The 112,772-nt window shown below is 38.2% G+C and overlaps 2 protein-coding genes across 6 annotated transcripts; one reads left to right on the top strand and one right to left on the bottom strand.

The window, feature by feature from the left end:
• The first annotated feature begins 9,187 nt into the window (after positions 1-9,187).
• DNM1L (dynamin 1 like) lies at positions 9,188-72,908 on the top strand. Of its 4 annotated transcripts, XM_082635088.1 has the most exons (20): positions 9,192-9,377; positions 39,749-39,896; positions 44,683-44,729; positions 45,140-45,211; positions 46,454-46,540; positions 52,561-52,723; positions 55,365-55,485; positions 56,864-56,995; positions 57,924-58,130; positions 61,403-61,523; positions 61,754-61,909; positions 62,128-62,217; positions 63,615-63,707; positions 66,504-66,560; positions 67,240-67,317; positions 67,613-67,645; positions 70,077-70,253; positions 70,411-70,520; positions 70,653-70,812; positions 71,101-72,908. In XM_082635088.1, exons 1-20 carry the CDS (start codon positions 9,276-9,278, stop codon positions 71,155-71,157), a joined length of 2,211 nt encoding a protein of 736 aa, XP_082491214.1. In that variant the 5' UTR covers positions 9,192-9,275; the 3' UTR covers positions 71,158-72,908. The 4 variants fall into 4 exon arrangements, with proteins under 4 accessions (XP_082491213.1, XP_082491214.1, XP_082491215.1 ...); XM_082635087.1 differs by lacking the exon at positions 67,240-67,317 and having other exon boundaries at positions 9,188-9,377; XM_082635089.1 differs by lacking the exon at positions 67,613-67,645.
• Positions 72,909-73,045: 137 nt separating this feature from the next.
• On the bottom strand, positions 73,046-83,187 carry YARS2 (tyrosyl-tRNA synthetase 2). Of its 2 annotated transcripts, XM_082635091.1 has the most exons (5): positions 82,246-83,181; positions 81,229-81,396; positions 75,483-75,638; positions 74,958-75,128; positions 73,046-74,346 (listed from the first exon to the last, which is right to left on the bottom strand). In XM_082635091.1, the coding sequence occupies exons 1-5, from the start codon at positions 83,025-83,027 to the stop codon at positions 74,187-74,189; spliced, it is 1,437 nt and encodes a 478-aa protein (XP_082491217.1). In that variant the 5' UTR covers positions 83,028-83,181; the 3' UTR covers positions 73,046-74,186. The 2 variants fall into 2 exon arrangements, with proteins under 2 accessions (XP_082491217.1, XP_082491218.1); XM_082635092.1 differs by lacking the exon at positions 74,958-75,128 and having other exon boundaries at positions 82,246-83,187.
• Between the last annotated feature and the right edge of the window lie 29,585 nt (positions 83,188-112,772).

The raw sequence follows: 112,772 nt of genomic DNA, 5'->3' as shown, positions 1-112,772 counted from the left end.
AGAAGAATGGAACAGATTCTCCCTCACAACCCTTACAAGAGACGAATCCTGCTGACATCTTGATTTTGGACGCTAGCTTCCAGGACTGTGAGACAATAAATTTCTGTTGTCATAAAGCAACCAGTTTGTGGTACTTTGCCACAACAGCCCTAGGGAATGAGTACACTTATCTATCAAATTTATGCAGAAAGAGACAATACATGGAATTAGATGCTTAAGAATCTGTTAGAATGACTGGAAAAACAGGCTCTAGTCTAGACATCCAGGAATTACTCCCAGAACAATTGGGACACCTAGGGTTACTGATATATTTACCACAATCAGGAGCTGTCTCTCAGGATCTCTTCACTTCAGCCAGTATCTGAGAATCAGGAAAGCATTATCAGAACCATCAAGTCCAGAGCCACGTCATGCTTCCCAGGGTCTGCACAAGCAAAATGAATGCCTTGTGTAACTCCTCCATCCTCTCACAATTTAGTTCAGAATTTAAGCCATAAGTGAATACATCTGTTTTATGGAACTAAAATTAATCTGGAGCACTTTGTTGCAAATATATTGGGAAATGTAGCTTTTAGTTTTTAGCTTCTGAAGCAAAAGAAAAAAATTAAAGAAAAAGCCCACGAGAAAGAGGTTGAAATACATTTTGAACAAGCTATTCTCCTTTACTTTTCCTTTTATCTTTTTGGTCACTATTTTTTTTTTTTTTTTTTTTTTTTTTCTTTTTGCGGTATGCGGGCCTCTCACTGTTGTGGCCTCTCCCGTTGCGGAGCACAGGCTCCGGATGCGCAGGCCCAGCGGCCATGGCTCACGGGCCTAGCCGCTCCGCGGCATATGGGATCCTCCCAGACCGGGGCACGAACCCGTATCCCCTGCATCGGCAGGCGGACTCTCAACCACTGCGCCACCAGGGAGGCCCTCTATCTTTTTGGTCACTATTTTATGATTTATTTCTTTAACATCCTTCTTCTGTCTCCTCTTAAATAATACTATTGCCCATTCTGCCCTTGGTAGTTTTTCTTCTTCTTTATGTCCTCTGGACAAGTGCATCTATTCTAAATTTGTTCAGGTTTCTCCATCTCCATCATTACCACCCTAGGATATATTACGGATATATTATATCCACAGGATACATTACGATCATCTCTGACTTGAATTACCGCAATACTCCCTATCTGGTTTCCTGTTCTCCCTTACTTCATCCCAATTCAGTGGGATGGGGGTGATCTTTGTAAAATTCATAAGATTATGTCTCTCTTTGGTCACTCTTCTGATTTTCTTCATTACCTCAGGATACATCTCTAGCTTCTCACTCTTATGAGTTCACCTCCATCTGACCGGCTATTAGCCTTGCCACTCACCATTTCCTTGCAGACCTCATGCCCTATACTTAGCCACATGAAACTGTTTAAAGCATCCAGAATGTCTCACGTCCTTTCCTTTCTCTTCACTTTTGCACAGGCTGCTCCCTCTGTCTGGTCTGGAAGTTCTTTCTCTTCTTTTTGACAGGTCAACTCCTATTCATCCTTTAATCTAGGAAGCCCAGGCTAGGTTCATCTCCTATGTGCTGACTTACATATTAATTCTGGTTACTTGATGATTTTCTTCCTGAGAGGAAAGAATGAGAAGAGAAGAGATTTGAGGGGTTTTGAGGAACGTCAATGAATGTGTTTTGTTCACCTTTCTATCTTTAGTATTTAATATAGTAATTAATTCTTTTGTTTTCACTTTTGTTCTGTTTGCTTTTGTTTTTGCCAGTGGTGTGAACAGAGGCACACATTTAAGACTGCTGTAGGGATTAGGATGTATAAAATTTTCTACCTTTGCATTAGTTTACTAGTACTGCTAACGCTGCTTAAAAACTTACTTTTGTTTTGGTAGTAGGTCACATCCTTAGTAGTTATGTTACTATTCCCATTTCATAGATTGAGGTTGGGAGTAAGGTCACAGCTTCTTAAAGAGGATAATTAATTCAGAACTTCTAGGGGCTTCCCTGGTGGCGCAGTGGTTGAGAGTCTGCCTGCTGGTGCAGGAGACACGGGTTCGAGCCCTGGTCTGGGAGGATCCCACGTGCCGCAGAGCGACTGGGCCCGTGAGTCACAACTGCTGAGCCTGCGTGTCTGGAGCCTGTGCTCCGCAACAAGAGAGGCCGCGATAGTGAGAGGCCCGCGCACCGCGATGAAGAGTGGCCCCCGCTTGCCACAACTAGAGAAAGCCCTCGCACGGAAACGAAGACCCAACGCAGCAAAAATAAATAAATTAATTAATAAACTCCTACCCCCAATACCCTCTAAAAAAAATTCAGAACTTCTTCCCTCATGCTATACTAAGTCTAAAACAACACCTCTTAGTTCCTGACGAGCCCAGATGAAGTATATTTAATATGCAAACCATTTATTCATTCATTCATTCATACATCCATTTATCCATTTAGTCAAACATTCAGTAACTGAAGAGGAATGAGAATAAATAAAAGCCATCAGAAAGAAACAAAAAGTCAACTGTTGGATAAACATTTATACATATTATATATACTATACTTAGTACTTATGATATGCTGCCTTATTCACTAATTTTGCTGTGTCATTGATGTGTAAGTTTTATCATCCATCACAACTGTACAGCATTTCTAGAAAACTGGTTCTTTTTTTTGTTTGTTTGTTTGCAGTACGCGGGCCTCTCACTGTTGTGGCCTCTCCCATTGTGGAGCACAGGCTCTGGATGCACAGGCTCAGCGGCCATGGCTCACGGGCCTAGCCGCTCCGCGGCATGTGGGGTCTTACCGGACCGGGGCACAAACCCTCATCCCCTGCATTGGCAGGCGGACTCTCAACAACTGCGCCACCAGGGAAGCCCGAAAACTGCTTCTTAAAACTCAAATTGACTCATGCTGCCCACTACTGATTAGATGGACTGGTTGGGAATTAGAAAGGAGAGATGTTCAAAGTCTCTCCTAGGCCTGGCTGCTGAAGGAAGAAATCCTGAATAGGTGTCCCTTCTGTTTACCACAGTGTATCAGTGAGCCTTTGGATATGCAAAGGCAGCTAACCAAGGGCTGAAAAGCTACATTTCTCTTCGTCATAAAGTGTGGGCTCTGAGCTGGTATAGGGGAGATGAATTCTGAAAAACAGAGGAGAAAGGAGGTTTGAAGAGCTTCTAAGAATGCCAAACAACATTTTGGGAACCTGGAGTGCAGATGTAAAGAGGCTAATGAGAAATTCCCAGTGACAGGGTAGGTGAAGTAGTTTAAGAACAGGGATGCCTAACATGTACTATTTTGTTGTTGGCATTATTGTGATGTAAAATCACTCTATTATCTCAAACAGTTAATAAAATATGCCACATGTTTTGGGGGTGGGAGGATTAAAGGAAGGGCTAAGTTCCACTGGTGTATGGGTGTGGAGTAAAGGGAAGAAAACAGTCTAGGGAGAAGAAACAAGACTTTACTATTAATTGTGTTGTCACACTGCCCTCTAACGGGCTGTCAGTATCTTGCCAGATTCAGTTGCTGGCTTCTGAACCACTTGACTCTGCCATCTGCAGACAGTTTCCCCGCACTTGCTGACAAAGTTTGTCTTAAGCTTGAGGCCTGGGGAATAGCTCAAATTGATAAAAGCTGCTTACCTTATTGTCTTTGCAAAATATGGACAGTTTCCAAAATATGACAAAGGGGCTTCCCCATCAGAGTTGTGTATTTTATATTAACATTAGATCTGCACATTCCACTATGATTTGAAGGCACTAATGATGGCAGCTTTGCTATGACTGATGATCAAAATGTTGGCATAAAATGATATTGGATGCTTATGCTATTAAAAATAGTTTGAATGATATTTTGCAAGAACTATTAAAATAATTTCCAGTTATTAATTCAAAATAAACTCTCTCTTTAGGGATTTTAAGTTAGAGTGAAGCCAGCCTACACCCTAGCAAAGTAACTTGGCAGCTAAGATGATGAGGAGTCCTATGCCAGGCCAGCTTCATTATGTTTTTGTTGGGTTTGACTGCAAATCCTAATTGCAATTGTACCTATTCAGAGATGGTTAAATCCTTGCTATTCCAGCTTTTCCAAGTGAAAGAAAAGGAAACTCCAAGTCCACTAGAGTGGTACTATGTAACAAGCATCAGACTAGGTTGTAGAGATAACTAGCTAAATAAGACACCACTACCACCTTCAGTGAGCTCAGTGTTGGCTAAGGGGGAAAGGCATGTTACTGTCATGTCCACAGTACCCCCTCCCTTTAGCAAATAGAGTGTCTGGCTAAGATCCATATGCCTAATGGTACTTGATGAATATGTGTTGAATAAATGAGGGAATGAATGAACAAACATATGTGTATAGGTTAAGAGTTTGCCAAATAGCCTGTTTTTGGTTTTGTTTTTGTTTTTTCGCGGTATGCGGGCCTCCCACTACTGTGGCCTCTCCCATTGCGGAGCACAGGCTCCAGACGCGCAGGCTCAGCGGCCATGGCTCACGGGCCCAGCTGCTCTGCGGCATTTGGGATCTTCCCGGACCAGGGCATGAACCCGTGTCCCCTGCATCGGCAGGCGGACTCTCAACCACTGCGCCACCAGGGAAGCCCCCCAAATAGCCTGTTTTGATCCCAGCTCTGCCACATACTAGCTATGTAAACGTACTACTTTACTTAAACCCTTTGAGCCTTAGTTTCTACGTCATAAAATGCTTAGCACAGTGCCTCACATACAGTAAGTACTCAATAAATAATATCGTGTGAAAAGGGCAACAAGGAAAAGAGGGAGTGATTAACTATGGAGATTAGAATCTAAGATTATGTACTGTATATGTACATTTAGAAGTACGGAACAATTGTTGGGTTTGGGGAATTTTTTTATGCTGAATGAGGATTCTACTTTATTCTCTAAAACCAAGTGGTAGGAAAAATGATCTCTGGAGTCAGTGACTCACATACTTACAGTTCCATAACCAGAGAGAGAGAAAATTATCTGGCTAACTCAAGTTAAAAAATTCTCAGAGAAGGCCCTCTTTGGGTCAGGTCGAAGGCCCTCTTTGGGTCAGGTCCATCCCTAGACCAATCATCTTAACGTGGTGTGGCAGGCAGAATAATGGCCCCTCAGACATGTCCATGACCTAATCCCTGGAACCTGTGAATTTTACATGGCAAAAGACAGGATTTGTAGATAGGACTAAAGGTACAGACCTTGCTATGGGGAGATTGTCCTGGGTTATCCAGGTGGGACAATCTAATCAGGAGTCCTTAAAAAGCAGAGAACCTATCTATCTTTGCTGTGGTCAGAGAGACATGTGATGACCAGAAGAAGGATCAGGGTCAAAGAGATGTGACATTGTTAGCTTTGAAGATGTTCGTAGGGGGTCAAGAGCTAGGAATGTGAGAGGTCTGAAATCTGGAAAGGGCAAGGATATTGACTCTTCCATAGAGGCTCCAGAAGGAATGCAACCCTGATGATACTATGATTTTAGCCCAGTGAGATCCATGTTGGACTTCTGACCTACAGAGATGTAAGATAATACATTTTTGTTGTTTTAAGCCACTAAGTTTGTGGTAATTTGTTAAAACAACAATAGGAAACTTCTATGCCAGGGAAATAGGGTGGAAACTTAGTTTCAGTTCCTCCCCAGATTCGCTCAACCTCATCTGCCCTGAGGAAGCTTGCTCAGTGAGATCTCCCAACAGCCTCCACGACTGCCCACCTTCTTCATTCACAAGAATACAGGGGTTTGAGATAATGAGGTAGATGATGCAGAGAGAAGCAGAGATAAGAGGTAGAGAGTTCTGATGCTACCTGAGCCCCTGGTTCCAGTTATTTTTTGAGGCCAAGGTCATGTCAGCACTATGGTTATACAAGTTAGTTAATTCCTCTTTTTGAGTTAAATTAGTTAGTTTGAATTAAATTTCTGTGACTTGCAACTAAACTGTCCTTCCTAAATCATAAACCTAAAGTGAGGGAGGGATGGCTGAAGGAGAATTTTTTAAAAAGCCTTTGGAGGGATTTCCCTGGTGGCACAGTGGATAAGACTCTGTGCTCCCAATGCAGGGGACCCAGGTTCAATCCCTGGTCAGGGAACTAGATCCCACATGCATGCCGCAACTAAGAGTTCACACGCCACAACTAAGGAGCCCGCGTGCCACAACTAACACCCAGTGCAACCAAATAAATAAAAATAAAAAGACTTTGGAGACAGAATCTGATAACAGCTTAATGTGATTTCATAGCAACCCACTCAAAAACACATTATTCTACTTTAGATGAGGAAAGACATACTAATTGGCTAAGTGGCTTTCTCACAAGCAAGTGTTCTGAAATTAAAATGTGAAAATCCAAATAGGTTTGCTTTGTTTGCTTCCAATGAAACACACTGCACTTAGTGTGCCCGCCTTATGTTAAAAAAAAGTCATCAAATTAGAGCCACTCTTTTTCAAGGCCTGTTTCTGCAGCCTCAAACACTTTTCTTTCCTCTGTGAGCGATGAGCTCAATGCTCTAGAGTCTAGACAAGTACTGGACAATCCTGCTTTAACCTAAGTGATGGTGGGGGTGACAGGAGGACTTCTGAGCACTGGCCATTTGATCATTCTTCCTTCCCCTAAAAAAAGAGAATTAAAGAGCAGTCCCTATTGTTCCTGAGGCATGTTAATACAAGGCTTTGTATGTTCCATCCCAACAGATATTTTATAATTTAAATGGAAATATACAATGCCATCCAAAATTCATGACATTTCACTTTTTGAATATATGTATGCTTGCTCTTTAAACTTTGCCATTAGCAAATAAAAAAAAGACTATGTCCTTTGGTGCCACAAATAAAGGAAAAGCAGTTGCATCGTTGTTGCCCCAGGGCATCTTGCCCCTATGAAGCAGTTACTGGTTATGCCCATGGAGCTTCACTGTGAACCCACCCTCTCCTTTTGTCTGCCTTTTCTTCTTGGAAGGAATATAGACTGCTCAGAGAAAAAGAAGAGAACAAAAGTTCCAGCAATGGAGGGCTGAGAAACAAAGTGGGTAACATCTGACTGTTATATAATATTATCTTTGGTAGAAAATAAAAGGACTTGGAATAAATCTCTTTGGTCTGCTTTCTGTTTTTGGAGTTCTGAAGTTCTTGTCTCATTTTTGTCTCTGAAATTAAAACAAACAAACAAAAGAATTAGAGAGAAAGAAATGTTTGTAAAACTTGATGCCAAAACACCACTAGTGGACCTTCAGATCTTAGTTTAGATGATATTTAATTCATTTGTTCAAAAGTATTTATTGAGGGACTCCCCTGGTGGCTCACTGGTTAGGAATCCACCTGCCAATGCAGGGGACACAGGTTCAATCCCTGGTCCGGGAAGATCTCACATGCCACGGAGCAGCTAAGCCCGTGTGCCACAACTACTGAGCCTGTGCTCTAGAGCCAGTGAGCCACAACTACTGAGCCCACGTGCCACAACTACTGAAGTCCGCACACCTAGAGCCCGTACTCTGCAACAAGAGAAGCCACCGCAGTGAGAAGCCCACACACTGCAACGAAGAGTAGCCCTCACTCACCACAACTAGAGAGAGCACGTGCACAGCAACAAAGACCCAACACAGTCAAAAATAAATAAATAAAATAAATAAAGCTTAAAAAAGTATTTATTGAGTGTCTATCATGTGTTCTGTTGAACAAATCAAGCATATTCCCCAGGGCCACTGTGTATGGCTGTGGTTAATGGTACCCAGTGAAGTTGTGCAGGGCACAACTTCCACTACTGGAGGTAGTCCTCACTCTCAAGGAGATTATATCTAGTGACTTCTAGGAAGTCTTGCTTGAACTTTCACTCCCCTCTCGGACTAGAAAAAGCAGTCCATAATAAACCCAGTCATAGCACTTTATCCGTTTGTCTATAATGGTGTCATCCTCTGTTAGATTGTAAACTCAGAGGGTACTGAGTTTGGGACTATCTTGTTTGTCCCTTTCCAGGGGCTAGGGATGCATCAGTGAATTAAACAGTCAAAAAATCCCTGGCATCTAGGAGCTGATAATCTAGAAGAGAGAGAGAGTAAACAAGTTCAGTATATAGCATGTTAGATGGAGATACATACACACTATGGAAAAAAAATCAAGTAGGGAAGGGGTCTTTCTCCTCCTTTACTTTGGATCTTTGCACAGATGTCACCTTTTTTTATTTTGAGAGAGGAAACCTTTGGAGGTTCACAGTAGAGGAGAGATACTATCTGTCTAAAAAGAAAAACATTTAGGAATAGAACAGTAAGCACACTTAGCAAACAGCTAGTAAGGCAGTTATCAGCTCTCCACTTTGCCAGCAATCAGGTCACAGTGAATAAAGACTTATATAGAATATAGAGAATGAGGGCCCAGCCCTTCCCCTCTAAAACTCTGACACTTTCAGATTCTTTCTAAACACATTTTAACAAACATCCTGGAGAACCCTCGTGTTCTAACTTGAGCTGGTTTTGCATTGTTGCAAAACAGCACATCTTTTAGTATCAGCCTACAGACCTTTTGTACGTGGCTAGGGTGTCTGAGGCTATGGAGCTCTTCTCTAAGCCTTTCTAAACCACCCTACTTGAGAAAGTGTCCTTATCAGGAAATGACGTCCTGGATATCAAGAGACTCCGTTATACTTAACACATATTCCTATCCGGAATTTTCACACTGGTTTTGCCTCGAGGATAGGCATAAATGTATCTCTTCCTTCCGACTCTCTGGGCCTCGCTCCCTAATCTTTTTTTTTTTTTTTTTTTTTTTGCGGTACGCGGGCCCCTCACTGTTGTGGCCTCTCCCGTTGTGGAGCACAGGCTCCGGACGCGCAGGCTCCGGACGCGCAGGCTCAGCGGCCATGGCTCACGGGCCCAGCCGCTCCGCGGCATGTGGGATCTTCCCGGACCAGGGCACGAACCCCTGTCCCCTGCATCGGCAGGCGGACTCTCAACCACTGCGCCACCAGGGAAGCCCCTCGCTCCCTAATCTTTTGACAGGAGCCAAGGAAGCATCCTCGCCCCAAGAACCCCTCTCTCCCCGTAGGCCACTCGCCCGCGCCGCGCAGCCTTCTGGAAGCTGTAGGCCCCAGAGGTCCTCCGCGTCAGAACTACAACTCCCGGCAGCCTTTGTTTCCCCACACCTCCCTCTTGGCGCATGGCCTGTCGGGAGGGGGCAGGTAGCGGGGGGGGCGGGGTCCAATGGGTGCTGGCTCCCGAGGAGAGGGCGGAGGAGAGGAGGAAGGAGGCGGACTCTGGGCCGCGGCCCCATTCATTGCCGCTGCCGGCCGGGCGGGGGTTCAGTATTTTCCGAGTTATGGAGGCGCTAATTCCTGTAATCAACAAGCTCCAGGACGTATTCAATACGGTGGGCGCCGACATCATCCAGTTGCCTCAGATTGTGGTGGTGGGAACGCAGGTGAGAGACGAGGATGGCTTCCGCCCAGGCCAGAGCCCGGGGCGCGGGCCTGGACGGGACTGCGGCAGCGCTTGCTCCCAGACTGGCCGTCGCGGCCTGTGGAAGGAGGGCGCTGTTGCGCCTGGGCGTTCCTCTGGGGCTGGTAGTCCAGGGCCCGGCCCGGAGGCGAGGGGCGGAGCCGGCGCGGCGGTCCCGCGGGTCCCGGGGGCGGGACGGACGGGCGGGCGGGCCGAACTGGAGTCCGTCGGGACCGGGCGCGGCTTCGCCCGCGGGCCGCTGCTTCCAAGGGCGCCTGGGGGACGCGCGGGGCACTCGGGGCCGCACTGGGCGCGCGGGGAGGGTAGCCCTTTCTTGATTGGTTTCAGGGCGGCGGGGTGTTTTATTTCCCTCCTTGCCTTGCTCAGGGGCTGCGGAGTCAGTTTTGGAACTGCGGAGTCGGGGCCGAGAAGGCCGCTACTGTGTGCACCTGAGTGTTCTCCTGCAGTGTAATCCAGGTTTCGAGAACGCGAAAGCAGTTAAAAACAAAAAAAACCCCAAACCAACTTGTACTTGGAGTTTGTGGGTGTTAGGAGGGATATCCGATTTTTCTGCGTAGGCTGTGGTTTTTGTCTTCCATCTAAATTGGGCACCAAGGTTCTCTGGTCCTTTCATGTTGGCATTTCTTATAGATAACACATTTTTATATGCGGAAATATTGAAGAAATAAATGTTATTTCTAGAAGTGACAGAGAAGTATAAGTTTCATTTTTTCTGCCTGCTGCTTTTCTTGGTTGAAGAGTAATCAACCATAGGCCTTTTTTTTATTAGAGTTCAGAGAAACGCATTTTAGAGATTACTTAGTATATTGATTTTAGTGCTTTCCTTTTTTAATGATGTTTTCTATTGGAAAGGGGACGGTTTCCTCACTTTCCACGAGGTTCATCGCTACAAAATTGATGTGTAGGGTATAACTATTTTGAGAGGGAACTTAAAAATATAATAGAGTATGTCCAGACACTGGAAACCTTGGAAACCATAGATATCCTAAGGTGGGCGGGAGGGACTTTTAAATAGTTAAAGCAATAGAAATTATTTCAGAAACACATTTCCTTGGTTGGCCATGGGATTGGTATAGATTCTGCCCAATCCTGCCTTAATATTTGTAATGACTAGAGACTCTGGGTCATCAACATAATAAATTATGAGAAATATATTTTTTGAGTATATTTTGTTTACTGCTGTGTTCCTATTCCTAGCTCTTGGAACAGTCTGGGGTATGTAGGAGATGCTCCATAAATATTTTGAATGAGTTACTAGATAGTATTTTTAAAACACTGGGGCTTTTATCATCAAAACCGATCTGTTTTTGTAAATAAAATTAGAGGAGATTATATAAATTAAATCTTCTTGGGTAGTAATTTGGAAGTGTTTCCTAGCTGTAGGACCAGAAACTTTCCATATACTTTTAAGAGAGTCTCAATGCTTTTTAAGCATGAAGCAGTAAAAGAATCAGAGCTATAGTGTGTCAGTATAAATAGTTTAAAATCAAGAAGGATTTTTCTTACATGAAATAGAATTTATTTCAGTGAGTACACCTGTTCGCAAAATTGAGGAGGGGACAGGGTAGAAAAGTAAAGATTTCACCATTGTGAAAGCCATTAACATATGCCAGCAAAAACCATCCTAGTAGTGATAATTATATTCCACTTTTGCATGTTGATGTTTGGAATTACTCTGAAGGGAAATATTCAGTTTTTAGACTTGATTTAATGAGGGTTATCTCCATTTATGTCCTTATTAGCTGAAATTCAATCCTTTATTATTCAGGTACAGAAGAAATAAATAAGAATAGACGCAATGTCTTTTCTCCCATAGTTTCCTCAATATGGTGGGAAAAAAACCTCTTCTTGATTTGAATACACCACTACTTTGTCATCTAGGCTAGTTAATGTTGTGTAACATGTATATATACAGCACTTCACATTCATATTTAATGGAGTAGTGTACAGTGAGTGAGTTCCAGATGTAGTAAATGTTCTGTACGTAGTTCAACTGGTGAATTTCTCAGTGGCAGTGATCATGTCTCTGTCTTACGCTTTACCTGTACTTTAAATGGCTACAGGTCCCATTTTTGGGAACTTTTTATAACAGTGATTCTCAAACTTGAGTGTATATAAGAATTACTTTGAAAATAAGTTTCCTGGACCCCATCCCCAAAGATTTTGATTTTATAAGTCTGGGGTGCTCCAGGCACCATAGCCGATTCTGATGCAGATGGTTCATAGATGTGTATAGTATATTAGTGAGTCTTTGATTTTATAGTGCATGAAACTGGAAAAAGCAGGGAAGCCTAGTCTAAGGGCGTACTGCTGTTAAGTAGTAGGTTGGTTTTGGTGGCATTCTTGCTCCAAAGTATCAACTGCCAGGCAACCTTTGCTGACCCCTAAATATTTTAAACTTTGATTTCTCAAATTGCCCAAATAATACTGTTTTGGGGGCCCAGAGAGTTGGAGAAGTTGAGGAGAGAGATGTTTACAGCTGTCGATCATTCACAGTTTTTATGATTTAGCTGAATATATTGCTTTCCTTTTTCTCTAGCCGAGATCCTCTGTGTGGAAAGAACAGAAAATGGGGAGAGAGAAGGTTGATACTTTTAGACCTTGGTGTACTTTGCAGGTGGAGAAGGAGATAAGATTTCAATGACATTTGTGACTCAACTTGGGAAATTTAATCACTGTTTCTTAAGTTGAGAATTGGAAGGGGGAGCCCTGCAGGTATGTAATCCAAACCACAACCTAGTATAGGAATCTCAATACAGATGACATTAACCTGAGACTCTGGCTCAGTGCTGCTAGTATTGTGCTTTTTTGTTTGTTTGTTTGTTTTATTTTATTTTTGGCTGCACTGGGTCTTTGTTGCTGCGTGCGGGCTTTTCTCTAGTTGAGGTAAGCGGGGGCTATTCTTCGTTGTGGTGCTTGGGCTTCTCATTGCGGTGGCTTCTCTTGTTGCAGAGCACGGGCTCTAGGCCTGCGGGCTCAGTAGTTGTGGCGCATGGGCTTAGTTGCTCTGTGGCATGTGGGATCTTCCCGGACTAGGGCTCGAAACCGTGTCCCCTGCATTGGCAGGAGGATTCTTAACCACTGTGCCACCAGGGAAGCCCTGTGCTTTTCACTTTGCCTTTTATTTTGGTAATTTCAGCACTCCACTTTCAGTAATTCAGACAAATACAGGAGGAAAAGGAATCTTGGATTTTAAATGACCAATCTGCAAACCAACTGTTCAAATTTAACATTTAAAAAATTAAAATATAATCCATATAACATAAACCCCAACATTATAAAGTGTTCAATTCAGTGGTTTTTAGTATATTCACAAGGTTATGCAACCATTGCCACTATCTAATTCCAGAGCATTTTCATTACCCCAGAAAGAAACTCTGTATCCATTAGTAGTCACTCCCCATTTTATCCGCCCCCCCACACCGTTCCTGCCCCCTGGCAGCTACTGATTTCTGTCTCTATGGATTTGCCTATTCTGGACATTTCATATAAATGGAATCATACAATATGTGGTCTTTTGTGTCTGGCTTCTTTTGCTCTGTTTTTTTAGGATCATCCATGTTGTAGCATGTATTAATACTTCATTACTTTTTATGGATGAATAATATTCCCTTGTATAGATATGCCACAGTTTTTGTTTATCCATTCATTAGTTGATGGACATTTGGGTTATTTCCACTTTTTAGTTATATTGAATGATGCTGTCATGAGCATTCGTTTACAAGTTTTTGTGTGAACATATGTTTTCAATTCTCTTGGATATGTATAGTTGACACTTGAGCAACATGGGTTTGAACTGCGCAGGTCCACTTACGTGCAGACTTTTTTCAGTAAATACTACAGTACTACCCACTTATATGAAGATTGTTTTCAATGAATACTGCACTACTACATGATCTGTGGTTGGTTGAATCTGTGGATGTGGAACTGTGGCTCCAGAGGGCCAACTGTATAATTATATGCAGATTTTTGACCACACTGGAGTCAGTGCCTCTAACCACCTGTGCTGTTCAGGGGTCATCTGTACCTAGGAGTGGAATTGCTGGTTCATTTGGTAACTCTTATTTAACTTTTGAAAGAACTGCACACTTTTCCACAGCGGCTGCACCATTTTGCAAACCTTTATCTGGTATATGAGGGTTTCCGTTTCTATTCACCCTCACCAACTCTTGTTATTGTCTTTTTTAGAAAGTGCTAAATCATTCTGGAATTGTTTATTTTAAAAAAAGCCCCCCCACACACTTCCCCTCCTCCTGCATTCTGCAGCACTGTTACCTACATTTTATTAGCTCCTTCTGAAATCTTGCCCTCTCCTGCCTGATATGCCTACATTTGTCTTGTGTTTGTAGAGGTGATGGCTTCATTAAGTTTAGTGATTTGGTGCCAAATGTTGATCTTAGTTTCATTCCTTCAGTGTTTTCTTGTGAGTACTCTTAAGTAAACTTATGTTTTTCCCTTTCCTTTTCTTTTTTACTAGTTTTCTGTGTAGATCGTGTGCTGCTTACTTAAAAAAATTTTTTTTTAAAGCACTGAAGTGAAATTTATATAACATAAAAATTAGTCATTTTAAAGTGTACAATTCCGTGGCATTTAGTACATTCATAATGTTGTGCAACCACCACCTCTTTCTAGGTCCAAAACATTTTCATCACCCCAAAAGAAAACTCTGTATCCATTAAGCAGTCATTTTGTAATTCTCCTTTCCCCCCCAGTCCCTGGCAACCACCAATCTTCTTTCCTTCTTTATAGATTTACCTATTCTGGATTTTTTTTTTTTTTTTTTTTTGCGGTACGCAGGCCTCTCACTGTTGTGGCCTCTCCCGTTGCGGAGCACAGGCTCCGGACGCGCAGGCTCAGCGGCCATGGCTCACGGGCCCAGCCTCTTTGCAGCATGTGGGATCTTCCTGGACCGGGGCACGAACCCGTGTCCCCTGCATCGGCAGGCGGACTCTCAACCACTGCACCACCAGGGAAGCCCTGGATATTTTATAGAAACAGAATCACACAGTATGTGGCCATTTATGTTTGACTTCTTTCACTTAGTATAACATGGTTCATTCATATTGTAGCATGTATCAGTACTTCCTTTTAATTGCTGACTAATATTCTACTGTGTATACATACCATGTTTTATCATTCATCTACTGATGGATATTTGGATTGTTTCTATATTTTGGTTGTTGTGAGTAGTGCTGCTGTGAATATTTGTGTACAAGTATTTGAATACCTCTTTTCAGTTCTTTTGGGTATATACCTACAAGTGAAATGCTGGGTCATATGGTAATTCTATGTTTAACTTTTTGAGGAACCACCAAACTTTTTCACAGTGGCTGTACCATTTTACATTCCCCCAGCAACATACTAGGGTTCCAGTTCTTTATATCCTTGTCAAAACTTGTCATTGTGTTTTTTATTATAGCTATCCTGATGAGAGTGTGAGGTGGTATCTCATTATGATTTTGATTTGTATTTCCCTAATGACTAATGATGTGAATATCTTTTTAGGTGCTTGTTGGGGTTATTTGTCTTTTTATTGTTGAGTTGTAAGAGTTTTTTTTATATATTTTGGATACCATACCATTATCAGTATATGATTTGCACATATTTTCTCCCATTCTGTAGGTTGTCTTTTTACTTTCATGATCATGTCCTTTGATGCACAAAAGTTTTAAATTTTGATAAAGTCCAATTTATCTATTTTTTCTTTTGTTGCTTGTGATTTTAGTATCATATCTAACACATCAAATCCAAGGTCATGAAAATTTATTATTATTATCTTGTGTTTTCTTCTAGTTTCAGCTCTTACATTTAAGGTTTTGATCCATTTTGAGTAAATTTTTGTCTTTGGTATGAAGTAGGGGTTCACCTTCATTCTTTTCCATGTGCCTGTCCAGTTGATCCAGGACTATTTGTTGGAGACTATTCTTTCCCCCATTGAATGGTCTTGGCTCTGTTGTTGAAAATCAGTTGAATATAGGTGATAGGTTTATTTCTGGACTCTCAGTTATTTTCCATTGGTCTATAGGTCTGTTCTTATGCCAGTACCACACACAGTTTTGATTACTGTAGTTTTGTAGTATATTTTGAAACCAGAAAGTATGAGTCTCCCAACTTTGTTCTTTTTTTTCAAGATTGTTTTTGCAGTTAGGAGTCCCCTGCCATTCATTCCATAGCAGTTTTAGAATTGGTATTTCCATTTCTGCAAGCGAGGTTGTTGGGATTTTGGTAGGGATTGTATTGAATCTGTACATTGCTTTGAGGAGTATTGCCATCTAAATATTAAATCAGATCTAGCATTCTTGGTTGATAGGTTTTTTTCTTTCCCATCTTTAAATAAGTCATGCTATTGCCTCTGGCTTCCAAGATTTCTGGTGAGAAATCTATTGTGTTATTATTGGTCTTATTGAGGATCTCTTGTATTTGAATTGATTCTCTGCTTCTCCCTTGCTGCTTTCAGTGTTTGTGTTTGTCTTTTAACAGTTTGATTATTATTTGTCTCCATGTGGATCTCTTTGTGTTTATCCTGCATGGTGGAGTTGAGTTCTTTAATATGTAGATTCATGTCACTTTCCCCATGTTTTCCTGCTTTTATGGAAAAAGTGGGGATTTTTATGGATATTACTTTTGCTTTTCAGGTATCCAGATCTCACTCTTTTAATTTTATGTTCCAGATAGAACTGGGCCTGTATTTTATAACCAAGAAAAAAATTCCTCCCTAAGGACTGTTAGGTCTCTAGCATTTTAGCAAGTTTGGATCCTGGATAATTGAAGTGGTTTAAATTTTAGATTTATATTTTGCCAATACGTGGAGTGTTTGAGCTCTGCAGTAAAAACTTGTTAATTTATTTATTTAAAATACCATTAAGTTAATATTTCTAAGGATACTCAGAAATATTTTATTTAAAATAAATAAGACAGGGACTTCCCTGGTGGCACAGTGGTTAAGAATCCGCCTGCCAATACTCACAAATTTTTAGCCCCTTAATATACAGGGGACATGGGTTTGATCCCTGGTCTGGGAAGATCCCACATGCTGCGGAGCAGCTAAGCCTGTGTGCCACAACTACTGAGCCTGCACTTTAGAGCCCGCGTACCACAACTACTGAGCCCGTGTGCCTAGAGCCTGTGTTCCGCAACAAGAGAAGCCACCGCAATGAGAAGCCCACGCACCACAACGAAGAGTAGCCCCTGCTCGCCGCAACTAGAGAAAACCCGTGTGCAGCAGCAAAGACCCAAAGCAGCCAAAAATAAATAAATAAAATAAATTAAAAAAAAACAACAAGACAAATATTAAAGAAACCATAAATCTAAAACTACTTCAAAATAAAAAGTTAAAAAATTAGGAAATGTACATCTTTATCTGTTATGTTAATATCAAAATAAATAATTGACAGGTCTGCTTTATACAATGAAAAGTAAACATTTAGAAGTGAAAAACTGAATCAGCCTTGGTTAATGTGGCATCCATGAATATTTACAATGATCCCATTTTCAATTGCATCAAAAGAATACAACTCCCTGCTCCCAGTTGATGTTAGGTATCACATAGAGCTAAAAATATGACAAAACGTTAAGGCTCCATCTCAGAATATAAATTCAAAACACTATAAATCTCAGTACAGTGCAATTTGGAAGAAACTAAAAGATGACACTGAAAGCATACACACAAATTTTTAGCCCCTAAATATACAGGATATTAAATTGATTTAGGGAGTATGTGGAGATGAAAAAAGCAGAAGACGTTGCAGTGCCAAGAGAGCCCTATTTTCAGAGCATGCCGGCTGTGACTTGTGCCACTTTGGAACTGCTGTAGCCACTCACCTTCCTGGAAAGAGTGCAGACATGGAGTGTTTAAATCACCAGGGAGAAACAAGCACTGATCTAAACAATTGTTGAAGAAACCTATGGCCATTTAGAATACTGAGGCAAAAATTGGGAGTGCACAGACATGTTTTGTTTGGTCTATGTGTGTTGACACATAAAATTTTAAAAAAATTGTGATATAATTGACATATTAGTTTCAGTTGTATAACATAACGATTTGACAAGTCTAAACATTGGGAAACAATCACCACAATAAGTCTAGAATGCCAATAAGTCTAGAGTACCAATAAGTCTAGTAGTCCATCACCACACATAGTAACAATTCTTTTATTTTAATTTTTTTTTGGTTGCAGTACACGGGCTTCTCTCTAGTTGTGGCATGTGGGTTTTCTCTCTCTAGTTGTGCACAGGCTCCAGGGCACGAGGGCTGTATAGTTGTGGTGTGCGGGTTCCACAGTGTGTGAGCTCTGTAGTTTGTGGCACACAGGCTCTCTAGTTGAGATGTGTGAGTTCGGTAGTTGTGGCGTGTGGGCTTAGTTGACCTGTGGAATGTGGAATCTTAGTTCCCTGACCAGAGATTGAACCCGCATTACCTGCGTTGAAAGGTGGATTCTTTACCACTGGACTACCAGGGAAGTCCCACAGTTCTTTTTCTTATAATGAGAACTATTAAGATTTACTCTCTTAGTAACTTTCAAATATACACCACAGTATTATTATCTATAGTCACTATGCTATACATTACATCCCCAGGACTTACTTTATAACTGGAAGATTGTACCTTTTGGCCACTTTTACCCATTTCACCCACACCCCCACCTCTGGCAACCACCAGTCTGTTCTCTATATTTATGAGTTTGTTTTTTTTGTTGTTTGTTTGTTTTGTTTTTGTTTTAGATTCCACATATAAATGAGATCATGTGGTATTTGCTTTTCTCTGTCCGACTTATTTTACTTAGCAAGGTCCATTTATGTTGTTGCAAATAGCAGGATTTCCATCTTTTTTTATGGCTGAATGATACTCCTGTGTGTGTGTGTGTGTGTGTGTGTGTGTGTGTGATGTACACACCACATTTACTTTATTCATCCACTGGTGGACTGTTAGGTTATTTCCATTTCTTGGCTTTTTGAAATAATGCTGCAACGAACATAAGGATGCATATACCTTTTCAATTTAGTGTTTTTGTTTCCTTCAAATAAATACCCAGAGGTGGAATTGCTGGATCATATGGTAGCTCTATTTTTAATTTTTAGAGGAACCTCCATACTGATTTTATAGTGGCTGCACCAATATACATTCCCACCAACAGTGTATGAGGGTTTCCTTTCCTCCACATCCTCAGCAACACTTATTTCTTGTCTTTTTAGTAAAAGCCATTATAACAGGTGTGAGGTGATATCTCATTGTGGCCTTGATTTGCATTTCCCGGGTGATTAGTGATGTTGAGCATCTTTTCATGCACCTGTTGGCCATTTGTATGTCTTCTTTGGAAAAATGGCTACTTGGGTCCTAAGTTCATTTTTATTTTAATTTTTATTTATTTATTTATTTTGGCCATGCAGCTTGTAGGATCTTAAGTTCCCCAACCAGGGATCAAACCTGGGCCCTCGGCAGTGAAAGCCGGGAGTTCTAACCACTGGACCACCAGGGAATTCCCTTAAGTTCAATTTTTTTTTTTTTTTTTGTGGTACGCGGGCCTCTCACTGCTGTGGCCTCTTTCGTTGCGGAGCACAGGCTCCAGACGTGCAGGCTCAGCGGCCATGGCTCATGGGCCCAGCCGCTCCGTGGCATGTGGGATCCCCCCGGACCGGGGCACGAACCCGTGTCCCCCGCATCGGCAGGCGGACTCCCAACCACTGCGCCACCAGGGAAGCCCCGCTTAAGTCCATTTTTAAATCAGGTTATTTGTGTGTGTGTGTGTGTGTGTGTGTGTGTGTGTGTGTGTGTGTTTGTTTGTTTTTTGCTCTTGAGTTGTCTGAGTTCTTTGTATATTTTGTATGTTAGCCCCTTATTGGATAAGTGGTTTGAAAATATTTTTTCCCATTCCATGGGTTGCTTTTTCACTTTGTTGATGGTTTTCTTTGCAGTGCAGAAGCTTTTTAGTTTGATGTACTCCCCCTTGTTTATTTTTACTTTAGTTGTCTTTGATTTGGTGTCAAATCCAAAAAATCATCACCCAAACCAATGTCAAGGAGCTTACAACCTATGTTTTTTTCTTCTAGGAGTTTTATATTTTCGGGGCTTATATTCAAGTTTTTAACGCATTTTCAGCTGACTTTCTTTTTGGTATAGTGTAAGATAGTGGTCCAGATCATACTTTTGCATGTGGGCTGTCCAGTTTCCCAACACCATTTATTGAAGAGACTGCCCTTTCCCCATTTTATATTCTTGACCCCTTTGTTGTAAATTAATTGTCCATATATGTGTAGGTTTATTTCTGAGCTCTCTGTTCCATTGGTCTATGTGTCTGTTTTTATGCCAGTACCATACTATTAGCTTTTTTCTTCTTGGCTGCACCACGTGGCTTGTGGGATCTCAATTCCCTGACCAGGGATTGAACCCGGGCCATGGCAGTGAAAGCCCAGAATCCTAACCACTAGGCCACCAGGGAACTCCCAGATTATTATAGCTTTTTTACAGTTTGAAATCAGGAAGCATGATGCCTCTAGCTTTGTTCTTCGTTCTCACAATTGCTTTGGCTATTTATTTATTTATTTATGTGGTTCCATACAAATTTTAGGATTATTTGCTTTGTTTATTTGAAAAATGCCATTGGAATTTTGATAGGCATTGTACTGAATTTGTAGATTGCTTTGGTTAATATGGACATTTTAACAATCTTGATTCTTTCAATCCATGAGCACAGAATATCTTACCATTTATTTGTGTCTTCAGTTTCTTTCATTAGTATTCTATAGTTGTCAGTGTACAGGTCTTGGTTAACCTTCTTGGTTAAATTTATTCTCAGGTATTTTATTCTTTTGATGCAATCTAAATGGGATCATTTTCTTAATTTCTCTTTCTGATAGTTTGTTATTACAACCTACTTTTGCATATTGATTTTGTATCCTACAACTTTACTGAATTTGTTGATTAGTTCTGACAGTTTTTTTGTGGAGTCTTTAGTGTTTTCTACACATAATATCATGTCATAGGCAAATAGTAACAGTTTTACTTTTCCTTTCTGACTTAGATGCCTTTTGTTTTTCTTACCTAATGCTCTGGCTAGAACTTCCAATATTATGTTGAATAGAAGTGGCAGGAGTGGGCAACCTTGTCTTTTTTCTAATCTTAGAGGAAAAGCTTTCAGCTTTTCACCATTGAGTAGTGGGCTTGTCATATGTGGCCTTTATCATGTTGAGGTATGTCCCCTCTTTTACTCACTTTGTTGAGAGTTTTTTTTTTTAATCATGAATGGATGTTGAATTTTGTCAAATCAATTTCCTGCATCTATTAAGATAATCATCAGATTTTTATCCTTCATTTTGTTTGTTTGTTTTTTTTGGCTGCGTTGGGTCTTCACTGCTGCATGTGGGCTTTCTCTAGTTGAGGCGAGCGGGGACTACTCTTCATTGAGGTACCTGGGCTTCTCATTGCAGTGGCTTTTCTTGTTGATGAGCACAGTCTCTAGGCGCACGGGCTTCAGTTGTTGTGGCATGTGGGCTCAGTAGTTGTGGCTCATGGGCTCTAGAGCACACGCTCGGTAGTTGTGGTGCACAGGCTTAGTTGCTCCACGGCATGTGGTATCTTCCTGGACAAGGTATCGAACCCGTGTCCCCTGCATTGGCAGGTGGATTCTTAACCACTGTGCCACCAGGGAAGTCCCCTTCATTTTGTTAATGTGGTGTATAACATTCATTTGCAGATGTTGAGTCATCCTTGCATCCCTGGAATAAATCCCACTCGATCATGGTGTGTGATCCTTATAATGTATTGTTGAATTCAGTTTGCTATAATTTTGTTGAGGATTTTTGCATCTATGTTCGTGAGGGATATCGGCCTGTAATTTTCTTTTCTTGTATTGTCCTTGTCTGGTTTTGGTATCAGGGTAATGCTGGCCTTGTAAAATGAGTTTGGAATTATTCCCTCCTCTTCTTTTTTGGAAGAGTTTGGGAAGGAGTGGTGTTAATTCTTCTTTGAGTGTTTGGATTCACCGGTGAAGCTGTCTGCTCCTAGACTTTTGTTTGTTGGGTGGGTTTTTTTTTTTTTTTTTTTTTTTTTTTTGCGGTATGCGGGCCTCTCACTGTTGTGGCCTCTCCCGTTGCGGAGCACAGGCTCCGGATGCGCAGGCTCAGCGGCCATGGCTCACGGGCCCAGCCGCTCCGTGGCATATGGGATCCTCCCGGACCGGGGCACGAACCCGTATCCCCTGCATCGGCAGGCGGACTCTCAACCACTGCGCCACCAGGGAGGCCCTGTTGGGTGGTTTTAATTACTGATTCAGTCTCCTTGCTAGTAATTGGTATGTTTAGATTTTCTTTTTCTTCATGAATCAGGCTTGGTAGGTTATATGATAGGAATTTGTCTGTTGTCCAACTTTTTGGTGTATAATTTTTCATTCTAGTTTCTCATGATCTTTTGTATTTTTGTGGTATCCGTTGTGACCTCTCTTTCATTTCTCATTTTATTTATTTGAGTCCTCTGTTTTCCTTGGTGAGTCTAGCTAAATGTATGTCCATTTTATCATTTTAAAGAACCAGCTCTTAGTTTCAGTGATCTTTTCTAATTGGTGTTTCTTTTTAGTCTCTATCTCATTATTATCTGATCTGATCTTTGATATATCCTTTCTTTACTACTTACTTTGGGCTTGCTTTGTTTGTTTTTTAATAGTTCCTGGAGGTGTAAAGTTAGTTTCTTTATTTGAGATCTTTCTTGTTTCTACATGTAGACATTTATTGCTGTGAACTTCCTTCTAAAAACTACTTTTGCTGCATTCCATAAGTTCTGGTACGTGGTTTTTCTATTTTCATTTGCCTCAAGATATTTTTTGATTTCTGTTTTGACTTCTTCTTTCATCCATTGGTTGTTCAGTAGCATATTGTTTAGTCCCATGCATTTTCCAGTTTTCTTCTTAAAATTGATTTCTAATTTCATACCATGATGGTTGGAAAAGGTCCTTTATACGATTTCAGTCTTCTTAAATTTATTAAGACTTGTCCTGTGGCCTAACATGTGATGTATCCTGAAGAATGTTCCATGTGTGCTTGAGAAGAATGTGTACTCTTGCTTTTGGGTGGAATGTTCTGTATATGTATAGTGCATCTGGTCTAACATGTCATTTAAGGCCAATGTTGATTGATTTTCTATCTGTATGATCTATGAAGGTCCCCTACCCTTATTGTATTGCTGTGTACTTCTCCTTACATGCCTGTTAATATTTGCTTTATATATTCTGTGCTCCTATATTGTGTGCACAAATATTTGCAAATGTTATATCCTCTTGTTAGATTGACCCCTTTATCATTATATAATTCCTTTTTTTCTCTTAATGTATTCTTTGTTTTAAAGTCTATTTTGTCTGATGTAAGTATGGCCACCCCAGCTTTCTTTGGTTTCCATTTGAATAGGAATATCTTTTTCCATCCTTTCACTTTCAGTGTGTGTGTTTCCTTACATCTGAAGTGAGTCTCTTGTAGGCTGTGTAGAGATGGCTCTTGTTTTTTTTTTTAATCCTTTCAGGGTACTCTGTATCTTTTATTTGGAGAATTTAGCCCATTTACAGTTGAAGTAATTTTTGATAGGTATGTAAATGGTTATTGCCACTTTGTTAATTTTTTTCTGGCTGTTTTGTAATTCCCTTGTTTTTTTCTTCTCTTATTCTTTTTCTTTGTGATTTGATGATTTTCTGTAACGGTACTTTTAGATTCCTTTTCTTTATCTTTTACATTTCTACTATAGGTTTTTGGTTCATGGTTACCGTGAGGCTTACTTAAACCAGCCCTTATTTATAACAGTCTATTTTAAGTTGATAACATCAGTACAGTGCATTCTAAAGCTCTACATTTTACTCCCCTACCTTGCACATTTTATGTTTTTGATGTTATAACTTACATCTTTCTAATCTTATGTATCTATTAACAAGTACTGCAGTTATAATTATTTTTACTACTTTTGTCTTTTACTCTTCATACTAGATTTAGAAGTGATTAACCTACCATCTTTGTGTTAGATTATTCTGAATTTTACTACATATGTATCTTTTTATTTATTTATTTATTTATGGCTGTGTTGGGTCTTCGTTTCTGTGCGAGGGCTTTCTCTAGTTGCGGCAAGCAGGGGCCGCTCTTCATCGCGGTGCGCGGGCCTCTCACTATCGCGGTCTCTCTTGTTGCGGAACACAGGCTCCAGATGCGCAGGCTCAGTAATTGTGGCTCATGGGCCCAGTTGCTCCACGGTATGTGGGATCTTCCCAGACCAGGGCTCGAACCCTTGTCCCCTGCATTGGCAGGCAGATTCTCAACCACTGTGCCACCAGGAAAGCCCTACATATTTATCTTTACTAGTGAAATTTATAGTTTAATGTTTCCCTGTTACTAATTAGCTCTCTTTTGTTTCAGCCTAAAGGAATCCCTTTAACATTTCCTGTAAGGCCAGTCTAGTGGTGATGAACTCCTTCAGCTTTTGCTTGTCTGGAAAACTCTTATCTCTCCTTGCATAGTGAAGGACAACTTTTCTGGGTAGAGATTTCTTGGTTGGCAGTTTTTTTTCTTTCAGCACTTTGAATATGTCATGCCACTCATTCCCTTCTGGACTGCAATGTTTCTATCCCAAAATCTGATGATTTTATGGGGGATTTTCCCTATACATAACAAGTTGTTTTTTTGCCGTTGCTTTTAAAATTCTCTCCTTGTCTTTAACTTTTGACATTTTAATTATAAATGGTGAGGGTCTCTTTGGGTTCATCTTTTGTGGAACTCTGTGAACTTCCTGGATCTGAGTGTTATTTTCCCTGGGTTAGGGACATTTTCAGCCATTATTTCTTCAAATAAGTTTTCTGCCCTTTCTCTTTTTCTTCTTCTGAAACTCCTATAATGTGAATGTTGGTCCACTTGATGTTGTCCTGTAAGTCCCTTAAAATGTCTTTTTACTGCTGATTAGATGAGTTCCAGTGGCCTCTCTTCAAGTTCACTGGTCCTTTGCTTCATGTAGTCTGCTGTTGAACCTCTGTTTGGTACTTTCTTGTATTTTCTTTCTGTTGAAAGTCTCTCTTTGTTCATTCATTTTTTTGAGCTAGTTTAGCATTTTTATGACTGTTAATTTGAACTTTATCAGATATATTATCTCCATTTCATTAAAGTTTTTTCCTGAAGTTTTACCTTGTTCTTTTGTTTGGAATATATTCCTCTGTTTCTTTATTTTCCTGGACTCTCTGTATTGGTTTGTATGCATTAGAATAAACGGCCACCTCTCCAAGTCTTGCAGGTGTTGTGAGTTCCCTCGTAATTGTGGGTCACTGCATGTGGGGTGAGGTTTATGGTGAGATTGTGTCTTAGCCTCTCCAGCCTGTTTTGATATGGGTTTTTGTCATTTGCCTGATATGTAGGAGTTGCTCAGCTAATTTTTTAGTTTCTTTCAGAGGGAATTGTTCCATTTCTAGCTGTAAGTTGTGTGTGTCCATGGTAGGAGGTGAGTTCAGGATCCTCCTATGTTGCCATCTTGAACTGGAACTGATACACACAATATGTTTAAAAAAAAAAAAAGAGTTGCCAATGTTTAAAAATTGGTGGATTTAATGGAAAGGGCCAGGTTTCTGGTTTTTCCTTTTAAAAAATCAGAAAATCTGATAACACTACACCCACATTTACAATAGATTTGAAAAATGCCTGCTTTAGATGGTCAGGCTGTATTTAGTTAGACTTCCTTCCTTATCATAATATATGTGTTGCTCTTTTTTATAGTCTGAAGAGGGCAATGAAATGTTAACATGTTTCCATGTTTCTATAAAAAGGGGAAAGTTAAAGACTACCTGGGAAATATTCTTATATTTTTACTATTCCTGAGAGACATTCTTTTACTTTGTGAGATGTGAGATCTTATATTTTTAATACGCAAACAGAATGTCAGAAGAATACAATTTGATGTCATTTTGACTGAAGTCTGAGTTGATTTACCCATTCAGGTTATCTGCTTTGTTTGTGGGGGCAGTTGAGTTTGTAACCCATGTTTGTTAGTTTGCTAGGGCTGCCATAACAAAATACCACAGAAGGCTGGGTGGCACATAAACAACACGTGCACAGAAGCAACCGAAATTTATTTTCTTACAGTTCTGGAGTCTAGAAGTCCAATAACAAGATGTAGGCAGGTTTGGTTTCTTTTGAGGCCTCTCTCCTTGGCTTGCAGATGGCTGCCTTCTCTCTGTGTCCTCACATGCTCTTTCATCTGTGTGTCACATCCCTAATGTCTCTCTGTTGTCCCCAAATTTTCTTTTTTAGTAAAGACACCAGTCAGATTGGATTAGGGCCCACCCTAATCACCTTGTTTTAACTTAATCACCTATTTGAAGATTGTCTCCAAATATGGTCACATATTGAGGTATGAGGTACACCTTCTAAGGGGCTTAGAGCTTCAACATACGAATTTTGGAGAGATGCAGTTCAGTCCACAATAACCCGTCTTAAAAAAACCTATATGTAGATACATAAAAACATACAACTAACCGAAAATCAGTAGCCATAAAGGAGACTAATGTAGATAATCACAGTAACAAAATGAGGTTAATACAGAATTTAGGAGAGAAATTTAAAAAGTATTTTTTGTGACATATTTAAGAAGGAAGAACAAAATGGCATAGTGGGTGGGGGTGATGGGGAACAACAGTCACACTGACATTGTTGAAAACCTAATTTATGAAATAGAAAAACAACTTGAGGAATTCTATTAAAAGACAAATCAAAACTGTATGTTATGAAATTTATTAGAGATGAGAGACTTGATGGTGAGAGCTAAGAGAGCCAAAATCCTTTTCATAGTTGATTGAGAAAGAAGACTTGGATGGACAAAGAATAATCAAACAGTAAGCCAACGTCCCCCACATCTTCAGATTTCAATTGCTGGGCACAAATATTGAAAGGATTGACATACCCTGGGTAAATTTCTGAAATCCAAACTTTTACAAAACCCCAGAATTCTCCAAGTGTCAAAATAGAAGGAAGGAGGAAAAAAAGATTTCCTAAAAGGGAAAGAATCAGACTGGCATCAGACTTTCAATCTGCAACAGTAAATGTTAGATGCCATGGAGAAATATTTAAAATTTAGAGTTCTTAGGGGAATTAATTGTGATTATAAAATTCTGTATCCATCTATACTATAACCATTATTTAAATGCAGTGAAACATACTGAACAAGAGAGAACAGAAAATTAAAAAAAAAAAAATTCCTTCATTTCCCATCCAGGATATTGTGAAATAAAATTGAAATATTCCCTGAATTGCTTCCAGATCTCTGTTGTAGCTTGAATATAGTACTTGGAACTTTCTAGCAGAGTTGGACACTTAAGCTAGTATAGATCACTTGTACAGAAGGCCAGGGTGGACAAAGGGGCTAGTCCATAACCTATATCCAAGCTGTGTGTGGCTATACCAAGGGTCTGCTTAGGGTATGGGAGGGTGGTGGAAATGGAGCTTCTTTAATTACCTTATCAATATGAAATCCCGTACCACATTTGAGGCATTAAAAATTATTTTGAAATATTGAAAACATCGAAAAGGTACAAAGGATAATTTTAGGACACCATTGTATCTACTTCCCAGTTTAAGAAAAAAAATATTAACTATCTAGATGAATTTTCCTTCTTCCCACAGAGACATAACCAATTTCCTGAATTTAGTGTTTATCACGCCTATGCATTTCATTTTACATATAGTACCTATGTAGATAACATAAGTAATATATATTGTTTTACATGTTTTACACTTACCTGAAGTAAGTGATGTCAAATAGTATATATTCCTCTTCAGTGTTATTTTTACACAGTCATACATGTGAGATTTACCCATACGTACACATATATATTCCTAGTTTGCTCACTTAAACTGCTGTAATCTAGTATATGAATATATCAAAATTTCTCCTCTCCTTGAACATTTGAGTGTTTGCCCTTGTTTGCTATAGCAGTTTTAGTAAACAACAGTGCTGGAAACATTCCTATGAATGCTTCATTGTACACATTTGAGAATTTCTCTAAAGTGTCAAGTAGTGGAATTACTAGACTGTAGGGTATATGTATTTTCATTTTTACTTGATATTCCTACTTGCTCCTCAGAATGTTTGTAACCATTTACATTCCCATGTACAGAGTGGAGTTTGTTTATTTGTTTATACCTATACTTTGTATTGTCACATTTTAAATTTATGGTATTTCATTGTCATTTTTTTTTTTTTTTTTTTTTTTTTTTTTGCGGTACGTGGGCCTCTCACTGCTGTGGCCTCTCCCATTGTGGAGGCTCCGGACGCTCAGGCTCAGTGGCCATGGCTCACGGGCCTAGCCACTCCGCAGCATGTGGGATCTTCCTGGACCGGGGCACGAACCCATGTCCCCTGCATCGGCAGGCGGACTCTCAACCACTGCGCCACCAGGGAAGCCCTCATTGTCATTTTTATTGCAGTTCCCCGATTACTAATAAGTTGGAGGAACTTACTTCTTGGCTCTTTGTGGTTCTGTTGTGAGTTTCTGTTCATATCTCTGCACATGATTTTCTATTATAGTATTCATCTTTTTCTTAATGATTTGTAGGAGTCACTTTTACATTTTGGTTGCTAATTCTTTGTCAGTTACATGAGTCACAAATGTTTTCCCCCAATTATCGGGGCTTCCCTGGTGGTGCAGTGGTTGGGAATCCACCTGCCAATGCAGAGGACACGGGTTCGAACCCTGGTCTGGGAAGATCCCACATGCTGCAGAGCAACTAAGCCCGTGTACCACAACTACTGAGCCTGCGCTCTAGAGCCCACGAGCCACAACTACTGAGCCCATGTGCCGCATCTACTGAAGCCTGCACACTCTAGAGCCCATGCTCTGCAACAAGAGAAGCCACTGCAATGAGAAGCCCGTGCACCACAATGAAGAGTAGCCCCTGCTCACCGCAACTAGAGAGAAAGCCCGTGCACAGCAAGGAAGACCCAACGCAGCCAAAAAATAAATTAAAAAATTAAAAAAAAGAAATATTTCCCCCAATTATTTTGTATGAGTAAAATAAATTTTAATTTTGCTGTAGTTGAATTAACAATCTTTTCTTCTCTAGTTTGTACTTTCTTTCTCAAAGTCATGAAAGTATTCTTATGTTCTCTAATGTATAAAGTCATGATTTTTAACATTTGTTTATAATTGTTCTGGAATTTGTGAAATGTATAGTTAAATGGTTTTTAGCATGTCCATAGAGTTGTGCAACCATCACCATAATCTAATTATATATTGTATCATCCCAAAAGGAAAGCTTGTATCCATTAGCAGTCACTCCGTGCTCTCCTCTGCCCCCAATGTTAGGCAGCCACTTAATATACTTTCTTGCTTCTTCTGGACATTTCATGTAAACAGGATCAAATAATACGTGGTCTTTTGTGACTGGCGTCTTTCACATAGCATAAATTTTCTGGGGTTCATCCATATTATAGCATGTATCAGTACTTTATTTCTTTTTATGACTGAATAATATTTAAAAACTTACATAAAACTAAACTTTAAGTATTTAAAATTGGGTTAAATTTCTGTATTGGGGATTCTGGGAAGATGACAGTAGTGGTAGAATAGTTTCCTAATCCCTGTATGACTTTCCCATAAAAACAACAAATAAAATAGGAAAACCCCAAATCCATGAACAACATATAGAAGAAAATTAGTTGAGTATGTTTCTGTCTACAAATGCTCAAACACCAGTAGTTTGGGGATAGACCACTAACAGCTCCAAGACCTGTGTATTATTATCTATGAAGGAAGAAGAAGGAAGCAGTGGAACTTCAAATGAATGTGAGAATTGAAAAATAGCCAAAAGACAATCACTGGAAAGCCTGGAGGGCCAGTTTACGAATACCAGCTGAAACTGGGAGGGGTTTTGCACACACTGATAACCGGTGAGTGAAAGAGGTCTTTTGTAAAGCCTTAAGGGACTGGAGGACCTTGAAACTTCTAAAACCAACCAAAGCTGCCTTCCAGGACCAATCTGCACATGAGAAGGAACTGACATTACAATTAAACATCCCCTGAAGAATACAAAGAAAAGAGAAGGTCCAGATAAAAGTGGAGAGGAACAGAATCAAGATATCTCAGAAAACAAAGAACTTTATTTCCAAACACTGTACAAAAACAAGAGGGAGTTTTAGAGTAAGTTAGAATAGCTATTCTAGGCCAGAACTCCTGAAACTTCAGGAAAATGAACTTCATTTAAATATCAACAATATGAAATGATTGTTTTCAAAAGTTTACAAAGTATCTGAAGAGAAATGGGACTCTAAATAATATTCCTATAGACAATGAAAGCACACCAGAAAGACGTCCACAAAACAGATGAAAACCATTAGATATTAAGACAGAAGGCAAGACAAAAGACATTATAATCAGAATAAGGCATTTCAAAAAAAAGTTTGCATAAGAAAAAAGTTTTTTAAATGCTAGGTGGTAGAACTTTGTGAAATATTAGAATTGAAAGAAAATTTATTTTAGAAATGACAAATTAGAAGGAAAACACCAGGGCGTATAAACATAACATATAATACCTTTGAAAGAGAAAGATGTTGAAAAGGAGGAAGACATTTTTAAAGACGGGATAAAAAGGAGCTGTAAAAAGAATTTGATAGAAATTGACATATTGAAAACAGGCAAGGAAGATCCAACATATGTATAATAGGAATCCCCAAAGAAGAAAAAAATGATGGCAAGGGAGCAGAACAGATACTAAAACTTACAATTTAACTAACTTAAAAACAGACTTGGAACTCCATTTTGAAAGAGCTCAGCACATGCCTGAGAACACTGACACAGCAAGACCAACACTAAGACACAGTCTAGTAAAATTATTGAACTTTAAAGGAAAAATAAAAATTCTTAAGAGTTTTAAGCAAAATCAGGGAAGGAAAATCAGATTATTATATTTTTCAACAGTAAAAAATTTATGAGAGAAGATCTATTCTTATAATGAAAGAATTTATGAGAAAAGACACAATTTATTATGGAATTCCATATTTAAGATACTCAGGAAAGCATGAGCCCAATATTTTACATATAACCAAACTGATTTTCAAGTATAAAAGTCACAAACTGTTATCAGTGTGCTAGAACTAAAGAATATTGTTCCCATTGGCTCTTCCTGAGGAATCTTCAGGAAGAGAATCAAAATGACTAGAGAGACATTAATGTAAGGACTGACAGTTAGTACTGTACATATACTTGTAGAAACAAGACTTAGTGGGGTTAAAAAAAGGAGGAAGTATGGTCTGTAAACAGATGAGAAGGAGAATAGAGGAATATGTGCAAAATATTTTAAAAACTATTTTCAGTAATCATATTGGTGGTGGTAGAATTGGCATTATGATTTGGAGACTGTGTGTAATGTGAAATAAAAAGCAAATGAGTGTTTTCTTTTAATTCGGCCACAAATTGTGTCCTTGAGAACCAAGATTCTCAGTATAGAAGAATGAAGATAGAGATGACTCATACTGAGAGATATATGTGTGTGTGTAGGGTGGATGGGCCAAATAACCCTCTTCCCCAGAAAACAAATCCAGCAAGAAGAAATTAACAGTATTAAAAATAAATAATTACAAAATGAAATCAATAAAATACAGATTTGACCAATAAAATCAATATAATAGTCAATTGGGAAATCTGGTCAGAAAAAAGAACATAAAGATAAAATATTAGAGGACCTAGAGACTGTCATATAGATTGAAGTAAGCCAGAAAGAGAAAAACAAATATCATATATTAATGCATATATGTGGAATCTATAAAAATGGTGAAGATGAACCTATTTGCAAAGCCGAAATAGAGACATAGATGTAGAGAACAAACGTGTGGACACCAGGGGGAAAAGGGGTGGGTGGATGGGATGACTTGGGAGATTGGGATTGACATATATATATGCCTAGGTATAAAGTAACTAATGAGGACCTGAGGTATAGCATGGGGAACTCTACTCAGTGCTCTGTGGTGACCTAAATGGGAAGGAAATCCAAAAAGGAGGGGATATGTGTATACATATGGCTGGTTCACTTTGCTGTGCAGCAGGAGCTAGCACAACATTGTAAAGCAACTATACCCCAATTAAAAAAAAATTTTTTTTTTACATGGGGGAAAAAAGATAAAATACTAGAAATAAGAAAAGTGAACAATTTCTAAGAATATTATAAGTAGTTATGCTTATAAATTTGAAAATCCAGGAGAATCACTTGACTTTTGTGGATAGATTTTTAATCAAACACATAAAGAACAGGAAATTTCTGTTTTTTTTAAACATCTTTATTAGAGTATAATTGCTTTACAATGTTGTGTTAGTTTCTGCTGTATAACAGTGAATCAGCTATATGTATACATATATCCCCATATCCCCGCCCTCTTGCGTCTCCCTCCCACCCTCCCTATCCCACCCCCCTAGGTGTTCACAAAGCACCTAGCTGATTTCCCTGTGTGATGCAGCTGCTTCTCACGGACTATCTGTTTTACACTTGGTAGTGTAAATATGTCAGTGCTACTCTCTCACTTCGTCCCAGCTTACCCCTCCCTCTCCCTGTGTCCTCAAGTCCATTCTCTACGTCTGCATCTTTATTCCTGTCTTGCCCCAGGTTCATGAGAACCCTTTTTTTTTAGATTCCATATATGTGTGTTAGCATACAGTATTTTTCTTTTTCTGACTTACTTCACTCTGTATGACAGACTCTGAGTCCATCCACCTAACTACAAATAACTCAATTTTGTTTCTTTAATGGCTGAATAATATTCCATTATATATATGTGCCACATCTTCCTTATTGATTCTTCTGTCGATGGACACTTAGGTTGCTCTCCATGTCCTGACTATTGTAAACAGTGCTGCAGTGAACACTGTGGTACATGCCTCTTTTTGAATTATGGCTTTCTCAGGGTATATGCCCAGTAGTGGGGTTGCTGGGTCGTATGGTAGTTCTATTTTTAGTTTTTTTTTTTTTTTTTTTTTTAATCTGTACATGGGCTTCTCACTGTTGTGGCCTCTCCTGTTGCAGAGCACAGGCTCCGGACGCAGAGGCTCAGCAGCCATGGCTCACGGGCCTAGCCATTCCACGGCATGTGGGATCTTCCCGGACTGGGGCACGAACCCGTGTCCCCTGCATTGGCAGGCAGACTCTCAACCACTGCGCCACCAGGGAAGCCCTATTTTTAGTTTTTTAAGGAACCTCCATACTGTTCTCTATAGTGACTATATCAATTTACATTCCCACCAACAGTGCAAGAGGGTTCCCTTTTCTCCACACCCTCTCCAGCATTTATCGTTTCTAGATTTTTTGATGACGGCCATTCTGACTGGTGTGAGGTGATACCTCATTCTAGTTTTGATTTGCATTTCTCTAATGATTAGTGATGTAGAGCATCCTTTCATGTGTTGTTGGCAATCTGTATATCTTCTTTGGAGAAATGTCTATTTAGCTCCTCTGCCCATTTTTGGATTGATTTTTTTTGTTTTTGTTTTTTTTGATATTGAGCTGCATGACCTGCTTGTGTATTTTGGAGATTAATCCTTTGTCAGTGGCTTCATTTGCAAATATTTTCTGCCATTCTGAGGGTCATCTTTTTGTCCTGTTTATGGTTTCTTTTGCTGTGCAAAAGCTTTTAAGTTTCATTAGGTCCCATGTGTTTATTTTTGTCTTTATTTCCATTTCTGTAGGAGGTGGGTCAAAAGGATCTTGCTGTGATTTATGTCATAGAGTGTCCTGCCTATGTTTTCCTCTAAGAGTCTGGCCTTACATTTAGGTCCTTAATCCATTTTGAGTTTATTTTTGTGTATGGTATTAGGAAGTGTTCTAATTTTATTCTTTTACATGTAGTTTTCCCAGCACCACTTATTGAAGAGGCTGTCTTTCCTCCGTTGTATATTCTTGCCTCCTCTATCAAAGATAAGGTGACTATATGTGTGTGGGTTTATCTCTGGGCTCTCTATCCTGTTCATTGATCTATATTTCTGTTTTTGTGCCAGTACCATACTGTCTTGATTACTGTAGCTTTGTCATATAGTCTGAAGTCCAGGAGCCAGATTCCTCCAGCTCTGTTTTTCTTTCTCAAGATTGCTTTGGCTATTCGGGGTCTTTTGTGTTTCCATACAAATTGTGAAATTTTTTGTTCTAGTTCTGTGAAAAATGCCATTGGTAGTTAGATGGGGAATGCCTTGAATCTATAGATTGCTTTGGGTAGTATAGTCATTTTCACAATGTTGATTTTTCCAATCCAAAAACATGGTATATCTCTATCTGTTTGTATCATCTTTCTTTCATCGATGTGTTATACTTTTCTGCTTACAGGTCTTTTGTCTCCTTAGTAGGTTTATTCCTATGTATTTTATTCTTTTTGTTGCAGTGGTAAGTGGGAGTATTTCCTTAATTTCTTTTTCAGATTTTTCATTGTTAGTGTATAGGAATGCATGAGATTTTTGTGCATTAATTTTGTATCCTGCCACTTTACCAAATTCATTGATTAGCTCTAGTAGTTTTCTGGTAGCATCTTTAGGATTCTCTATGTATAAGTATCATGTCATCTGCAAACAGTGACAGCTCTAGTCTTCTTTTCTGATTTGGATTCCTTTTATTTCTTTTTCTTCTCTGATTGCTGTGGCTAAAACTTCCAAAACTATGTTGAATAATAGTGGTGAGAGTGGGCAACTGTGTCTTGTTCCTGATCTTAGAGGAAATGGTTTCAGTTTTTCACCACTGAGGATGATGTTGGCTGTGGGTTTGTCATATATGGCCTTTATTATGTTGAGGTAGGTTCCCTCTCTGACTGCTTTCTGGAGATTTTTTTTTATCATAAATGGGTGTTGAATTTTTTTGAAAGCTTTTTCTGCATCTTTTGAGATTATCATATGGTTGTTATCCTTCAATTTGTTAATATGGTGTATTGCCTTGATTGATTTGCGTACATTGAAGACTCCTTGCATTCCTGGGATAAACCCAACTTGATCATGGTGTGTGATTCTTTTAATGTGCTGTTGGATTCTGTCTGCTAGTGTTTTGTTGAGGATGTTTGCCTCCATGTTCATCAGTGATATTGGCCTGTACTGTTCTTTTTTTGTGACATCTTTGTCTGGTTTTGGTATCAGGGTGATGGTGGCCTCGTAGAATGAGTTTGGGAGTGTTCCTTCCTCTGCAGTTTTTTGGAAGAGTTTGAGAAGGATTGATGTTAGTTCTTCTCGAAATGTTTGATAGAATTCACCTGTAAAGCTATCAGGTCCTGGGCTTTTGTTTGTTGGAAGAGTTTTAATCACAGTGTCAATTTCAGTGCTTGTGATTCATCTGTTTATATTTTCTATTTTCTCCTGGTTAAGTCTCAGAAGGTTGTGCTTTTCTAAGAATTTGGCCATTTCTTCCAGGTTTTCCATTTTATTGGCATATAGTTGCATGTAATCTCTCATGATCCTTTGTATTTCTGTAGTGCCTGTTGTTACTTCTCCATTTTCATTTCTAATTCTGTTGATTTGAGTCTTCTCCCTTTTCTTCTTGATGAGTCTGGCTAAAGGTTGATCAATTTTGTTTATCGTCTCAAAGAACCAGCTTTTAGTTTTATTGATCTTTGCTACTGTTTCCTTCATTTCTTTTTCATTTATTTCTGATCTGATCTTTATGATTTCTTTCCTTCTGCTAACTTTGGGTTTTTTTTGTTCTTTCTCTAATTGCTTTAGGTGTAAGATTAGGTGGTTTATTTGAGATTTTTCTTGTTTCTTGAGGTAGGATTGTATTGCTATAAACTTCCCTCTTAGAACTGCTTTTGCTGCATCCCATAGGTTTTGGGTCATCCTGTTTTCGTTGTCATTTGTTTCTAGGTATTTTTTGGTTTCCTCTTTTATTTCTTCAGTGCTCTCTTGGTTATTAAGTAGTGTATTGTTTAGCCTCCATGTGTTTTTTTTTTTTTAAGTTTTTTTCCTGTAATTGATATCTAGTCTCATAGTGTTGTTGTTGGAAAAGACACTTGATACGATTTCATTTTTCTTAAATTTACCAAGGCTTCATTTGTGACCCAAGGTATGATCTAGTCTGGAGAATGTTCCATGAGCACTGAGAAGAAAGTGTATTCTGTTGTTTTTGGATGGAATGTCCTATAAACATCAATTAAATTCATCTTGTTTAATGTGTCATTTAAAGCTTGTGTTTCCTTATTTATTTTCATTTTGGTTGATCTGTCCATTGGTGAAAGTGGGGTGTTAAAGTCCCCTACTGTGATTATGTTACTATCGGTTTCCCGTTTTGTGGCTGTTAGCATTTGCTTTATGTATCAAGGTGCTCCTATGTTGGGTGCATAAATATTTACAATTGTTCTATCTTCTTCTTGGATTGATCCGTTGATCATTATGTAGTGTCCTTCTTTGTCTCTTGTAATAGTCTTTATTTTAAAGTGCATTTTGTCTGATGGGAGAATTGCTACTCCAGCTTTCTTTTGATTTCCATTTGCATGAAATATCTTTTTCCATCTGCTCACTTTCAGTCTGTATATGTCCCTAGGTCTGAAGTGGGTCTCTTGTATACAGCATATATACAGGTCTTGTTTTTGTATCTATTCAGCCAGTCTGTGTCTTTCGGTTGGAGCATTTAATCCATTTACATTAAAGGTAATTATCGATATGTATGTTCCTATTACCATTTTCTTAATTGTTTTGGGTTTGTAATTGTAGGTCTTTTCCTTTTCTTGTGTTTCCTGCCTAGAGCAGTTCCTTTAAGCTGGTTTGGTGGTGCTGAATTCTCTTAACTTTTGTTTGTCTGTAAGGTTTTTAATTTCTCCATGGACTCTGAATGCGATCCTTGCTGTGTAGAGTACTCTTTGTTGTAGGTTTTTCCCTTTTATCACTTTAAATATGTCCTGCCACTCCCTTCTGGCCTGCAGAGTATCTGCTGAAAGATCAGCTGTTAGCCTTATGGGGATTACCTTGTATGTTATTTTTTGTTTTTCCCTTGCTGCTTTTAATATTTTTTCTTTGTATCTAATTTTTGATAGTTTGATTGATATGTGTCTTGGTGTGTTTCTTCTGGGATTTATCCTGTATGGGACTCTCTGTGCCTCCTGAACTTGATTGACTATTTCCTTTCCCATGTTAGGGAAGTTTTCAATTAAAATCTCTTCAAATATTTTCTCAGACCCTTTCTTTTTCTCTTCTTCTTCTGGGACCCATATAATTTGAATGTTGGTGAGTTTAATGTCGTCCCAGAGGTCTCTGAGACTGTCCTCGATTCTTTTCATTCTTTTTTCTTTATTCTGCTCTGCGGTAGTTATTTCCACTGTTTTATTTTCCTGGTCACTTATCTGTTCTTCTGCCTCAGTTATTCTGCTATTGATTCCTTCTAGAGAATTTTCAGTTCCATTTATTGTGTTGTTCATCATTGTTTGTTTGCTCTTTAGTTCTTCTAGTTCCTTGTTAAACGTTTCTTTTATTTTCTCCATTCTATTTCCAAGATTTTGGATATCTTTACCATTACTCTCTGAATTCTTTTTTAGGTAGAGTGCCTATTTCCTCTTCATTTGTTTGGTCTGCTGGGTTTTTACCCTGCTCCTTCATCTGCTCTGTGTTTCTTTGTCTTCTCATTTTGCTTAGCTTACTGTGTTTGTGATCTCCTTATCACAGGCTGCAGGTTCGTAGTTCCCGTTGTTTTTGGTGTCTGCCTTCTTTGGGTGAGGTTGGTTTAGTGGCTTGTTTAGGCTTCCTGGTGGAGGGGACTGGTGCCTGTGTTGTGGTCGGTGGGGCTGGATCTTGTCTTTCTAGTGGGCAGGGCCGTGTCTGTTGGTGTGTTTTGGGGTGTCTGTGAGCTTAATATGATTTTAGGCAGCCTCTGTGTAATGGGTAGGGTTGTGTTCTTGTTTTGCTAGTTGTTTGTCATGGGGCATCAGCATTGGAGCTTGCTGGCCGTTGGCTGGAGCTGGGTCTTTGTGTTGAGACAGAGATCTCTGGGAGAGCTCTCACAGATTGATGTTACATGGGGCTGGGTGGTCTCTGTTGGTCCAATGTCCTGAACTCGGTTTCCCACTAAGGAGACTCAGGCCTGACACCAGGCTGGAGCACCAAGACCCTGTCTGCCACATGGCCAGGTATGTGGGGATTTTCTTGCCTTTTGGGAAGTCTGAGGTCCTCTGCCAGCGTTCAGTAGGTGTTCTATAGGAGTTGTTCCACATGTAGATGTATTTTTGATGTATCTGTGGGGAGGAAGCTGATCTCCATGTCTTACTCCTCTGCCATCTTGAAGGTCCCCGTTCCGTGTTGTTTAAATTATTTTAGAGTACAGAAAAGAAATGGGGGAAGCACCCATTTTACTTATGAGAGGGGCAAACCTGGGCTCCAAAACCTAGCAAAGCCGGATGTGCCAAATAATCTTAAATTTAACACCCCTTATCCACTCAACATTACTTTTCTCCATCATAGGGGACCTTTCTGGACAACAGGAATGGGGCCCTATGTCCTCTGCCTATTGGGTTTGGAAATGGGGAGTCTTGGCAGGACTTAGACAAAGGAGGAGACTAAAGTCTGGGTATTTATTCCCCTGGCTTACTTCCTATGTGTAGGTGCCTTAGGCTGGCTCTCTGAAAGTTCTCATCCATCTTTTGGAGCTTGTGAGTGATAAGAGCTGCTCTGTCATTACCAGCCCACGTTATTGCTCTATCCCTTGTGATCCCCCTCTTCCAAAACTCTGTAAATAGTCTACTTGTAAATACTATCCTTAAATTATTCTAACTTGAATGGGTCATCTGTTTCTTGTAGACCCTTTCTGATACAGTAGATGAGTTTAGGGTGTTTGCTTTTGTAGAAAGTATGAAATTAGAAGATGTACTAGTTTTGACTAAGAAAAAATACAGTAAGGAAAACATACTCTGTTACCGAAAAATATGAATTACAAAGTTGAAAAAAATAGCAAATTTGTAAACATTTATGTATAATATAAAAATGCATAATAGAGACAAGTTTATATATTATTTGATTACTGATTATTTGATTATTATTTGATATACTGTTTATTAGTATTGTGTCTATGTTAAATTTGCTTAGTGTGATCATTGTAGTGTGGTTATATAGTAGAATGCCCTTATTCTTAGAGATATGCCACTTTATTTAGGGATGAAATGTCATGACATATTAACCAACTCTCAAAAGGAACAGCAAATGAAAAGAAAATATGTGTGTGTGTAAGAAGAGACATAAAGCAAATGTGTCAAAATACTAATAATTAGTTAAGGTATATGGTACTTTTGTTGTGGTATATGGGTATTCACTGTTAATATTCTTGCAACTCTTGTGGCTTTGAAATTTTCAAAATAAAAATTTGGGGGAAATATTCAAAACAACAAAAAATAAATACTTATGGATAAAGATCTTTATAAACTAATAAGATGCATAATATACCAGCATTTGAACAAGCAAATCACTGAAGGAGAAATACAGAAGGCCCTTAAACAAAGTGATACTAGACTGAATAATAAAGAAATACAAATTTAAATGAACTGTCAGTGTTTATCTACCAAAAAAAGTAGCAAAGACTCAAAAAAGTGGTAATGCCCAATGCTGATGGGGATGCAGCAGATTGAACATGAAGCATAGCTTGGTGCCTCCCATCTTGTAGTGTGCAGTCTGGTAGTACCTGAATGCATAAAATCTGTATGCTCTTTAATCACAGCAGTTTCATTTAATGAACTAAGTAAATCTAATGAGGTAATAGGATAAGTAAGTAAGGTTATATGTACAAAGTATGTTCATTGCAGCATTGTTAATAGTGGCAAGGACCATTTAAATGTCCATCAGTTGGGGTTTGGTTTTACATACAGAATACTATTTAACTATTAAGCACAGAAGTAAATATATTGATATGGAATGATATCCCTGATTGTTTTATTAAAAATAAAAGTGGGTTAGAGAAAAATACACATAGTACTACTATCCCATTTAAAGTAAAATATCTATATATTCTGGGCATAATTTTGTGTATACCAATATTATATAGGTTTTGAAAATACCTAATATTATATGGTTGAGAGTATCAGAAAAGATAGGAAAATTATGGGGAATTGGGGCTTTTATATTTTCTCTCTCCTTTTGTTTGAGTTATAAATTTTTATATATCCCATGAAATAATCATAGATATTGTTACCACATAACTAATTGATTTTACACTAGGGTATATATTTTCTCTTTTTGTACTTTTTTATTTTAAAGAAATAAAGATCGTATAATAGAAAATGTAACTAAACTTTCATTTTAAAAGACTTGGCAATAATTTTTTTAAAGTAATTATATAGCATAGTCTTACTGAGTTACAAAAAATCTGTTAAGAAACTCATTTTGCTCTTGTGTATTCCATTTTCAGAGCAGTGGAAAGAGCTCAGTGCTAGAAAGCCTAGTGGGGAGGGACCTGCTTCCCAGAGGCACTGGTATTGTCACCCGGAGACCTCTCATTCTGCAGCTAGTCCATGTTTCACCCGAAGATAAACGAAAAACAACAGGAGAAGAAAATGGTAAATTTTAGAATTGGAATATAAATTATTTAAAAATTCTTCATTTTTGGTCCAATCTTCAAAAGACATGAGCTAATTAGAAATTAGTGACTGTAGCAAAATCAGAAGTCTTGTAAAGAAAAGTGGTATGCATCTTTTCTCATGTAAAAAAAAGAGTAATTGTTGTTGTTTTTGAGGACCATGAGTCAACTTGTTTGAAAGAGAACCTTTTTGGTAATTCAGTTTAGTAAACTGTTGTTAATGCTATTTAGTGGAGGATCTAGTGAGCTACTTGGTAAACGAGAATCAGTTATTTTTAAAAGTTTTTGTGTCTTTTGGAGTGTTTTAAACTTTTTTTCCTTGTGTTTAAAACAATGTTCTTGCCTTTTCACTTTGTTTTAGAATTTAAATATTTTCTTTTTTTTGCCACGCCACGCGGCACGTGGGATCTTAGTTCCCCGACCAGGGATCGAACCTGCGCCCCCTGTAGTGGAAGCGTGGAGTCTTAACCACTGGACCACCAGGGAAGTCCCTAGAAATTAAATATTTTAGATTCTAGTTTAAAGATTTACTTTTAAATAAAATTAAAATGATTTAGCTTTTCAGCATGGCAATGTTATCTTACCTTCCCTTTTCTGGTCTTGCCATGTGTCTGCTAATTTTGAATCTTTGGCCCTTCAATCTAAGATGAATATTATTTTTAGAAAGAGTTTTTTAAAAAAAATTATTATTATTTTTTCCACTCCGCGTGGCATGAGCTATCTTAGTTCCCCGACTAGGGATCGAACCTGTGCTACCTACAGTGGAAGCATGGTGTCTTAACCACTGGACTGCCAGGGAGGTCCCTAATTATTATTATTTTTTTTACTATCCTTCTCTTGCTAAGGCTTACCTATATAACACATACTTTTTAGATTCCTCCCTCACCCAAATAATAAACATGGAGTATCATGATAAAATATGCACCATCCTTTATAGCAGTTCTTCTTTGGTTAAACTGAAAATATTTTAAGACACACTATCTTTATTAGCATGTTTTAAATTGCCTATTAAATATGTATCCTCTATTGATCATACTTTTACATTAGTGAGATTTGGAATGTTTGATGAGAGTAATATGTTTAATCTTCAGTGTTTGGTTCACATTTTGTCTTATTTATAAAAGTCTATAAAATGTTCTAAGTATTAAATTGTATTTGCAGCAGAGTACCATGTTTGTTTCTCATTCTGCAGAGATCTGTTTTCAATGAAGTTTCATTCTGTTTCTTATGTCCTAATCTAAGATGGGATGATAATTTGATTCAATTGAAGTTACTTTAATTTCTGTATCTGATCTTTTCCTTTACTTATTATAGGAGCATTGTTGTGATAGCTTGATTTTTTTTTTTAAAGGGGAAGTAAAAAAGACCTGTCATGAGCATCTAGAATGACTACAGAAAGTTAATCACTAAAGCAAGTTAATGAAGTTGTAGATGTTAACATATAATGATAAATATTTTTGGATAGACTGCCAGAGGATATGTAGGAGTCTTTTAATTATATTAGGTAGCTTCTTGGTATATTATTCATCGCTTTGCTTTTCTGTAATATTTCTTTATTATTGAAATTCTGAACCTTGTATTTAATCATTTTGGACTAATTTATGGTCCAGCTTCAAATGTATGGAATAACTCTTTAAAAATTTCATTCTCACTAACATCATCAATTTTACCAAATACCTTAAACTAAGACTTCAAGAAACTGTATGGTGTTAAGTCTGTTTCTTTTAACTCTTCATTTTCTTCAGTCACCTTGAAAAGGGCAGATGATATCCTGTCTCTCAGAAACTATTTGCAGATGTGGGCAGTGTTTCTGGAAGGGGTATACATTTCAGCTATAGAAGTGTCAGTTCCTTGGTATCTCTTTGTTTGTATGTCCACTCTGTTTTGTTGATGTCTCTTCTTGGTGGTTGGTCAGTAAATCTGCATATCTTTACCTATATATATATATATTTCCCACCCCCAAGCTTAGTGCTTATTTTTTATATTAAAAAACATAAAGCCTCACTTAAAATGACAACTCAGCCACCCAGAACACAAAATAGATTTTGTAAATTTTGAGTACTAAATGTCATGTATCTTATTAATAACTAGAATAGTTCTTTAACTTCTCATCAGAACCTATCTATCCTTAGGATAAACAGTTCTACCTTACCACAAATCATTCTACCCTAGAGGAAATTAGAAACAGTGAAGCAGGAGACAGCCAGAAGAGTATGAACTACCTGACAGCCTGGCAACCATACAGGAGAAAGGGGAGGAAAACATAAAGACAGGAGAACTTCAAAAAAAGAAAAAATCAGTCTCTAACCATTTTGTATAGGGATTTGTAGCCTCAAAGGGCTTTATTATGTAACAAAGGCATAAGTTACCATTAATAGGTAAGTTTAAGAGCAGTGGATTCTAACACGACATGGAGCAGTATAATCCATTTTAAATATAGGTCCATCAAAACTGGCTAAACTATTTAAGTATTACTATGTATAATTCAACTATCAGGAAAATTTATTTAACATGAGATACCTCATTCTGCCAACTACATAGGATAATTGAGGTGTCAGTATATAGATTTATAGTATTTCTCATCTTGCCCCCCCACTTCTGCCAATGTAAAAGAATTTTCTGATAAAATCTTATTAAAAACAAAAACTGTTTTCAAGTGAGATGGTGGTTTAGTTTGAACTTTGAACTCTATGATTACCTTTCATATATTTGTAAGAAATAAATCAAGTTTTCCTCAGATCTCCTTGTAGACTAAATCCAAAAGTAGCATGCTGACTAAAGACCAAAACTGTTTCTGTGCTGTTCTGTTAAATTCAATATATATTTCAAAGAAAATAATCCCTTAGAAAGCTCAATTGGTAAATACTTTCATATTTACTTTCAAGGTTTTGAAAGATGTGTTTGATATGTTTTGTAGATTTTTCCCACTAGGTAATTTATCTTTACCCATAGTTATCAGATATCTAAGACAAATTTTTGAATAGTAAATTAATTTTAATCTATTTTGTTAGAATTAGAAACCAGAGGTGATATAATTAGGTATAATGGAAAATAAAAATAAATTATGGCACACTGTATACTTCATTTATGTCATTTAAAATATTATATATATCCCTCTAATTATAACTAATTGTAATGGAAGTTTTATAGTTGTAAATTTGGAATAATTGAATGCATTTGAAATGGCATTTGAAATGTGTTCAGGATTTTTGCACACTTGATTTTTTAGAAAGGTTTGAAATATTAGGGATAAGCACTAAACTTATCATTCTGTGCTGTTTCTCTTTAACTACAGACCCTGCTACATGGAAAAACTCAAGACACCTTTCTAAAGGTTTCCTTTATCCATTTGTTTTTGGCCCTTCTTTTCCTATTGTGCCTGCATGTGTGCTTTTGTACTCTTACAGGCTGTGTGCATTTTTTTTTTCCATTTTTATTTGCCTATCCACATTGATTGACTGCAGGTGTTAGTGGTTCTTGTTACCTTTTGGCATTGCATCAGAATGCAGGCTTTTTTTGGTGGTGAATGTAATTTATTTTATTTTTAAAAACATGCTTGTGAAGCCAGGCCTCTTCTATATGATAAGGTAAATTAAGAACACCCCTTTGGTATATAGTACCTGCCTCTGAGTTCTATTCATCTAGATTACTCCAGTCCTCCAATGAGACTTCTTGGAAGAAGGTACTAAGCTTCAAGTAGGTGAGCATTTTACTTGCAAAAAGGATCCAGTTTATTTACCTTTATCCCACCAAAGAAATTGATCCACCTTTTCAGTCATTTTTATTTTGATCTCAGGTGGCTGATATGTGTTATTCATAAACTTAATCATTAAGACATTTAAAACTCTGAATTTGGCAAAAGCAGAATAGCTGTGCTTGGGGGCGGCAAAGTTAGTTTACCTTTCTACAATTAAGCATTTCTAGCTTCTCTGGAAAAATCAGAACAAAATTTGCTCTCCAAGTCTCAGACCACTCAAAACAGTACCTGCAGTGAATAATTTTTCCTTTTTTCAGCAAGTGCAAGAGGAACAGACCTATTATTGGAAACTACTGGCGAGTAGCAACTCCATACAGGGCATATGCCAGGTTCCCCACACCCCATGCCATTTCATTTCTTACCTACCTTCAATTCCAAGGGAGAACATAATCTTGTTCCTGGGGGGGAAAAATCACGTTGAAAATGCATACAAATTATGGAGTAGCTTCACACTACTGAGAGAGCTCTTTACAGTAACAACAAATTGTGATTTTATGGGTTACCAACAAGGAACCAAATTAAGATAAAAACGACAAAGCAATGAAAAGTTAGCTGTTTCATTCACATATTGCAAATTTTTGTGAGTTATGTGTAAATCTATTATATATGCCTTTTGCATTATTATTCAGTATGACTCATAAGTTTTCTTCTTTTAGCCATTAGCTTGAGTATTTTCATGAGATAAACTGCTTTTTATGTGTAAGATATTTAAAAATAAAGTATACATATTTTACTATAATATGAGGAGAGGTAAACAGTTTTATTTGTTAAAATCTAGATTTCAAATAGTGGGAAGACCTGTGAGCAGCTCTGAAATTAGTCGTTTCTGAAATACCTGGTACAATTTTTAAAATGTGAGAGTATAATTTAGCAGATCTTAAAATATAAGTTAACTTGTAGTTAATGGAAAAATAGGAAAAAATAATATTGTACTGCCTTTTTGAATCCCTAAATAAAGATAAAAAGTAATTTCCATAATTTCCAATAAATGGAGTCTTTCTTTTTCCAGGGGTTGAAGCAGAAGAATGGGGTAAATTTCTTCATACCAAAAATAAGGTAATTGTACAAGAATATGGTGAAGAGTAACATGTCGAAAACATTTTTTGGGGGTACAAGTAGTTGATAATTTAGTTTCTTATGATTGGCAATGTAGCATTGTTATCTTGAAGCAGCTGTTCCTTATAAAATAAATCTTATCTTAGCATTTCTAACCGTAGTAGTTTATTTGGAAAACATTTAAGTTGAGCCCTGTTCTCTCTGAGACTCTTAACTGTTGTGGGCTCAGGCAGCTTTGAAAAACTCATATAAACTATCACTCTTTGGCTCAGAAAAAATATGTGTATATTAGAGTTTGTTTACTAATTCTCTGAAGCAGATCCATAGACATCCTTGTAATTTATCAAACCCCGCTTAAGAACTTTTAATCTTATTTTGAATACCGTGTTTTTTGTTTCAATAATTTTTAGCTTTACACAGATTTTGATGAAATTCGACAAGAAATTGAAAATGAAACAGAAAGGATTTCAGGAAATAATAAGGTAGGCATCTCTTTAGAGCTGGAAATTATAACCATTGGTAAATATATCATCGAGAGTATTCTGGTCTTTGAAACTAATGGAGTATTTTCCCAAATATATAAAAACTTTATTTAATACCTTTTGTTTCTTAGAGTTTTTATATGCTATCAGATATTTCATTTAGGTGTTTATTCTCGATCTTGAGATGTATATATCACTTTATTATGTAACTTTTAAAAATACTTCCTACAGTGTTATCTTTTTCTGCTGGACTGACTGTATTCTAATTTAAGAAGCAATATATAACTTACAAGATCCATGTATTTTGAAGAGCTCTTTTTCTTACCTGAGTAAGGCTAGATTGACTTATGAAAGCAAACAGAGGGAAATTAAGGTTTTTTTTTTTCAGTGAAAATGAAAAGTAATGTTAACAGCTGAATTGTCTTCTCAGATTCTGAGAATTTAAAGTAAATTAGGTGTCTAAGATACGATTAATTTTGACACGAGGCGCTATCACTGACTCCCTTAAATGCTTCTGTTTTCTCCCTTTTCTTTCTTTATTCTTATTACTTTTCTGTTCCCTTCCCTTTTGTTTTTACCTCCATTCTTGTATGGGTACGTTTAATCCCACAAGTGGGCCTTAGCTAAGTACTAATATTAAAAAAATATTTATTGAGTCCTTTTATCTGCCGGATGCTGTGCTGGAGAGATTTTTCCTGACAAAAAGGCATTTTTGGAGCCATGTTAATTTCTTTATGCCTATTCAGATATTTGTCTCTGTTTTAGTGATTTACTAAGCTTTGTTTATTATTGATCTCTGGGCAGGTTACCTTTTAGTTACTGCTACTGCCGCCATACTTCCCTGATTTGGATAACTTGTTACCTATGTCTCACTCCCTGAACTCAAGAACTTCATAAATTTGGATAGTGATACATTATTCTTTTGTTCAGCACTAAGTCTATTAAACATATTTAAGAAACGTTATCTGCTGAGAATCTGGAGAAAAGAATGTGAAATAATATAGGGGAAATAAATTGTGTATATTAATAGTATAACGTTGGATGGGATTATAACCTATGGCTAGCTGCCTTATTTCCTATATGTTTCATCGGGTTTTGATTGTTGAAATGCTTTAGAAATCATGGTTTATTTAATAATTAAAAGCATCTAATGTATAATACTTAAAAGAGGTTTACTTTAGCATTTTTATTCATTGAAATTTTAATGTATTTTAATATGATATTTTAAAACTTAATTTTTAGGGAGTAAGCCCTGAACCAATTCATCTTAAGATTTTTTCACCTAATGTTGTCAATCTGACACTTGTGGATTTGCCAGGAATGACTAAGGTAAAGAATAGTTGTTACTCATTGTGGGTATGGTCATGTTTGTTTTCACTTGAACAAATGTAGTTTTTCCTTAACCTCATATGGATTAATCAGCTTTTTTTTGCAACTACCTTGATTTATTAGCAGCATTTGACATAGTTGAGCCCTTCTTTCTCCTTGAAACATTTCCTTTACTCTGCTTCCAGGGTACCACACTCTAGAGGATTATTTCTGATAGTACTGGTCACTCCTTCTCAGTCTCTTTTGCTGGTTTCTTATCTTCTCAATGTCTAAACAGTGAGTGCCCCAAAGCTAAGTTTTTGGACCTCTTGTCAAAGGGGTACACCTAACCTCTTGATGATTTCATCCGGTCTTATGACTTTAAATATGAGTGTCTGTATGCTGACAACACTCAAATATCTCCAGACTTGTATATTCATCTTGTATATCCACTGTCTGCTTGACATACACACTTCAGATGTCTAATAGGCATTTCAAACTTGATGTGTCTAATACCAAATGCCTGATCTGTCCCTCAACCTGACTTGATCTTTCTACAGTCTCCTCCATCTCAATAAATGGCAACTCTGTTCTACCAGTTGCTTAGCCAAAATGTTTGTAGTCATCCTTGACACTTCTTATCCTACACCCTACTTTCTGTGTCAGCAAATCCTCTAGCTCTCTTTACCTTTAAAATACAGGCATACCTTGGAGATATTGCAGGTTTGGTTCCAGACCACGACAATAAAGTGAATATTGCAATAAAGTGAATATCACAATAAAGCAAATCACACAAATTTTTTGTTTATCCAGTGCATATAAACGTTATGTTTAGGGCTTCCGTGGTGGCACAGTGGTTGAGAGTCCGCCTGCTGATTCAGGGGACACGGGTTTGTGCCCCGATCCGGGAGGATCCCACATGCCGCGGAGCGGCTGAGCCCGTGAGCCATGGCCACGGGGCCTGCGCGTCCAGAGCCCGTGCTCTGCAACGGGAGAGGCCACAAAAGTGAGAGGCCCGCGTACCACAAAAAAAAAAAAAAAAAAAAAAAAAAAAGTTATGTTTACACTATACAGTCAACCCTTGAACAAGGGTTTGAACTGCATAGGTCCACTTATATGTGGATTTTTTTCAGTAAATATATTGGAAAATTTTTTTGGAGATTTGTGACAATTTGAAAAAACTTGTAGACAACTGCATAGCCTAGAAATACTGAAAAAATTAATAAAAGTGAACATACAAATCTATTATAAAAAGTTAAAATTTATCAAAACCTATGCACACAGACTGTACATGGTGCCGTTTGAAGCAGAAAGAAATGTAAACAAATGTAAAGATGCAGTATTTAATCATAACTGCATAAGATGAACTGTAGCACATACTGTACTACTGTAATAATTTCATAGCCACCTTCTGTTGCTGTTGTGCTGAGCTCAAGTGTTGTGAATAGCCCGTTAAAATGCCGTTTGATGCTAATCATCTCTGCTTGAGCAGTTCATCTCTCCAGTAAATCATGGGAAACGGTGATCTCTGTGGTTCTTGCATACCTTTCATCATGTTTAGTGTACTGCCGTAAACCTTGAATAACACCATGAGACACGTATGAAGCGCCACTAGTGATGCTGGAGGTGCTCCCAAGAAGCAGTGAAAAGTCATGATGGTACAAGAAAAACTTGAATTGCTTGATATGCACTGTAGATTGAGGCCTGCAGTTGCCCACCATTTCAAGATAAATGAATCCAGCTTAAGAACCATTGTAAGAAAAAAGAAAAGGAAATTCATGAAGGCAGTGCTGCAGCTGTGCCAGAAGGCATGAAAACCTTGCACTTTATGAGCAATGCCTTTATATCTTGTATTGAAATTTCAACTTTTATGTGGGTGCTGGATTGCTGTAGGAAAGGCATACCTATAGACTATAACATTATTTGAGAAAAAGCAAAGTCAACATATGACAACTTAAAGCAAAAGCAAGGTGAAGGATCTAAAGCTGTGTAATTTATTGCCAACAAAGGATAGTTTGATAATTTCAGAAAGAGGTTTGGCTTAAAAAATGTCAAGATAACAGGAGGCAGCAGACAAGTTCTCAGATGCTCTTAAGAAAATCATTAAGGAGAAAGGATATCTGCCTGAACAGGTTTTTAATGCAGATGAAAGTGCCCTATTCTGGAAAAAAATGCCACAAAGGACATTTATTAGTAAGGAAGAGAAGCAGGCACCAGGACGTAAGGAAGGAAGGGATAGGCCAGCTCTACCGTCTAGTGCAAATGCAGTTGGGTTCATGATCAGGACTGCCCTTATCTATTAAGCTGCTAACCCCCAAGCCTTGAAGGCAAAAGAGAAACACCAGCTGTCAGTCTTTTGGTTGCCCCGAAAGAAGGCCTGGACAAAGAGAACCCTTTTCCTGGACTGGTTCCATCAATGCCTTGTCCCTGAAGCAGGAAGTACCTTTCCAGTAAGGGACTGCCTTTTAAAGTTCTTTTGGTATTAGACAGTGCCCCTGGCCACAGGAGTTGAAGTGGTCTACTTGTCTCCAAACACAATGTCTCTTACTCACCCTCTAAATCAGGAGGTCCTATGGACCTTTAAGGCTTATTACACATGGAACTCTATGGAAAGGATTGTCAGTACTATGGAGGAGAACCCTGTTAGAGAGAACATCATGAAAGTCTGGGAGGATTACACTACTAAAGATGTTGTTGTTATTGAAAAAGCCATGAAAGGCATTAAGTCTGAAATAATAAATTCCTGCTGGAGAAAGCTGTGTCCAGGTGTTGTGTAAGACTTCAGGATTTACGACAGAGCCAATCAAAGAAATCATGAAAGAGACTGTGGACAGGTCCAAAAAAAAGTGGTTGGGTGGGTGAAGCGTTTCAAGATATGAATCTTGTAGAAATTCAAGAGCTAATGTAGACAGTGCATGGGAGGAATTAATAGAAGATGACTTGATGGAAATGAGTACTTCTGAAACAGTGCCAGATGATGAGGAAGAAGATGTAAAAGAAGCAGTGCCCCCAAACAAATTGACATTACACGATCTGTCAAAGTGTTCCAGTTATTCAAGACTGATTTTGACTTGGTGGAAGAAGGATTGGCACCATATAGAAACATTTTTAGAGTGAAAAAACAACAGTCAGACAGAAATTATGATGTATTTCCATCAAACTACACTGGGTGTGCCTGCCTTTCCTGCCTTCGCTTCTGCCTCCTCTGCTTTTTCTGCCTCTGCCACTCCTAACATAGCAAGACCAGATCCGCCTCTTCTTCCATCTACTTCACATGAAGATGATGAGGATGATCCACTTCCACTTAATGAATAGCAAATAACCATCATGCCATAGAGTTCTGTTGTATATGTGTATGTCTTCTTGTGAAATCTAGTAACTGTATGGCAAGAACTGTATGAGAGGGCTTCCCTGGTGGCGCAGTGGTTAAGAATCCACCTAACAATGAAGGGGACATGGGTTCGAGCCCTGGTCTGGGAAGATCCCACATGCCGCGGAACAACTAAGCCCGTGCGCCACAACTACTGAGACTGCACTCCAGAGCACTCCAGAGCCCGCGAGCCACAACTACTGAGCCCGCGTGCCACAACTACTGAAGCCTGTGTGCCTAGAGCCCATGCTCCGCAACAAGAGAAGCCACCGCAATGAGAAGCCTGCGCACGGCAATGCAGAGTCGTCCCTGCTCGCCACAACTAGAGAAAGCCTGCGTGCAGCAACAAAGGCCCAATGCAGCCAAAAAAAAAAAAAAAAAAAAAATTAGTTCCTTTAAAAAAAATAAAAAAAGAACTGTATGAGATGTTTTTGTGTCCTTTTTGTCATCATTGCCTAAGTACTCATTATGTAGAACATCGTGTACAAGACTTGTATTGAAATGGATAGCCTGTCTTTATATAGGTATAAGGTGAGTGATATTTAATGTAAAATTAATAATGTGTTTTCTTACTGTTTTATAACTTTGCTTTCAAAGAATTATATTACCATGCAGTATGCCTTTCTTTTGTAATTGGAGAAACTGCGTATCAGCCTATCACAGGTAAGTGGTTTCCATACTGTATTATGGATATGACTTTAACACTGTGCTATAAAAATTTTATAACGATTCACTCATTAGTGTATAGGCTAGGCTACTGTGAAGCAATTCTATCGATTACACTAGGCTACCATAAAGCAATCGTATTGCTGCTTCTTTGTTATCAATGCATGAATTGTTATATATGTAAATAAATATGAATTTCTTTTTTACGTTATCTTTTCATTTTTGATATCTAGTGTCAGTAATAACATATAACATCTACAGTGTTTTGTTATCATATAAGACAATATTGATATAGGTACTGACAGAAGATTTATCTTGTAAACAGATGACATAAAATATTGATAGAGTACAGTATTGTAAATGTATTTTCTCTTCCTTATGATTTTCTTATTAACATTTTCTTTACTTATTGTAAGAATACAGTATGTAATACATATAACATATAAAATATGTGTTAATTGCCTGTTGTTGGTAAGGCTTCCAGTCAACAGGAGGCTATTCGTAGTTAAATTTTTGGGGAGTCAAAAGCATATTTTTGACTGAGGGGGTCAGTGCCCCAACACTGTGTTTTTCAAGGGTCAACTGTACTTTGGTCTGTTAGGTGTGTAATAGCACTATGTCTAAAAAAGCAATGTACATACCTTAATTAAAAATACTTTATTGCTGAAAAATGCTAACCATCATCTGAATGTTCAGTAGTCGTATGTCATCTTTCTGCTGGTGGAGGGTTTGAAATATTTCAAGAATTATTAAAATGTGATATAGAGACACAGAGCAAGCAAATGCTCTTGGAAAAATTAGGGCCAATAGACTTCCTTCTCACAGGGTTGCCACGAACCTTCAATTTGTAAAAAATGCAATATCTGCAAAGTGCAATAAAACAAGGTGTGCCTGTATATCTGGAACGCTGTCACATCTTACAAACTCATAGCTACCATCCTGAGCTAGCCACTATCATCTCAGCTGGATTACCACCATAGTCTCCTAAGAGGTCTTCCTCATAATTTATTAACTAAGCAGCCAGAGTGATATTATTAAAGTGAAAATTAGATTGTGTCATTCGTTGGCTCAGAATCTTTGTAGTGGCTTCCCACTTCACTCAGAGTAAAAGCTGAAGTTCTTAAAGAGATCTAAAGTATCTACTTGATCTGTCTCTATTACTCTTCTAGCTCCTTCTGCTCCAGACTTCTGCCATTTTGTTCACTTTACTGGAATGTCCTTCCCCCAGGTATCTGCTTGTACCTCTCCCTTATCTCTTTCAGTTTGTGGTCATTCTCTCAAATGTCATTATCTGGGTGAGGTCTCCCCTGATTACTCAATTTAAAAGCATAATCCCATTTAAAATAATGATTTAAAAGTATAAGCTTTTTTTCTTTAATATTTATTTATTTGGCTGCATCGGGTCTTAGTTGCGGCATGCAGGATCTTCTAGTTGCGGCCTGTGGGATCTAGTTCCCTGACCAGGGATCAAAGCCCGGTCTCCTGCATTGGGAACGTGGGGTCTTAGCCACTGGACCACCAGGGAAATCCCTAAAAGTATAAGCTTTAACTAAGTATTCCTTAGCCTCCTGTTTGCCTTTATTTTTTCCATAGCCCTACCACCACCTAGATACTATGTATATATGCGTTTATTATCTGCTTCTCATCACTAAAGCTCAGTGAAGGCAGGAATTTCTTTTTCTTATCCACTACTGTGATAAAATCTGGTATGTAGAACAGCGCCTGAAATAAAGGTTGCCAATAAATACTTGCTAATTGAGTGAATGAATGAATTTGTCTCTAGGCAATTAATATCGACCAATCCTTAACATGGTAGACTTTTGATATTTGCAAGATTACATTTTGAGACTTTTACATATTACCAAATTCACATATACTGTAGTATATAATTTCATTTTAATTATCTGTAAATGGAGTAATACCTATATTCTTTGGATTAAATGGGGGGGAAAAAAGCTGAGTTGATTTTTATTACTAGTTCCTTGATCATCTCTTTTTGGTCCAGGTACCTGTAGGTGATCAACCTAAGGATATTGAGCTTCAAATCAGAGAGCTCATTCTTCGGTTCATCAGTAATCCAAATTCCATTATCCTTGCTGTCACTGCTGCTAATACAGATATGGCAACATCAGAGGCACTTAAAATTTCAAGAGAGGTAGATCCAGATGGTAAGGACAGATGTTAATTTTTAATGAGATGCTTGGTTAACATGGTAAATCTACCCTCGAGAGGAGATTTCATTTTTAAAAAGAATATCTCTAGCTGTTAGTACACATTTTAAAAATAATGCTTTTCTATTTTACTTATATTATCAACTAGAAATTTTGGTGGAAATGGATAAATTGTTGTACAGGCTAGGCAAAAATACTTCACATGATGTCCATATTTGTAATGATTACCTAATGATTTTAAAATAAGAAGATGGCTTTGCAAAAAGTTTGTTTTGTATAAATAAAATGATTTAGGTTTTTGAATGGCTGATTTCTAAGAATAACTGTCATGGTAGACTATTATAGTATAGTAGATAATTATGGTATCTACATTCTTCAGAGGTTCAAGGCAGAGGGGATTCTTCGAAATATAGTTCATACTGTGAGTCAGTATATGATACCTGACTAATGCTGCAGTGTGCATCTTATATAAGATGCCAGACTGTAAGTTATTATTGCTGCTAATAAATGTATGCTTTGCTGTATACAGGAGCCATTTTTTTTTCATCTGAGTATTGAGGGTCTGTGGGCAGTGTCATGTTTCTTATTTCCTACTTTGAATAAAAATTTAAAATAAAAATTTGGTAGGAAATGTTAGTGCTAGGACTGCTAATTAAAATTCCTATAAACGGGGTCATTTCTTAAAATTTTTTATTTCAAGTTTTTAAGAAACTTATTATATGAGTAATTAATGTTCATTTTAGATTTAAAGATAAACTATATCAAAATGTTTATCTAAGTTTTATTTTTATTATATAAAGTAAACAGGCATTTTATATACATTAATTCTATTTTTTTTTTCTTTTTTTTTTTTTGCGGTATGCGGGCCTCTCACTGTTGTGGCCTCTCCCATTGCGGAGCACAGGCTCCGGACGCCCAGGCTCAGCGGCCATGGCTCACGGGCCCAGCCGCTCTGCGGCATGTGGGATCTTCCCGGACCGGGGCATGAACCCGTGTCCCCTGCATCGGTAGGCGGACTCTCAACCACTGCGCCACCAGGGAAGCCCACATTAATTCTATTTTAAACTGACCCTTGAGCCATAAATATAATCATACTTTTGACCTAGTGATCTTAATCTAGTAATATAGTATAAGGAAATAATCCAATCCAGTATTATTTATAAAAAATTAGAATCAATATATGGCCCACAGTAGGAATGATAAGATAATAATAGAATATGGAATCATTAAAAAGGATGATTTTGTAGATTTGGACCAAAATACAAAAATGCTTCTAATTGAAAAATGCCATATGTAAAATTGGACATTATGCAGAGCAGCTGGAACTCTCATACATTGCTGGTGGGAATGGTATAGCCACTTTGGGAAACAGTTTCTCAGTTTCTTAAACAGTTAAATCTGTAATTCCACTCTTAGGTTATTACCAATGTTAAATGAAAACCTATGTTCGTATAAAGAACCTGTATGCAAATATCTATAGTAGCTTTATTCTTAATCTCCTAAAACTGAGAACAACAGAGATGTTTCTCAAATGGGGAATGAATAACTGGACTATAGTGTGTCCACACTGTGGAATACTACTCAGCAATAAAAAGGAATGAACTATTGATACATGCAACAAAATAGATGACTCTCACAAGCATTATGCCAAGTGAAAGAAGCCAGACCCAAAAGGCTATATATATGATTCCATTTATATAGCATTCTGGAAAAGACAAAACTAGGAATGGGATAGTACAAGGAAATTTTGGTGGGGGTTGGGGGGCAATGGAACTGTTTTGTTTTGAGGTAGTGGTGACATTGCATTTGTCAAAACTCATAGAACTGAAAAAAAGCCATTAACCAAGAGATGTTTAAACTCTCATCCCTGGATCCTGTCCACGCTGGCATGGTGAATAAATTCTGGCATTTTGGTGGCAATGAGAGGAGCTAGCGATTCATTGAGCGCTGTATCCAGGCCTTCCCCACCTTCTGCCTGCTGGGGCCTGAGGGGACCCCTGTGTCCTGGTCCCTGATGGACTAGACAGGAGAAGTGCGGTTGGGGGTCACGCTGCCTGAGTACCGGGGCCCGGGTCTCGTCTCCCATATGTTGTTTGTCCACACCCAGGCTCTGGACAAACTTGGCTTCCCCGTATATAACCATACAGAGCCAACAAAGTCATACAGAAAATTAGTCACAGTCTGCATCATATCCCATGCCTTGTGATTGGAACCAGTGGAGCTGTGTACCCAAGACAGTGTTGGGTGGGCTGGTTGTGGCCAGAGATGCCGAGGGGTGGGCAGAAAGAAAGAATAAATTGTAATGAGCAAAAAAAAAAAAAAAAAAAAAAATTAGTGAATTTGTGCTCTGCAAAAATTCACACACTAGGCATGAGTGAATTTCAAACAAATTTTTAAAATGCTAATAAAAAAGTTAGCCCGAAGAGCTAATAAAAAATTACATGTGAAAAATTTTTAAAATTAAACATTGATGATTAAAAGTAGTTTTGAAAAAGTATTTGTAAGCAAAGGTTAGAAAAACATTACCAAAATGATGGCAACGGTAATGTTAGGTGGGATTATAGATTAGGATTTTCCTTTATTAATACTTAATAGCTTAATTTAATGGGTCATTTCTTTTCTTTTTTGCATTTACCAGGTCGCAGAACCCTAGCTGTAATCACTAAACTCGATCTCATGGATGCGGGTACTGATGCCATGGATGTATTGATGGGAAGGGTTATACCAGTCAAACTGGGAATAATTGGAATAGTTAACAGGTTAGCAATCAAGAATGGGATAAGAATTGCAGCATTCTCATTTCAAAGCAAATCTGAATTTTTTGAATCAGTCTGAAATGTGATGGTGTCCCTACTTTTTCCCCTTTTACTGTAATCTTGGTATTGCTAAAGAATTCATTGCTCTAAAGGAAGAGATTCACTAAAGCCTCCTGTAGATATTTTTAAATAGAAAGTGTTTCTAAAGTAAGCAGTGCCACAAAATGGAAGAAAATTTAATGGCTAGGCTTAAAAAATCCCTGTCTATTACGTTACGTATGAGGAGGGCACTGGATAAAAAAACGTATTATTTAGTTTACACCCAGTCAAGAGTTCTTAAGGTGGTAGTATTTTAATAGATCGATTTAACCCCTAGCATTAGTGATTCTATGTAATTGCCAGGAGGTGACTTGGAGAAATTTTATTAAAGGTATCCTAATTATAAGTAGGTGAAATTAAAAATTGTGGAAAGGAAACTAACTACAGTTGAGTGTCTACTTAAGTTTTAGACGCTCTACTCTGAGAAGTTTTTAAGGGTATCTCTTTGAACCCTTACAACATCCCTGTGAGATATGTATATTGGTCTGTTTTATAATCAGAAAACTTAAGTTATACATTTACCAAAGTCACATGGCTGGTGAAAGCAGAGCCAGATTCAAATGGAGATCTTAGTCCAAAGCCTTTATAAAATAGGAAGCACTGAAATTGTCATGAGATCTGGGTTCTACTCCTAGTTCATCTACAAACTAGATATAATGTGGGTTTAAATGGCTCCTAACATCTTTGGTCTCAGACCTTTTAAAATGAAAATGTTACTAAGTGATGTCTTTACAGTTGTCTGCTTCTTATCACATGTCCTTCTCCCTCACCCCTACTCTTTTTTTTTTTAATTCCTATTATCTCTTTTCAGGCAAGCAGGTGGTATAAAACTGTTTGTTGTATTTGTAGATGGCTACTCTTCAATTTAGTTGCCTGTCCATGGATAAAATATACAGTTGATTAAGACACATATATTTTCACCTGTTTATCCCTGTTACTTAAGAGTACTGCTTTTGACTGTAGTTAATGGTAATAATGAGGCCTAAATTATTCAGGCATTGCTTACTTAAAAGTCACACAGTTTGAATCTTGGCTGAACTACTTAATATGTGACTTTGGGTAAGTTAGTTAATCTCCCTGGGCCTTAGTTACTTTGCTATTAAATGGGATAATACCTATTGCATAGACTGATTGTGAGAATTAACAATTCACGTCAGGCATTATAGACAGTGCCTGGTGCCATCATCATCATCATCATCATCATCATCCTCACTATCCAGAGTACTTAGTACCATACCACAGTTGACTTTAGTTGAACAGTTTTGTTATTTTTCAACCTTAGGAGCCAGCTAGATATTAATAATAAGAAGAGTGTAACTGATTCAATCCGTGATGAATATGCTTTCCTTCAAAAGAAATACCCATCTCTGGCCAATAGAAATGGAACAAAGTATCTTGCCAGGACTTTAAACAGGTAACATTTTTTACCTTTTGGAAAATGAGATGTTTCTGGGTTGCCAGTAGGTGTCTGAGACCTTTGATTATCAGTTCCTTACATTTTTATAATGTCCTTGTCTGTAAAATTTCACTTTTTGTTTCTTGTATAGTAGGTTCTTATAATGTATTTATTTATTTTTATTGAGGTGGTTGGCATTAAATCATCGTGTAGTCTAGGAATGCTCAAGTGAATTTTAAAATACCTTAATCGTGTAATTCTTGACAGTCATTTTACTTTTGATGATAGAACTAGATGGCAGATGACTTCATTTCCATTTTGTATTTCAGGAACTGAATTAAGATTTATAATTTTCACATAACCTATTCTTAATTTAGGATGTCTTCTATTCCTATTCATAAAAAGAATGTAAACTATATACCTTGAATTCTGAGTATGCACTGATGGTAGAGGGATTAGAAGACCTTTCTAAACAATTTATAAATGACTGAAGTAAAAGCTGTTTTCTTTTACTTTTGGCTTATTCCCTAAATAAATTAAAGGCTGATGGATATGTATCTTAACAAGATTGATTTTCACTATGCTGAGTACCCATCGTAAAAGATAAGTCAGAAACCAAAATAATGTAGGTAGAATTGGATTGAGTAGCTTACTTTCTTTGAGGTAACTGCAATAATATAAAAATTTTTTTTTTAATTTATATTTGATTCTCTAGCAGTTGCTACAATTTGATGGGTTGAAGGCACATTTAAAAACCATTTACTAAGATGGTTTCCTTCATGTCATTTTTTTCAGGCTACATATTTACCTTCTAGTCTAAGATTGCATTATTTCCTATCAGGACAAATGGACAGGTTTCCCTATTATTTGCATTTTAAAATTTGACCTGCCTGGGTCTTCAAAATACACAATTACTTTAAAATCCTTCCTTTCTAATCTTTGTTAGGCTACTGATGCATCACATCAGAGATTGCTTACCAGAGTTGAAAACAAGAATAAATGTTCTAGCTGCTCAGTATCAGTCTCTTCTAAATAGCTATGGTGAACCTGTGGATGATAAAAGTGCTACTTTACTCCAGCTTATTACCAAATTTGCCACAGAATATTGTAACACTATTGAAGGAACTGCGAAATATATTGAAACTTCAGAGCTGTAAGTAAGAAATTTCTCTATGGATTTGGTTACCTGATTGATAGGTTAGATAAAGATAAAAGATAAAGATCTTTTGTTACAGTGACTTAACTCTGAGATTATCTGATTGTAATCTATTATCTGTAAAACAGGAATATCATTTTGTAGAAATGATAATGTCTCATATGTATGTAAAATGCTTTATAAATTATGTAAAGCACGGTAAAAGTTTCAGGGCTTTCTTCAAAAACAAGACTTTAATTGATAAGCATTTATAAAATTTTCATAATTTAAAAAAATGTTTGTTGTTTCTTTAATACACGCTATAATTGTTCATGAAAAACTACAAAAATACAGATAAGTAAAAAGAGTAAAACATAAGGACAAAATTGCTTTTAATTCCATCATTAAGAAATAATCCCTGTTACCTTGGCATTAATCTAGACATTTTTCTATGCTTCTATAAAACATATAACTGCCTGTAATACACATCTTTAAAAATCAGATGCTATGGAATCATTTCTGTAAATCAACATGTCACAAACAACTAGTAGTAATTGTATATTTGTATTCTCAGTCTTAAGATTTACATAGTATTTTACTTTTTAGACATACACTCTTATTTGTTCAACCAGTCCCCTACTATTGATAGTTTGCTTTCAGTTATACACAAATATAAACAATGCTGTGATGGACTATCTTTGGGCCATGTATCCAAGTAAACCCTTAGGTTAAATTTCTAGAAGTGGAATTACTAGATGAAAGGGTATATAACATCCTCAAAGTCTCTTATTATTGCTATACTATTAGTAGATTGTATTTTTTTCTATAAATTTATTGATTTTGTTTATTTTTGGCTATGTTGGCTCTTCATTGGCTGCGTGCAGGCTTTCTCTAGTTGTGGCGAGCGGGGGCTTCTCTTCGTTGCGGTGCGTGGGCTTCTCATTGCGGTGGCTTCTCGTTGCAGAGTACAGGCTCTAGGTGCGTGGGCCTCAGTAGTTGTGGCTCACGAGCTCTAGAGTGCAGGCTTAGTAGTTGTGGTGCATGGGCTTAGTTGCTCCGCGGCACGTGGGGTCTTCCCGGACCAGGGCTCGAACCCATGTCCCCTGCATTAGCAGGCGGATTCTTAACCACTGCACTACCAGGGAAGCCCGATTGTATTGTTTTACTACTAGCAATATAAAAGAGTATCCATTTCTCTAAACTCTCACCTTTAAAAAAATCTTTTAATTTTGAAAAATAATTATAGACTTATAGGAAGTTGCAACTAAATGTACAGGGAGGTCCCATTCACCTTTCACCCCGTCTCCCCCAGCGTTGACATCCTGCATATCTGTAGTACAATAAAAAGCAAGAAAATGGACATCGGTGCAATCCACACAGCTTATTCAGATTTCTCCAATTATACACATACTTCATGTCTGTGTTTGTATGTATGTATATAAAGTTCTATGTACTTTCATGTGACCCAGGTAGCCTTCTATGTGAGTTAATGCCATAGAATATTTAACAAACTAATTACTGAATGGTTTTAAATGTATGCATATTAAGGGAAATAAAGATTACTAAGATAAACCTTTAAAGAGTTCAGTGGGTAAGGTAGGTCAAGGGAACACAAGGGTTGATTAGGTGGTAAAAGGAGTATAATTTTTAATTAAATACTTCTTATTAAATATAATACATAACCAGAAAAGTGCATGTAACATATATGGACAGTGTTGTAAGTAGTTAATTAAGCAATATCTTTGTAATTACCTAATCAAGCCTTATTAGAACATTGAAGAGAGACCACTTTCATTTCTTTCAAGGATTGGGAGAGCTCCGTAGTTAGGAATGCATTTGGGTTGGGTTCTCAATAGAATATGGGAAGGCAGTAAGTAGAAGGGTATTTTAGGCTTTGGAACAGCAAAGATTAACGCAGGGCGAATTTGGAGAATGGCATATACAATGACGGGATGTAACAGGAGGTAAGGCAGGAAAGGTGTCTAAGAACAAGACTGGGGAAAGTCTAGTATCTTCAGAATTTGAAGAACTTCCTACTATAAAAAAATAAAACACTTTTGGTCACAGGAGTAACCCATTTTAGAAGGATATTCTGGTCATTATGGAAACTATTTGGAGAAGGGAAAAGTTGGAGGCAGAGAGACCAGTTATTGGTAATTTTAGCTATTTTAAAGTATAATACGTAGCACTAAGTATATTCACAGTATTGTACAACCATCAAATAGTATCTATTTACAAAATTTTTTATTACCCCAACAGAAACTTTGTATCCAAATAAGCAATATCTCTGTGTTCCCCTCTTCCCCCAGCCCATGGTAACCTCTGACTTACTTTCTGTCTATGAATTTCCTTGTTCTAGATATTTCATATAAGGAGAATCATACAATATTTGTCCTTTTGTGTCTGGCTTATTTCACTTAGCATAATGTTAGGCTGGTATCTTCTGCCTAGACTACTGTAAGAAAGTAGTGAATAGTGATGGTGAAAACAGAGAAGATGGGATGATTTGGGGAGATATAAATGTACTTGTAAATTTTCAACTAGACTTGAATGAAAAAAATAAAAGATAATAATCAGGGTTTCTAGTCATTAAGATAGGAAACACAAGGTGTCCAGTATATAGGCCCAGAGATTTAATTTGTTTAAAGCAGGGATAGGCAAACTATATATAGCCCATTGACTAAGAATGATTTTTGAACTTTTAAATGATTGAAAAAAAATTCAAAGAATATTTTGTAATGCGAAAATTATATAAAATTCAAATTTTAGTGGGCATAAGTTTTATTGGAACATAGCTGTGCTTATTTGTTTACATACTGTCTGTGGTTGCTTTTGTGCTCAATGGCAGAATTGGCGAGTTGTGACAGAGTTGTGAAAAGTCTAAAGTAGTTATTATCTGGCCTTTTACAGAAAAAGTTTGCTGATCTCTACTCTAGATTGTGAATAAATAGAAATAAGACATTGTTTCTTATCTTTAAGGAGCTCATAGTCTAGTTGAAGAAAACTAGGGCAGAGAAAAATGTTTAGTAGTTCTTAGTTAACTGATGTTTTCTGAAAGAATAGTTAGTTACTCAGTGTGCACGTGCATATGTGAATGCCTTTTGTGAAATGACTCCTTTCCTCATTAAAAAAATTAGAGAAACTGGTTCATAATGGAGTTGAGAACACATGGAAATGGTCTAAGTGTGATTGTTCATCTGAGACAGTCTTAAAGCTTACAGAGAGACTTCTAACTTGTAGCTTCCTCCCTTTTAGTAATACTAGAAGTCATATACTTCATTGCCTTTCAGATGCGGTGGTGCTAGAATATGTTATATTTTCCATGAGACTTTTGGGCGAACCTTAGAATCTGTTGACCCACTAGGTGGCCTTAACACTATTGACATTTTGACTGCCATTAGAAATGCAACTGTGAGTATGCTTAACCTTTAGAATTTTTTGAAATGAGGTTAAAGATTATTTTTAATCCATATAACTCTATCCTTTTTTAGTGAATTGTATACTTTGTTATTTTGCCCTCATTCTTGAAACTACGAAGTGCTTTTTTATGAAAAATACCAAAAACGTGATTTATTTTAAACTTAGGGAAGAACCAAAATTATATGTGGCTATAATAAGAGCTCATAGTTTTATTTTTTTAGGGTCCTCGTCCTGCTTTGTTTGTGCCTGAAGTTTCATTTGAGTTACTAGTCAAACGGCAAATCAAACGTCTGGAAGAGCCCAGCCTCCGTTGTGTGGAACTGGTTCATGAAGAAATGCAAAGGATCATTCAGCACTGTAGCAATTACAGTACACAGGTAATTGAGAAATGTAACAGGTTTCAGGTTAAGTAGTAAAAGACATGAGGTGGTGGTTTCAAGGGGAAGGAGGAAATATAGAAGATGGGCTGAAAGTTAAAATGTAGTTCCCTTATCTAAAAGTGATTTGAAATGTAGCTTCCAAATCTGATTCAGTACTTCAGTGATTATTTAATTTTCCTTTAAACAAAATAGACTGTTTCTTCCACCACATATAGGAGTTGTTGCGGTTCCCTAAACTTCATGATGCCATAGTTGAAGTAGTGACTTGTCTTCTTCGTAAACGGTTGCCTGTTACAAATGAAATGGTGAGCTATTATTTCATAAATCATTGTAATCACTGTTAATAAGTTATTTTGTACAGCTTTATGAATTTAGGCATAATGATTCCCAGTGTATTGAAAAGAAAAAGAAGCGAGTTTCAGTCTTATTTCAAAGGAAACTTCAGTAATTCTGGTATAAAATGCATTTTTCTTCATATTTTAATCATTGTTAGCCTGCAGCCACAGATTTTCCTGAAAATGGAGTTATTGTTGAGGATTGTGAATAGTTTTGCTTTATTATATAGCAGCACTGATTTAATGGAAAGTTAGTTTTATCTTTAGCCTCAGTAAACTGAGCCTTCATATAGCAAGCTCTTTTTTTTTTTTTTTAACTCTGATGTATATCAGGGTAATTTGGCCATTTGTACAGTTTCCTTGTTTGATGACCTAATACCATAATATCATGGTTGCTATCCTTAAAAATAAAAATCCTGAAATTGGCAGAAATATGGAATAAGCATTTGAAATTGTCCGTATGCCTCTAATTGTTGGCTGGTTTCTTTTTTTCCTTTCTGGTCTCTAAAAGTGCATTTGGGTCTTTGGCTCCGGATGGTGAGCCCCAATGGACATTTACTTAAAGAGTACAAAACCATCCTTGGAAGTATAGAATGTAAGTGCTGCTGCTTAGTTGTTTCCCTAGCAAGCATAACCACCAGATTGAAATGAGTAAGAACGTGGTTAGCCTGATCTCAGACTCTACCCACTGATATCAGAATCATTGGAATTTCATTTAAATAAATAATTTTCACTGGTTCTTGATCTTTTAATGCTGTTCTGATACCTAAGATTTGTAAGCACAGTGCAAATGAAGGAGTTAGTTTAATCTCTCTACAACGCTAGAGAAATTAATTTCAACTTTCCTTTTTGATTATTGTCCCAGTTGTCCCAATTGAACCACATATATTTAAACTAGGTGCTTCATAATTAAGGCTAATCAATCATTATCTCAGGTCATTAAATGTATCCTTTACCCTAATAAAGTTAACATCTTTAACTTACATCTGATTATGAAATGTTTTCTTATTGTTGAACCTGAACTTTTGACATGGAGTAGTGGATGATCTAAGGTTTTAATAGCAAAGTTGCTTGGAAGTTAGATATGCATCAGGTAGATAACTTTTTTTTTTTCCCTAACAAATACTTCTAACTACTTCAGTGTCAGAAATGCAATCTTAGATGCTAAAATATAGATAATTCAAAAGATAGAGCAAATTGTTATTTGGTATAAACTCTGTCAGTTGGAGTATAATTATCAAGTATTTATTTAGGCATCAGTTTCCTGTACTGGCTTTTAGAATTATCTGTTTAATAAGTTTATATGTTTCCTTAAGTAAAATTAGGTTGGCACATTTTGTATATAGCCTAATTTTATTTTTTTCTAGGTCCATAACTTAGTGGCAATTGAATTGGCTTATATCAACACAAAACATCCAGACTTTGCTGATGCTTGTGGGTTAATGAACAATAATATAGAGGTAAATACAATTTGAATTTGTCTTTTTTGAGAGAGAAAATGTTTTAGCTCAGTTATATCAAGTTTACTGGGCAAGGAATAACTATAAGACATATATGCACCATATTATTGTCTGTTATATGCTAAGAAGTATGCTGAGGGCATTACATTGTTTTCTTAAATTTAATTCTCAAAACCACCTGGAGGCATTGTTCTCATTTTCTGCTTGTGAAACTGTAACTCAGAAATGATCTGGGACTCATTGATTTAGTGTTGAAGGACTGCCTGGCTCCATTTCAGTAACTGTTGTTGCAGTTTATTAGACTGAAGTATGTAAAACAAAGTGGATGTTTAAAATGGTTTTCATTTGACTCTGAAAGCTATGAAGGAAACATTCCAAGAATTACCTAACTTATAGTAAATTTGGAAAGACAGTACTGTTTCACCATTACTGTGGTTCCTGCATTTCATGGTTCCTTTTTTTTTTTCCATTTGAGGCTAACATTGTAGGTTGCATAATAGCTCAGATGGAGCGAAGGCTGGTGGATAGAGCGATTTATCTGGATGCAGTTTTTTCTCTGCCACTTTTATCCAAAACAGTAAAATTTTCTGCAATTCCATAGTCCAGTAAGACCTGAATCCCTTCTGTATCTAATTTCCTCTTATGCATATGGGTGGGGAGAATATTGTAAACGTGGAATTTGGGAACTGGAAGGGACCCTGGATTTAAACTGGAAGGGACCCTTTGGTTAAACAGATGAGGAACCTGAGACCCACAGATGATAACAGCTGTTACTTTAGTGCTTATTTTGCTGGGCATCTTCTCTTTAACAGGTATAGGGAACTGTTTTTTCGCTACATAGTTTAGGTGACTCCTATTGTCAGAAAAAATTCCAGGGAATTGCCGTGGCCCAGGTTCAATCTCTGGCTGGGGAACTAAGATCTTGCAAGCTGTGTGGCACAGCCAGAAAAAAAAAGAAGGAAAAAATTCCAAAATGCATATAAGTAAGGCACTTTAAAACACTCAGAAAGTGGACTAGGTAATAGTTATTATGTTAAAAATTAGCATGCAGACACTATCTTAAGATATGAGTTAGTTCTTGTAACAATGAAGCCGTCATGGAAAATTTGTCTGGAACAGTTTTTCTAATACTGACAAGGTCATTTATGATATGATTTCAGATCAGTATTTTTCTTACAAATGAATGTCTCTGGTTTTAAGACTATGTGTCAAAGAACTTTATGTGGATATTCTCATTTAATCTTTTTTTTTTTTTAGAAGATGTTGGGGGTAGGAGTTTATTAATTAATTTATTTATTTTTGCTGTGTTGGGTCTTCATTTCTGTGCAAGGGCTTTCTCTAGTTGTGGCAAGCGGGGGCCACTCTTCATCGCGGTGTGCGGGCCTCTCACTATCGTGGCCTCTCTTGTTGCGGAGCACAGGCTCCAGACGTGCAGGCTCAGTAGTTGTGGCTCACGGGCCTAGTTGCTCCACGGCATGTGGGATCTTCCCAGACCAGGGCTCGAACCCGTGTCCCCTGCATTAGCAGGTAGATTCTCAACCACTGCGCCACCAGGGAAGCCCTCTCATTTAATCTTTATAGCAACCCTATGAGGGTAATGTTAATAGACTAGGAAACCGGGGCTTGAGAGTTGGTAACCCATGCAAGTTAACAAAGCAAGTAAGCCGGGTCTCCAGGGCCAGCCAGCTAAGGTCATAAATGGTTGGTAACAGACTAGGGTGAGAATTTCTGGTCTCTAGATTCCTCTGCCTTTTGCTTTGTGTCCTTCTTCAAAATGTATATTTAAATGCTAACTTTTTATTCTGAAGATTGTTAAAATCCATATATTTTTATTATCTGCTATATTTTTTTATCACTGGATAAATGGAAAGTGGGTAAAATTTCTGTTAAGAAACTTTCTTACCCAGAAACATCATTGTGAAGCTTTGTTAATTTACACCTTTTTGCAAGTTTGAGTGTTCATGAAATGCTTTCTGCTCAGGAGCATTTTGACTTCATTTAATGTAAATACTTTACTACTGTATTTGATGCTGCCTGTGAGAGAGCCACTATTAATACCTACATCCTTCTGTATTTTCATAGTCTTGCACCTATCATGGTGCTTGACATACAGTAGGTGTTCATTACCTATTAATTTGAATTTACAGTTGCTTTAGCTCAGTATCAGAATTACATTACTAATATTAGCAGATTAGAAGAGTGGGCAGGTGATCAGTCTGTTCAGTTAGCCAGGTTACAGAAAGGACTGTCAGTTTTCAACATTACATTTATTTCCTGGAGATAGTTAAGGATAAAGAAAATAGAACAGTCTTATAGATATTTCTTATGGTTTTGTGTGTGAGAATTGTGTGAATTTAACACAAACGTGTGCAGGTTAGAATGATTTTTAAAGGTTTTGCTTAATTTTTCTGTGATCTGTGCACTTCAAATTCTATATGGTATGCTGAAGGCTTATGTACACTTTAATGTGGGAACAATTTAAATCAGTGATTCTTAACTTGGTGGGAAAGGCAGAGATGATATTGGTCCGCTTGAGAACCCCTGGTACAGGAAGCCAATGTTACTGACGTTGTATTATATCCCTCAGGTGTGTTGGGGCAGAAAAAAAGATTGAGAAGCATTGGGTTAAATGATTTCTTGTTTGTTTTAAAATATAATTATGGCATGAGTCCCAACAGTGAGAGGATATACTGTAAGTTATTCACACTTTTCAATTAAGCTGAATATTTTTTTTAAGTAGGCTTACATTTCTGTGTTCTGATAATCGTGAATCTTCTGCTTGGTTGTGTTTTATAGGAACAAAGGAGAAACAGGCTAGCAAGAGAATTACCTTCAGCTGTATCACGAGACAAGGTAAAAAATGTTTTTAAAGCATATTCCCAATATGCAAAGATGGATTGGTAAGCCTCAGAATATTACTCAGTTCTAGGAGTAATATTTTCTTCTCACTTTAATATTCCATTGGCACTATTTCATTGTTTGAGTAAAGGTATGCAAGTTTAAAAATAGGCTTTGAGTAATTTAAAGATAAAATATTTTGAATACATAGGAATAAATGCTTAAAGGTGGATTTTAAATATCAAGGCTTTAACAGAAATTCAGTGACTTTATCAACTTTGTAAAACTAGTTGAAATGACTAATGACTTTATTATAACAAGAAGGTTTTTTTGGAGAGAGAAGATGACATTATGTACATACCAGGTTTTAGTTACCTGTAATAGTTGCATATATTAAAGTTTTTGTGTAACAATCTGTTACCTTGAATTCTTTACCAGAAAAGATCTTATCAACTTCCAAAATCAAAATGAAGTTTTTGGATTTGGATTTTTCTTAGGAATTCATCTGAAGAAAGCCTTAAAGGTGACAATAGTACAGGAAATAAGGCAAAATAAACATTAATTTTATGTCCCATTACATTTTTTTCATGTTATTTTACTATTTTTATACAGAGGGGAAAATACATATTTATAGAATGTTTCTGAATGCATTTTTGGCATCCTTGATTTTTTTCCCTGCATTTTTTGCCTTTAGTCTTCTAAAGTTCCAAGTGCTTTGGCACCTGCCTCCCAGGAGCCCTCCCCTGCTGCTTCTGCTGAGGCTGATGGCAAGGTCTGTTCTGATTCTTAATCTAAGCCTGCATGCCTAGTTTGGTGCAACATAATCATCTGGAAACACTGAACAGCAGAATATTAATATGGGATATTGTGCTAAGGTCAAATTTTAGTCTAATAGAAATTTAAAATCATTTAACAATGTATACTTCATAAAATAAGTTATTGTTGACATGCTTTTGCTTGCAATATAGATGATGCACACAGAAAAAGAATTTAAAGAGGAAATTTTCAAGCCATTGGTATTTAATTTTTGCTTGTTAAACTGCATGTTTTAACATATCTTTTAACAGTTAATTCAGGACAGCAGAAGAGAAACTAAAAATGTGAGTCTTGCTTCAGAATGAAAACGTTGGTACCTTTGGTTCTCACCAAAACACTGTCTTCAAAACCACCGAAGAACTTGTTTGTAACAGTGGCATCCATCTCTTGTTGTCTGTGTTATGTTTTTAATGTTTCTCTTATCTAACTAACTTCTAAGATGGTATTCTAGTTTCAACATTGTTTTTTTTTTTTTTTTAAGATGTTGGGGGTAGGAGTTTAGTAATTTATTTATTTATTTTTGCTGTGTTGGGTCTTCGTTTCTGTGCGAGGGCTTTCTCTAGTTGTGGCAAGCGGGGGCCACTCTTCATCGCGGTGCGCGGGCCTTTCACTATCGCGGCCTCTCTTGTTGCGGAGCACAGGCTCCAGACGCGCAGGCTCAGTAGCTGTGGCTCACGGGCCTAGTTACTCCGTGGCATGTGGGATCCTCCCAGACCAGGGCTCGAACCCGTGTCCCCTGCATTAGCAGGCAGATTCTCAACCACTGCGCCACCAGGGAAGCCCTCAACATTGTTTTAAGTAATAACAAAAGCCTTTCCCACTGTTTTCTTTTACCTTCAAGAATAGTGTTGAATTTAATATTTTGGTAGGGAATTAAAATTCTGGAGATGGAAACTGTACTTTTGGACTTTTCCTCTTTAAAGGTTCTGAGATCTGTCCAGTGCTAATGGAGAATCCTCTAAGGCTTCTTTCTTATGCTTTCATTCAGTTTGCTCTCTTCACCCTAAATATATTTAGTAGTTTAACATGTGCCTCAACAGATTAAGCAAATTCAGAACGGGGACTGTGAGAGTTTGAGATTGTTGCCACTTCTTGATAACCTTTAAAAAAATTAAATAATCTGTAAGTTATTCAGATCCATTCTTATTTTTAGCTTTTTTTTTTTGCCATTTAGCTCCTTTCCTTACTTATTGTCCAGGTTTAAGATTCTGAACCTCAAATAAAACCTTATAAATGTCTTATCTTCTCTCAGCCCACTGTGCTAAGGTATTAAGAGAACCATCTAAACCATTGCTTTTTATTTAACTCCTGGTATCACTCTGAATTTGCTCATTTTCCTTAAGATTTCATATGATCTATCATTCACGTATAGTTAACACGCATTTAAAAATACACTCATTTTAAAAGTAACGTATAAATATACTACCTGTATATTGATATACATTATCTTAACTACATTTTAGAGACAAATTTTGTCCAGTGTTTTGATTCAGAATGATACCCAAAACATTTTTTAACATTTGCTGTAACACTCCTCTGTTAAATTTATATAAGCCATTTTTATTTCTATCTGTAATTCTGGATGCCATTTTATCTCCATTTTAGATTGTAAAATCTTAAAGAACATCTAAAAACATCTCTTAAATGTTGATGAATTACTGTTTTCCCCATTATCCTAAACAGTTATTTTTCTTTTAGAAATCAAGACTAACAGATATCCTAAAAGAGAAGGTGCAAGAGCACTTGTGGTTAATGGTAGCACTAGATTTTTTTCAGCAGATCCTTTCTCAAGTAAAGGATTTCTACTTTTATCCTATGGTATTGACTATTAGGAACAAAAACTGATTTGAGAAATATATAAAGTCTTAAGTTTTGGAGAATGAGTTCATTGAACTTTCAGAGAGATCATAGTTCAACAGTGTTTAAAGTTACTTCGAAGAAATAATGTGAATAGTAGTTCTGGTTTTTCTTGTGCTTTTAATGAGCAGTCCTGTTGTAAAGCTTCTACTTTTTCCACAATCTCTAGTGTTAGAGGAGTTGGAGAAGAGGAAAAATTTTGAGAAGTTAGCAGATAATAAAAAAGGAATTTAAAATATACTGGCTGAGGCCTTGCAAACAGTTTACAACAGAACCTTTTATTTATTTATAAACCACAGTGTTACTTCTGCTATTCTTTATTTCCTTTACAAATACACTTTTTATGGGCTGTGTTGTGTCTTCGTTGCTGCGTGTGGGCTTTCTCTAGTTGCGGCGAGTGGGGGCTACTCTTCGTTGCAGTGCGCGGGCTTCTCTTTGTTGTGGAGCACAGGCTCTAGGCATCGTGGGCTTCAGTAGTTGTGGCACGAGGGCTCAGTAGTTGTGGCTTGCGGGCTCTAGAGCTCAGGTTCAGTAGTTGTGGCGCACAGGCTTAGTTGCTTCGCGGCATGTGGGATCATCCTGGACCAGGGCTCGAACCCGTGTCCCCTGCATTGGCAGGCGGATTCTTAACCACTGCACCACCAGGGAAGTCTGAACCTCTTATTTAGACAGCTCAGGGTTCCAGTTATACATGCCACCCATCATCTCTTTCTGACCCTGCCATCTCTCTGAATAGATTAAACTCCAGGTGGTTACTGGATGTGTATTCTCCTTGACTGCTGTCAAAGGAAATTAACTTTGTTTAGTTAATATCAGTTTGATATGGTTGGTATAGGTTTTGGAACATGTTTTTTTCAGGTTGCATCTGGAGGTGGTGGGGTTGGAGATGGTGTTCAAGAACCAACAACAGGCAACTGGAGAGGAATGCTGAAAACTTCAAAAGCTGAGGAGTTACTAGCTGAGGAAAAATCAAAACCAATTCCAATTATGCCAGCCAGTCCACAAAAAGGCCATGCTGTGAATTTGCTGGATGTGGTAAGCTGCAGAATTTGCTTGAGGACAAATAACCAATTACCAGATAAACACTTTAAAAGACAAAAGGAACTGAAGTCTCAAAAACTTATTGAATGTTAAATGTTGTCCTTTCAAAATGGCACAAAAGTAACTTTTTTCTCCCCCTCACCCCATTTAGCCAGTACCTGTTGCACGAAAACTATCTGCCCGTGAACAGCGAGACTGTGAAGTTATTGAACGACTCATCAAATCTTATTTTCTTATTGTCAGAAAGAATATTCAAGACAGGTTAGTACTATGTTATATAAATCAGACTAGAATACTGCGAGATGATTTCATAATCTGTTTTGAAAATACACATATTTTTTAAAATTTACGTTTTTAATTCTAAATCAAATGGATTATCTGATTGTTTTGCAGTGTGCCAAAGGCAGTAATGCATTTTTTGGTTAATCATGTAAAAGATACTCTTCAGAGTGAGTTAGTAGGACAGCTGTATAAATCATCCTTATTGGATGATCTTCTGACTGAATCTGAGGACATGGCACAGCGCAGGAAAGAAGCAGCTGATATGCTAAAGGTATTACTGTGAATTTTTTTGAATTTTCTTACTTGGGTTGTAGGTATAAACATTTATTGTTTAAAATGCATTCTGATCCTTGGAGATATATATAGTCTTTGTATGATGGCTAATCTTTTTTTATGTTGCCACTTGCTTAGATTCAAATTTCAGAGAAGATACTGGTTAGTGTAAATCAACCACATATAAAGTGGAGAGGTTATCCCACATTAACTCAGATTCTTTCTTTGATATTCCTTGTTATTTTAACTTAAGCATTTATAATTTTTATAATTTTCTTTAATGCAGGCATTACAAGGAGCCAGTCAAATTATTGCTGAAATCCGAGAGACTCATCTTTGGTGAAGAGAACTATGTCATACTGAGACTTCACTGACTTGCTAGTTACTGCCTACTTGAGTAGAATTTTATTTATGAACTCCTGTGTATTGCAATGGTATGAAGCTGCTCATGTGAAGACTGGCTATAAACTGAAAATTATACTCTGTATTGCAGAACGAATCACACATTTAATCCAAATAATAAATGGCTGTTTCTAAAATTTCCTAGTATATATAAAATACATCGTCTGTCTTGTGACAGTTTCATCTGAACTTAAAAAGAACTGTTAATAGTTCTAGTTGTACAAGCAGTTTGTCTGTGGATAAGATGACCTGTGTAATCTGCTAGTAGTCTTAAAGCTGCTGCCATAGCCCTTCAAGAATGCACCAAGACACCATGTCATACGACTATAATGCATGCACTATTATTTAAACCGAACTGGCTTTGAAAGAGGTGGGGTGACAAGTTACTCAGTAGTCAGTCACTATTCCACCTGTTCTTTGCTTTAGTTTTATTGAGCTTCTCAGAAACCTTTGATGTGTTTGTAAGAAAGCTGAACACAGGAGAGGATCTGTAACATTGACAATGATGTGATGTGCATATGTGTAGCTACAGTCCTTCCACTTCTGGGTCCACATTCCCCTGGTGCGTTAAAAATTACAATATCTTTGATCTTACTTAAACCTGGAAGCATGAGTTATGTTTTCCTGCATTAAGAACATCTAGCCTTGATTATCTAGTAAGACTTGGTAATGATCATCTTCCCTTTTAGTTTTCAGAAGTCCTAATAAATTCCCCTTGGTTTTCAAATATAATAGTAATAATTCAGATACATTTTTAAATTGGAGCCCTCAGACCATGCTTCAAGATTCACTTGGAGGTGGGACTTAAAACCAAATACTGTGGTGATTTTAAGTGTATCTTCTTCCTATTAGTTGTTAATAGTTACTTTTGCTTCACACCAACAAAGTACATTAGAATAGAAAGTAATGGTGGGGCTTTATTATTTAAAAAAAAACATCCTGACACACACACGTACTCCTAAAGGCTTTCAGGGGGTTGGGAGTAAGGTTTAGAACATATACACATTTTACCAAAATTCCCCAGGTGATTCTTGATATGAATTACATTATAAGTTTTAAAATGATAAATTACATATTGCAGATATTAAAGTCTATTTTTAAGTTACGACATTTATGAAGGACTATCGGCAGGAACATATGAATATGTCTGTTACTCTTGGCTAATGGCACCCATTTACTGTACTAAGAGACAAGAGACTCAGCAACTGATCTCAAACATAAAAAAACAGATTCAGTCTGATATGATATGGTACTACTTATACTTAGCAGTACCATCTTCATAGAATACATGCTTCCAGAATGTTTATTAGCGTACTTTAAAATCACTCTGCCATTGTTAAACATCAGTTTTGAAATTATAGCCATCCTATTTTACTTATTTCAGATAGGTCAGATGACTTCCATTCTAGTCTAGCTTTTTTAATTTGTAAGGGGGGAAGAAAACTTACAATGCACCTTTCTCCAGCAAATTTCAAATTGAAAACGTTACCTGCTATGATAATGCACTTGCTAGTACTACACACTGTGTAAAAGCAAAACAGAGACAAGAGGTATGCAAAGAGAAAAACCTCTTTTTGTTGACACTTAAACTGAGTAAAGTTCTGAAATGCAGAGATGATCTCTGACATTTATAATGGATACCTGTATGTTCTTACTATGTAAATAAAGTTGCTGGTATGAAGTGACATTAAAGTTTGTCAATAAATGAATTCTTCCTAACTTTACTCCCAGAAGAAGGTTTAGATAAACTATAGCTTTTTTAACATATAAATCTACTTTGGAACATAGCAATACAGCTTATACTGTATGAAAGTTTTATGACTTTTTTCTTTTTAGATTTTCATAATTGACTGAGGTATTATTACATCTCCATTTTTTGTATATGAAGATAATGACTTGCTCCAAGTAATCCAGGTAGTAAATAGCTAGAATTTGAACTCTAAAGCCATGCTTTGCTGCCTGTAAGATTTTTCTAGAACACATCTTGATTGCAAACCATTTTGTGTGTATGTTTGTGCTTCACTTGATGCTCAGGGGAAACAGGGGTGCTATTACCTTTGATATTTCAGATGTTGGAAATAGTTCTGGAGAATCAACTTGCCTAAAGAATGTAGAGCTTAATTTAACTAAATCTTGATTCCAAATCCTTTAAATTTGACCTGAAAACTTCCCTTACTGGAATGTCTTTTGATATTCTCAAATGATTAGATATTTAGTATATATTTTTTGCCTCTATTTTATCTTGTTGGTTACTTAACTTTTCAGTTCATCTCAAGCTGCAATCTGCTTGGGGACATAAGTTGAAACTTAAAACTAATTTAAAAGTTGATAAATTTATAAGACATTGCTACCTTTTTTTTTTTACTGAATTTAAAAAAACAAGACTATGAGTAAATTTAATTTTATGGAAACACAGTCAAGGGACCGGAAAACTAAATTAGAAGCTTTCTGAAAAGTCAAGTACTGACTTTTCTTTTCCTTGAAAAGAAAACTATTTCTACTGTAATTTCTAATGCCAGCTATGGCTTCCTCTAACTTTTCTCCCTTTTTACGGAGAGCTGTATTTGCTTCCTAAACAACAAAAAACCTCTAATGAGATACACACCTAACATAAAAGTATCCACAATTACTTATACTACCTCTTTTTCATTGTTCCTCCTCATCTCCAGAACAGCAAGGACAGGATAGGAAAGACAGCATTTAGTTTTTCATGAAGCATAATTATTAAAATAGAGATTAACCCTAGAAATCATGCTTTTCTGTGGTAGTCCTTAATGTTTAAGGATCAGGAAATAAAATATCCCACTATTACACAAACTTAACCAACCTATATAAATAATGAAATTACTCACACTGTGAGGCCTAGAGTACACTCCATTCTTTGTCTTTGAGTTGCATAAGTGAAGATATAAATTCGTACATCTTGAGAATGAATGATGGATAAGTTTGAACCACTGGAAGGAGTTTTCATCATAGCTGAAGCCATTTTATAATGTAGAAGTTCCTTTTTCCTATTTTAAGTAACGAAAGTCCATTCTTAAGAATATGTTGTCCAACAACTAAAACACTCTCAGGATTTGTTACTTGTCTGTGATTTATACTGACTCCACCTTCTGTTATCATCCGATACCTGAAAAATAAAAATGTTCAGTAACTAGATAAATCTAATCACTGTTGACTACTCCCAATAATACAGATACATCATTATTTCATTTAAATTTCAAAGGCTCTCCTATTGAAACCATTTAGCACTAAATTGTTATCTTCATGTTTATTAGATTCTGCCTCCCCTTTAACGTTCTAAAGGAGAAATTCAACTAATATTTTAAATAGGTTGGGCAACCCCACCACTCCCCAGAATAAAGAGGATACAGACTGAATGTGAGAGGGGTGTGTGAATCTGTTTACTTAGGGCCTCTGTTCTTGTGATCTTCTCAAATTGTGACCATCCCTAAGCTGACTGATCCCAGTGTATTTATACAATAGTGGTCATTTAAATGTAAGCCTTTTCCAATGCTGGAGAAAAAACTGACCAGGTTAGACTTAACTAGAGAGAGTATAGTAATACTAGATTTTAAAGAAAATTTAAGGTATTTTCAGCAGTAAGTACTCAGTTTTCACTTGATTCTAAGACTAACTTAACTTCTACAAGGAATGAGATGCCATTATCAGGAAAAACACCACCTCTGGAAACACAGGTTGTGAATTATAACTGTGAACCTAAAAGTTAAATAATCTTACCCTCGGGGACCACCTGGAATGGCATTTGCTTTGCGGCACGTATCTAGGACGCTTGTTCCAGGGTCAAGAACTAATTCAGAAAATGAAGCTTCTTTAAACAATTCTTTTAACTCTTGATCAGACATGACCTCCAGTGCCTCTATGCTGCTATGATAAAGGGCTTGTGTACACCTGAAAAACACATTTTGAGAGCCACATCATGTTGAGTGCTTACTTAGATATGTGTTCTGAGAGCCACATCATGTTGAGTGCTTACTTAGACATGTGTTCTAACACCCAAAAACCAATTATGAAGTACCCATTATGCTCCAGATGGAAAGTTTCTCAAACAGCAACACTGATCTTGTATAATTTATAAGCTTAATTCAGGATAATCGTTCTTTCTAGTAAATGTAGGCTAGTACTTTAAAGCAGTTAACACTGACAGTCCTTGTTAGTGGTAAAAGATGACTCTAAAACATTGGCTCCAAATGTTCTCCAGTCTCTTAACTAATTAATCAAGTGTTCATTATTCTAAGAGGCCACCTTTTAGCAGAGTCCAGCCCTTCTTGTCCATGAACAAGCTTTGTTACTTCTGTAGCAAGTCGTTTCTGAGGACCTCGCTTTTCTGGCTCTTTGACATGCAGCTGCATTATGTGGTCAATCTCTGGAAGGGGCAGAAAAGTGAAGAGCTTCAGGTACCTTTGGGACAAAAAAAAAAACCCCGTTAGATTTATATAACATACCTAATTTTTACCTCCAGCTCCCTTACGCTTTAAAGAACATCCTGCTTACTTTAGAATTTATTTTTAATTATGAAATATAACATACAGAAATGTACCGAAAATGACAATAATACACACACCACCCTGACTGAAGATGTTACTATTTTGCCATCTTTGTTTCAAATCCTTCCTTTTTAAAAAAGTCATAAAATAGTATAGATATAGATGAGGGCCCCATCCACCTCATATATATTCTCCTTCTTGCCCCAGAGACAACCACTAATCTAAATTTGTGGGCATCCTTCCCAAGCATGTTTTTATATTTTTGTTATCTGTGTATGTACCCATAAATTAAAACTGTGTAATTTAAAAACTGAAAAATATTTTATATGTATCATCTTTTAAAATCTTATCTTTGGTGAAAAGCATAGAGAAATACACAAACAACAGACATACAGTTTAATGAATCATAAAGCAAACAGCTGTGTAACTATCGCCTGTCTAGGTATACAACACTGCTCCTACCCAAATCCCCTCACCCCTCCAAGGTAACCACTCCTCAGACTTTTCATGGTAATTACTTCCTTGTTTTTCTTTATATTTTTACCATCTCCATATGCCTCCCTAAACAGCATCACTTAGTTTTGCCTCTTTTTAGACTTTATATAAACAGAATCATACAGAATATATTCTTTTTGGTTACTCTGGCACATCATTATGTTGGTGATTCACCCATGTTGCTGTGTGTACAGCTGCTGAGTACACATTCCATGTTATGAATGCTTTGTAATGTATTTATTTATTCTAGTGTGGATATTTGTGTTGTTCCTACTCTTGGACAGTGATTGATGGTGCTGCCATGACTATTCCCATGTATTTCTCTTGGTGCACATGTGCACTCATCCGTTAGGGATGTGCCCAGGGGGAGGGACTGCTGATCACAAGTCATGAGTATTTGACCTGAGTAGGCACAGCCACATATTTTTCCAAGTGGTTCTATACCTGTAATGTATGTGCTTGACATTAAGCTTTTGATTGCTTAATGCCAAGGTATCCATTTCAAAGCCATCGATCTCGAATAAGCAATACTGCCAAATGTATGAAACAGCTAGTACCAAACCAACCAGGTAAGGAACCAGGCTGCCGCCACTCATGAAAGTCCCCTTTTAGAAAGCCCCAGGTAGCCGAGGTAACTGACTGCTTGAGTGACCCCCTTCACCTTTCCCACTCCCTAATTCTCACTCTACGTTTTAAATTAGCCAGTGAAGAGTGAACCTGCAAAATCCTAGGCACCCCAATAAAGGCAGAGCTCCGGGTCCATGCTCCCTCCTACCCTATCCTTTTTTTTTTTTTTTTTTTTTTTTTTTGCGGTACGCGGGCCTCTCACTGTTGTGGCCTCTCCTGTTGCGGAGCACAAGCTCTGGACGTGCAGGCCCAGCGGCCATGGTTCACAGGCCCAGCCGCTCCGTGGCATGTGGGATCTTCCTGGACCAGGGCACGAACCCGTGTCCCCTGCATCGGCAGGTGGACTCTCAACCACTGCGCCACCAGGGAAGCCCCTTCCCTATCCTTGACTCACTGTGTGGCCCCTGTAGTGCCATGTGCCCTTCAGAAACTGTAAGTAACAAATCTTTTTTTAAAGTTCTCTGATGATTATTGCTGAGATGTCTCTTACAATCATAAGGACCACAGCGCTGGTCCAGCCACAAGGTTGGCTCTGGCCCAGGAAATGTCTGTGAGGGCTCCTACAAGTAGTATGGGCCGAGGTGAGCACCCCCAGGCATTTCTAGCTCATGGTATCACTACCAACAGGCTGAGGCCCACACAACAACTGGCAATGGCATGGTTGGCAGGACTGCATGATTGCCTTTTAGCTTTGACTAGTTTACTAACTGGCTAACCCAGGTGGGCAACACCATTTGGGAGGACAGCAATGCATGCTGGAGGTCTATCATTCTATGTCTTTTGCATATCGCCTCTGCTGTGCTGCCGGCGGTATCCATCCCCAAACGTCACTGCTGCCATAATTCAACGATCTCCGCAGAGCAGTGTGATCAGTGATCAAGGCCATATGGTCTAATGAGATGATCAGACCACAAATTATACAGACCTTGATTGAGTACTAATGTACATGAAGGTCCTCCACATCTCAAGGCCAAGGAAAGCTAATGAGGGTGGAATGGACCCCAAGGCTATTATCACTGCCCAAGCTGAGGCTCTGAGCTAAAGGCAAGAGGAAAGGATAATTCCCATAGGTAAGGAGGAGGGAGACCTCCCCCTGGGACTGGTGGGTCATAATGGGATTACATTTCCTAACCTGGATGAATGGAACAGCCTTATAACAGGAAACTATTGGCAGAGCAAAAGGGGAAATACAGTCGAGGCTTGCTGTCCCTCTTTGTCCCCCAAACTCGATGGGATATCATGGGTCCAGTACCTGGTGTGATGTTGCTAAACAATGGACAAATATAAATGTCCTGAACATCTTGTGCCAATGCCTCGTAAGACCCCTGAGGAGGTACACCAGCTCCTTGATAATACAGAACCCCTATGGATGCTTCCTGGGTGTTGCTTAGTGTCGCTGAGTACCAACATTCCAAGGCTCACAGTGAATGGAAAACATGAGATTAGGCCTGTCTCCTGCTGTGCAAAAGTGGCATGGTCCAATGGGTTTATCACTTCTATGACCAGACTCACTCAAGTGACCCCCTCTTCATTCTAACCCTGAAGAAGTCCCATTTGACCCTGAGTCCAGAGAATTCTTTTTACAAAGTGCTCCCTCTAATCATGGGGTAGTGCTCCTACATTTTACTGGGTCTGTCAAAACCATTCAAAAGGCACTGGAGAGCACTGACAGTGTTCCTATACATGGAGGAAATTACTCATTAAACCACCACTGTGCTCAGATACAACAGGTACCAGGCCTTTTCATGTTCTGGAGGCAACACCCTCACCGCTCACTAATTCTTTGCCACAATCACGATCACATGCAAGTCTGCCACCTTCCACTGGGGCTAGGCACAACAATGCGTTTTGGAAGCTGCCCAGCAGGCAGTCCAACAAGCCCTACCTTTAGTCCCACCTGGCTCCACATTCCAAGTCAGCGCTTGACCATATCTGACTATGCTCCCTTGGAGTCTCTGGACCAAACGTAAGTCTACCTGATTTCCTATGGGGTTTTGGATTAAGTGCCTAACCCCGAAGAATTCTACTGGGTTCTTTTAGAAACTGAGGCCCTAACTGGCCCCCAATCAATACTACTCCCTAACGCCCTGGGTTAAGATGCCTCCGGCAGAAGCTTAATACCACAACTGATGCCTCCTTGGTAAAATGAAAATGGTACCTTCAGGAGAGGGCTAACCTTGATGTCAAAGCCTTTGAAAATTACAGGAGGGGGCTTCCCTTGTGGCGCAGTGGTTAAGAATCCACCTGCCAATGCAGGGGACACGGGTTTGAGCCCTGGTCCGGGAAGATCCCACATGCCAGGGAGCAGCTAAGCCCATGCACCACAACTACTGAGACTGTGCTCTAGAGCCCGGGAGCCACAACTACTGAGCCCACGTGCCACAACTACTGAAGCCCGTGTGCCTAGAGCCCGTGCTCCACAAGAGAAGCCACCACAATGAGAAGCCCGTGCACCACAACGAAGAGTATCCCCCGCTTGCCGCAACTACAGAAAGCCCATGCACAGCAACAAAGACCCAACACAGCCAAAAATAAATTAAAAAGTAGGGAAAACTCTATTATGATTCAGAGTTGTAATTATATATCTGAAAAATCAAAAAAAATTACAGGAAGGTGTAGCTTCCCTCATGATCAGCTGCTTGGGGAGCCCCTTGGGACCAACTGTCTGAGATGGACAGGGAATCCATATTCTTCACCAATGGCAGCACCACCATGTATGCACTGCAGCTTGCTGGAGGGCTGTAGCATTCCCCCGGTCTCAGGCACCTCTCTAATTGAAGAAGGCAGTCCCGGCTCAACCCAATTGGCAGAACTTGTAGCTGTTCACTTAGCCCTTAGGGAGCCATAAAGAGGCCTTTGGCAGATCCATATTTTCACAGACTCCTGGGCCATTGCTAATGGCTACGCGGTTTGGTCTGGCCAATGGCTAAGGGACAATTTTCTCATATAAGACAAGCCCATTTGGCCCAGACATGGAAGGAGTCCCCAATTCCTATCACTGTTACTTATGTTTCCGCTCAGACTACCTGCTCTATGCTGGAAGCCATTTTCAACAGTACTGCAGACTCCCTCACTAAGCCACCACACTGCCCAGCACAGACCCTTCCTACCAGCTTGAAAAATGGGCCCACACAACCTTGGGTCACCAAGGAATTAATGCCTTAACAGCTTGGGCTTAATTGAGGGGACTTCCCATCTCCTCAGCAGCAGCCAAAGTTGTGATAGACGACTGTATTCTCTGCTCCCAAACCAAACAATGGAGGATATCCAGATGGGGACATATTCCCTGGGGAGACCAACCATGCTCCCATTGGCAGGCTGATTTCACTGGCCACTGCTCCCTTCTCCTGGGGCCTCCAGGTATGCCTTCACAGTCATTAATACTTATATGGGACTCCTTTGGGCAACTCCCAAATCTCTTTCCTCACTAAATTTATTCTCGTTCCCTTTGGATTGCCAGACATTACTGACTCTGACCCACTTTACCCACTTTTTTTGAGATTAAACAAAGGGCTCTCCAACATAATATTCTTTGGAATTTCCATCTAGGCTATAGCCCCAGGCAGCTGGCCTCACTGAGCATCATTAAAGAGACACTCCTGAAATTAGTTTCAGGCAAGTGGTCCCCCAAATGGACTGAACTCTTGCTCCAGGCCCTCATCTTGTTTAATTCTCGCCTCCTGGGCCTTCCTACCCTATATACCAACTGTTATGCACACATCCAAATCCCACTTTTGGTCACCTCTGGCAATCCTCAAGCATTTACCCTCCAAGAGGACTCTCCATTCATGTAGAGTTCTTTATTTTTGCTCAATAGTGGTTTTTAATGTTCTGCAGGCAAGTATTATACATTTAAACATTTTTAAGAATTATTCCTAAGTTATTTTGATGATAGTTATGTCAAATGATATTTTTTTTGAAAAATTCACTTCTTTGTTGCAGGTGTATTTCTCATTAATTTATATTCTTCTAAGAGTTTAAGATATTGTGAATTAATGAGAAAATCACTTTAAAAAAGGACCTTCAAAAGGATCTTCTTTATGTTAAAGAAAAGGAACTTTAGAGACAAAGGTGAAATAGAAGTCAAGTTTAAGATGAAAGGAGTAAAAAACTAGAATACGCAAGCAATGATGTCCTAAGAACCTGCTAGATGTAGATCACAAAATTGGCTCTAAGTTTTCTAGCACCCACAGTGGTTTTCTGCTTTAACCAACAAAAAGTGTTTAACTCCAATGTTCTGTGATGTACTAGCCTTAAATAGAATCTACGTTAAAACAAACCAAAAAACCAAAAAACTATGAAGGGTACAGAGAGATTCAATGGCTAAAATTTATCATGAGCTTTAAAGAACTTAATTTTTCAACACACAATTAAGAACTCACCTTTCTACCAAATCATCTTGCTGCCTGACAAAAAATTGATACAATTCAAAAGGAGATGTCTTATCTCTGTTTAGCCACACAGCATTGCCAGCAGACTTTCCCAGTTTCGCTCCAGTTGTACTTGTAATTAGAGGAACGGAGATTCCAAATACATCTTCTCCAGTCAACCTATGCATAAAGAAGAACTTTATTATGTGCTTTAAGCTCAAGTGGTGGTAGGTTCTGCTAATCATTCTCAGATTTCAGTCTGGTTTCTTGCTCTAAGAAAACTTCCTTGACCTCCTAAACCTGGATTCTTGTCCATCCTACTGCTTTCACAGCACTCTATTTTGACATTTGTCATTCTGAACTGCAATTGAACCAGTGACTCTGGGCAAGCCAAGGGGAAGTGCTGCATAACTGGGGCCTAGACATTTTTAAAGGTTGGCTAGGAAGGGGAGAGAAAACTGGGTAAAGAGGAGTCAGGTAGAGACACTAAAAGAGGTGTCTTAAAGGGATTTTAAAAATCAGTAGCACATGAGCTAATCTTGCAGTTCATCTCCCTCAAGAAAGTGCCACTGAAATCTACATTATTCGCCAAATATTTGGTGCTGAAACAAATTTTCTTGAGATGCCAACCAATGACTAACACTTAGCTTCACGGAAGGCGCAGAGCAGAGCAGAGACTCCTCAAGGAGGCCCAGTCACGTTCAGGTTATAAATGAAGACAAGCAGCCTTTCAAATCCGAAACACAGAAGAAGCTTCTTAAAAGCAGCAAACACATACAATCTGAATCCTGACTAGCAGCGTCTATTTCCTGCAGATCTATAATATGTCCCATACCTAATACCATTACTTCAGCCCTTAGTTCTCATTAGCCAGTGATATTAAATTAATCCCATTACGGACCCTTAATGGAGACAGAACCGACAAGGGCGGGAACGAAGCGCGTCATTTCACAATCCTAACAATGCAACACAGGCTGTTCGTGTGTAAATTATTTGGCCTAGGATTTCTTCAGGTCTAAAGGCGCTTACTTATGGATGAACTCGTATCCGGACATGATATTGCCCAGCTGATCAGATCCACCCAGCTGGACCCGGCATCTATAATGCTGGAACAGGTAGTAGAAATCATAGGCCTGGAGCACCTGGTATAGAAACTCGGCCAAACTCATGCCTTCGGCGCTCTTGAGCCGAGTCTGCACGCTCAGCCGGCTTAGCAGCGTACCCATGCGGAAATGGCCGCCCACTGCCGCTAGGAAGTCCACCAGGTCCTGCTTCTGGTACCACGCCGAGTTGTCCAGCACGGTGAAGTTGCCCCAGGTCCGCCCATTAGCGAAGAGCTGCTGGTGATTAGCCGCCAAGGCTTTGAGCCCTTGGCGCAGGGCGCGCGCGTTGCTTTGCACTCGCTCTGCTTCCAGCGCCTCGCGCTCCTTGGTACGGCCGCTTGGGTCTCCCAGGCGCGCCGTGGCGCCTCCCACCAGGGCGATCACGTTGTGGCCCGCTCGCTGGAAGTGAAACAGGCCCAATAGCGCCAGCAGATGCCCCACATGAAGCGAGTCGGCCGTGGGGTCGAAGCCGCAGTAGATGGTCTGGGGAAAACTGCCCGCCGTGCCACGGTCGAAGAGCTCTGGGAGCTCTGTCTTCGTACCCCTCTCAGGGAAGAACTCCTTGAACAGACCCCGAGCCTTCTGCATCGCCAGCAACCCCTGAGCGCCCGAGTGGGCCTCACGCAGCCCCAGGGGTAAGACTCCTGACAGGCCTGGGGTACCAAGCCCCTGGCCACGGGAAATGCACCGTAAGATGGACGCCGCCATGTTAGCGGCGGCACGAAGGGAATGCTGGGATCTTAGAGGCCCACCACACCCCTCAGTGCCCGCCTCCTACAATTCCTACAGAATTTACTTGTGTTTTTTTCTGCGCATGCCCACGTAGGGCGGGGCGGTTAGTTACGGAGCTCCGCAGCCTTGGAGTTCTGACTACCTGGGTGCAGTTTCCGCCTAAAGTCTGGTCACCTTAAGTACCTTAAAACTTAATTTCCTCATCCGTAATTTGGCTGTGTTTATGATAATAGTTCCTATCTCAGATGGATGTTGTGAGAATTAAGAATTAAGGCGGGGCTTCCCTGGTGGCGCAGTAGTTGAGAGTCCGCCTGCCGATGCAGGGGACACGGGTTCGTGCCCCGGTCCGGGAAGATCCCACATGCCGCGGAGCAGCTGGGTCCGAGAGCCACGGCCGCTGAGCCTGCGCGTCCGGAGCCTGTGCTCCGCGACGGGAGAGGCCACAACAGTGAGAGGCCCGCGTACCGCAAAAAAAAAAAAAAAAAAAAAGAATTAAGGCACCTGGCACATATTGAGCGTTCTAAAATATTAGCTTTTGTTTAAACTTTCACGTAAAAATAAGTTGTGTTGCGCAAGTTGTTTGAAATCTCGGTCCTCTGCAAAAATTTGTTCACAGAAGTTGTGAGGGGTCAGGAATTGGTTTAACCTCATGGAGAGATAACGGGGTTGGCGTCGAGACGCAATTTCATAATACTGATTTCCAAATGGAGGGGAACACCTCAGCCCCCAGTATTTATTAGCCTCTCCAGGAGGTGGCAGTCTTGTCCAAGCTATAACGAGATAAAATTCAATAAATGCAGAAAGCCCCGTTTTATTAATTTATTTCAATTACAGGTAACCAAGTGGGACACAGCTTTGGCATAAGTGGATTCAAATTAGTAATCACATTGGCACAGCAATAGCCAGGTGCTAACAGTCCTCCAAGCACTAGGGATGGGGGTCTGGCTGGCAGCTGGCTGGCAGGGATCCAACTCCAAAACTCCCTTTTAAAGTATCATTTATGGGATCACTTGCAATGCCAACTGTCTTAGATAAAGTTTCCTGGGAAAGAGACTCGAGTGGGAGATTTGTGTGCAGAATTATTGGGGTGTGCCCTTGGAAACGACATCTGTACTGAAGTGATGAAAGCAGGGTTGAGCAGAGGAAGGAGTTGCTCTATGAACACTTTTGCAATAGAGGCTTCAGGCAACCCCATAGGGGGCTCTGGAGCTGGGATTTCCTTTCAGAGTCATCCTGATTAGAGGCAAGGGGGCGTGCCTTTGTACCCTGTTATTGACCTGTCCTTAAATGTGGAATGCCCCGCTGCGAGTCAGCAACCAGTACTCTCAGCGGCTGGGAGATTAAGTGCCTTGGTCCTGAAGCAGGCATCTGGGCCATGCTCCAAACCGTTCCCTAAAGGATCTTTTCCATTTCTTAACATTATAAAGTGACTTAACAGAATGAAATATTATTGTTAAAAATTAGTTTCTTTGTATATGTGATTATCAATGAAGTGAGTTTCTCATTGCCAAACAGTAACTTCAGTAGGAATTTTAGATACTTATTCATCAGGCTATGTATTTGTATCCCAAATCCCATAATTTTTTTCCCCAAAGCACATAAACTGAATGATTTAGTTTAATATCAGCAAGAGCCAAACTGAATCTTGAAAATGAAGACACAGCAATATTTTCCTCCAGAAAATGAACATTTGAAGGAAGAAACATTTCTTTAAAAAAAAGTTGGGCTTCCCTGGTGGCGCAGTGGTTGGGGGTCTGCCTGCCGATGCAGGGGACACGGGTTCGAGCCCTGGTCTGGGAGGATCCCGCATGCCGCGGAGCAGCTGGGCCCGTGGGCCACAACTGCTGAGCCTGCACGTCTGGAGCCTGTGCCCCGCAGCAAAAGAGGCCACGATGGTGAGGGGCCCGCGCACCGTGATGAGGAGTGGCTCCTGCATGCCGCAGCTGGAGCGAGCCATCACGCAGAAAGGAAGACCCAACACAGCCAAAAGTAAGTAAATAAATAATAATTAAAAATGAGTATCTGCTTATTAAAAAAAAAAGAAGCTGTGCGGTGGTTTGTTTTTTTAAAAAAAATTTATTTGTAAAAGACAGCCTCTTGCAACAAGGTTTTGTATTTATATTTTCATTCTGTCAATTAAAGTGATATTTTAAACTGCATTGAATGTAATTCATTGAATGTCTATCATTATCTTCCTGCCTCAGTTTAAAAGATACTAAAGTAAAAAATATTTACAATTCCTTCTGGTCCTGAAGGAAATAAGCAGGGCATGTTCTAACTCTCAAGTTGCTATTCAAAATATCTTAAAATTTGCCATCATAGCCAGTTTAGCTGCAGTCTTGTTTCACACCACTTTGATCAGGGACATATTTCAGTATGTGTAGCAGGACATCCTCCTGAGCACACAGCAGATGGTGCTTCCTATTTAGGACCTAACACACAGGAAGATTTGAACATTTTCAAAGGATTATCTTTCATTCTTGAGGTTTCTGGTTAATATGACAAGTAACTATCTGTGACTTTTACAGGTATGTTAGTAATTCTATACCAGAAACTATGACTTCATATTGTGGTTTAGTTACTTAGTCACTTCAGGAGATCATACTTCTTATAGACCTATACCTGTTTCACCATTACTTGATTGCCTGTGCTTAATAGAGAAGAACTTTTGTGTACAATGAAAAACAGAAAAATTTTATCTGACATTAGAATTTATTATAAGGTCTTTATAGATTTGAGTTCTGCTTGGTGTCTTCTTAAATTTAGTTGTATTTCATGAACCCGTAGTGAACTCTGGTACAGAAGGTAGTATCAGAACAGGTGCTATGTGAGACTTGACAGTGGCTCAATAACAGCAAGTTATTTCCTTTTTATAATTTGTCTTGGTGTAATAGGAAGAGTGCAGCTTTGTCTAAAAAATGGAAGCAATTGAAGAAGGTGGGACTTTTAAGTCTTTGGAATTATATACATGGCTGAAATTTTATGATGCTGGAACTTGATTTGAGCCTGGGGTAAGTAAAGGGGCACAAGTTGATTCTTGCTGGGTTTTTTGGCTTCAAAAGTGAATGAACAATGTTAAAAAGTATTTTAGAAAATATGGTTTATCTCAACTGTGATAACGTGAGGTTAGCTAACCTTGAATTAGGGGGACATGTATTTCATAATTACTCTTTCCTGAAACAAAATTCCATATAAATATTCATTTTGAAGGAATCTATGTTTTATATGGTTTGATTTTCAAAACGTAAACAATTATAATATAATAGCATTTAAAAAGCATAAAGAGAGTAAAGATTAATAGTGTTTTAACTGGCCTCTCACAAGTTATGCCCTACAGTTTAAAGTTAGGCACTGCTACTTAATTCCGAAGTGTTTATCTGTAACACGGTACATATTCAGACTATAGCAGAGATCTGCCTGGGGCTGAAATATGAGCTTATCTAAAGGTCACAGCAAAATGACAGCAGAAAGAAGGATGAGGAATTCTGATCATTATAATTACTATAAAATATTGTTCTTACTTATGTTTCCTTTTTTCTCCTGGAGACTGCAAGTATAGGTTTGTTCTGGAACAAAAGTGGTGACATAGGATGCAGAAAGAAGTGGCTAGGAATAAGGAATAGAAATTGTAAGGTATTTAGTGATGGCCTTCCTTCCAGATAAAGTATTTCCACGATATTTCTATTTCCTACTACTTGAAAAAAGAAAAAAATAATTTCTAAAGGCTGGTTTTGAGCCTTTGTATAGTAATTAATAAGTCAGTCTGCCTCATAATTTCATCTTCTCTCATGGCTTCACTGTTGCCAATATTCTTGAAACACCATAAATCCTAAAGAATCCTCCCACCCCGTCCACCCTTACCTGCAAGCCAACCCTTCCCATTTCATTCCAAACAAATTCCTTCTAGGAACTTTCCTTTGCATTAGGTGGGATGTTTTCACTATCGAAGTTTTCATGTCCCTAAAATATATTAAAATGTGAAATCAATAATGCTCACCCTCCTCACAAGAAAGTCCATTAGATTTGATTAAAAGTATAAATTTATGCAGATCAAGTGCCTTGAAACCTAGTCTACATCCTTTTATTGAAGTGGCTCTGATGCTTTTTGAGTTGGTGGTCATCTTAACGTCCAAACATTTTTCAGAAGAGATTAGCTCTTTGAAGCTGTTGGTTGCAGGAGCATATTAGACCAAAAAACAAACCCCCCAAAAAACCTGTTACTGGGCTTCCCTGGTGGCGTGGTGGTTGAGAGTCCACCTGCCGATGCAGGGGACACGGGTTCGTGCCCTGGTTTGGGAAGATCCCATATGCCGCAGAGCGGCTGGGCCCGTGACCCATGGCCGCTGAGCCTGCACGTCCGGAGCCTGTGCTCCGCAACAGTGAGAGGCCCGCGTACCGCAAAAAAAAAAAAAAAAAAAAACCCAAACCCCCCCCCAAAAAACCCCAAAACAAACAAAAAAAACCTGTTACTAAATGTGAATTTTCTTTCTGTACTGGAGTTTAAAGGACACAAACAGGTGTTCATTCTTTGTTATGCTACTTTCGTAGTCAGTGGAATAACGTATAGGGTTCACAGTTGCTTTAAGTATATGTACCTGATCCCATACTGATGTGGCTGGATAATATTTTGAGATATTTATGTGTTTTTTTTTTAATCCTTCATTTTCCCCTTTCTATTCTATCCATTTAAGCTGACAGAAAGTTCCGTGTGTCAGTGCCTGGGGGAAGTCAGGGAGGAATGCAGAATAAGTCTGGAATTTTTGTGGCTTTTATTTCCAAAAGTCAAAAACCTAGAGACAGGCTAAAGTTTGAGGAAATAAGCTTGGAGAAAGTGACAGGATTCTCCTTGTTAAGGAGGGCCCTCATCCTGGGCAGGAGAGCCTGGGTTGTTGACCCTGCTTGCAAGAGGAGCTATGCAGTGCTGCCTGGCCTCAAGGAGATGGTCCTGGTGTACCTCAGGCCTGGGGTTCCTGGTGTACCTCAGGCCTGGGGTTCCTGGCCTCACCAAAGATGCCTCTGCTCCATTTGAGACAGGGTAGTGCCTCAGCATTAACTGGAGGTCTCAGAGAACTGCCTTGGGCTTGACCAACGAAGATGGCTAGAGTGATCAGAATAGGTTGGAGATTATTATTTCCTGGGACTCATGAAGGATGATCAAATTTTGATGAAAACCTGGAAGGGGAAAGAAAGGAGCCCAGTGATGATGCAGAAGCAATTTTCCACCATTCTAGTTGTTAAGGACTCAGAAGTTTGTTCATTCACTTAATAAATTTTTATTAAAAGTATTCAATGAATCAGGCACTGTTCTAATGGCTCAGACACATTCATGAACCAAAGAAAGATCCCAGCCCTAGTGGAGAAGAAATTGCTTATGAAGTTATGTTTCGCTGAGTGGTCCTATTCTTCACCAACTTCCTTTTTCTGATCCAGGGTCCTTTTCCACCCCTAGGCCTTGGAGCAGAGAGAGGGAATGACTCCAAGGTTATTGCTCCAGGAACATGCAAGTTAGGATGGGGCTATGGGAGAGAAGCATTGTGGAGAATATGACAAGAGAAGGACACCCCTTGTGGAAGAGTGATGTAGAGTTAAAGGGGCCAAAGAATTCAAACTGTTCTTCTCTTTTCAATCTGCAGTTATGTCTTCCTTCACAATTGCAGCACTGAATTTTTTTCCCTAAAATAACTCTTTCCCCAACACCTTCTTTTCTGCTCTGAGTTTGGTGATAGCTGGTGCAGTCCACACCAACATTTTGTTTCACAGGATCATGCTTCAGGGGTTATTGGCAAGCCACAGGAGCTACTTATTTGTTTGACAATGTGATGGGCAAAGTGAGCTTGTCTCCTAGAAACAGAATCTTGGAGACACCAGTTTTGATTGTATTTTGAAAAGATTAGTGCAAAAAGAAAATGTCTTCAGGCAAGATAATTTTTGAATTTTCCTATTTCTCAATTTACCTTAGTAATTTTCTGGTCTCTTTGACATAGTGTACAAATGAGACAATCAACTCATCATTGTCTTTCCATCATGGCCAACTGAATTTATGTCTCCATGAGAGAAGAAGTAATACAATAAGCAATCAGTCTATGTTTTGTAGAGCATTTCCATTTTGATTCAATCTATTTTTGTATTTTTCTTTTTAGTGCCTTCCGTATAGGGTTTATGTGTTTCTGTGTAAGCACTATGGCCAATTATTGAATGAGAAGCAAGTCTGGAAACATCTTCTAACTATTCTATAATGAGAACAAATACCTTACATTTACTTGTCTCAAACAGAAAAGTCAAACATCACTTCCTTTATCCTCAGAACAACAAGAAAACGTGGTTCTGATTTATGGTACAAAGGACTAGGAGTCATAGAACTGGGTAGTTGTCTCAGCTCACTAATTGTACTCCTTAGATAAGCCACTTAACACTATAGGCCTTAGTGTCCTCATTTTACAGATAAAAGGGCTAGAGTAGGTTATCTCTAAAATCCCATCCAGCTCTAAAATTCTGAGATGCCTGTTTGCTATTAGATTAGTCAAAGTTCTCATTTATTGTTTCTTAACTTTATCTTCATTATTTAAGCTGCCACACTAGAGAGGACGTCAAAAGTGTGTTCATCTATCTCCTCCCCTATTGATTTACTTAAGTAGTAGAAGCACGTTTAAGCCAATGTCTACATGGCTGTAATTAGAGTCAAATTGTTTTATGATAACATTTGAAAAATGAAGATTTAGAAAGTGACAATTAACCAATGAAACATGGATCATATTTGCAGAAATGTTTAGTTTTAGTCCACAGTGATCTCATTCGGAGCTGTCCATGGGTGAGAAACCAAACTGGAAGGGTCTCACTAACAGAGAAGGCAAATGAGAATGACTCCTCTATATGCTCAGAGCTATTTTTTCTGAAACCAGAGGAAATCTTAGGTACCATGCCCCTCTTCATTATGCATTTTATGAAACTTTTCTCCAAGCATGGAGTTTAAGGAAGATTTAAGGTAGCGGGAATCAGGGACACTTTTGTTGGTGTCAGATTGTGACCAAATATATACACTAATTGAGACACCTTCCCTATGAACTCCTAATATTATTTTATACTACACACTTGAGAATGCATCCTGTAGGTAGGTGACCATAAGCCCTGGTTTAGAGGCCTCTTGTCTCAGCCTAATTCTTTCTCTTTTTCTCTCTTTCTTATTGAAGTACAATTGACCTACAACACTGCGTTAGTTCCTGGTGCACAACATAGTGATTTGATATGTCTATACATTTCAAAATTATCACCACAATAAGTCTAGTTACCATCTGTCACCATACAAAGTTATTACAACATTATTGACTATATTCCTCACACTGTATATTTCATCCCTGTGACTCATTTATTTTGTAACTGGAATTTTGCACCTCTTAATTTCCCTCACCTATTTCACTCATCCCCCACTCCCCTCTCCTCTGCCAACTACTTGTTGGTTTTCTGTATGTGAGTCTGTTTCTGTTTGTTATATTTGTTCCCTTGTTTTTTAGATTCCACATAAAAGTGATAACATACGGTATTTGTCTTTGTCTGATTTATTTCACTTAGCATAATACCTTCTAGGTCCATCCATGTTGTTGCAAGTGGCAAGATTTTATTCTTTTTTAAGATTCCATCATACACACACACACACACACACATTCCACAGTTTCTTTATCCATTCATCAATCAATGTGTACTTAGGTTGCTTCCAAATGTTGGCTATTGTAAATAGTGCTGCAATGAACATAGGAGTGGGTATATCTTTTTGAATTACTGTTTTCCTTTTATTCGGAAAAATACCCAGGAGTGGAATTCTTGGATCATATGATAGTACAATTTTTAATTTTTTCAGGAACTTCCATGCTGTTTTCCGTAGTGGTTGCACCAACTTACATTCCCACCAACAGTGTACAAGTGTTCCTTTTTCTCCACATCCTCACCAACACTTGTTATTTCTTGTCTTTTGGATAATAGCCATTCTGACAGATGTGAGGTGATATCTCACTGTGGTTTTATTTTGCATTTCCCTGATAATTAGTGATGTTGAGCACCTTTTCATGTGTTTACTGGCCGTCTGTATGTTTTCTTTGAAAAAATGTCTATTCATGTCCTTTTCCCATTTTTTAATCAAGTTTTTTTTTAATGTTGAGTTGTATAATTTTGGATATTAACCTCTTATCAGATATATAGTTTGCAAATATCTTCTCCCATTTAGTAGGCAGCCTTTTTATTTTGTTGGTAGTTCCTTTACTGTGCAAAAGCTTTTTAGTTTGATTTAGTCCCATTTGTTTATTTGTGCTTTTGTTTCCCTTGCCTGAGGAGACATTTCCAAAAAATCATCACCAAGATCAATGTCAGGGAGCTTACGGCCTATGTTTTCTTCCAGGAGTTTTATGGTTTCAGGTTTTACATTAAGTCTTTAATACACTTTAAGTGTGTTTTTCTGCATGGTGGGAAAGAGTAGTCAATTTGATTCTTTTGCATGTAGCTGTCCAGTTTTCCCAACCCCATTTATTGAAGAAGCTGCCTTTTCTGCATTGTATTTTCTTGCCTCCTTTGATGTAGGTTAATTGCTAGTCTAAGTGTGGGTTCATTTCTGGGCTCTCTATTCTTTTCCATTGATCTATGTATCTGTTTTTGTGCCAGTATCATACTGTTTTGATTACTGTAGCTTTGTAGAATAGTTTGAAGTCAAGGAGCATGATAGCTCCAGCTTTGTTCTCCTTTCTCTATATTGTTTTGACTATTGGGGGTCTTTTGTGTTTCCATACAAATTTCAGGATTATTTGTTCTAGTTCTGTGAGAAATGCCATTGGTATTTTGATAGGGATGTCATTGAATCTGTAGATTGCCTTGAGTAGTAGGGTCATTTTAACTATATTAATTATTCCAAATCCATGAGCACAGTCTATCTTTCCATTTCTTTGTGTCATCTTCAATTTCTTTTCTCAATGTCTTATATGATTTATTCCTAAGTATTTTATTCTTTTCAATGCAATTATAACTGGGATTGTTTTGTAAATGACTCTTTCTGTACTTCCTGGACCTGGATGTCTGTTTCCTTTCCCAGGTTAAGTAAGTTTTCAGCTAATATTTCTTAAAGTAAGTTATCTGCCCCTTTTTCTCCTCTCCTTCTGACCCTTACAATGTGAATATTAGTATGATTGATGTTGTCCCAGAGGTCTCTTAAACTCTCCTTATTTTTTAAAAAATCATTTTTATTTTTTCTCATCAGCTTGGATGAGTTCCACAACTCTGTCTTCCAGTTTGTTGATCTGTTCCTCTGTATCATCTAATCAACTATCATCTAATCTTTTTTCAAATTATTCCCTCTGTGCTGGGTCTTGAGTGTGTGAGAATTTCATGTGAGATTTTGCATGTGCCCTTTAAGAGTGGAGTCTCTGATAGCACAGGGAACTCTACTCAATACTCTGTAATGGCCTATGTGGGAAAAGAATCTAAAAAAAAAAAAGGAAAGAGAGAGAGAGTGGATATATGTGTATGTGCAACTGATTCACTTTGCTGTACACCTGAAACTAACACAACATTGTAAATCAACTATACTCCAATAAAAATTAAGAAAAAAAAAAGAATGGAGTCTCTGTTTTCTATAGCCCTCCAGCTCTCCTATATGTAGCCCCACCCCACCCCGCACCCTCCGGCCTTCAAAGCCAGCTTTCCCAAGGGCCTCATCCTCCTGGTGCAAAACCCCCAGGCTGGGGAGCCTGATATGGAGTTTGGACCCCTTGCACCTTAAAGAGAATGTATGCACTTGTGATTATCCTCTCATTTGTAAGTCATTTACCCTGAGGGTGTGGGTCTTAACTATACCATGTCTCTGCCCTTCCTACCTGTCTTGTTGTGGTTCCTTCTTTATGTGTTTAGTTGTGGAAATTTTGTTCCTGCTAGTCTTTAGGTTGTTCTCATTGATACTTGCTCTGTAAATAGTTGTAATTTTGGTGTGCACATGGGAGGAGGTCTTCCTACTCTGCCATCTTGGCCACCTCAGACTAATTCTTAATATGGCCCTTTTACTCTCAAAAGTGTGCTTTTTTGACAATAAATTATATGGTATTTCTATCTAAAGATTCTACCCTGGAAAACCAATTAATCCAAATTTTTTTTATTAGTTAGGAGTTTTTTTTGTTTGTTTTGGTTTTTAGGTATGCAGGCCTCTCACTGCCGTGGCCTCTCCTGCTGCAGAGCACAGGCTCTGGACGCGCAGGCCCAGTGGCCATGGCTCATGGACCTAGCCACTCCGCGGCATGTGGGATCTTCCCGGACCGGGGCACGAACCCATGTCCCCTGCATTGGCAGGCGGACTCTCAACCATTGCGCCACCAGGGAAGCCCAGTTAGGAGTTTTTAATATATTTTTTGGAGGATTCTTGGATAATGAATTTATTCTCCATATTAATATGAGTTTTTAATAGTCAAAATGGTAGGGTGAATGGACATACAGAACTGGAACATTGAGGTTAGTCCTACAATACAGAAATGGCAACATGTATAAAGAATAATGAGGGATTTCCCTGGCGGTCCAGTGACTAAGACTCTGCACTCCCAAAAGGGGGCCAGGATTCAGTCCCTGGTCAGGGAACTGGATCCCACAGGCCGCAACTAAGAGTTTGCATGCCACAACTAAAAAAAGGTCCCACATGCTGCAAAGAAGATCCTGCACATGGCCATGAAGATCCCATGTGCCAAAACTAAGACCCGGTGTGGCCAAATAAATAAATAAAATAAATAAATATTAAAGAATAATGAAATGTTTATATATTTTGGTCTTGATCATATGGAATACAAGAGGATGGGCACAAGGATTGAATCAGGTTATTATTTTAATAGTGAACTGTTGGGAGAAAATGAAATATCTAAAGATAGAGGACTGATTAATTATATCACAGCATAAACCCTACTGGTATGTTTTGTAGCCACTAAAATTATGGTTATAAAATATTAAGTAGGGAATCAGGAAGATGGCAGAAGAGTAAGACGCGGAGATCACCTTCCTCCCCACAGATACACCAGAAATACATCTACATGTGGAACAACTCCTACAGAACAGCTACTGAACGCTGGCAGAAGACCTCAGACCTCCCAAAAGGCAAGAAACTCCCCCACGTACCTGGCCATGTGGATGACAGGCACTTGGTGCTGCAGCCAGGAGTCAGTGCTGTGCCTGTGAGGTGGGAGAACCAACTTCAGGACACTGGTCCACAAGAGACCTCCTAGCTCCAGATAATATCAAGGGACAAAAATCTTCCAGAGATATCCATCTCAACACCAACACCCAGCTTCACTCAATGAACAGCAAGCTACAGTGCTGGACACCCTATGCCAAACAACTAGCAAGACAGGAACACAACACCACCCATTAGCAGAGAGGCTGCCTAAAATCATAATAAGTCCACAGACACCCCAAAACACACCACCAGACATGGACCTGCCCACCAGAGAGATAAGATCCAGCCTCATCCACCAGAACACAGGCAGTAGTCCCCTCCAACAGGAAGCCTACACAACCCACTGAAACAACTTTAGCCACTGCGGACAGAAACCAAAAACAACGGGAACTATGAACCTGCAGCCTGCAAAAAGAAGACCCCAAACACAGTAAGATAAGCAAAATGAGAAGACAGAAAAACACACAGCAGATGAAGGAGCAAGATAAAAACGCACCAGACCTAACAAATGAAGAGGAAATAGGCAGTCTACCTGAAAAAGAATTCAGAATAATGATAGTAAAGATGATCCAAAATCTTGGAAATAGAATAGACAAGATGCAAGGAACATTTAACAAGGACCTAGAAGAACTAAAGATGAAACAAGCAATGAGGAACAACACAATAAATGGAACTGAAAATACTCTAGAGGGGATCAATAGCAGAATAAATGAGGCAGAAGAACGGAGAAGTGACCTGGAAGATAAAATAGTGGAAATAACTACTGCAGAGCAGAATAAAGAAAAAAGAGTGAAAAAAACTGAGGACAATCACAGAGACCTCTGGGACAACATTAAATGCACCAACATTCGAATTATAGGGGTCCCAGAAGAAGAAGAGAAAAAGAAAGGGACTGAGAAAATATTTGAAGAGATTATAGTTGAAAACTTCCCTAATATAGGAAAGGAAATAGTTAATCAAGTCCAGGAAGCACAGAGAGTCACATACAGGATAAATCCAAGGAGAAACATGCCGAGACACATATGAATCAAGCTGTCAAAAATTAAATACAAAGAAAACATATTAAAAGCAGCAAGAGAAAAACAACAAATAATACACAGGGGAATCCCCATAAGGTTAACAGCTGATCTTTCAGCAGAAACTCTGCAAGCTAGAAGGGAATGGCAGGACGTATTTAAAGTGATGAAGAAGAAAAACCTACAACCAAGATTACTCTACCCAGCAAGGATCTCATTCAGATTTGATGAATAAATTAAAACCTTTACAGACAAGCAAAAGCTGAGAGAGTTCAGCACCACCAAACCAGCTTTATAACAAATGCTAAAGCATCTTCTCTAGGCAAGAAACACAAGAGAAGGAAAAGACCTACAATAACGAACCCAAAACAATTAAGAAAATGAGAATAGGAACATACATATCGATAATTACCTTAAATGTAAATGGATTAAATGCTCCCACCAAAAGACACAGACTGGCTGAATGGATACAAAAACAAAACCCGTATATATGCTGTCTACAAAAGACCCACTTCAGACCTAGAGACACATACAGACTGAAAGTGAGGGGATGGAAAAAGATATTCCATGCAAATGGAAACCAAAAGAAAGCTGGAGTAGCAATTCTGATATCAGAGAAAATAGACTTTAAAATAAATACTATTACAAGAGACAAGGAAGGACACTACATAATGATCAAGGGATCGATCCAAGAAGAAGAAATAACAATTGTAAATATTTATGCACCCAACATAGGAGCACCTCAATACATAAGGCAAATACTAACAGCCATAAAATGAGAAATCGACAGTAGCACATTCATAGTAGGAGACTCTAACACCCCACTTTCACCAATGGACAGATCATCCAAAATGAAAATAAATAAGGAAACACAAGCTTTAAATGATACATTAAACAAGATGGACTTAATTGATATTTATAGGACATTCCATCCAAAAACAACAGAATACACATTTTTCTCAAGTGCTCATGGAACATTCTCCAGGATAGATCATATCTTGGGTTACAAATCAAGCCTTGGTAAATTTAAGAAAATTGAAATTGTATCAAGTATCTTTTCTGACCACAATGCTATGAGACTAGATATCAATTACAGGAAAAGATCTGTAAAAAATATGAACACATGGGGGCTAAACAATACACTACTTAATAAAGAAGTGATCACTGAAGAAATCAAAGAGGAAATCAAAAAATACCTATAAACAAATGACAATGGAGACACGATGACCCAAAACCTATGGGATGCAGCAAAAGCAGTTCTAAGAGGGAAGTATATAGCAATACGATCCTACCTTAAGAAATAGGAAACATCTCGAATAAACAGCCTAACCTTGCACCTAAAGCAATTAGAGAAAGAAGAACAAAAGAAATCCCAAAGTTAGCAGAAGGAAAGAAATCATAAAGATCAGATCAGAAATAAATGAAAAAGAAATGAAGGAAACAATAGCAAAGATCAATAAAACTAAAAGCTGGTTCTTTGAGAAGATAAATGAAATTGATAAACCATTAGCCAGACTCATCAAGAAAAAAAGGGAGAAGACTCAAATCAATAGAATTAGAAATGAAAAAGGAGAAGTAACAACTGACACTGCAGAAATACAAAAGATCATGAGAGATTACTACAAGCAACTCTATGCCAATAAAATGGACAACCTGGAAGAAATGGACAAATTCTTAGAAAAGCACAACCTGCCAAGACTGAATCAGGAAGAAATAGACAATATGAGCAGACCAATCGCAAGCATTGAAATTGAAACTGTGATTAAAAATCTTCCAACAAACAAAAGTCAAGGAACAGATGGCTTCACAGGCAAATTCTATCAAACATTTAGAGAAGAGCTAACACCTATCCTTCTCAAACTCTTCCAAAATATAGCAGAGGGAGGAACACTCCCAAACTCATTCTACGAGGCCACCATCATCTTGATACCAAAACCAGACAAGGATGTCACAAAGAAAGAAAACTACAGGCCAATATCACTGATGAATATAGATGCAAAAATCTTCAACAAAATGCTAGCAGACAGAATCCAACAGCACCTTAAAAGGATCATACACCATGATCAAGTGGGGTTTATTCCAGGAATGCAAGGATTCTTCAATATAAGCAAATCAATCAACGTGATACATGATATTAACAAATTGAAGGAGAAAAACCATATGATTATCTCAATAGATGCAGAGAAATCTTTTGACAAAATTCAACACCCATTTATGATAAAAACCCTCCAGAAAGTAGGCGTAGAGGGAAGTTTCCTCAACATAATAAAGGCCATATATGACAAACCCACAGTCAACATCATCCTCAATGGTGAAAAAGTGAAAGCATTTCCCCTAAGATCAGGAACAAGACAAGGTTGTCCACTCCCACCACTCTTATTCAACTTAGTTTTGGAAGTTTTAGCCACGGCAATCAGAGAAAAAAAGGAAATAAAAGGAATCCAAATCGGAAAAGAAGAAATAAAGCTGTCACTGTTTGCAGATGACATGATACTATACATAGAGAATCCTAAGGATGCTACCAGAAAACTACTAGAGCTAATCAATGAATTTGGTAAAGTAGCAGGATACAAAATTAATGCACAGAAGTCTCTGACATTCCTATACACTAATGATGAAAAATCTGAAAGTGAAATCAAGAAAACACTTCCATTTACCATTGCAACACAAAGAATAAAATATCTAGGAATAAACCTACCAAAGGAGACAAAAGACCTGTATGCAGAAAATTATAAGACACTGATGAAAGAAATTAAAGATGATACAAATAGATGAAGAGATATACCATGTTCTTGGATTGGAAGAAGTAATATTGTGAAAATGATTCTACTACCCAGAGCAATCTACAGATTCAATGCAATCCCTATCAAACTACCACTGGCATTTTTCACAGACCTAGAACAAAAAATTTCACAATTTGTATGGAAACACAAAAGACCCCGAATAGCCAAAGCAATCTTGAGAAAGAAAAACGGAGCTGGAGGAATCAGGCTCCCTGACTTCAGACTAAACTACAAAGCTATAATAATCAAGAGAGTATGGTACTGGCCCAAAAAGAGAAATATAGATCAATGGAACAGGATAGGAAGCCCAGAGATAAGCCCATGAACATATGGTCACCTTATCTTTGGTAAAGGAGGCAGGAATGTACAGTGGAGAAAGGACAGCCTCTTCAATAAGTGGTGCTGGGAAAACTGGACAGGTACATGTAAAAGTATGAGATTAGATCACTCCCCAACACCATACACAAAAATAAGCTCAAAATGAATTAAAGACCTAAATGTAAGGCCAGACACTATCAAACTCTTAGAGGAAAACATAGGCAGAACACTCTATGACATAAATCACAGCAAGATCCTTTTTGACCCCCCTCCCAGAGAAATGGAAATAAAAATAAAAATAAACAAATGGGACCTAATGAAACTTCAAAGCTTTTGCACAGCAAAGGAAACTATAAACAAGACCAAAAGACAACCCTCAGAATGGGAGAAAGTATTTGCAAATGAAGCAACTGACAAAGGATTAATCTCCAAAATTTACAAGCAGCTCATGCAGCTCAATAACAAAAAACTAACAACCCAATCCAAAAATGGGCAGAAGACCTAAATAGACATTTCTCCAAAGAAGGTATACAGACTGCCAACCAGCACATGAAGGAGTGCTCAACGTTATTAATCATTAGAGAAATGCAAATCAAAACTACAATGAGATATCATCTCACACCAGTCAGAATGGCCATCATCAAAAAATCTAGAAACAATAAATGCTGGAGAGGGTGTGGAGAAAAGGGAACACTCTTGCACTGTTGGTGGGAATGTGAATTGGTACAGCCACTATGAAGAACATTATGGAAGTTCCTTAAAAAACTACAAATAGAACTACCATATGACCCAGCAATCCCACTACTGGGCATATACCCTGAGAAAACCATAATTCAAAAAGAGTCATGTTCCAAAATGTTCATTGTAGCTCTATTTACAATAGCCAGGATCTGGAAACAACCTAAGTGTCCATCAACAGATGAATGGATAAAGAAGATGTGGCACATATATACAATGGAATATTACTCAGCCATAAAAAGAAATGAAATTGAGCTATTTATAATGAGGTGGATGGACCTAGAGTTTGTCATACAGAGTGAAGTAAGTCAGAAAGGGAAAGACAAATACTGTATGCTAACACATATATATGGAATTTAAGAAAAAAATATGTCATGAAGAACCTATGGGTAAGACAGGAATAAAGACACAGACCTACTAGAGAATGGACTTGGGGATATGAGGAGGGGGAAGGGTAAGCTGTGACAAAGTGAGAGAGTGGCATGGACATATATACAGTACCAAACGTAAAATAGATAGCTAGTGGGAAGCAGCCGCATAGCACAGGGAGATCAGCTCAGTGCTTTGTGACCACCTAGAGAGGTGGGATAGGGAGGGTGGGAGTGAGGGAGACGCAAGGGGGAAGAGATATGGGGATATATGTATATGTATAACTGATTCACTTTTTTATAAAGCAGAAACTAGCACACCATTGTAAAGCAATTATACTCCAATAAAGATGTAAAAAAAAAAAAGTTAAGTAAAATCAGAAACAAAAGTATACCTATTTCGGGACTCCCTGGATGTTCAGTGGTTAAGATTCTGCGCTTCCTTTGCAGGGGGCATGGGTTTGATCCTTTGTCGGGGAACTAAGATCCTGCACGCCATGCGTGGTGCAGACAAAAGAAAAAAGTATACATATTTCATATTAAGGTGGGAAAGAATTCTCTAAGATTAAAAATAATGGTGGGAACAATCATGAAGAGATTAAGAATTTATGTTTGTAAAAAAATACAATGGTAAAAATAAAAATATAATGCATACAAGAAACATCTAACTTATTAAGCATATCTCAGATATGTAAAGAATGCTTACTAATTAATGAGAAGAAGGCTAATACTCTAATAGGTAAATGAACAAGGAAATCACAACACACATACACAGAAAGCCCAGTGGCCAATAAAAAAATTTAGAAAATGCTCAGGCTCACCAGTTATTAAAGAACTGTAGTTTAAAGCCATATTTTCCTCATAAAATGTTTTGGTGTTTGAAGTGACTGACTGACTTATAAGGCAGCAGGAGTTGATCTTATAAAACTAAAGATATAGAAGATTTAAAGCATATCTCTATATAAATAAGTCTGCAATACTATTCAGATGAGGGATTGGGCAGCCTTGCAAGCACAGAGTAAAAGATCCACAAGGAGAACCTTGGTAATGCTCACTCAGCCACTGTCCAGGGAAGAGAGGGAGATGTAGCCTTCTGACTTAGAATATATCCATGGTGATGACTGGCAAGTTGATCCATAATGTAGAGTTATATAAAAGGGGCAGGAATAATAATAATGATATACCAATACTAACAACAAACATTGAACGGTATGTGCTAGGCCTTGTGGTAAGTGCTTTACATGCATTTTTAAATTCTCACCAAAAACTCTTGAGAGAAATTTCATTATTTGTATTTAGTTCACAGATGAAGAGACATCAGTACTTGAATCCAGATCTTTCTGACAACAAAGAACATATAAGATTTTTAAGTAGTTTTTCACTCAAGAGATATGTATTAGACCTGTATTAGGTTCATGAGAACTTAACAGAGGGGAAGACAGATGACTCTTGTCCTTATAGAGCTTCAATTCATTAAAAGTCTTTAACCCATTTTAAGTTGATTTTTGCGTATGGTGTAAGATAATGGTCCAGTTTAGTTCTTGTGCGTGTGGCTGTCCAGTTTTCCCAATACCATTTATTAAAGAGATTATCCTTTCCCCATTGTCTAGTCTTCAAAGCCATCTTTCTGATGCTGTTTCTGCTGGCAAACAAGCCATGGAAATGTGTCAAGAGGTGAAAAGGGTGACTGTAGGGGCCAGACTCAGTGTTTTGGTGTCTAGTGTTGAGAGGCAGTTATGGAAGTAGTAGAAGCAGCTATGGTTTGCTGGTTCCAGCTTTCTGATCCCCCTATTACTGAACCACAGAAGCTCCAGTGACAGGCCCTTTTCTCCTACCCCTTTGTTCCTTCCAACAGTCATGATTCCTTATTAAATCCCTTGTCTTAAATACCTGGAGTTGTTTGTTTCCTGCACTGAATATTGACTGACATCTCAATTCTCATTTGACTCACTTCACTCTCCTGGTTCTAGTTTCATGCTCCCTTAGCAGCCATCCTATCATAATTTAATAGGCAGTCTGTGTAATGGCTAAATATAATCTCTGGAATCAGATTTGGGACCAGATCTTCTACAATGATCATAGGCAAGTCACTTAACTTTTAGGAGTCTGTTTCCTTACTGTAAAATATTAATAGTGATGCTAATGTACCTCACAGTGTTGTCAACGGAGATTAAATGCCACCTTGTATAAGTGCTTTGTACATAATAAAAGTTGATAAATGACAGTTGTGTTATTCCTATTGTTATTGTTGTTGATATTACTAATATGTGTCTGGCTTTCACACACTTTCTTTGGACTCTCAAAGCAGAGGACAGATCCTCATGACCTAATCAAAGCCCTGTTCTTAGACATCACTGTTACTATATATCTGTAAGATGATATATTTTGTAGTCGTTAAAATAATTTTTAGAACAATTTTCCACAACATACAAAATGGGTGACATTCACATGCATGAAAACCACATGACCTTTGCTTTTACCTCTCATTCCAGAAAGCATGTTAGAATTCACATGAGCAAAGATGACATGGTTATTGCAATACATCTATGTATATATGTATTTGTAATTTATGCTATAATTTGTTAAATAAAAGCAAACTGATTCACAAACTTTTATACATTTCCATTTTCTCACTGCTCAACTGATGATGATATTTTCTCAACTTTCCTGAATAATTTTCTCTCTTTACCTGGTGACAACTGCTGTTCTCTGGTTGGACCCCCCTCACTATGCTGTGGATTGGAAAATGTCTCCAAGCAGAAAGCTGAGGTGATCGTAGGGCTCGCTTCATTTTATTCTCTTCTCTCAGTGATCAAAGTCCTGGAATGTCTGTTGTCTCAGGTCTAAAGCCAGTTGTTTCACATATTTTTGTTTAGTTTTCTAGTTGTTTACAGTGGGAAGACAAGTCTGCTACCAGTTACTTCATCTTGGTGGAAGTAGAAGTGCCTCTATAAATATTTTTGATTGAATCATAAAATGTGAGAGGAATTATTAGAACATAATCTCTGTTTTTTTCTACCAAATTTCTTTTGTGATTCCTCAGGCACTGAAGATGGCTCTTCCTTTGGGTCTAAAATGTCAAGATTATAGTTCTTGTCCCTTTGATCTTTTCCCTGCAGGTCTTGGATCCCAAATCACCACCAGGATGACACTAAGCTTCTTAGGATAAAAACAATTTTAAATTTACCACACATGGTAGTTTTTAATGGCTTTTTAGTTTCTTAATCCTTCTTACTTCAAGCCTTAACTACTTTAATCCTTGATTTTTCTCATTCTTTTTTGACTTCTTTTCTTTTGCTCACTCTTCTTATTAGCAATCTACTTTTTTTTAACATCTTTATTGGAATATAATTGCTTTACAATGGTGTGTTAGTTACTGCTTTATAACAAAGTGAATCAGTTATACATATACATATAATCCCATATCTCCTCCCTCTTGCATTTCCCTCCCACCCTCCCTATCCCACCCTTCTAGGTGGTCACAAAGCACTGAGCTGATCTCCCTGTGCTACGTGGCTGCTTCCCACTAGCTATCTATTTTACATTTGGTAGTATATATAAGTCCATGCCACTCTTTCACTTCGTCCCAGCTTACGCTTCCCCCTCCCCGTGTCCTCAAGTCCATTCTTTATGCCTGCGTATTTATTCCTGTCCTGCTCCTAGGTTCTTCATAACCTTTTTTTATTTTTAGATTCCATATATATGTGTTAGCATACGTTATTTGTTTTTCTCTTTCTGAATTACTTCACTCTGTATGACTGACTCTAGGTCCATCCATCTCACTATAGATAACTCAATTTCATTTCCTTTTATGGCTGAGTAATATTCCATTGTATATATGTGCCACATCTTTATCCATTCCTCTGTCGATGGACACTTAGGTTGCTTCCATGTCCTGGCTATTGTGCATAGAGCTGCAATGTACATTGCGGTACATGATTCTTTTTTTTTTTTTTTTTTGCGGTATGCGGGCCTCTCACTGTTGTGGCCTCTCCCGTTGCGGAGCACAGGCTCCGGATGCGCAGGCCCAGCGGCCATGGCTCACGGGCCCAGCCGCTCCGCGGCATATGGGATCCTCCCAGACCGGGGCACGAACCCGTATCCCCTGCATCGGCAGGCGGACTCTCAACCACTGCGCCACCAGGGAGGCCCCATGATTCTTTTTGAATTACGGTTTTTTGGGGTATATGCCCAGTAGTGGGATTGCTGGGTTGTCTGGTAGTTCTATTTGTAGTTTTTTAAGGAACCTCCGTACTGTTCTCCATAGTGACTGTATCAATTTACATTCCCACCAACAGTGCAAGAGGGTTTCCTTTTCTCCACACCCTCTCCAGCATTTATTGTTTCTAGATTTTTTGACGATGGCCATTCTGACTGGTGTGAGGTGATACCTCATTGTAGTTTTGATTTTCATTTCTCTAATGATTAGTGACGTTGAGCATCCTTTCATGTGTTTGTTGGCCATCTGTATGTCTTCTTATTTGCAGTTTTATTTTCTCTCAGGCAGTCTATTTTCCATCACATTTTAACATTTAAGGACATGCATTTACATTGATTTTTTTTGGCCACGCCCCATCTCTTGCAGGATCTTAGTTCCCCGACCAGGGATTGAACCCGGGCCCTTGGCAGTGAAAGCATGGAGTCCTAACCACTGGACAGCCAGGGAATTCCTGCACTTACATTGGTTTTACAAAATATTGTTCTCAGAAAAATTGACAGGATGCACATGCAAGCAAGAAGGGAATGATTTCTTTTAGACACCACCAGGGTTCAGCACAAGATGGAAAGGACCTGGAAGCCATTCAAAGACTGGATAAATTGCCAATTGTCTGGAACATTGGAAAGTAAATTGGGATTTCCCACATGTAAAAAATATTAAAGAGACATGAATAGAAATAAGACATCTATTGCTTTTCACTAGAAACATAGCTATTATTTTTACTTTTTTCACTAGGAGAGAATTTTATTTTAAAAGTGTCATTTTCAACTTCATCCTCCTCCCCAAGCAGTGCAGACACTTGTGGATGGTTAACAAATGTCATTACCCCCAAATTTGGGATTTTGCCGGTCAATTTTGACCTCTTCTGAAAAAATGGTTGGTAGAGTGTGTTATATTACTGTTCTACTTTCAAAATCTCCTCATTGGCTTGTTCGTTAAGTCTATCTGTTTCATTTTGTACTTCATCAATGCGTTCAATTGCTTCTTGCCGTTCTTTTTCTTCCTTCAGCAAGTTCAGAGAAGCAGACGTTTCCTCTGGCCTGGAGGCAGGAGTCAGTCTCGGTTTCTTTGCTTGGGGTGGAAGTGAAGACTGGTGTTTGGGGACCATGCTGAGAGAAAAGCCAAGAATCCACCCAAGGGAAGAGGCACATACCAGGAACTCTGAGAACGAGAAAGATAACTCTTTAATACATAATGATACCTATGACCTCAGCCATTTGGCCATCATATCCTAGGATCAACATCAAAAGCCTATGGATCAAATATGAGGCATTTAGGTAGGTCCAGTTTTCTTCCGGAAGACAACCATTGCTATAAGTTTCTTTCCTATCTTTTCAAATATATCATATATAACACTAATAATGACATGCTATAGAGACTGTTCTGCATCTTTCTTTCTTATTTAACATTATATCTTGGCAAAGTTACTAGTCAGTACAGGAAGAGCACCCTCATTCTTTTTTATAATCTCATGAAAAGCTGTAACTTAATTTATTTATTTTCTGTTTTAGTTGAAATATAATTGACATACAACTTTATATTAGTTTCAGGTGTACACATAATGTTGTTTTTTTTTTTTTTTTTGCGGTATGCGGGCCTCTCACTGTTGTGGCCTCTCCCGTTGCGGAGCACAGGCTCCGGATGCGCAGGCCCAGTGGCCATGGCTCACGGGCCCAGCCGCTCCGCGGCATATGGGATCCTCCCAGACCGGGGCACGAACCCGTATCCCCTGCATCGGCAGGCGGACTCTCAACCACTGCGCCACCAGGGAGGCCCCACATAATGTTTTGATATTTGTATATTGTGACATGATTACCACAATAAGTTTAGTTAGCATCCATCACCATAGTTACAAAGTTTTTTTCTTGTGATGAGAACTCAAGATCTACTTACTTAGCAAATTTCAAATATGCAATACAGTATTTTTTTAATTAAAAAATTGTTTGTGATAGTTTTTCTTTTTTCTTTTTTAAATTTTATTTATTTATTTTCTTTTTTTTGGCTGCACCAGGTCTTAGTTGAGGCACTTGGAATCTTCATTGAGGCACGCGGGATATTTTTTGTTGTGGTGTGTGGGCTTCTGTCTAGTTGTGGTGCATGGGCTCCAGGGCACGTGGGCTCTGCAGTTAGTGGCAGGTGTGCTCTCTTGTTGAGGTGTGCGAGCTCAGTAGTTGTGGTGCTCAGGCTTAGTTGCCCTGCGGCATGGGGGATCTAGTTCCCTGACTAGGGATTGAACCTGCATCCCCTGCATTGGAAGGTGGATTCTTTACCACTGGACCACCGGGGAAGTCCCCACAATACAGTATTATTAACTATAGTCACTTGCTGAACATTATATTCCCATGACTTATTTATTTTATTTTATTATTATTATTATTTTTAATTTGGCCACACCATATGGCATGTGGGATCTTAGTTACCTGACCAGGGATCAAACCTGTGCTCCCTGCAGTGGAAGCATGGAGTCTTAACCACTGGACCACCAGAGAAGTACCTCATTCTTTTTCTTATGGCTGAATATTATCCTATTGTGTATATATACCACATTTTCTTTATCCATTCATCTATTGATGGACACTTAGGTTGCTTCCATGTCTTGTCTTTTGTTTAATTTGTTTAACCAATACTTACTGATGATTAATAGCACTAATCTTTAGCTAGTACAAATCCTTCTGCATGAATCATCTTACACACACTATTTGATATATGTACTAATGCATCTGTAGTATGAATTCCTAGGAATTCAATTGCTGATCAAAGGATATGTAATTTTAACTTTTATAGGTATTGGCAATTTTTCCCAGGAATATGAGAGTGAATAATGCATCCTTAATAATACTGGGTATTGTGCTTTATAGTTAGGAGGAACTCACATATTCATTTGTTGATTCAGTTAACCTCCAACTAACCTTTGTAAAACCACATAAAGCAGTATATGTGGTGGAAATGTGAAATATATAATCTTTAAGACTAAAGCTTTATGATTATTCTGAATAATAAATTCAAAATCAGCTCCTGTTAGACAAATGAATTTATGGATTTATTGCTTCCTTGTCCTTGTCTGGGCACAGTGAGATAACAGAGGTGAGCCTTCCATCTAAACTTCACCCTAAGCCTATAAACTTGGATCATACTAAGTGCAATGACTTTGGCTTCAAAATACATTCACTTTAAGATAGAAGAGTAATGTTAGGTTTTATAAACCAAAAAGCAAGAATAAGTCATTTTCATAGGACTTGTTTGTTCAGATGAAGAACAAAGCTTCCAGGTGTGCTTCTTTGGATAAAAAGATATTCCTGTTAATGCCTCAAATGAAGTCAACCTACTGAGCAAAGATATAGTTCAGTGTTCTCTCCAGTTGAAAACATTTAGGGTTTAAATGAAGTCCTATTGGCAGGGATGATGGCAACAGTATGTCCAGAGCTCTGAACTGAAAATATACAAAGGCTAAAGAGTGGACGGTGGTTGCAACTATTGGGCAAGAGGGTCCCTCAGGCAGCCACCCCTGTGGACATAGGGCCAGGAGTTGCTCCTGCCCTGCACTCCCTCCCTCTGCCTTTCACTTTCCAGCTGCCAAGATCTTGGAAGCTTTGAAGCTCAGCAAAGAAGGTAAATCCATTGAGAACAGTCTGTAAACGTCCTAGAAAAGAATCCAACACTTTGTTCTCAACAAATACTGACTGAATGAGTGAAGGAATGATGTCAAGCAATATCCAGATATTACCTGCATTCTGCCTGTCCCCTGCCTGAACCTGAGATTCTGCCACTGAGTGAGTGGTCCTGGGTCCCATATTGACATTGCTCATTTGGTGGATGAAGATATATTGACAGAGTTGTTGTTGCTGTGTGGCTGACAGGGTCTTGGTGCTCCAGCCTGGTGTCAGGCCTGAGCTTCTGAGGTAGGAGAACCAAATTCAGGACATTGGACCACCAGAGACCTCCCAGCCCCACATAATATCAAACAATGAGAGTTCTCCCAGAGATCTCTGCCTCAAAGCTAACACCCAGCTCCACCCCATGGCCAGCAAGCTCCAGTGCTGGACAACCTATGCCAAACAACTAGCAAGACAGGAACACAACCCCCGTCCATTAGCAGAGAGGCTGCATAAAATCATACTAAGTTCACAGATAATCCAAAACACACCACTGGACACGGCCCTGCCCACCAGAAAGACAAGATCCAGACCCACCCACCAGAATACAGGCACAGTCCCCTCCACCAGGAAACATACACAAGCCACTGAACCAACCTCACCCACTGGGGAAAGACACCAAAAACAATGGGAACTACGAACCTACAGCCTGGGAAAAGGAGACCCCAACCACAGTAAGTTAAACAAAAAAAGAAGACAGAGAAATATGCAGTAGATGAAGGAACAAGGTAAAAACCCACCAGACCAAACAAATGAAGAGGAAATAGGCAGTCTACCTAAAAAAGAATTCAGAGTAATGTTAGTAAAGATTATCCAAAATCTTGGAAATAAAATGGAGAAAATACAAGAAATGTTTAACAAAGACCTAGAAGAACTAAAGAGCAAACAATGATGAACAACACAATAAATGAAACTGAAAATTCTCTAGAAGGAATCAATAGCAGAATAAATGAGGCAGAAGAATGAATAAGTGACCTGGAAGATAAAATAGTGGAAATATCTACTGCAGAGCAGAATAAAGAAAAAAGAATGAAAAAAACTGAGGACAGTCACAGAGACCTCTGGGACAACATTAAATGCACCAACATTCGAATTATAGGGGCCCCAGAAGAAGAAGAGAAAAAGAAAGGGACTGAGAAAATATTTGAAGGGATTATAGGTGAAAATATCCCTAACATGGGAAAGGAAATAGTCAATCAAGTCCAGGAAGCACAGAGAGTCCCATACAGGATAAAGCCAAGGAGAAACACACCAAGACACATATTAATCAAACTATCAAAAATTAAAAACGAAGAAAAAATATTAAAAGCATCAAGGGAAAAGCAGCAAATAACATACAAGGGAATCCCCATAAGGTTAACAGCAGATCTTTCAGCAGAAACTCTGCAAGCCAGACAGGAGAGGCAGGACATACTTAAAGTGCTGAAAGGGAAAAACCTACAACCAAGATTACTCCACCCAGCAAGGATCTCATTCAGATTTGATGGAGAAATTAAAACTTTTACAGACAAGCAAAAGTTAAGAGAATTCAGCACCACCAAACCAGCTTTAAAACAAATGCTAAAGGAACTTCTCTTGGCAGGAAACAAAGAGAAGGAAAAGACCTACAGTAACAAACCCCAAACAATTAAGAAAATGGTAATAGGAGCATACATATCTATAATTACCTTAAATGTACATGGATTAAATGCTCCAACCAAAAGACATAGAGTGGCTGAATGGATACAAAAACAAGACCCGGTATATACGCTATCTTCAAGGGACACACTTCACACCTAAGGACACATACAGACTGAAAGTGAGGGGATGGAAAAAGATATTCCATGCAAATGGAAATCAAAAGAAAGCTGGAGTAGCAATTCTTACATCAGACAAAATAGACTTTAAAATAAAGACTATTACAAGAGACAAAGAAGGACACTACCTAGTGATCAAGGGATCAATCCAAGAAAAAGATATGACAATTGTAAATATTTATGCACTCAACATAAGAGCACCTCAATACATAAGACAAATGCTAACAGCCATAACAGGGGAAATCGACAGTAACACAATAACACTAGGGAACTTTAACACACCCATTTCACCACTGGACAGATCATCCAAAATGAAAATAAATAAGGAAACACAAGTTTTAAATGACACATTAGACAAGATGAACTTAATTGATATTTGTAGAATATTCCATCCAAAAACAACAGAATACACTTTCTTCTCAAGTGCTCATGGAATATTCTCCAAGACGGATCATATCTTGGGTCTCAAATCAAGTGTTGGTTAATTTAAGAAAATTAAAATTGTTATCAATTATCTTTTCTGACCACAATGCTATGAGACCAGATATCAGTTACAGGAAAAAACTGTAAAAAATACAAACACATGGAGGCTAAGCAATACACTACTAAATAACCAAGAGATCACTGAAGAATTCAAAGAGGAAATAAAAAAATACCTGGAGACAAATGACAACGAAAACACAATGATCCAAAACCTATGGGATGCAGTAAAAGGAGTTCTAAGAGGGAAGTTTATAGGAATAGAGGCCTACCTCAAGAAACAAGAAGAATCTCAAATAAACAACCTAACCTTACACCTAAAGCAATTAGAGAAAGAAGAAAAAAACCCTCCCCAAAGTTAGCAGAAGGAAAGAAATCTAAAGGTCAGGTTAGAAATAAATGAAAACGAATGAAAGAAACAATAGCAAAGATCAATAAAACTAAAAGCTGGTTCTTTGAGAAGATAAACAAAATTGATAAGCCATTAGCCAGACTCATCAAGAAAAAAAAGGGAGAAGACTCAAATCAATAGAATTAGAAATGAAAAAGGAGAAGTAACAACTGACCCTGTAGAAATACAAAGGATCATGAGAGATTACTACAAGCAAGTATATGCCAATAAAATGGACAACCTTGAAGAAATGGAAACATTCTTAGAAAAACACAACCTTCTGAAACTGAACGAGGAAGAAAGGGAAAATATAAACAGACCAATCACAAGCACTGAAATTGAAACTGTGATTAAAAATCTTCCAGCAAACAAAAGCCAAGGAACAGATGGCTTCACAGGCAAATTCTATCAAACATTTAGAGAAGAGCTAACACCTATCCTTCTCAAACTCTTCCAAAATATAGCACAAGGAGGAACATTCCCAAACTCATTCTATGAGGCCACCATAAACCTGATAGCAAAACCAAAGATGTCACAAAGAAAGAAAACTACAGGCCAATATCACTGATGAACATAGATGCAAAAATCCTCAACAATATACTAGCAAACAGAATCCAACAGCACATTAAAAGGATCATACACCATGATCAAGTGGGGTTTATCCCAGGAATGTAAGGATTCTTCAATATATGCAAATCAATCAGTGTGATAAACCATATTAACAAATTGAAGGAGAAAAACCATATGATAATCTCAATAGATGCAGAGAAAGCTTTCGACAAAATTCAACACCATTTATGATAAAAAACCCTCCAGAAATTGGGTATAGAGGGAACTTTCCTCAACATAATAAAGGCCATATATGACAAACCCACAGCCAACATCATCCTCAATGGTGAAAAACTGAAACCATTTCCACTAAGATCAGGAACAAGACAAGGTTGCCCACTCTCAGCACTATTATTCAACATTGTTTTGGAAATTTTAGCCACAGCAATCAGAGAAGAAAAAGAAACAAAAGGAATCCAAATTGGAAAAGAAAACTAAAGCTGTCACTGTTTGCAGATGACATGATACTGTACATGGAGAATCCTAAAGATGTCACCAGAAAAATACTAGAGCTAATCAATGAATTTGGTAAAGTAGCAGGATACAAAATTAATGCACAGAAATCTCTGGCATTCCTGTACACTAATGATGAAAAATCTGAAAGTGAAATCAAGAAAACACTCCCATTTACCATTGCAACAAAAAGAATAAAATACCTAGGAATAAACCTACCTAAGGAGACAAAAGACCTGTATGCAGGAAACTATAAGACACTGATGAAAGAAATTAAAGATGATACAAATAGGTGGAGAGATATGCCATGTTCTTGGATTGGAAGAATCCAATGGCATGGACATATTTACACCACAAAATATAAAACTGATAGCTAGTGGGAAGTAGCCGCATAGCACAGGGAGATCAGCTCGGTGCTTTGTGACCACCTAGAGGGGTGGGATAGGGAGGGTCAGAGGGAGGGAGCAACAAGAGGGAAGAGATATGGGGATATATGTATATGTAGAGCTGATTCACTTTGTTATAAAGCAGAAACTAACACACCTTGTAAAGCAATTATACTCCAATAAAGATGTTAAAAAAAAAAAGAGGTGCCTTGCAGAGATAATGCAGTGAAAGATGTAGCACAGTGTTTGGCACACACTGTGAACTCCCAACATGAGAGTTATTATTGCTGTGATCTCAGGAGTACTGCTCTGGCATGACTGAAGTTGCTGTCTTCTTCAAAAAACTATAGAGTAAACCCTTTGGAATAAACTATATTCACCATGAACCATCTGTGTGGGAAGGTTGTATTTGTAGGGTATATGTCTGTGGATAGGTGAGCAAATATGAATGAACTTGGGATGAATACATGTGTTGAAAATTGGGGTTCAGTGTCGATTAATGCTTTGACCTAAGGTCTCTACAAGTATTTGTTTGTACTTCGCTTTAAAAAAAAAAGTTGAAGTAAAGTTGGCACCTCCCTGGTGGCCCAATGGTTAAGACTCTGCACTCCCAATGCAGGGGGCCTGGGTTCAATCGCTGGTCAGGGAACTAGATACCATATGCTTGCCACAACAAAGATTTCACATGCCACAACTAAGGAGCCCTTGAGCCGCAACTAAAGAACTCGCCTGCTGCAAAACTAAGACCTGGTACAACCAAATATATATATATATATATATTTTAATTGAAGTAAAGTTGATTGACAATGTTCTGTTAGTTTCAGGTATACAGCAAAGTTGTATATATATATATGTATACATATATACAAATATATATAAATTCTTTTTCATATATATATGAAAAAGAATATACATATTCTTTTTCAGATTCTTTTCTATTATAGCTTATTACAAGATATTGAATATAGTTCCCTGTGCTATACAGTAGGTCCACGTTGCTTATCAATTTTACTATAGTAGTGTGTATCTGTTAATCCCAAACTCCTAATTTATCTGCTCCCCATTTCCCCTTTGGTATTCATAAGTTTGTTTTCTATGTCTGTGAGTATATTTATGTTTTGTAAGTAAGTTTCCTTGTATAATTTTTTTAGATTCCACTTATAAGTGATAGCATATGATATTTATCTTTCTCTGATGTATTTCACTTAGTATGATATTCTCTAGGTCCACCCACATTGCTACAAATGACATTACTTCATTCTTTTTTATGGCTGACTAATATTCCATTATATATATAAACTATGTCTCTTTTTATCTATTCATCTG

The sequence above is a fragment of the Mesoplodon mirus genome (assembly GCF_964341445.2).
Source record: "Mesoplodon mirus genome assembly, chromosome: 11".
Taxonomy (NCBI): domain Eukaryota; kingdom Metazoa; phylum Chordata; class Mammalia; order Artiodactyla; family Ziphiidae; genus Mesoplodon; species Mesoplodon mirus.
The sequence above is the reverse complement of the archived record's forward strand: the minus strand, read 5'-3'. Positions and strand labels throughout refer to the sequence as shown.

Bases quoted from the DNA above. Each gene is read 5' to 3' on its own strand.
- YARS2 (XM_082635091.1), bottom strand. From the start codon at position 83,027: ATGGCGGCGTCCATCTTACGGTGCATTTCCCGTGGCCAGGGGCTTGGT. The intron at 75,639-81,228 runs GTGAGTTCTTAA...TTTGTCCCAAAG, and splicing joins CAAGATGATTTGGTAGAAAG to GTACCTGAAGCTCTTCACTT. The intron at 74,347-74,957 runs GTAAGATTATTT...TTTATTTTTCAG, and splicing joins ATTCCAGGTGGTCCCCGAGG to GTATCGGATGATAACAGAAG.
- DNM1L (XM_082635088.1), top strand. From the start codon at position 9,276: ATGGAGGCGCTAATTCCTGTAATCAACAAGCTCCAGGACGTATTCAAT. The intron at 44,730-45,139 runs GTAATTGTACAA...AATAATTTTTAG, and splicing joins TTCTTCATACCAAAAATAAG to CTTTACACAGATTTTGATGA. The intron at 46,541-52,560 runs GTAAAGAATAGT...TTTTTGGTCCAG, and splicing joins ATTTGCCAGGAATGACTAAG to GTACCTGTAGGTGATCAACC.